Source organism: Rhynchophorus ferrugineus, unplaced genomic scaffold (genome assembly GCF_030347505.1).
Source record: "Rhynchophorus ferrugineus isolate W39M unplaced genomic scaffold, kcgeb_rfMv2 rfM6, whole genome shotgun sequence".
Taxonomy (NCBI): domain Eukaryota; kingdom Metazoa; phylum Arthropoda; class Insecta; order Coleoptera; family Curculionidae; genus Rhynchophorus; species Rhynchophorus ferrugineus.
The window spans coordinates 38,407,460-38,551,638 of NW_027472585.1; the positions used below are offsets into that span (position 1 = coordinate 38,407,460).

Consider the following 144,179-nt stretch of genomic DNA (forward strand, 5'->3'; position numbering starts at 1 on the left):
CCATTTATAGAAATAGCAGATTTCCAGTTTTGACTTCGAAATCACCATTAGTCAATGGATCAAATGCACAGAATAACAGCGGTTGTTGAAAAAGCATTCGAAGAAAGAAATACTACCCTGCAATATTCCTGGAGGTCTCACAAGCTTTTGAACTGCTATAGCATTTAGGATTAATATACAAAATGAGCAAATTCCTACCGCAGAATTACTACCTATTAGAATTACGAAAAAAAATTAGTCTCGGATAAAGGGGCATTCTCAACCCTTAAAACTATTTAGGCTGGAGTTTCACAGGGTAGTATCTTGGGGCCACTCCTATATCTTCACTACACTGCTGGTATCCCAACAACATAAGATGACACAGTTATTATGGCAACAGATATACCTCTGTCTAAGGCTGTAGAAAAAGTACAAGTAGCAGTCAACAAAATCTAAAAATGAAGGACTAGAAGCTGAAAAATACAGCTTTAATATAGTTATATATGCTTAAAATGCAGTTATCTGCCTATGTGCAGTAAGTATTTTTATGATTTTCATTATACATTATAACTATACTGACATGTACAAACCTATCATCTAATTCTAACTCTAGAGACTATTCTAACGTGCTCTAAAGTCTATCCTAACATATTCTAAAGACCATCCTAACTTATTTCTGAAGACTATTCTAACTAATTCTAGACCATTTATAGCAGATTATAGCAGATTTCCAGTTTGGATTTCGAAATCACCATTAGTCAATGGATCAAATGCACAGAGTAACAGCGGTTGTTGAAAAAGCATTCGAAGAAAGAAATACTACCCTGCAATATTCCTGGACTTCTGATAAGCTATTGACCGGCTATAGCATTTAGGATTAATATACAAAATGAGCAAATTCCTACCGCAGAATTACTGTCTACTGCTGGAAACATATCTTTTCGAAAAAAATTTAGTCTCGCATGAAGGGGCATTCTCAACCCTTAAAACTATTTAGGCTGGAGTTCCACAGGGTAGTATCTTGGGACCAATCCTATATCTTCACTACACTGTTGGTATCCCAACAACACAAGATGACACAGTTATTATGGCTGTAGAAAAAGTACAAGTAGCAGTCAACAGAATCTAAAAATGAAGGACTAGAAGGACAGTTCGAATGGTATTATGCGTTTGAGCCTACGCACCGCACTGTCATCGTGCACATTTAACCACTACCACTCTTGTATCTATTCTACATTGCTGATATCGTGCGACGACACACTTATCATGACAAAAAAAAATTCTGGCTGTATAAAAAGTACAAGTAGCTATCAACAAAATCTCCAAATGGACTAGAGACTGGAAAATCATAGCTCCAAATATGTTCATGTTAATTTTGCGTTGCGGCGAAATGACAAAAACCTATCATCTATAAGTTAATCATATATTTCTCCCAAATAAGGATCATTGATAGTTCTTCCACACGATCTTCATTATCTACTATCTCGAATTCTCTATTCCAGGTTCAGATGACAGTTGTATTTGAAATACCTCTAATTTCACAAATTAACAGGAAACCCAAATATGTTAGCAAAAAAAATATATGAATGTGTATAATTCACGACCAAGCTTAAGTGATAATGAATGCATTAAATAACAAATAAACAGAACTTAGTAATTAAAAGTTAGTGGCTACTTGGATGGCCGAGGAGTTGACTGAGATGTTTCGTTATTTTTTAAGTAAACAAAATTTTAAACAAAAGAGGGGGTGCTCAAAGAAATCGAATGTAAATATAATACAGAAATATCGGTACAAAATCAGGAAGGTGAAGACGCCCACAAAGACCTAAGGGTACCTACAACCATGTGGTAAACTAAACGACTTACAATGAAATACAAAATAGCATTGCATGAGCATAAGAAAAATGATTTAATCGGACAATGATCAAACAAAAGCCCTTTAGACTCAGTCAAATAGTGTAGTGTTAAGTGCAGTTAAGTCAAATTATGTAATAAAAAATATTAACTTAAATAATACTATTAAAACAAAATTAATAAATATGTATATATACGAGAGCGGTCCGATAAGTACTTCGTCTCAGTAGTTAAGAGAAGTTGATTATCGTGCAGTACATTCTCATGGACAGCTGCTGTCGAAATTTCAGCCGAATCGGACTCGTAGTTTTGTTTTGACCCCGGGTGAAAACCGGAGTGTCCGTGGATTTTAGAAAAATTGAAATAGCGCAGCGAAATAAAAGAACACTTGGATGCTTCTACCAAGACTCTTCTCCTTCGATGCAAGTTTCAGATGAGCCTAGGTGCCCAGAAAACGACTACCACGGAGGACAACATAACAAAAATTCACGACTCGTATTGGCAGATCTCATATAGACCTACGAACTGCTGCCCCATCCACCGTATTCTCCAGATTTAGAACCGTGTGGTTTATTGTTGTTTCCTAACTTGAAAAAATCATTCGCCTGGCAGAAATTTGAGTCGAACGAGGTGGCCATCGCCGCCACGGAGGCCCACCTTGCAGACCTCGAGGAAAAATATTTTTCAGGCAGGTTAGTTGGAGCACCGCGGGATCAAGTGTATCGAGATAAACGAAGGCTATGTTGAGAAATAACTCGCAACTTTTGCAAGGTTTTAGTTTTTCTTTTGTAGGGTAAATACTTATCGGACCCCCCACATATATTTTCTTAAGAAAATTTTAGTTTTTTTTTAACTAAACTAACCTATCTGAAAAAACTTCTCCCAAAACTAATATGAATAAACATCCGATATTATATAAGCCGGTCTGCGATATCGCCTATCACTATCTAATAACAGAAATCCCATAACTCACTTCCCATTCGGGACTCGAACACGGATGACAAGCCCAAAGCCGAAAACAACCCGCGTATTTTAAAATAAATAAATAATCGATTGATTCGTCCATCAATAAAACCGAACTGTCAAAGGCTGGCGTACAGGTGGTGAATCGGACGCGGCGCTGTCGAACCGTCAGTGCTGACCCCCAGGTCGTGGTGAACCTGCTGTTCGGCGAACAGCCGCGTCATGACAATATCATTAGTAACTGTGACAGAACATGACTACCTTTAGTCGTGACACAATATACCCAACCGAAGAAATTCAATGTTTCGTTTTACAATAGATATTTTTGGTGATTTGCTCATTCTATTCTTGGCTAATTCGATTTAAATTGAGTTTCATATTGTGATATATATGGATGAAGAAAAACGTCGACTAAATGATTTCAATTCTTCACTAGTACGAAGCATACTCAGCTGTAATGCATTGATTCAAAGTTTGGCTACGAAGCACCATCATTACGATTTAGGCATCCTGAATATATGGTTGTTAATAGTGTTGAGAACTATCGACTGAAATTGACTATCGACTGTTTAGTAATTGACTACTTTTTACTATCAACTATTTCAGTCGCAATTTTTGGTTCGAATGATTTTACTACTTTTTACCGGTGACTGTTTCAATCGACTGTTTCAGTCGTATACTTTTAGTTACTATTTTTGGTTCTACTTGTTTATTTCGACTAATTTTTAACGTTCTGGCTCTGTCGTCCTAGCCGCGACCTTGACAAAAATGTACCCAATTTATGCTTACATAGATTTAGATGTAATATATGTAGTTTTATGTTTTTTTTGGCAGTTTATTTGTTAATAACAATATATTGTATATTAATATAGCAGTATTTTGGAACGATATTTTACAAGGTTGTTAATGTAATAGGATAAAAAGATTATAATTGGGAATGGTAAATAATAAAATATTATGACTATTTTTATCGAAATAATAGGTAATATTTCGATTACTATCTCGATTTTTGTTAAAAATATTTCCGTTCAATAATAAATAAAGCATTTACATGCCGGCTTGGTGGCGCAGTGGTAAAGGCGATGGGACGGTCCTTCTACTGTTGCGATCGCCGCGGGTTCGAATCCTGCTGGGGGATGGTCCTAAATTTATGTTTGTAATTGTTAATAATTTATGTTTGTCAGTATTTACATCATTTCATACACATCATTTTTAATTATGTCACGGATTAGTTTTTTTTCTATTATTAGGTATATGTTTAATTTTTATATAGTATTTATGGTATTGTACATCTTTAATTTTTAGGTTTTTTTTAAGTTCTATTGTATTATCTATATTTATTACAGTATATTATTTAAAAATAGCAATTAACACATTAAAATTCGATAAAACATCTGTGGGGTTTCCAATCCATAGAAAAATTATATTCCTTTTTACAGAACCACAAACCATTCAAATATAAAAGTAATTCTACTTCATTTAAAATTAAGTTAGAAATTGCGTGTTAATAGTTTTCAGTAATTAGTTTTTCCTTTTATTTTTTAAAGATAGTAGGTGAAGGAATATGTACATCTCTGTCTCGCTTATACTACCGTTGGAAAATATAAGTACATATAAAGTTAACTGCCCCAAGCAATTATCTTCGTCCTTTCCTTTTCACTTTCCTTTCTTATATTTATTACATTATATTTTATATAAAAACCTAATAATATTTCAAATATATTAAAAATACTTCAATGAAAATGAAGGAAAAACTGATTAATGCTAAAGAGAAAAATCACGAGAATTTAATATCCAAATAGTTTTGTCAATGGTAATATTGAGGCTTTAAAATATCAAACTTAAAGACTTATTTATTTAACTACTTTCATATTTATTTTTTATTATTGTTTTCAAAAGTTTTATCGAATTTGAAATCCTTAGCATTATTTACATCATTACACATTATTCACCGCTATAAAATATCATACTACACTACTACGTCATAAGAAATAGTACCTCATCAAATAGTTTAACTTTACTGGATTAGAGTAAATTCGATAAAGAAATATTAGAAATCCGTTTACATTTCTTCTACGAATATCTATTTGAGAACCGAGGTCAGTAAATCGTCTTCGTCAATGTTCACATTTTTTTAAACCAAGTGTATTTGTTAGTTCTTCTTAACCCCTTGCAATGTTTGAATGATTGAACGAGAACACCTATATGATAAATATTCTATAAAATACATGGAGTAAATTGTATTTGTTAGTTCCTTTTTACCCCCAAATAATCCTCTATTAACTCTTAATGACAGTATCCTCATTAGAAATAGTCCAATCTGTTAAACTACAAGACATATGGTGACTATATTATAACCAGTGTATTTTTTTATTTAAACAGTGAAGAAAGTAATACAAAACTGCTGTAATGTCTCATAAGCTGCAGGCAACTTCCATTGGCACTTGTACAGATTTAATTAAACAACTTTCTTATGCCATTTACAATAAAAGTAGATGTCAATGCTTGAATAATTGAACGAAAACACCTATAATTAGAAATATTCCGTAAAATACTTGGAGTAAAGTATATATTAGTTCCATTTTATCTCCAAATAATCGTCTATTAACTCTTAATAACAGTATCTTCATTAGAAACACTCCTATCTTTTCAGCTACAGGCCTAATCTTATATTAAGAGTGTTTTTTAGTTAAATAGTGAAGAAAGTAACAGAAAACTGTGCAGTAATAGCTGTAGTGTCTCACAAAACTTCATGTAACTTCAATTTGCACTTGTACAACTATAATTAGACAACTTTATTGTTCTATTTACAATAAAATTAGATGCTAATGCTGAAAAATTTAATGAAAAGATCTTCATAATAAACATTCAATGCATCGACTAGACTCTATAAAATCTTACTGAACTCTTTCGTTCAATGAACCGCATTATTCCTGTTTATTTATGTTCACTTCTAGTGAAATAAAAATGAATATACTTTATCAAAGGTGACTATCTTCGACGAAAAGTTATATCGCAAAATATACTCACGTAAAATACCTAATTGTTACTCGATACAACTTATATAAGTTGTTAGGAAGAAACCGAGAAGAAGGAACAATACTAAAAGAGAAGGAATAAAAATCGACGAAAACAAAATCATAGACCGCCGAGAAAACGATACCCAGAGCAGAGATCACCGTTTCTCATCCCGCCTGGCTCCGCCCACCATTGTCTCAGCCTCCCACTGAGTGTCGCGCAAGCGTGGTCACGTGGTTAGCGGCGAACCAATCGGGCGCCGCCTCTCGGCCGAATCAATCGCGTCCGCCGCGGACTCCACAAACGGAAATTCGCGATAACGCCGCTCGTGTTCCGTCCGGCTCGATAGGAGTCAATTCGATAATAAACGTCGATGTTTTCCCGTTAGGAATCGCGGGAGTTGTCAAATTTCGAGTCGCGATTAGAATTGGCGACAGCCCGCGACAGATCCCGTTCCATTCCTGGAATCGCAAAAGTTTCTTTACAGCACGGTCAATCCAACCGATGGGCTTACACCCGGTTATATTGCTGTTATAGTTTTGCGAAAATAGTACAAATTGTTTATGATAGATGACGCGACCATATATAACTTACTATGTATTTCAATGAGATTTTGTATATGAATTAAATTTATTTTCAAGCTAAACCTCATTTGCAATCAATATGTTAGCTCTTTTTAATTGATTCTTCTTCAACAAAAATATTGATATACATGTGAAGTTTTAAACGGTTAATAGTAATTACACTGTATAGCAATATAAAGTTTTCAAATCAAAATTGTTGACCGGATTTTAGATTCTTATTAAATAAGTAGTGTTGGGAACTATCGACTAAAAACAGTCCATACAGTCGATAGTTAAAAAACTATCGAATATACATGCTTGGACTGTTTTTTTATTCGTGATAACAGTAGATAGATAAGTAGTAAGTATATATATATATATATATATATATATATATATATATATATATATATATATATATATATATATATATATATATATATATATATATATATATATATATATGTCCAGCAATTGTTGTACCTCAACGTTTGTGTGATCACTCATTCCTTCTTGATGCTTTTTAAAAACTCTTTGATTTTTTCACTAACCGTTGGTACCCTTAGATCTTTCTGGATATTCTCATTTTTAATATACCACTTTGTTGTGGATCATGTTAACATTAGATTTCTTCGTGCAACTCTATAATAACACACCGTGGTTCCATATTGGTTTCAATATATGCTTCTATAATAGAAGTTTATTATGGAAAATTAATTCAGATCGTCGTCCAAGTAACTATCACATTTTAAAATGCAAGGAAAACCATTATTTTATTATTATGTTATAAAAACAAGGAATCAGTATAAGTTATAGGTTGGAAAACTTTTACAGTAATAAGTGATGATGACTGAAGATATAACATAAGATATAAATGTAAAGATATAGCTGATAAATCATAAAACACGGCATCCTAATGAACAAAGGAGAAACTATTCAATAACAAAATGTTCCATCTGCTCTTTTACCAGGTCATATTCCTTTCGAAAATTATGAAGTCATCAAAACTGCATAAAAGAAGAACCTAGAGAATATACCAGACCGGCTGATAATGGTTTTGAAATAACATATTGCAGAGTATTTTATTCCTAACCTGGTTGAAGGAGAAATCATTGGAACATGATGATATAATGAACGAACTGACCTATAAATGATAACATTTTCGCGAAACTGATACACTATTTTCTAACTCATTCTTCCTTATATTGAAAATATTTAGTTAAAATATAGTTCTCTTTTAATAAAAACTACTCTAATAGTCTTATGTGTGATATGTACTAAATATTCTAGTGCTAATAATTCCTTCTTTGTATATCCATTTTTGTCACCCTAAAATTAATACTTTATTATTAGCTTTACCAAATAAAACAAACTTTCAAATATAGTTTTTTTACTGTAGCTTCTCACGCCAATTTAATTATTTTATTTTGTTCTGTTATTGACTTTAAATAATACCGGGTAAGATACGGAAAATAAATTTAAGAAAATACTATATACCGTTTACATGGCTTTAATTATTCCTTCGCAAAAGCTGCAGTTAATTAACGAATTTATGAACGGTAATGACCTAAATTTTAATGAATTTAAACGTTCTTTTGAAACAAAAAAACAACAGGCATTTTTTCGTAATATATAATCCCCTAAATTGCAATTAAAAAGCTCAATGAATTATCTACAAACTATATGGCAATTACTAATTGACTATAAATTTAAACATTTTTCATACAGTTATGATATGAGTTAATAAATTAATTACAGTTAATAATGATCAACAATTTTTTAACTCAAGCCGAATTTCTTTTTCTAAAAGGATCTTTTACGAGTTACTAGCGAGCATTAGTCACTGGGGATCAAATTTAAAGAGTATACTAGATATACAGCCATATAGAACATTTTAAAATATTTGTGTAATTAATTGTAATAACCTGCAACATACTATTTAAAAATGACTAATTTTATTTACAGTTTTCCAATATTTGTGCTTATTTATAGACAGGACTGTAAAGACTCAAAAGAAACAAACATCTTAATGACGTCAGTGATAGATACCTTCTGAGATCATCTCTAGGTTATTCACTGACCAGTCGGTAGGCTTAATTCCAAGAACTACGATTCTGAGCTTCCAATCAGCAAGTAGTGTCCAAATAAACTTTAGTTAATAAAAAAGAGATTAAAATATGCTTAAAAATTAATATTTTTTAACCTAATATTTTATTTAAAGTGTATTTCACAATAAATAAATGAAAATCATATTTCCTTGTCTGTATAATCTTGCCTGACACATAGAAGGCGCTACTGGAATTAAATCCATATGTTTTTTAGTTATCCCTAACCCTCAAAATATGCGTGTATAAATTTGACAGCTGTCGGATCATTAGTTTGTGAGTTATAGAATTTTGAGTGAAGCTACTTTTGTTATTGTGAAAAAACTGGTAATTGTTGTTACCGACGAAAACATAAAAAATCCACCAAATGATTTTGAATGACCGTAAATTGAAATTGATTGAAACAGCAGACACTCTAAAGTTATCAACTGAACGTGCATATCATATCATTCACGAATATTTGGGTATAAGAAAGCTATGTGCAAAATGGGTGCCGCGCGAGTTCACTTTTGACCAAAAACAACGAGTTGATAATTCGGAGCAGTCTTTGAAGATGATCAAGCGTAATAAACCCGAGTTTTTGCATCGATATGTAACAATGGATGAAACATAGCCTCATCATTTCACTCCGAAGTCCAATTAACAATCATCTGAGTGGACTGCACACGATAAACTCGCTCCAAAATGTGGAAAAACGCAACAGTCGGCTGACAAAGTTATGACGTCTGTACTTTGGGATGCGCATGGAATTATTTTCATTTACTACCTTGAAGAAGGAAGGACCATCAACAGCGACTATTACATAGCGCTATTGGACCGTTTGAAGGACAAAGTCGCCGGAACCGGCTGCATTTGAACGAAAAGGAATTTCTGTTTCATCAAGACAATGCACCGTGTCACAAGTCAGTGAAAACTCATCCACCGATCTCGCACCCAGCGTCCATTTCGTGTTCTCAGGTCTTCAAAAGAATGCTGTCTTGGAAGAAATTTTTGTCGAATGAAGCAAAGGACAAATCTTACTACAAAAATGGTATCGAGAAGTTGGAGTATCGAAAAGATATCTAACCAGTGTATCACCCTTGAAGGGAATTATGTTGAATAAAAAAAAATTGGCAAAAAAATGTATTTTTCTAAGGTAAGACGGGAACTTTTGAATTGATCTGTTATATGAAGAGTAACAGTGAGTAGTAAGTAAATTATTAACTTAATATTTCGATAATTATTCTCTAGATATTACTTTCGAAACATAACATTAATATTTTATCAAAGACGCTACCAGCAGTTTAATAAAAGAGAAGGTTTTGTTTTTCTATACAAACAACATTTATTGCAGTCTAAATTATTTTAATCCATTTATGTTACAATATTAATCAACGTTACATATCAGTAACATTTGAAATAACGCAGTAACTAACCAAGCAAATATTGTTAAATCCACCTATATCTCTTTTAGTCATTCACTGCGTCTGTTCTTTGGAATTCTAACAACACCCGTCGTTATGGTGGTGTTATAATACCTCTATATATCAGTAGTAGTTATTTATTCATAGGCTTTTTTACGTAATTTGAAATAAGCCACATGCTAAGTGTTAATATCCAGATAATCCCCTTGAAATAGGACGCCCCAGACTCCTTACATAGCAAACATAACCGAGAATATAACTACACGCGTAGATCAAAACAATTAAAAAAACTAATTATATGTTATATTGTGTAATATATCTAATTATATGTATCCTAACACCTTTTACAATTTTGTAACTAAAACAGGAATACCATCAACAACAAATATAATATGGCCTACTTAAATCAGTTTAGTTTAACCTTGTTAATACAAAGAAAAACGTCCTCTTTTATCAAGACAAAACATCATGTCACAATAAAGAGGCATACACTATTGAAAGCAGTATGTTGATTGTTGAAATTTCTAAATAAACTGTTGCTTTTAAATAGACCGGACACTTTTCTATTTTGTTCGATCGATAAATATATTGTTAATTTATATATTGCTGTTATTTATTTTTAAATTATATTTAAAAAGTGCATGTATTGAGCGCAATTTGAGTCAAAAGGTATTATGCCTGATGAATACAGCAGATGGACTAGAATATTTGAGAACTAATTGGCTGGTATAAATAACGTTAGTTGCTCTAATAACCATTCAATTTCATTTGTATGTATCAATTGTTTCATTCATAGATTAGATTGATGTCTTGATGACTGAGTACAAATTATACCTTACCAAAAACCTTTAAATGTAAACAAACTATATTCAAAATGTTTTTGTAGCCTTAGTATTAACAAACAATGCTAGAAAACCTTTATAAACACATCTTCTAGTTAAAGCTTATACAATGTTGGATAACTAGAATATTGGTCTTCATATTACTGTTGGTATTTTGAGATCTTTTTTCTTCTGATCCTTATCTCGACACATAACCTTGACTTATCCCCAGAGGATTAGGACTAGATTTTACGAGTGATACAAGCTACTTGCAGCTGTTCGAAATGACACAAAAGGCACCATTATAACATATTCCCCGTTCTGACATTGTTTTCAACGGTTAAACCAAATAGAGACACTGATTTCGCTTTCGTCCATCTATATGAATATCGACATTAACAAATTTAAAAGAAATCACCTAATTCGCCGCTAGTCAGGATCGATGATTTGCCTTGGATATTTCTGAGAAATATCACCATATCTGATGAAATCTATGCTATAAAATGTAAATTTCTTTTATTATTAAAAAGGCTTAAGTTATTGTTATATTTGATCAGGTAGAATTTATATTAAATTTATTGGAATTTAATGGTTTCTTCCCCAATAAATTTATTGTAAGTTATTTTTCGTTTTTCTAGGGAAATATTTATTACTATGAAATTTAACAGAAAGCTTTTATCATACAAATTATCTTAGTACCTGGTATACATTACTATTACACTATACACTATATGTACTTGCTCTATATGTTAAAATCATTGCTGAATTATGTTGTTTTGTTAATTATAATGTTTCACATAATAAGTTAGAGTAATAATTATTTTTAAATATAATCACAAGATAAATTCACCGAAAATTATAATTATCTCATTAAAATATTGGTTTAGAAGAATGCAATATAGACAGTATTAAGATCTAGTCTAGTAATTATAACTAAACTGAGAGTGAGATTAATATAGAAACACAATTAATATCACACAAAATAACATATTCTGGCAATTAATTTAAATTTATTCGAAAACAAGAAAGTTATTTTACACGAAATGTAACCGGTGATTTTACTGACCTGTTGAAGCAAAAATATATGCCTCTAACATAAAAGATAGGACATTGCTAAATATGATACACTTAAAATATTTCTATGGGATGTTTTACCTCACCCACCATATTAATTACATATTATTTCTTCTGACTAACATCTATTTCAGTTACACAAACACAACAAATAGAAATAAATTGAAAACTTTCGAAGGTCATTCGGTATATTCTAATTGTTTATTGACATCTATGTGTTTCACAAGAAAAGGATAAATTTATTTAAACGTAAATTAACGTTATATACGTCGAAGGGCGATGCTTCAAAATAGCACCATAATAACCAACTAAATATCTTCAACAACAATAAATACATACCGAATAAACCAAGTTTTATAAAGGTAAGGTTTTTTACTTTACTTTCATACGGACTTTTTAGAGACAGACGGATTTTGCTGTTGTTTAAATTTAGTTTATATTATATAAGTGATATAATCAGCAATTTTCGCATGTACAAAAGCAAGTGAACGGAGCATTAAAGCAAAAATCTTCAGAATATATCAAGACCCGCCCGTTGTTATTATAATTAATCGCAGCTTGAATGTATACAAAACGATTATATCAAGCCATATTAAGCCGAATCTCTTGAAGCTAAGTACATTTCTTGCTTCTTTTAGAACCAAAATCTAAAACATTTAATAATACTCAAAATAATCAGTGCATTTTACTCCCCTTACATTTACATGTCTCCATTTCACAAACCACATCAAACAATGCATTTCTAATAGTTGTATTGAATGTGTTGAGGCAAGTCACTTTCAAAAAATAAGACACTATGAACCTAAGAACATTAATCCAATGAAAAATTGTTGATGCCTTAACACAATAACAAACTATTTTTATAATCACCCCAATTTTAGTGTAATGATATTTTACCATTACAATTGCTAGTTTAAACTGGCAATATTGTCCTTTAAAATATCATTTCAAATGCGTGTTTTTCAATTAGTAATCCAGCAGTTAAGCAAAAAAAAACTAACAATATTAAAATATACTCATGAATAAATAAATCCAGGAAAGGATATTATACAGATAATATTAAAAGTGGTTTATTAATATATTTGTAAAAATCGCTCAACAAATGTGTAAGGGCAGGAAATATTTTTAACACCCCATTACCATTTTCGCAAAAGAGTCGAGAGTCAAATAACTAGCTAAACTAAAATAGTAATTACTATTTTCAGTCAAATGCATGGTTCTACCGTTTTTTTTCAATTCGTGATGTCAGAGGAAGATGTACGAATCCTTTCCTGTATAAATTGTGAGAGAGGAAAGGACGGAGATAATTGGAGCAGTTAATTTTATTTGCGCTTATATTTATATAGTATGAGAGAGATAGAGGTGTACATTCCTTCACGTACTAACTTCAAAAAAAGAAAAGGGAAATAATAATTATTGAATACTATTAGCATGTAATCAATAATCTCATTTTAAGGGAAGTAGAATTACTTTTATATTTCAATGTATTTGGATTTGTAAAAAGGAATGGAATTTTTCTATGGAATGGAATAATACCCCACAAATGTTTTATCGTATTTTAATATGTTAATTGCTATTTTTAAATAATATACTATAATAAATATAGACAATACAATAGAACTTAAGCAAAATCTAAAAACTAAAGATGTACAAAAACCATAAATACTAAATAAAAATGAAACATATACCTAATCATAGAAAAAAAACTAATCCATGACATAATTCAAAATGATCCCACAATAAATACTATAGCTTTTTTAACTAAAGTAAATGATTTTTCTTTATTTTTGAACGGAAATATGTTTTAGCAAAAATCGAGAGAGTAATCGAAATATTACCTATTATTGCCATAAAAACAGTCAAAATTATTTTACTATTTATCATTCATAATTTTAATCTTTTTATCCTATTATATTAACAATCTAAAAAAATATCGTTCCAAAATGCTGCTATATTAATATACAATATATTGTTATTTACAAGCAAACTGCCAAAAAAATCATAAAACTATATATATTACTTATAAATCTATGTAAGCATAAATTAGGTACATTTTTGTCAAGATCGCGGCTATGACGACAGAGCCAGAATGTTAAAAAACAGTCGAATGAAACTAGTAGAACCAAAAATAGTAACCAAAAGTACACGACTGAAACAGTCGATAGTAAAAAGTAGTCAATTACTAAACAGTCGATAGTAGTTTTGTAGTGTAAAAATGTTTTTTATTATTTTTAGAATTTCCTTCATTCATTATGGTCTTCACATATCGTCTCATAACCTATAAAGTTATGACTTTATTTTAAAATAAGCAGTAAGGTTCTTCACTGCGTTCTATACGAATTCAACAAGGAAATCCCCTCATAGTATTTATAGTGCCTGTACGGTATCCTAAGAATCGTATTTTTACTGATACAAATTTTTTAGAAACAATAATTTTTTAGGATAAACAATTTAATTTTGTTTGTGATGTAAAAATCCATCATACTAGACAGATATCTGTGTTAAATTTTTGAAATAATAAATCTGTTAAAAATATTATACAAACATAATGGATAGACTAAGATAAATGTTTATTTAGCATCTCTTCCAACTTTTTAGAGGAAGATGTAACAGTGTGTTAGTTGAATTAATTTAACATATCAAATCAAATTATATCCGCTGGTAGAGCAGCTAAAAGTATCTTATTATATTTCTTACTATAAATATATAAAATCTTTTTGTACACAAGAATCTCATGAATAAATAGAACGTTAATTGTATATCTTAGCTATCTTTACACAATAAAATTGACGTTAATCATAAGCTAAGTTTAGTAATAAAAATAATATTTCAATAATAATCTAATTCCATGTTTTCCTATACCATGGTGTTCGAATTTTATGAACGTAGAGCATGAAGTTATGCACAGTAGTCATGAATTAATATGAATGTAGTAAAAAGTGCTTATTATATATTACAATCTTCGGTAATTTTAGTATGGATAACTAACTTCACATATTGTCTCATACCCTATAAAAGTATGATTTTATTTCATTATAAGCAGTAAAATTGTGCACTACGTTCTATATGAATTTAACAATGATATCCATTTGTATTGTTCATTTTGTTGATATGGTATCTTATAAAACATATTATTACTAGTATAGACATTTTAGAAGTGATGATTTCAATCTTGTTTCAAAAAGTGTAAAAAAAATTTCAGGAAATATTTTTGGAGTTTCCTTCATTTATTATGACCTTCACATATCACCTCATAATCCATAAAGGTATGATTTTATTTTATAATAAACAGTGAAGTTATTCATTGCGTTCTATACAAATTCAACAAGGAAATCCACTTGTACTATTTATAGTCGCTGAATGGCATCCTGAGGATCGTATTAATACTGATACAAAGTATTTAAAAACAACGATATTTTAGGATAAACAATTTAATTTTAAAGTTACTACATTGCAAAAAACTAATATCATACGCCGGTTTTTATAAGGTGATTAGATGCATTTAGTTTGTGCATGTTTAAAAACACCAAAATATGGCGCCAAAACAAACGCGACTAAACAAATAGGAGCGACCCGGTGGCCGGGCCATTAGCTCACGCAGTCGTCACTTCAATTTCGACTCGGTTTCGGAGCTGGTCGGTGGCGTTCGATAGACGTCGGCGTCGCGACGTTGCCCGCCAGCCTTCGACGAAACGCGCCGTCCTGGCCTCGCCCCCCGTTCCCCGCCCCACCGCCTCGGTGGGCGGAGTCATCGCTTGTCCGGAGCCACGAAAAGTGAGGATCAATTCTACTTATTTAATACAGCTTTCGTATTAGGAGCGTGTATATAGTTAGGAATCCACGGTAAACCGATTTACGCTTAAACTCTCGGTTTTATCTCGCTCTAAGTACCCCGGCTTAACTCCGTATTGTGCTGTTTGACTAAGTGAACAAATAGATGAGAACAGTGATATATATTGACTTTGGTTGGTGTGCTACCGGAGATTATCTTCTTGTTGTTTATTAGCTCGGCATCTACTTTTATTTTCTCGTTTTCGGTTTTTGGCCAAGGTGAGTTCGTTAGCGGTTGTTTACCAGCCGCCATGTTTGTTTACCGTTGTGTGATGACCCTCAAGGTCCCATCTGCATAAACCACGTAGTGTTACCTCTCGAACAATATCTACTACTAACAACCTTAGACATAGTCAGTTTTTCTCGATAGGTGTTACAGTTTCATTGAAATCTCAGACTAACTTGCATGTTATAGGTATCAAAATCGTGTTATTGCAACTCCTAATTTTCTTTAAATTATCAAAAATCAAAAATCTACTGATGTTTTAGATTTAAAATAACTATTTACAAACACAAAGTAAATGTTTATGCACTACCTGATCTATTCAACAATGATTTGCTATTTGTTGATGTCAGTAATACAATTTACCAAATTAAATTGCATGTTCAACTAATAACATTAAAAAAAACTACTTCTGACTCTGTAGAAACACTTCAAGCATATTAAAAATATCTACATAACTGTCAGTCCCAAATTAATTATTTCTCTAATTGCTAAAAATTACTAAGATATAAATGACAGACCAAGATTATCAATATTTCTTCAATAACCAGTCTATTTTGATAAAAATTTAGCAGCAACGAGTCCTCAAAACCTTTGAAAAATCCCTCTTATCTTCCGAAAATGATATATATTAATATATTAAATATATTTTAAAAACGAATATATACAATTATTGTCTTGAATTAGATATTTTTATGAGATAAATCCTAGTTTAAATGTATCTCTTTGTTTTTATTAAATCAATTTATATAAATTCCAACTAAGTTGTATAACAACCACTAAAAGCTCGAAACTATACTGTTTTATCTATTAATTTGTTTGTAAACTTAATGTTACATTTTTAAAATAATAAATCTGTCAAAATATTATACAAAAATCGATGATAAACCAAGGTATAAGGTTTATTGAGCATCTATTCTAATCTGTTAAACTTTTTAGAGGAAGATATTTGAGTTTTCTAAATTAAAATACATATTACAGTTACTAAAATGAAAATATTAGATGTTTAAATCATCAATAAACATAATGGCTGTTCCAAATTACCCCTTTTTATTTATGTATACATAGGACAAACGATAAATCATTGTTTATTCAGTTATCATTATGTTAATTGCCAATTTTTGTATTAATTTGACATATGAAATCAAATTATATCCGCTGGTAGAAGTATATAAAGTATATAAAATAATTTTGTACACAAGAATCTTATGCTGTATGTACGGAGATATTAAGAATTTGTTTAATAAATAGAAATTTAATTGCATTTTTGAGGGATCTTTACACAATATAGTTGATATTAATCATAAACCTAGTTAAGTAATAAAAATAACATTTTCATAATAATCTAATTCCATGTTTTCTTATACCATAATCATCGAATTTTATGAATATATAGCATCAAATTGTGTAATACTAGTAGCAATCATGAAACAATATGAATGTAGTTAAAGTGTTTATTATATTTTACTATCTTCGGTAATTTTAGTATGGATTACTAACAAAAACTTGGTAAGTTTCTGTACATATTTCAGTAAAATTAAATTAATTATATCAAATTCCTTTTAAAATATTTTCAATATTCATTATTTCTATATTATACAACCATTTATATAACGACAATAGCCAAAATATATTTTACTAATTAACTAATTTTAGTTTTAGAGCGTCGATTTCTTATAGTTAAATTCAAACAGTATCAAATTGGGTGTTCTCTGAATCAGATATTAATTATAAACATTTACTAGCTCTAATACATAATTCAACTAGTTATTAAACACTTTAGGCTATGCTAGATATTTTATACTCATTTGTCACACTGATTTATATATTTATTTAGTGTATAGTAATTATATTCAATTTATGTATATATTGGAAATATTTAGTCCAATTTAAACCAACTACCTATTTTAGCTACTTACTGTACGAAATTATTATCTATTGGAACAAATTTTAATTTTAATATTAGCAATCGCAATAATTTTAACTTGGCATGATCTATATAAAATTTCCCACTATATATAGACCAATTCCCTTTAAATTTATAAGAGATAATATTAATTTACATAAGAAACCTATTTTAATCTATTATATCTATGTTGATTTAATAAATGGCTGTTAGTAATAAATGAAAGGATTAAAATACTATTTCTGCTTCAATAAATCTTTGTCAATAGACTGGCTACTTTTATGGAAGGCGTTCGTGATTGATTTCCAATAAATAACGAACCCGATACCGTGTTTATTGCTTTTAGTATGTAAATATTGGACAGGTATTTAAAAGAGAATTCTGATATAAGATATAAGTATGACGGTGAAATATTGATATACAAAGAAATATAAATAGAAATCAATGTTAATTATAATAGTAATAACAACATCAAGCTTTAAAATCAAAACGTAACGTGTTAGTAAATAAAATAATTACAGACATTTTAGGAGGGTCTTTGGGTAATTTATTGAATGAAGCTATGTTTCCCTTAACTCTTTATTAATAACACTAACTATTATACAACTAATTAACTAATGACAATATATGAATGTTTGATTATTGAAAGGATGATTGTTGATTGAATGTAAGATGCTTGGACGTCGAGAGATGAATGCATCTCCTATCTATTTTTCTGCGTGTCCTTGGTCGCTTTAGTCAATCTTATTCTGTGGCCAGTTGGCGATAAGAAGAGGAGGCCTGACGTCACCACAATATATTTAAAAATTTTCTATTTTATGTTTATTGGAATCGCAATTAATAAGCGAATGATTCTATAACTTAATTAAATGATTACTTTTAAAAGACTTTCATATACATGAACTAATTAAGGAAGTTAGGAAAACCATGGCAAAAAATGTAGAAATTAAAGAACAGAAAATATAAATAGAATAAAATTGGTAGTGATACAAAAAGCAATCAATTCTTAAAATTATTTATTAATGTATTGTTACTAGTCTTTGCTGTTAGTTACCTACAATTTGTTTTTATGATCTTTTAAAACTAGGTATTTATTCAGTAGAGACCATTGGTCCATATTTAAGATTTTGTTCTTCTTTTTCTATTAAATTCATATCACTGCTTCTGTACAAGTTCAGATTATTTGATTTTTCTCAAATTTGCATTCTACTTTAATGTTCAATAACTGGAAATAAAAATTTTTTTAGTAATTGCAGAGAAATTCATAATTGTATTGTTCTTTGTTTTTATTCAAACCATAATGTTGACATTCATTACACAATTGTTGAATTTGTTGAAACAAATTTTATTAGCCATAAGTACGTAGACTTATGTTATCATTGGTTATTTTATTCTACTAACATTAACCTTCAAAACTACACAAATTACTTTCCGCCAAAATAATAGTTTTATAGATATATAATACAATTTATATAATATTTTGAATATATCGAGTTTTGTTCTTAAAAACGTGCTTTAGCGACATGCATAAGTTGCGGTGGGGTGCTGATAGAGACTTGCGGTGGGTACGCTCCAATCACAAGATTATGTAAAACTTGGTGATTATAACGTTCAAGACAAAGAATGCCCTGAAGATCCTGCAATTTCAGGAGATATTGGACGAAGACCCTACATAAACTCAAAAACAATTGACAGAACAGTTAAATGTGAGCCGAGTAGCTGTATTGCCTCCACGTTGCTGTAATTTAATAACCTTATTTCATATTTTAAGGGGAAATCTTGGATCACTTCGTATATACATTTAATTTCGAGGTCATCGTGCAGCTCTTCATTGAATTTCAATGAATTCATTTCATTGAATCATGTTTTTATGCAACCCCAAGTATCCAAATTAGCTATGATTAACTGATAATCCAATCTCTTTGATTTTAGGTCATTAGTTGAGAGTATCTTCCTACTAACCGGTACAGTTGATTGACTTTGAGTCTAATCTGGTCGGCTTTTTGTTTAACATTTTTTAATATGGAAAGATATGGAGCTATTAAGCTGTAGCTATTGTCAAGTCTCTAAGTTGTAGTTGTAGATCTTATTGATCGCTACTTGTACTTTTTGTATAGCCACATCTTATGCCTCGATAATTGTGTCGTTGGCAAATGTTCCAAGTACCCTTTCTTTTGTTATTGTTATATGAGCAGTATAGAAGTTTTGAGAATGCCCCTTTATGTAAGACTAATAAAATCTTCTAAATTTTCTTTCGAAAAGATATTCCAGTAGTCGACAGTATATAATTTAATCCAAAATGCCATACCCGGTCAAAAACTTATTAGGCGCCCAGGAATATTGCAGAGCAGTATTTTTTTGAATGTCTTTTCAACATCCGCTGTTACTTTTTGCACCTCGTCGATTGTCGAGTGGTGATTTCGAATCTAAACTGGAAATATGTTATTTCTATAAATGGTTTAAAATGTTTTAACAGAAGTTTTTCAAATAATTGCAAGTAGCAGCGAAATAGGCCTGTAAGATTCAACTTGTTCTGCCGATTTGTCAGGTACAAACAAGAGTGAGGCCTATAAATACAGAATATAAAGTGATCTAACGAAACACGAGCAAAACAGGGACCTTCAATAAAAATTAAATTAATAGATACAGTAAAAAGGACGAAAAAAAAGTCTTTAAACAATTAATTTCGTTATTATTCGACGCTACAAAAGCTCGACTAGCTCACCGACGATCGTTTAACATCTCCATCAAATATTAAAAAGCAATAAACGCGATTGTTCGCTAACAATAATTCTTTTATAAATATTATTTTATTTGAAATAAAACCAACGACTAAAAAATTATTATTGGTTTAAAATTTTCTCAATTATTTATGAAACAAAACGGGGCTTAGGGGCCATTCAATCGCTCGCCGTTCCTGTTTATTTTGTATTTTATTATAAATGCCCGTAAGCTCCGTAACAATAATGGTAAATATTTCGTTTAGCGTTTTAAAATTTGTTTAAATTGGCCATTTAATTACTCTTGCATATTTTATTCCGTTTTGTTTGTTTATTCATGTAAAATGAACATCGGACAAATAAACGAATCCCGGTTTTATATAATTCAATTATCGGGAAAGCGATTTTATTTTGTAATGTTATCGTTTTTAATTAAGAAAAATATACTTTTGAAATTATCAAAATATTTTAGTTATGTTGTTTGTATAGGTATCGTCGAATGAAATATATTATTTAAAAATATTTTAAAATATTATCAATTATATGATATATATATATATATATATATATATATATATATATATAAAGATCAAAAAATGCGTTCCTTACATTTTTTCTGTCTCTGCTCAGTCTTCTTGTGCTATGTGTCCTCGCCAACTGAGTCTTCTTTCTATGTGCTCTTCTATTGATTCAATACTGATGTCTCATCCTGTCCATCTTTGCCACATCATTGACCCCTCCGAGGCATTTCATTTTTGCTGCTTGTATTTTACTTTCATCTCTCTTTAACAATACCCACATCTTGCAACCCAATATTAGGATTATTTTGTGAATTGCCTTGTACACTTCCTTTTTTTTACCATTTATAACGAAGTAAAAATTCATGCTTTTTCCAACTCTGATATTAATTTCAATCTCCTGGCTTCCATTATTTCTATTTCTACAACCAGATACTTAAGTGCATTTATTTGTTATATTCTAACATCTACAATTTGGATATGTATTGCCTCTGACTTTCCCATAACCATGACTTCCATTTGTGAGTGATGAACGATTTTCTCAAAGTATTTTGGTAATCATATCAAAGTAAATATTTTCTTTTGAAGCTATACCTGAATATGATATCTGAATCCATTATATGATCACTGAAATGTAATTTACTATATTTCATGTAGTTGTTCTAAGACTTTACAAAATGTGGTTAGACGTTGTTTTGTTTTAAAATGCATTTTTCTGATAAGAATTATAGTTTATTTCAGAGTTCAACAATAACGCATCAAATAGAACCTACAACGATCTCTCATTCGTCATAATGGCTGCGGTTTGGACTCCCAGTATTTGGATACGTCGTGGTTTATTTCCAATTTTGCTATTTCTTGCCCTCGATGTTATATTTAGTGTTCATGAACTTTTAATATGATTCATTATAACTTGTGTGATTTAAGTCACCCTTACCATTTGCTTCTACTAACAATCAACTACATATTTATTCAATTACCTCTCTGATACCTTTCTTGTTAAAATATCAGAATAGTTACAATTTTCATAAATTATTGACTTTATATGAGCTGCACTTACCTAAATATTACTAATATTAATAACACTTCACAAGATACAAGGCCCTCAGAAATATCATAGTTATTTATTATGATTTATATGTAAATTTATTATGTATTATTCACTCTGTTAATGCTAATATTTTGGCAACACATAATATTAATTATTTTTAAAATAACTCTGAGTGTAAACTGTGAATTTGACGCCATCCGACGGTTTTAAACACTACTTCTACTGCTGATTCACATTATTCCTAAAAATAGGAACAGGTCTTCCTTTATTGTACATTATTTTTTAGTTTTGGTTTGTGGAATAGCATCCTGATAAATTATCGACAACTAAACCTAATATCTTAAATTAACCTCAAGTATTTTTGAAATATTGTTGTTCTCTTAATATGAATGTAGTAATTTTGCGGTAGATTGAATTTTGCTCTCTGGAGGTCTAATTTTCATATCCACAATAATTATTGTTCAGTTTTTAATTGTTAATATATTGGCTCTTACTAATTTACACAATTTTTGTGGCGACAATAAAAATCCACCGCTTTTAAGAACTTCTTAACATCTAGAGCGCAACTGAAAGTTGAGTCATATATCATCAATTGATGAACTAGTGACAGTCTTATTTCTCAATGTTTTCATGCAGGACTTTTCCATTTTTCTTAGGGTAAAATCTATTAATTGTAATTGATCTGTCAGTGTGGACGAAAGAACGAGATTTGATGGTTTTAACTTCGCATGGAACTTTTTTCTTTCGATAACGTCTCTATCGATAAAGTTTAATATTTCAACAAAATTTAAATATAATCACAAAAACATTCAAAGCAATATTGGATAAAATAATTCTCATGATTTTAGAGTATATTTATGATTTATCTTGATTGTCGTTGAACAACTATTTTCATTAGTTAGTAATTTTCGACAAGGCTTGTTTGTTTGTTTTTCCATTTGCACATTACCTGAAGTCTGTGTTTTTATATTTTATGACTATCAAAATGAGGTAATTCTCTTATTTTTCAACTATTACAATGGATAAAATCGTTGGAAATTCGAGTTCACTACTAAGCAGCTTTAGTATACCTGATTATTATAAGCTTATTCAATAGTATTTTTGAATGAAGCTCGTATTACAATAATTCGTTATTTGCATTGCTCATCAATGAAAACTATCGCACAGAATCAAACTCTGTACGACGCCGGTTGATCGAAGCGCCATCTTCTCGCTAAACGCTTCAATTTTGATCGGAAAGCCGATTAGAAAAAGAGGCGAATTCACACGTTAAGAAGATTAGTTCGGAATGCTACTAAATCCCGGGATTCTCGCAAAGACTATTATCATTATATTATGATTATATTGGATTTACTAGTGCCGTTTTGGCCTCGTAATTCAGTCCATGCCGGTCTCTATAACCATTCGGATGTGTCTGCAAGTTTCGCTCGAGCGTAGTGTTAATTAATAATATTTTTTGTGTCAGTGTGTGTGTGAAAAATGGACGTTTCTTTCTGTGGTGATTTATCCTTTGTTCTGCGTGGTACTCTTAATTTATGGTAATTGGTTATATTGTGTTAGTTTGTAAACGACTTTTAACCATGGCTTTTCAACGTTTTGGTACGTGGACATAACAATAAGTGATATATTTGTTTATCTAAAGAGTATCAAATTCTTGAAACGAGCGATCAGACACTACCTGGATTTAGTATTTATTTTACATCAAATAATAGTGAAATGTTATTAAATTTCGCTGAAACTATCTCACAAACATATCATTTATGAGTCATCCTTTTTAGTTGATCTGGAGTTACTTTGAAATTTGATGGCAGGATTTTAGTTTCCTGCTCACATATTAAGCTGAATTCATGTTCAAATACTACCTTTTATTCTGTAATATAATTTTAAATGTTAAATGTCATAACGTGTAAGATGATCTTCCGTGATGATTTCGTTTGGTTTCATCTTTCAACTCTTCGTTCTAGTACTTCTAACTCTTCAGTTAAACAAGTCGATTGTCAATATTATCTAAATATCTACTTCATTAATACTATGTTACTCAATTCCGACGTGGTTTATCCCAAATTATGGGAACTATTATTTTAATTATAACCACTTTAACAACACCAACTTTTAAGGTAATTCATCAACAGACTCTTGTTCAATAGTAATATATTTAGGTCAATGCTCCTCTAATTTCATAAAACCTTTTTTGGAATGTTTCTTCCAAAGCTTCTTTATTTGAGCCAAACCTTTATTAGAGCCAGTAAGATTTAGTTCAACTTGATCATTCAAAATGCTGTTCATTCATTAAAAATTGTTCTATACCACTGTAATGTTTAAACTAAATGCCAAATTGTCGTTTGAAAGTTAAAACTACTATATATATTTACATTATAGGATTTGCATTCTGTTTTTTGGGCTTCACTATTGAAATTAATTTGCTAAGTTTCCATCTCATTTTTGATCAACTATTTCTATGATTATTTAAGTGTTATATTTAACGTTACTAATATTAACGAGCACTGTGTAAACCACCAGTTCCACCGTTTCAAAAAAAAACACCAACACAAACCGAAATGTTTAATCTATATTTGATAACTTTATATATTGATTCCAATAATTTTGACTATTATTTTATAAGTTTTAAATAACATGAAACAAAATTGAACCGTTATTATTACATTTTTTTACTTTTAATCATTAGCCATCTTCTATTTTACTTTGTCTCTAGATATTCTTAGATATCTTCCAGGAAGTCCTTGTTGTTTAGTCACAATAGATCTCAGGAATTGAGAGAACAGTATTTTCCCCTGTCAATTAAATCACCAAACATCTAGGTAATAAATACAAAATGAAATGATTGTCTCCTGTTTATTTTTTTAACAAAAAATTATATATATATATATATATATATATATATATATATATATATAATATGTACATGTTTCCCTATAGATATTAAAATAATTTATCCAGAGTCACTAGTAACAGCGAAGCATATATTGATTTATGACCACTACTAATCCTCTCATTTGATAGCAAGTACATGGCCATTACCATTTCTACAATTAGTAAACTAAATGCAATCGTCCACTAATCCTAATTACCCACATTTTTTTCCGAACAAAAAACTCATTTTGCTTCACCCTTGCGTTACGTTAGTTGAAGCTTATTTTAATAATATTTTTACGAAACTATAACGTTTAATTCAAAAACAATACTTAAAGTACTTTGGAATATTGTTATTCGGAATAATAATTGAAGTTTACTGACTTATATCACTTTTAAGAATAATTCTACCATTATATATACAAGAATAAATATTTTAATCTAGTTAGTATTTCTTTAAAAAGAAACTTTGAAACATAACAAGTAATCATTCACATCATAATTATTACCATTATCAAAATTAAATATGAATTTAATATATAACTTACATAATCTATATCTAGAAATTTACATTATGCTTTTTGAAAGCTTTGTTTTTGATTTAAAATGTTTATGAAAGGTTTTTCTAAGTTATCTTTACACTTCCGTAATATATATATAGTACTAATGCTTGAATATGTTCAATGCATTCTTCATCTTACATTCAATATGAAACATTTTTATTTTAAATTATGCCTATTTTTAAAAAGATTATGTAGTTTTGGTGTCTACAAAAAAGTTTTTACCTAGGTATATTGTGAGCAAAATTTCAAACAGAAACAGCTACACAACTGATATCTTTTTTCATATGGCGCAAAAAAAGGTTATATTGCTTTTTAAAAAATGGTATTTAGTAGTGAAAATTACTTAGAAAATATCAATAATAAAATCATGATAATATGATCCATATTACTTTTATTCTCATTCTGCTATTTTTCATTATACATGTAGGCTTCCATAGCAACATTTAAGGCCTTCGGCTCTCTTCCGAACTATGCTACGCTTTTTCTAGTTTTTTCTTTGTCAGAATATATATCCTTAATGTTAGAATACACACTGATTGATACACCGATTATATCGACCCTCCAACATTTTGATACCATTTTTGTAGTACGATTTGTTCAAAATAGGCCTCATCCGTCATCCCAGCGAGCATTCTTCTGAGGTCTGAGAGCAGGAAATAGTCGCGGGGGGCGAGATATAGAGAATAAGGTGGGTAAGGAAGCAATTCGAAGCCCAATTCATGGATTTTTGACATCGTTTTCACTGACTTTTGACACGGTGAATTGTCTTGGTGAAGTAGCACTATCTTTTTTTTCAAATGCGGCCGTTTTTCGGCGAGTTCGTCCTTCAAACGGTCCAATAGTGCTATGTAATAGTCACTGTTGATGGTCCTTCCTTTTTCAAGGTAGTCAATGAAAATTATTTCTTGCGCATCCCAAAATACAGACGACATAAACTTGCCAGCCGACGGTAGCATTTTCCCACACTTTGGAGCGGGTTCATCGTGTGCAGTCCACTCTGATGACTGTCGATTGGACTTCGGAGTGAAATGATGGAGCTATGTTTCATCCATTGTCACATATCGACGCAAAAACTCGGGTTTATTACGCTTCTTCATCATCAAACACTGCTCCGAATCATCAACTCATCGTTGTTTTGGTCAAAAGTAAGCTCGTGCGGCACCCACTTTGCACAGAGCTTTCTCATACCCAAATATTCATGAATGATATGATGTACACGTCCAGCTGATATTTTTAGAGTGTCTGCTATTTCATTCAATTTCTATTTACGGTCATTCAAAATTTTGTGGATTTTTTTAGTGTTTTCGTCGGTAACAACCTTTTTTGTGCGTCCACTGCGTTCACCGTCTTCGGTGCTCATTTCACCACGTCTAAACTTAACATACCATTCCTTGATGGTTGATTTTCCTGGGGCAGTGTCCGGAAACTCGGCATTAAGCCAAATTTTTGCTTCAACTGTATTTTTTCCTTCAAAAAGCCATATTTTATCAACACGCGAAATTCCTTTTTATCCATCTTTTTCACAATAACAAAAGTTGCTTCACTCAAAATGCTATAATTAACAAAGTAATGATCCGACAGCTTTCAAATTTACACATGCACCTTTTGAGGGTTAGGGCTAACTAAAAAATATGTGGATTTAATTCTAGTAGCGCCATCTATTTGTCAGGCCGCGGACTTTTCAATTGACCTGTTACAACTAACAATCAAGTGAATAAACCAAAAATGAAAGAGATTACAGTGACCTCAGTCGCTATATCACAGTGTTAGAAATTATGCCATGCATAGAAAGCTTAGCAGTGCTCATTTCAGAAAATTTATCTAATTCTCATTATTAACCAAAAAGTATTTTGACGTTATATAAGACAATAAAACATTAAAGGCATTCTAAATAGATATAACTTTTTAAGTTAATGTTCAAATAGCAAACAGATATTTTTAAATACATGTTTCTATTTCATTGTTGACTAAAAATTCTCTGGAAAATGTCTGAATCAGTCGACATCAATTATCAAAGTGACCAAAAACAATGCAAAAATACAAGACTCGTGTTTATAAAAACAAATATAAAACCGGCAATTAATTAAATGATCCTTTTAATTATATTAGAGACAACCCGTTTGTTTCTACTAAATAAACGTTAACCACCCCGAGCTTAAAAAATATTAAACAAACATTGTACGAACACTCCTACACGCATAAACACATACACATATATAATATTTAGTTAATTAACGAACTGTGAAACTTTATTAGTTTAAGCTGCTCGAGGTACTAATTTTTCCATGTATTTTTGCTTTTGCTTTTGTTCCCCTTTGTAGTTTTTGATGTAGCGAGAGCGTTTAATGACGGCTCTGGCTGTTTTTTTTTGTGCGTGGTTGGATTTAAATTCGAACGCCGTTTTGCGAGGAAAGTTTCAAAATTAATATTCGGCCCGGATGTATAAAACGTTTTTTGTGTTTGTTAATCGTTTGATATACTCAAACGTACGACTGTACGATAGTGTGGTAATATATTTCTGATGGATTTAATAGTTTTCAAAGTTAACAAACGATATATATAGTATATTCAAAGTTTTTTTAGTAATGCATCATGGATATTTGTGACGTTGAAATATTGCAATATTGCCGAATTAACTCTGAGTTTTATTTTAGTTCGGCTTTGACATACAACGAAATTCTAATCTAAATAACATAATTGAACAAAAATGTTATCAAATATAATTTACTTTAACTTTATAGTACAACTAATACATATAATATCGAAGGACTTAAGGCTGCAATTAAGATCACAGGTATAATAGTTTGAAGGTTAGACTTGTTTTGTTTACATTTTACTCTTTTCCACACCATCCATGAAGTAGAGTTTCTAGGCGTATTTTTTTGATGTAGTGTAATTCCCATGGAGGCCTTAATCCACCTAATTAGCAATTGTATATCTGAGAAAACTATTTTATTTTCATTCGAGAGCATATTTACTTTTTACGTTTAGTTCTTGATTTCTTCGATGGTGTGTTTACTTGGCAAGTCATCTTGGAATTACTGTATTTTTATTTCTTCTGCTACTACCTGTGTACATCATTCTTGATAAAATTAATCACTGAATTCTGTCTAATGCCTTTACCATATATACAAAATAGTTAGTATTCATTCTCTCCTATGTACTAACCTAATGCTTATGTTTAATTTTGAACAATTACAATTATATCTGTGCACACAAATCATTCACGCCCTACAATACCATTTATCTATAGTTATATTCAATTAATTATGTGCATACCTTTAGTTGTTACCACTCTCATCACTCTATTTCAGGAATTTCCAGCATTGCCCAGCATTATCACATATCCTGAAAGTTTTCTTTTTTCTGAAATATTCAAGTTTCTTATATTATTTTATGCCTTTAATTGAATTCTTTTTAAAGTAATGTCTGGAAATTCAATTAAATCTCTCTGAAGGTTATCTTTACACCACTTAAACCCTATGCCATGTAAGAGTGTATGAAGGATGTCTTATAACCCTCAAAAAGGTGCATGTCCCTAATTCTTTTATGTATACTTTCCAGAGAGACCGTTTTGTCTAAAATAATTTTATTAAATTATGTTTATGTCGATAAAATATTTTGTGTACTTACAGTTCTTATACATTTCTTATATTTGGTCTCGAATAGAACCAATATCAAGATAGTCAAGATGCGCCACCCACTTTGTATGTAGACGGGTTTTTTTGCGTGAATCTAAGGTATTATTCTTCTTTTCGTAAGAGATGTTATTCACAGTAACCAAGGTAATATTTTGCACGGCAGCAACCCGCTAAAAACATTTTTAATATATAATAAAACTGTACGGACTTATATTATTTAATATCATCAATAATTACCTCTCTAATGGATTTACCGACAAAAGGAGCCTCCGTTATCTCGTTCCTTTTCGAAATAACCTATTAAAGTCGCAATCAATTTGTGACCCTGAATGTCGATTGTTTTCGGCATTTTCAAACAAAATACTTGCCTATAAATTATTGCAACTGTATAATTAACTGTAGTTTTTAGATATAGTATAATCTTAAAATAAATTATATTTGGTAACATTTTTGTTCAATTATTTTATTTAGATTAGAATTTTTTTGTATGTCAAAGCCATACTGAATTAAAACTCATAGTTTATGCGGCAACATTGTAATATTTTAACATCATAAATATCTACGGCACATTAATAAAAAAACTTTGAATATACTATATAGACCGCTCAATAAAACAGCGAATTCATTGGTGATGACAATCGCCGCAACGTTGCCGCATCAACTCTAATCTGTTCATATTGGCTTTACATATAACAAAATTGTAATCTAAATAAAACAATTAAACAAAATTAATGTTATAAAACATAATTTAGGTCAGTCAATTGAAAGACTGCTATTAATAAAGAAAGGAAACTACAGTTAATTATACAGTCATAGTTGTTTAAGATTGTGTTTTATTATATTTACATTAAACTCTTTTCCACACAAACTATAAGGTACAGTTCCAAGCTCGTTTTTTTAGGTTGTGGTATTCTCTGGAGTCCTAATCTACCTAACTAACAATTATATATCCAAGTAATATATTTTATTTTGATTAGAGGGCACATTCACTTAAAACGTTCACTTCTTGTCTCCTTCGGTGCAGTGCTTCCTTGTAAAGTAATTTTGATATTATTATATTTATCCTTAATTTGTTTTATTACCACCTCTATACATCTTTCTTAAAAAAAACTAGATTCAATCACTGCATTCCCCTTAATGAATTTGCCATATCTGCTAAACAGTTACAGTTAGTATTCTGTTTCTCCTCATACATTTTATCCAAATAATCATATATATTCTGAACAATTACGCACATATAACTGCACATAAATCTTTGACGCTCTATAATAAGATTTTCTACAATTATTCTATATTAATTATATACTCACCTTTAGTTGTTTCCTCTCTCATCATCCAGTCATCCAATCATTTTCAGAATCGCTATTCAAGTGAATAAATTAAGCTGTGAATTTCCAATTAATCTAACACTTGTTTAGGATTCTACCATTTGTAAATTTCTTCTTCAGTGTGTCTGATCAGGTTCGTCCAAACCGTAGCGTTATTGTAGACAATATAGTTTTTTTTTCATATCCAGATAGCTCTTGCATACCTTGTATACCTTCTCGACCTGCATGTCTGTTGTAATAATTCTTTATACACCCAAATCAATTCAATTGGATTGAATATGCAGTGATAGGGCGGAGGACGTATTATTCCATAGCCATATTGTTCAGCCATCTGATTTACTACGTATATTTTTTTCGTACGTTTCCTCTGAAATAATTATATTAAATTATGTTTATATTGAAAAAAACCATTTCATAACGTGTAGTTATTATAAGTAATATTTAATGGAAGAATTTAACTGAAGAATTTTGTAGACGTTTGATAAACGGACTGTTGATTCCGTTACACGTTCGAACTTATCATCACAAAACATTATATCTATCGAAAATATTTTCACAGAGGCAACACGTTAAACATTATGATGATGTGATTTCACTCTTATTTGAATATATAGTATATTAGTTTATATCGAACTAATAACAATATGTTATCAACCCACTAATTGACACCGCAGTATCTTTGAAAAAGTATCAAATTATTGATTATTGTTCATATTAATGCAGTGTTTTTATTGGCGTTTTATCGGATTGTTGTTATATTGTCTTAAGGCTGAACTGTTTATCATTTTATAAGATGTTTTTGTAAGCATTTTGCAATCTAACTAGGATATTTTTGTGTGTCGTCAAATTATTATTATAAATTGTTTTGAACATTACACTATACCCCTAAATTTTAGAATTATTTACATTGTACTATGACAAAAAAAGCTGAGAAACACTGGTCTAAATAGATATCCATAAATAATAGTCCTCAATATTTAATTTTGAAATGTTTGATTAAATTTAATATTACTTTTACAAGATTATTATCAGTTATTATAAATAGAAAGATAACTAAATATGTTGAAATGTATTTTTTTTTTATAATTTGCTCAGTTAACAAATAAAATACTTTGTCAATAAGCAATAACGACTATAAAATCATATGTATCTCTCCAGTTGATCTCTAAAAGATAAGCTGCAGAAGTATGTTCGTTCTAAAACCCTTTTCAGATCAACCAGGCTTCCATTGTTCATTTTTTCTTTCAAGATAATTCCTCAGATAATATCTACATCTTTTAAAGGTACTTTAAAAGTATTTTAACTTACTGAGAAATTTTTGGTCTTAAAATATGTTATGTTGAAGTATCTCCTATAAAATAATTTTTGATACGGAACATTTAAAATATAGTCCTTTCAATAAAACAGCCAATGCACGTCATAGATGACGGTAAATATACTCTCAAATGAAAGTTATAAATATGCAAAATTGATTTTAAACCCGGAGTGGATTTTTTCTTCTTACTCTTTCACCCTAGCTAAAAAGAGACCAAATTCTGTCTGATGCGTCGGAAAATGTAACCCAATCAATCTGTAAAATGCAATTTATGTTGCCACTGGTCGACAATGTTTACAAAATTTCTTAAAACATAAGTGTTAATAGCAGCGTGTAACATTTTTTTGTTCTAGTACATTAAGTAAAACGAACACAAAAATTTTAACGAATTTTTTATAACATGTACCAGTTTAACGTTATGATAAATCAAAATTCTGTAAATAAATAGAGACAGTATGAAAATTTTAAATCAAATTTATTTATTTATATTGTTAATTTTATTAAAAATTGTAGTAACATATTCTGAAAGAAAATGACGAAATATTAACATCTCCTCTTGTGAACAGTAGAATCCTCTTTCATTAGAATCCAGCAGTAATCTGCTAATATTTTAGCATTCCATCTTCCTTGATAACACTGTTCTATCTGCTTTATATCCTAGTGAAAGCTTTCATCTTGCTCGTCACTCATCATTACAAGATTAGGGGGTAAAAATGGTTTTAATGTTTTTACATTTTTGTAATAAGTCATTCACTAGAAACTCGCCTAGAATTGCATGAATTACTTTCTTGAGAGATAACCAAACCAAACTCTTTTGCGGTAATATTTTCTTATTTGTCGGCCAACAAAAATGCCTTGTTTGAAGTTAACATCACTTAATTTAGAAAGATCAGTTTTCAAATACAAAAATCCTTCACCATTTTTATCCATAGCCTTGGCAACATTTTTTGATTAATCCAAGTTTTATATGAAAGTATTGGTGGATTGAGAGATTCATATTTAACGTTTGATATACAACAAAGTCAGTTCTCTTTAGTCAATCTTTAACTTTGTAGTGTATTTTGGTGTCCCGCAAACAGAGAAAACAATTATATTTCGTGAAACCTCAATGTAATCCAAGCAAAGTAACAACAACTTTTAAATTAGCACAAACTTTCCATATGTATTCTTTGTATTTAATTAAGTTTAAAATTGGATTCTTGTTTTCATGCGTTTCTATTAAAATCACTGTATATGTAATAGATATGAAAGAATACGGGCTGCCATTATAGTGTAATACAGCTTGTAAGATTAAATAGTATTCACAATATTAATAAGGAATGTAACGTCTTAAAGAAACATTAAAGAAACAACATTTTCAACAATTAAATAAGAAATTCGAAAAACATAATCTTATTTATATCAGAAAAAATTACAAACCACAAACGTTGTAATCCAATATTCTAAATTAATGCGGCAACATTTCGACGTGGTGGCGTTTTCATGACGTGCATTGGCTGTTTTACTGGATAGACTATATACAATTCTAAAAAATAATAAATGTTTATAACAAAATTTCTGACAATACGTTCAAATAAAATCGGAAGCAACGAGTTGGATACAAAGTTATACATTTCTTTTCGCAAATGATTTTGAAAGACTCTCGCCTAAATTCAAAGACAAACCGCACGGCTGTTCCTCTACCTGAAACGTAGTCAATCAACCGTCATCGTGGTAAAAAATCTAGTTGGCGCAGCTGGAGTCCCTCTAAAGAACCATTTTGGCGTGCACGTAGCGAAAAAGCAACGAATGACAGTTTAAATATAACCATTTGCGAAGCCGCCTAGCTAAATTACCCGCCATTGTGACCGATTCCCCGTAGAGAATGATCGCTGAACCGCGATAGGATGCTCAAACCGCCAGAAAATTGGTGTAAACTTGCAACCTTCTTCTGGGTCTTTACACAACACCAGCGTCACCGATAAAATCTCGGCGAGATGACAGGAAAACGGGCGACGGAGCGAGATGCGACGCGTCGGACTCGCGCGAACCGAACAAAGACAGCGAATACGAACGAAATTACCTGTAACCAGATTCCTTAAAAGCCACAAAGATTGGATATCATAGCCGTAGAGTCCGGTGCACGGACTTCTAGTGTTACGTACGTTAAAATATTAGCTTAATCCGATCGATTCGAATTCCCGGTTGAGAATTTATGCGCTGTTATGAAGTATGCGCCTCGTGTTTCATTCCTACTAATTTATTGTCTAAAATACCTTCGTAATTTATCTACGCGTCTGTCTCTCTTTCTTATCTGTGACGCATTAAGCGTGGATTACTTTAATTTCCATTATCGAATTAGTTTGAGGTTGTATGGGTAATTTATAAGTACCATGAAATCAGCAGAGTGCTCTCCATATTCATATATAATATATTACATACGTTTTCCATTACATAATTATTTCGCGTAATTTTTTAAAATTCATTAATATATTGTTACCAGTCGTTGTCGGCTATTTTAGAATTTGTCGCTATAGTGACAACTAGATTCTTACCCTAAACCCTTACTTAGTCTCTAATAAAATTAAATAAAAGTTTATAGCGATTTTCAGTACTTTTTCCATTTAGTTCAGTCCACACTGTGGTTCTCTTGAATCTACTTAGTAATCAGTTATTCAGTTATCCGAAAGTTACAGAACGTTGATGTTAACTTGGGTCTCGTGTCTTTTCTCAAGTTTTTCCTCTGGATGCCCGAATGCGATTCTTTTAATGGGATTTTGAAATTAAAATTTAAAAGAAAGTTAAAATTAGGTCGCTATATTTATTTATATTACTAGCCGATAATATTTTCCATTTTTCTGACAGTATTTGAGATCAATATCATTAGGTTTTCTTCCAGTTCTCTCCTCTCAATGCTGCGATGACTATGGCATGAATTTGCTTTGTGTTTACAATTATTTCTAACTATTAACTTTCCCGAAAGCGGTGATGATTGGGCTGATGTTTTCTGAATTTAAGCTTCTTGGGTCTGGAGCTATTTTAATTGAGTAAAGAGCCTTTTGTTAATTGTGCAATAGCTTAATAACCACTTCTAAGACATTGAAACAATACTCGTCCATTTCCATGTTTATTTACCTTGTTTTCAATGGCATATATTCAATATATTCTCCTTTTACCAACTAGAAGTTTATCTGGACTAGACCTACAGTTTAACGTGGGTCCCTGGCATTAAGTCTACCGACTGGCGAGTGACCAACTTGGAAATCATCTCAGAAGACATCCGGTCTTACCCAGCCGTGTACTGACGTACTGACATGACTGGAATCATTTCCCTTGTCGAATTTTGCAGTCTTGCCTAGGACAATCACAAATATTAACCAATCATAAACATAAATTTACGACCTTGCCTCAGCAGGATTCGAACCCGCGACTACCGGAAAAGTAGATGGACCGTCCTGTCGCCTTTACCACTGCGCTACTAAGCCGGCCAACCGGTTATTTGATGACTCAATTCCACTGAAGCAAGGTATTGCAAAATGACGGATGATATAAAGTAAAGTAAACCTTTTCCTTTGTAGAACTATAGTCAGATTGACGATGTCCCAACGTTTTTGTACATTTTTACAGACAAATAAGTATCTTTTTGATATCATTAATGTCAGCCCATAGAGGCAGGCTCAGGGTTGACCCTAATGAAACAGATTGTTCATATCAACTTCTATAACTAATAATTTGCCTCAAAAATGTTTTTTATAATTATTTTTTTATTAATATTTAAATTTTTTATTTTATTAATATTTAAGCTATGATGGATTTTTTCTCATTACTTATATATGTCTGGAAGAAATATATTAATTAATTATTAAGCTGCATAAAAGTTTTTTGGGTATTACATGTGGATTTTCGTCCTCCAACTGGTTTGATCTTCTAAACCGATCTTTGCCATTGATATTAAAATCACCACTTTTAAATGATTAAAACCAAAATCTACATTTGGTATATGTCAAAGCTGCATCATCATAGATTTATAAAAATGTTTGAAAGGTTTGGGCAACAGATTTCTTCAAATACTATAATACTAAATGGAAAACTGTTAATTTATATAGATAATTATCAAAACCATCGAATTTAACAGTTATCAGGCTGGAAAATGATTCAGATGATGATGTTGATGTTTCAGTTTCAAGTACTAAGAGTAATACTTATATAATATATTATATAGTCCGTCCAATAAAACAGCCAATATCATAAAAGACGTCGCATACATTGCTAAATGCAGTTCGTAAAAATGTCAAAAAAATTTTAAACTCGGAACGTATTTTTACTTCTCATTTTACCCTGGTTGATGAGTCGGAACATCGACCAAATCGGTCTATAAAATTCGATTTGTGTTGATATTGATTGAGCCTATTGTTTTCTTCAAAATATTAGTAATAATAATTATAGGTTACCGGCAATCGTGATAGACCAAAATTCAAGTTAAAGTGGCAACATTGCGACATGGTGACGTGGTGTGAATGTATTGAATTACTGATATTCTTATCAAATTTATTTTAATTTTTAGCTATTTTGTTTCTGGAAAATATTTAGGATATAAATCGAAAATTATACAACCGATTAAGATTAAAAAATCTTAGTTACTAGGTATTGTATATTCAAATCAATTCGTCTTAATGTTTTCATAACTGCGAATAATTTAAATATAAATGCGTGTAAAGTACAGACCGCTTTCGAACCCCGAAAAGCCACCCCTAAACCCTTGAAATGCATACTCCAACACATGTGAATTCTCATACAGTGTATTAGGCGATGTAAATCGATGGGGATACCCTCCTTGAGAAACCAAGCAAGTGTAAAAAAAACCTTTATTGGATTTTAAATTAAAAATAGCCACGGCGCCCTTGTCAAAGTCGCAAGATTCGGCGGAGGATGAGAGCCCTCGATGTTGAACAGTCACTGATTGTGAAAAGAGAGATCTCTTCGAGGTAGATTTCTTTCCGGAATTGATACAGCCTTTTAAATTACATCGCTTGTCGTCGTGTTACGAGAAGTATCAATTTAATACTAGAGATTAGCTTTTATTAAGCACCAGCATATATTCTGATTATTTTTTCATTATAAAAAGTATTTATTGGGAAAAATTGGTAAAGTATTTAATAACTAAAATATTTTTACAATAATATTTTCAACCATTTTCTATAACTTTCTCCTATTTTTCCTATTTTTTCCGGTGATACCGTATTGAAAGAACAATGTTGGTAGGGCAGATCCAATTTTACGCTTCTTCGGCAATTAGGAACCATATTCCAGTCAAGTCATGCTGCATTGGTCTGAAGAAATGGTAATCAGAATTATTATGTGGGCTGCAACAGTGTTTCCTTCACAAGTATTACAATATGTATTCGAGCGCTGTTATGCAAAAGCATTCATATATTTATCGCTATTTCTGGTATTCTCATTCCGTTTTATTATGAGAAAATCTATAAATATGATTTTTAAAAAACGCTACGAAAATTTTCCCAGGGCCAGTATTATTGAAAATCGATCGAAATAGAGGCAAAAATCTCTAATAGTATTCCGGATAATTACCTGTCGATCTTTACGTCAACAAAAAACCGGTTATATAATTCGTACGAGCCCGAACCGCTGACAGATCGATAAAGAAATTAAAACATCATATATCAGCGACCCAATCAAAGTCAACGTACTGTGTAAATGCTGATGGTCAATGGATTATATCGAGCGGAAAGGTAACTCTGCCGCCAATCGTTTTTCTCACAAACGAAGACGAAACACAAAGCGGGCCCCATCTCCTCTCCAAAAAGAATCGAGATTTTATTTTAAATACACTCGACTGGATTTTTCAATATAATGGTGATTAAGGCTAAACTTTCAGAACCAATATGGGCTTCAATATTGCGTAAAAAGCAAACATAGTACGTTCGACGGGCTGTGCTTTTCCTTTTTCCCTTTTTTATATTCCGTTCTTAAAGAGATGCTCCGAATCTGCCTGTTTCTTTTATGAAGAGTTGATAGTCGTGCGGCTTAGGCTCTTCCGCTTTTCATTTCGCTAAAATGAAGATAAGAAAAAATAACATCGACGAATAGGTAGGAGTCTATTGAGAAATGGGATTAAAGAAATAACATTTTTTTGTTGTACAATCAATGGAAAACTGGTTGAAAAATATATCGATACAAAATAATGTCGAATATAAAAGTTTTCATAATATTCCATTATAACAGATCAATTGAAATGTTCTCGGCCTGCCATAGTAAAACACATTTTTTTGGCAAAATTAGTTTTTTTATTCAACATAATTTCTTCAAGGATGATGATGTATGATTCGATACAATTTCTGTTGTACAACTTGTCCTTTGCTTCAAAATAGGCCTCAGTTTCGTCGATCACCTCTTCATTCGAAGAAAATTTCTTCCCAGCGAGCATTCTCTTGGGACCTGAGAACAAGAAATAGTGGCTGGGGGAAGATCTGGAGAATAGGGTGGATGAGGAATCAATTCGAAGCCCAATTCATGGATTTTTGACACGGTGCATTGCCTTGGTGAAGCAGCATTTTATTTTTCTTCAAATGCGGCCGTTTATCGGCGATATCTTCCTTCAAACGGCTCAATAACGCCATGTGATAGTAGCTGTTCATAGTCTTTCCTTTTTCAAGGTAGTCAATGAAAATTATTCAATGCGCATCCCAAAATACAGACGCCATAACCTTGCCAGCCGATTGTTGCGTTTTCCCACGTTTTGGAGCGGGTTCATCGTATGCACTCCACTCGGATTATTGTCGATTGGACTTCGGAGTGAAATTATAGAGCCATGTTTCATCCATTGTCACATATCGATGCAAAAGCTCGGGTTTATTAGGCTCGATCTTCTTCAAACACTGCTCCGAATCATCCACTCGTCGTTGTTTTTGGTCAAAAGTGAGCTCGCACGGCACCCACTTTGCACAGAGCTCTCTCAGACCCAAATATTCGTGAATGATATGATGTACACGTTCAGATGATATCTTTAAAGTGTCTGCTATTTCGTATAATTTCAATGTACGATTATTCAAAATCATTTTGTGTATTTTTTTAATGTTTTCGTCGGTAACAAACCCTTTTGGACGTCCACTGGGTTCACCATCTTCAGTACTCATTTCACCAGGTCTAAACTTAGCATACCAATCCTTGATGGTTGATTCTACTGGGGCAGTGTCCGGAAACTCGGCATCAAGCCATGTTTTTGCTTGAACTGTATTTTTTCCTTTAAAAAGCAATATTTTATCAACACGCGAAATTCCTTTCTATCCATTTTTTTTCACAATAACAAAAATGCTATAATGATCAAAAAATTATCCGACAGCTTTCAAATTTATACACGCATCTTTTGAGGATTAGGGCTAACTAAAAAACATATGGAATTAATTCTAGTAGCGCCATCTATGTGTCAGGCTGGGGAATTTCTAATTAACCTGTTACTTCATAATAATAAAAAACCATTTATCTTGATTCATATCAAGCTGATCATTCATGTATATCGTATAATGTATGTAACAAAAATTAAAAATTTCAAGAAATTACCAACAAAGAAATATATATTATTAAGAATATTATTGTAGAAGTTTTTTTTAATACCACATATGTTAATTAATTTTTGTTATAAATATTTTGTTACATCATACATTTGATGTGCTTAGTAAAATCTCAACGTATTTTTTATTATGCTACCATCAATACACCAGCCAAAGAGTGCAGAATATATAAGTATATATTTTCCAAAAAAAAAAATTAATTAGAGTAAATAAGCTAAAGTTAAGAGTGATACTTACGTCTAGTACTGCTTCCACATTGCTTTGATTTAGGAACCTTATTTCCTGTGTTGAGATCAAATCTTGGAGAATTGTATAGATCCATTTGATTTCGAGGTCATCCTGCAGTGTTTCGATGATTACGTAGCGTTGGCAATTAATCGAAGAACCTTGTCCGGGTGGCTTTGTATTATTACAACTCTATATTTCTACCTCATAAGTCCAAACAGACTTTATAATTAAGCGATAACCAATTTTGTTGATTTTAAGTCAAGTATCCGCCAACGAAAAAGTACAATTCTTTGATTTTGAGTCTGATCTGTGGCGTTTTATGCCTAACGTATATTCTTTTTACAATATATAATCACAAAGCACACGCAAATTTTACAAATTGTACAAAATTATCATTATTATTAAATATAATTTTTTATTAATTACATCTTGCGTTAGATACGCTGAGTACAATCTTAATTTACAAATTAATTTATTACTTTTGTTAAACATACACTTATTCACTAAACAAGTTCGTATGATTTGATTCGCTTCAATCTTCTGATTTCCTGCGTGTTGTCCAGTAGCTGTATTGCTTTCAGGTTGCTGTGATTTAGCAACCTTATTTAATGTTTTAAGCGGAAATATTGAATCACTTCGTGTATCAATTTGATTTCGACGTCATTGCCCAGCTCTTCGTTGGTTACGCAGCGATAAGCATTGGTAAGTAATCGTTTGCGTGCGTTTGATGTTTTAATACAACCCCATATATGTACACCATAGGTCCAAATAGGCTTTATGATTGACTGATAAACCTAGCTCTTTAATTTTAGGTCAAGTTGAGAATATTTCCCTACTAACTAAAACAATTGCTTGACTTTGGGTCATACCATCCAGATGTATTCTGAGGTATTCAGCTGAGTCTGCTTGAGGAATCGGCCATTCATTAAGTGATATAATTATCTTTTTGTCATTTCGCCGCAACTGAAAATTATCATGGACATATTGGGAGATTGTAAATATAACATGGCTAAAATAATAATTACTCTAATACGCAGGAATGACCTGATAATTTGTTTCAAATTATAGATCTAGATAAGAATTACCAAAAAAGTTTCTTAAAATAAAGCAATGACAGATAAAGTACATAGCTGTTAATATATATCATATTGAAACCGAACAAAACCCATTATCACATTTAACTTATTTTCCAGACACTATAAACATTTTTTTTGTATTTTTACTCATATGCATTATACATTTTGCTAGATATAGTACAAATTAAATAAAACACTTTTCTCAACTGTATATTCGGGCATTTATATATGTTATCGAAAGACTCTATTCATTGAAATATTTAAATTATTAGCACATTAATTTTAATTATTTTGAACAAACTACAAATTACTAAAATCTTTAATCAGAATTGATATTATTTCGATTTTATTAATATTTTAAACGTATAAAATTATTTTTATATGGTCCCTTCTCAAACATATTTTGGTACCTTTGTATTTCACTTTTTGATACACCTAATAAAAAAAATTAGAAGAGTTATACACTGTTTAAAATAATGACCATAAAATTTTTAAAATACTTTACTTTACAAAAATATTTATTATCTTTTCCGTAATTTTTCTAGTATTTTTGTGAATACTAGATTACAATTACATAATTTTTTAGATTTTGCAATTAGTTTATTTCGAACAACACATTTCAATTATTGTAAGGTTCCGTTTTTGCCTGTCGCATACTATAACACCTAATTTAATGCATAACAACTGTACTATTACTGAGATGTTTTTTCTGTTTCAGTGACGCAAGTAAATGTGGCCAAACACCTTAGCTACTGGGTAAGTCAAATTCCCCTAATTAATTTAACAATTACGATATATAAATTAAATTGTTGTATTAAATACTCCTCAAAAGCATCCGCTTAAGCTCGACAAGAGAGTAACATCAAAAGATTCGACATAACAATGCGAAAGAATACCGTACAAAGGCAATTCATTAACCGCAGAGTTTAGTATCGATGTTCTCCCCAGCCCCATTGATCTAAGCCGATTTCGCAACGTTTTTCCTTCCTTAGACCCATTCGGAGATTGGAAATACGTAACAAGAAAGGGCGTTACCTAGATACGGCGTTGTTATCAGTCTTTTTCCACTAGCCGAAGGGTTATTATCACCGGGCATGGATGCACGTGCGGACTGCATTTACGTTAATGATTTTCGATGAGCCGATTAATTTGTTTGCTTAGGCATTAGTTATGGCCAATTGGGCAAGTGAATGGTGGGTGTACGATGGTGAAGAGTTGCTGGGGGCTTATTTGGAGCTAGTTGTATTAACTGGTATACAAAGATGATACTTGCTAATGGTTTAATAATATGTGGATGTTTTTATAACAACCCTAGTTACCTTTACCCTGTCAACTTATTTTATAAAAACATCAAAATTCATTAAAAATATGATTTCAATTAACTTTCCTTATCTATGATTCTTTATTATTACATTTGTGATAACAAAATAATTTTCTTATATTTGTGTTATAATAATGTATTTTAACACATTCCGAGAATTCTCATAATAATTATGTTAATATGATTTTATTTTGAACTAATAATTATCGAGAAATATAGTTGAATATAATATCTATAACAAATAAATTAATATTATCGAAAACTATTTAACAGTTTTAGTACTTAGTATTAACTATTGAGGGTACAGACTATTTCGGTCCGATATTTTATTAAAAAATTACACAGTTATTGTGAAAGTACATATCATAAGTCATCGATTGTTACTAGTTTCATCTTCATCATCATCTTATTTGAAATATTTACTCCGGATAGAAAGCCGAATAGAAAACAAATAACATTTTTAGCTCGTACTAATTGCAATACTTCATACAAAATAAAACCGATAATAATAGAAAAAGTAAAAAATCTGCTCTCATTTATAATCTTTAATATCCCTGTTGATTACGATTATTCTAGAATTCTAAATTAAAAATTACATACGATTCAAAATTAACATGGAGAGATTTCAAGCTATTAGCTGTAGTTTTTAGTCCCTAGTCCATTTCTAGATCTTGTCGACCTCTACTTGTACTTTTTCTGCAGCCTTAGACAGAGATATATCTTTTGCATTTTGCTATAATAACTGTATCGTCAGCAAATGTTCCAAATACATTCAATATGCACGTGCAGACTGCATTTATTCTAATGATTTTCGATGACCCCATTAATTTGTTTGCTTAGGCTTTAGTTATGGCCAATTGGCCAAGTGAATGGTGGGTGTAGGATGGTGAAGAGTTGCTGGGGGCTTATTTGGAGCTAGTAGTATTAACTGGTATACAAAGATGATACTTGCTAATGGTTTAATAATATATGGATGTTTTTACAACAACCCTAGTTGCCTTTACGCTGTCAATTTATTTTATAAAAACATCAAAATTCATTGAAAATATGATTTTAATTAACTTTCCTTATCTATGATTCTTTATTATTACATTTGTGATAACAAAATAATTTTCTTATATTTGTGTTATAATAATGTATTTTAACACATTCCGAGAATTCTCATAATAATTATGTTAATATGATTTTATTTTGAACTAATAATTGTCGAAAAATGTAGTTGAATATAATATCTATAACAAATAAATTAATATTATCGAAAACTATTTAACAGTTTTAGTATTTAGTATTAACTATTAAGGGTATAGACTATTTCGGTCCGATATTTTATTAAAAAATTACACAGTTATTGTGAAAGTACATATCATAAGTCATCGATTGTTACTAGTTTCATCTTCATCATCATCTGATTTGAAATATTTACTCCGGATAGAAAGCCGAATAGAAAATAAATAATATTTTTAGCTCGTACTAATTGCAATACTTCATACAAAATAAAACCGATAATAATAGAAAAAGTAAAAAATCTGCTCTCATTTATAATCTTTAATATCCCTGTTGATTACGATTATTCTAGAATTCTAAATTAAAAATTACATACGATTCAAAATTAACATGGCGAGATTTCAAGCTATTAGCTGTAGTTTTTAGTCCCTAGTCCATTTCCAGATCTTGTCGACCTCTACTTGTACTTTTTCTACAGCCTTAGACAGAGATATATCTTTTGCATTTTGCTATAATAACAGTATCGTCAGCAAATGTTCCAAATACATTCAATATGCACGTGCAGACTGCATTTATTCTAATGGTTTTCGATGAGCCGATTAATTTGTTTGCTTAGGCATTAGTTATGGCCAATTGGGCAAGTGAATGGTGGGTGTACGATGGTGAAGAGTTGCTGGGGGCTTATTTGAAGCTAGTAGTATTAACTGGTATACAAGGATGATACTTGCTAATGGTTTAATGATATGTGGATGTTTTTATAGCAACCCTAGTTAACTTTAAGCTGCCAATTTATTTCATGAAAGCATGAAAATTCATTAATAATATGATTTCAATTAACTTTTCTTATGTTTGTGGTATAATAATGTATATTAACATATTCCGAGAATTCTCATAATAATTATCTTAGTATGATTTTATTTTGAAAATTTATCTAGTTTGGATTTTTGTTAAATTATATCTTCTTAGAATAATTTTAATTCAACTTCTACTAACAGTTGTTGAAAAATATAGTTAAAGTTAATATATATGAGAAATAAATTAATATTATGGAAAATTATTTAACAGTTTTAGTACTTATTACTAACTATTGAGGGTATAGAGCACTTCGGACTGATTTTTTATTGAAAAATTACACGTTTATTGTGAAAGTACATAAGTAAAGTAACTCTATCATCGATTGTTACTAGTTTCATCGTCATAGTTTCTTTACAGCCTCAAATAGCATTTTAAAACAAGATATTAGAATATAGAATTCGACTACTGTGTATAACTGGTGAGAAATTATCAGCACAACCAAAATTAACACAAGCGTACAAAGAAAAATCGGTGAAAACAATTAACGATGTAAACTCAGGAATAGGATAAATTTAAAACACCGATGAAAATGGAGTTGGTATGGGAAAACATTTGCCGTCTCATTTGAAAAATTTGCGCCGGATAGAAAGCCGAAAAAAAATTTCTAGCTTGTGCTAATGGCAATACCTCTGCTCTCATTTATAAACTTTAATATCCCTGTTTATTACGATTATTCTAGGATTCTAAATTAAAATTTACGTAGGATTCAAAATTAACATGGACAGATTTGAAACTATTGGCTGTAATTTCTAGTCACTAGTTCATTTGTAGATTTGGTCGTCCGCTACTTATACCTTTTCTACAGCCTTAGACAGAGATACATCTTTTGCTATAATAACTGTGTCGTCAGAAAATGTTCGAAATACCTTTTGTTCCATAACAGCATGAGATATCCAGAAATATTGCGGGATAATATTTCTAATCTTCTAATGCCCTTTCAAAAACCGCTGCTACTCTGGGCCTTTGGTTGATTCTCTAGTGGTGATGACCACCACCACCCATGAATGGTGATGTGTGAAATATCATCAATTTCAGGAGCCTTTTCAGGGTTGAGGTTGTTGTCAATTTCTGTCGCAAGTTCCATTGGAGAAATAAAATTTACAGCTGTATCGGGCTGATAAACAGAATTTATATCTATTATAGATTATAGATATATCATTAATTGGAATACGTTAGATAAATGTTCTGCGAATCATTCAACTTTTTCGGCGCTGCGTCGAACCCATTCATTTCGATCATTTTTAAGAAACTGTACTCTAATAGTTGGTTTTTCAAATCTTCGAGTTGCTTTCTATAGCGAGTAGTTTTTGTCTGCTTCAGGGCCGCTTAATTCACTTACATATATATCGAAGCAAATCTGTTTACATTCTTTAATCATTTGATTTGTCTGATTACTATTTCTATTAAATATTGTTTTGTCCACAGCGTGTTTGGTTCTGTGGGGGTAATGGGGTAATTTACTTCATATTCTGATTTCTCTCTTGATGTCGGGGTAACTTCTTTTCCAGCAGACCGAATTTGTTCAATTATATTTCGAGTTTGCTGCTCAAGGTCGTCTATATTATTAAGTTTTACGTTTAAACTGATTTGTTCTTGCATAATAATGTGTGTTCCAGATTGAAAACTTGTTAATAAGATTAGCGTGAGTGTGATCAGATGACCGTTCATACAAACTCTCTTTATGACTGTCGGTGGACCAGTAAGTGAATTCAATAAAAATGTCATTTTACACATCGGTGTTATTTAAGTATCTCGATTAAAATATATATAATGTTAAGTATATTTTGGTGACTGTCAAAAATGAAACGAGAAAATCAATGGCTTTGAATGGTTGAGAGCCCAATAAACAACCGAACAATTGGCGGCGATCAAATACTTTGTTGCTTCTGCTCCTAAAATACGACACCGTCACCCAATAAGATCAGAAAAGGTAAAGACGAGACACACACACACACACAGAGAGTCGAAAAACAAAATCTGACCGGTAGATAATAGGTATCGCGACGCCAGATAACGAAAACAACGGTCACCAGAAAAACGAAGAAAAAAAACGGAGCGACACAGATGAAAAAATCGTTGTCGTCAAAGTTCGGGTGTTCGGTTACTGGCTGGGCCTTACGCTCACCAACAATAAGGATCATATTTCTTCGAGGTGTTACCGTCGCTTATAATCCGGGACAAAAGGAATGTCGCGTATTAAGCCGATTTGAAAATATATTTTTCGAACTACTAATACATGTTGGGTGTTCGCTCGGGGTCCAGACTTGACCGGATCAGTCTGTTGGACGGGCTGCTTGATCGGCAGGGCGAAGCATCGACTGTTTTTTTTTCGTTTGTTTCGTTGGCTTGATAATTTTAAGAGAATAAGATCTTTTTTATGATATATATTAGGCAGTGAGTTAGGTTTCTTTTATCATTGTAATTGATTTTATTTATTTTCTCATTTTATCGATAAATTATTTTCTGAGGATATAGCTCTTTTAGTATGGTTTGATATGATATCTCTAGTTAGAGTCAATTTTTTTTTATCAAATTACAGCTACTTTACAATTTCTTTGTGTCTTTTTTTAACATTTTCTAATATTTTAAAAATAGTATAAATCGATTCTTTTATAGTTTTACTTTAATACTTTGATATGAGTATATATAGAGAGAACTCACACCATCATCATATCTCTATCATTGTAATAATTTAAATTTTAAAATCTCCTCTGAAGTTCCACAATTTTTTTAGACAAAATTTACCAATAAGTCCGTATTAACAACCAACAGATTATTAACCAACAGACTGTAGTATTCCTGCTTTTATTTATTTTACTTCCTAATAAGCATCTTCATGCTCAACTCTGAAAGTTCCCCAATTTTTTTAGACAAAATTTACCGATAAGCCCTTATTAACAACTACTTAACCACAAAACTAACACATATCACATGTGAATTAAATTGTTTCTAATTTATAAACTTATTATCAGTGTATGCGACTTTATACTATATGTGATAAAGATATTGAAATATCATTTCATATATAATGCATTACTATATCTAGCATACACCTTATACTATACATCTAATAATTTAGTTCTTTGTACTAATTTATGTGGACCAAAAATTAATATAATTTGTTCTACTAACTGAAGAAAATATTGAAAATGTATTTTTTAATGTATTATTGTATAAATAAAATACTTTTTGAATTTAATGAATTAACAATTTTGAAAGATATTACTCCTGTTCAAATATTGCTTTCGGTAAATATACGATATGACATATAGTTATGATACTACACACTTAAGAGTTCCTTATCTGACATCAGCCCACCTAACATATATTTTTCGAGAATTACAGGTGGTTACCGATATTTGGTTTCACTTTTTTACAATATTTTTATTGCTTATTATTTATCTGATCAATTTGATCAACTGCTTTATTATTGTATTTCCAATTATATATTTTCGCTAAATTGACATTACATAAGATCAAAATTGTCTCATATAATTTCAAACTAAAAACAACCTTTTAGTGGAATGTTGTAAAAGTTGATCACACAACAGCTTTTTCAAACCCTTATTTTGTAGATCATTGCATTTTTCTATAAATATCTATGTTTTCCAATATCGATTGCAAGAGCCTTGTATAAGATGGGCATGTACTTTAATCAGTGATGTTTGTAAGTAAGTGAAAATACGAAGTATTAAGGTAGACAACCACTAAACATTAACCTACCTGTTAAATTCGCTAGATTTACCATATTCTGCCAATTTTTAAATTAGTATTATTGAGTTATTCAGCGTAAATCGAATGCTTTAAAATGGCATTTTTGACATTAATAACTTTTTGAAATATTTTAAAGTCTCCTTTTTATCAACGAGGGTTTACCTAGACTTGACCTACTGTGTAACGTACTTGCATTAAGCCTACCGATTGGCGACTAACCAACGTAGAAGTCATCACAGAAGACATCCGGTTTTACCCACTCTGGTTACTGACGTAACTGAGATAATTTTTCTTGTCGGATTTTGCACCCTTGCCTAGGACAAACACAAATATAAAACTATCGCAACAGTAGGAACCGTACTGTCGCCTTTAGCACTACGCCAACCGGCATGAATAACTTTTATTGTTCAATTTGAATAAATCTGCTTCCAAAATCCATCAAATATTTTCAGAAACCTAACTTAAATTGGTGATTGTGATTGAGGACCAAAATAGTTCCAAGATAATGAATTACGAGACACATTGGACGTAAAATCCAGATTTCAACTCCCAAATTGTCACTTTTTAGATTAACAGAGCATGGCTTGACTGTCAAGTGATCATTTTAAAGTGCAAAACTGATCAGAATACAATACAAATACCTAAATGCAACAAAATTAAATCTAAAAAATTGTCCTAACACAAGGAATGTACTCATCGTATCTATGGTTTACTTAGTTGGCATCAGTTCTTCACCGTTTGCATTCAAAGCAAACATGTATTCAAAGGAGTTTATCGCCAATACTTATCTAAAACTACACCCGTCAATTAGTAGTAATACGATCCACTTTTCACCGTTAGCGATACGAGCCCCTCGTGCCTTGTTAAGGGCAAACAGAGGGTGGCAATCGAATAAAAAGACAACGGGGGAGGGAATCGTCCCGATCGTTTGAAGATGATAAGGTTAATAATGGACCATTAGGCCGATTGCCAGATAAAATTAGTTGCGCGTCCCATTGTTTGATGTTGTCAATTAGGCTGATTCGTTTGGCAGCCACTTTATGGTATTTGCCGGTAGAGATGCTGAGGTGGACCGAATCAAAGATAGAGATGGGTGGGCTTAGAGCGGACGTAAAAAAAGGGGAGTTAATTATTTCGTTGTAAAGGTTTATCCAGATTCGCAGTTATCATCATGAATCATCTTTGAAAGCTTAGAATATAGGATCTACTAAAAAAACATTCAACAGAAATATAGAAAAGTATTCAAGAAGAACCTTAAAACAACAATTATATATTTTTTATTATTAAAAACCTCAATTTGGACAATACACGTTGTTTGTTTAGTGTGCAATAGTAGTGCAAGTCTGGCTGCCTATTCATTAACATAGTGAAGTACGGCAATTTCCAAATCTCTACGGAGATCACTATTTCTGAAGCAGCACGAGACATTAACTTTCCCTCAATATTTTGTTCGGAAACCGCTTCTCCTTGTAACTATATGCTTCTACTTATATCTGGTTGGCTATCTGAACGTCGATATGATTAAATACTTTGATGTGTTAGCATATGGCATTTCAATATTATTTAATCTAATAAGGATAAGGGATAAAATTGAGGGATTCTGCATTGTTTATTCAAATGATTAATTTAGTTTACTGCAGTTTGCAATTTCATTGCTGATTTTTTGTAGTTCTTACCTACATTCAATAAGACGCTATCGCCAAGACAAGTAGCTATTAAGCTATGATACAACTCAACTCTCATCACCGATGTACGTCAAGTCAAAGACTGGTTCCAACAGACTACCCTGTTGTATTCCCGTTTTTATTTATTTTACTTCCTAATAAGCATCTTCATGCTCAACTCTGAATACTCTATCCGAAATATCAAAGTTTAATAATTTATCAAACTGTCCGGGTATTTCATATAATTATTATTTTACTCTTTTTCTACATTTTATGTTGATAAAAGCTTAAGGGAACCCTATATATTAAAATATTAACATTAATTTAATAATTTTGCAATTTTTGTGGTTAATGAATTGAAGAAATGGGACATGAGGTGTTAGAGCGTCGAATGTATCTACTGTTTAACAGAATATACGAATTGTAGACTAGTATATTGTAGATTCAAGTAAATTGAACGAACTATTTGAACAAAAGAATATACACTTTCTGTAAGCAAAAATGCTATTTTTATACCTACAAATTTTGTAATAAATAACATTTTAGGGACATTAACATTACAGGAAAGTCTTAAGTTGGTAAGATCGGCAACTTTGTCAATATCAACAGTATTACTGCGCTTGACCCATTATTCTTCTGCATTTACGTGGCTCAAATATTAATTCATATAAGTAAGTTAATTTGAGTATTACATAGTATTTTTACTTTTTGTGTATCATATTCTATGTTAATTTTTCAATATATATGTAATGAAAATTTCGTGTATTCTGTGAAAATCTATAAAACCTGTGACATTGTAACACATTTAATTGTACATTTAAAAAATAATTATCACCATGTGTTTTTGCACTTCATAAAATAAAGCTAAAAGTAAGGGATGAGAGAATTCCGATAAAATTACACCAATGGCTTCAGAAGAATCTGCTATGGTTTCGGTTTAATCAGAGAGTGGGTAAATCTCACAATACCCAATAAAAACTTTCTTTCTGCTTCTGTTAGATAAATATTAGTTCCATCAATAAATAAAAACTATTATTTATCGTTGTTTTTTATTTTAGATAATTATTATTTAATTTATTTTATAGAATGCTAGTTGGATCTTGAATATATTATTTCCCAGAATGCTAATAACCTGTATTCCTTTTAAACCCCAACGAATATATCGATATTTTTTTTCATAAGAATTATTATTCATATCCATCTGTATATTGTATTTTTACCTACATTCAATATTCCGCTATCGTCAAGAAAAGTAGCTATTATGCTATGATACAACTCAACTCTCATCACTGATGTACATCAAATCAAAGACTGGTTAAAACAGACTACATTGTATCTTGCACGTTGTATTTTGAAAAATGTGTAATTATTGATACAAATGTTTCAGAGTTCGATTTTATTACAGTCATGCCTAAGATAGCCTATAAAGTTTGAAAATGAGAAACTGCTGTGATGATTGCTGAATGAAAAAAGAGTTAGATGAAGATTCATTCAACACAAGAAGGAATAATCCAAACAAAAATGTGTTTCTGAATTCAAATAGTATAACAAAAGCTCCTTTGAACCCAACACATATTTAAAGAAGCCCATCATCAAAATTTTAATAATAATAATTCGTTGAAACACAACAAATTTTATACGAGAATCAAGATAATTTATATCTAATTAGATTATCTAGAAGAAGAAGAACCAAAGCAAACCAAATCAAAGTATTATTTCCTATTAATAATCGACCATTTTAAACGACGATGAAGTCTACGGGTGGTACTAGTGCCGAAAGCCGTTTGTTTTGTCGCCAATGGAGCAAACATTTCACCACTAGTAGATTACCGTTTTTCGAAGGAAAACTTAATGAAGAACCCTTTTCTGAACGCTGTCATCACAATACGACTCGCATCAATGAAGAACCGTGAAAGTACCGACAGGGCGCTTATCCGGGAGGCAAAACTTGGTAGACAGCGTGGCGTTCGCTTAAGTCTATTCTTGGGCGAGGATCAGCTCTAGTCCCAAAACGAAACCAATTACAAAGGGAGGGTAGATACTGGGGCGTTTTTTAAATAGCAACAACAAAAGCGGCCGAGCGTTGAATGATGAATGTGAATTGCATCCAATGGGAATCGAGTAGGGTCGATATACCTGAACAATGAGTAACCTCTGGCGTATTCCGAATCAGAACAGCGACAATAAGTATATAGTTTGAATTTTATAGCGAGGCAATCAATGCACCAAAAATATTTTAAAGAATATAATAGTCAATAGATCAAGAGATTAGGTATATTATATTTTATCCTATAGCTTAATTGTTTTTCTTTCTTATAAAATTATCTATTTTTTAAAATTTTTTAATTAATAAAGTTTTTAATTGTAAATCCTAACAGGTCAGTTGAAAAGTCCCCGGCCTAGTTTTTTAATTCAACATAATTCCCTTCAAGGGTGATACACTGATTATAGCGATACTCCAACTTCTCGATACCATTTTTGTAGTACGATTTCTCCTTTGTTTCAAAATAGGCCTCAGTTTCGGGGACCACCTCTTCATTCAACGAACATATCTTCCTAACAAGCATTATCTTGAGATCTGAGAACAGGAAATAGCCGCCGGTGACCAGATCTGGAGAATACGGTGGATGAGGAAGCAATTTGAAGCCCAATTTACAGATTTTTAACACATTGCATTGTTTTAACGAAGCAGCACTTTTTTCTTCTTCAAATGCAGCCATTTTTCGGCCATCTCGCCCTTCAAACGACCAAATAACGCTCTATAACAGTCGCTGTTGATGGTCCTTCCTTTTTCAAGGTAGTCAATGAAAATTATTCCATGCATATCTCAAAACATAGACGCCATAACCTTGCCAGCCGACTGATGCGTTTTCTCACGCTTTGGAGCGGGTTCATCGTGTGCAGTCCACTCGTGTGACTGTCGATTGGACTTCGGAGTGAAATGGTGGAGCCATGTTTCATCCATTGTCACATATCGATGCAAAAACTCGGGTTTATTGCGTTTGATCATTTTCAAACACTGCTCCGAATTATCAACTCGTCGTTATTTTTGATCAAAAGTGAACTCGCGCGGCACCCACCTTGCATAGAGCTTTCTTATACCCAAATATTCGTGAATAATATGATAAACACGTTCAGTTGATATCTTTAGAGAACTAATGATCCGACAGCTGTAAAATTTATACACGCATCTTTTGAGAGTTAGGCTTAACTAGAAAACATATGGATTTAATTCTAGTAGAGCCATCTATTAATAGCTTATTTCAAAACTAGCTGACTTATTCGGTGAGCTTTGTAGTGTCAATTAACGTCTTGTAACCTTTTTTATAAGTATGTGTTAAGGTGAAGCTATTTATTTTATTACATGAGTTGGTTTCACTTGATTCCTGTCAGTGAACTTTGAGACATTTTGTTATCAGACGCAGGAATAAATAAAGCGGATAGTTTGCCGAAATGAAAACATGCCACGTGCAATTGGTCATGAGAAAAATATGTCTTTCCAACTCAAGGAATGTCCTTGTAAATTGTTAATCATCATGGCGAACAGAAGATGAATCGAAAATTGAATTCGTAATAAAATTCACTCTAAATTACTCGTTAAAATTATTACTTATTGATTGGATTAGTGACAGAAATGTAGAGACCAAATTGCCTAGAATTGGCTGAAATAACCATCAAAAACATTCTGAATGTTCATTCAATTCATTCAATTTATGTGTTTTGAATTTTGAATAAAAAACATCAAGGCTTTTTTTCTAATTTAATAGTAAAATTTAAACTAATAACCATTAAAATAACGATTCATTCATGAAGCAAACAAAATAATGTGCGGCAGATTGAACGCATATTTGTGTTTAATACGTTTTCTCTTAACCAATCCATTCGTAATATTTTATTTTGTAATGTAAATTTTCTTCTATTGATTTCATTAATTGATTAATATTTAATTATTCATATTTATTTTCCTTATTAGTTGGTTAAAATTTTTATATTATTTAAGTTTTATTTGAGTTTTTTTTTATATCTATTTAAGTATCTTTCTAGATTCAAATATAATTTCCCACTACTTTCTGTTGAATTTCTATTCTACAACGTCACTGATTTGCGATGGACCTCAATTTCTACAAATTTGCAGAACACGGAGTCCCAAAACTAATTTGTTTAAAAATTAATTTTGTGTAATAAACCTAGTGGTATCATAGCTTGACTTGTCTAATGATACAATTTTTATATTGGCCTGCAATTATACCAAGTCAATAGCAAAAAATATAGAAAATGTGTATGCCAAATTATAGTTTTATTTGGTAATTCTTGAGTCATAATATAGTAGCTATACCATCCCAGCAAAGCATTTAAAAAACATTAAACTCATTATTTTTGAGGTTTTGTTTTAACAAGAATAATATGCTTTATTTAAGTAACAGTAAAAGTAGAATTTTAAACGAACAATTTTTGGCTTAGAACCCAAAACGTTTAATAACATTAAAAAGTCACTTTCATTTCAGGTAAATAATACTGATTTTCAAGCTTACTTGTACTATTTTTTGATACATGTGTTATCGTTATAAACAAGCACGAAGACTTAATGAACGCTGTCTACTGGAAAAATGAGAAAAATTGTGGGAAGCCCCATTATTTTTCATGTCTTTTAAGCTAACAACAATGTCAATTTATGTGTTTTGAATTTTGAATAAAAAACATCAAGGCTTTTTTTTCTAATTTAATAGTAAAATTTAAACTAATAACCACTAAAATAACGATTCATTCATGAAGCAAACAAAATAATGTGCGGCAGATTGAACGCATATTTGTGTTTAATACGTTTTCTCTTAACCAATCCATTCGTAATATTTTATTTTGTAATGTAAATTTTCTTCTATTGATTTCATTAATTGATTAATATTTAATTATTCATATTTATTTTCCTTATTAGTTGGTTAAAATTTTTATATTATTTAAGTTTTATTTGAGTTTTTTTTTATATCTATTTAAGTATCTTTCTAGATTCAAATATAATTTCCCACTACTTTCTGTTGAATTTCTATTCTACAACGTCACTGATTTGCGATGGACCTCAATTTCTACAAATTTGCAGAACACGGAGTCCCAAAACTAATTTGTTTAAAAATTAATTTTGTGTAATAAACCTAGTGGTATCATAGCTTGACTTGTCTAATGATACAATTTTTATATTGGCCTGCAATTATACCAAGTCAATAGCAAAAAATATAGAAAATGTGTATGCCAAATTATAGTTTTATTTGGTAATTCTTGAGTCATAATATAGTAGCTATACCATCCCAGCAAAGCATTTAAAAAACATTAAACTCATTATTTTTGAAGTTTTGTTTTAACAAGAATAATATGCTTTATTTAAGTAACAGTAAAAGTAGAATTTTAAACGAACAATTTTTTGGCTTAGAACCCAACATGTTTAATAACATTAAAAAGTCACTTTCATTTCACGTAAATAATACTGATTTTCAAGCTTACTTGTACTATTTTTTGATACATGTGTTATCGTTATAAACAAGCACGAAGACTTAATGAACGCTGTCTACTGGAAAAATGAGAAAAATTGTGGGAAGCCCCATTATTTTTCATGTCTTTTAAGCTAACAACAATGTCAATTTATGTGTTTTGAATTTTGAATAAAAAACATCAAGGCTTTTTTTCTAATTTAATAGTAAAAAAAAAACAGAGAAAGCTCTGTGCAAAGTGGGTGCCGCGCGAGCTCACTTTTGACCAAAATCAACGACGAGTTGTTGATTCGGAGCAGTGTTTGAAGATGATCAAGCGTAATCAACATGTGACATGTGACAATGGATGAAACAATGTCAATTTATGTGTTTTGAATTTTGAATAAAAAACATCAAGGCTTTTTTTCTAATTTAATAGTAAAATTTAAATTATTAACCCTTAAAATAACGATTCATTCACGAAGCAAACAAAATAATATGCGACAGATTGAACGCATCTTTGTGTTTAAATCGTTTTCTTTTAACAAATCCATTCGTAATATTTTATTTTGTAATGTAAATTTTCTTCTATTGATTTCATTAATAGATTAATATTTAATTATTCATATTTGTTTTCCTTATTAGTTGGTTAAAATTTTTATATTCTATGATTTGTTATAGATGAAACTATAATTTCTGTATAAATATTTAATTTTTATAAGCATTTGCTGTTCAAAAAACAAGATATCATCAATAGCCTTTCTAGCTGTCGGATCAGTAATTTGTGAATTATAGCATTTTGAGTGAAGCAACTTTTGTTATAGTGAAAAAATGGATAAAAAGGAACTTCGCGTTTGATAAAATATTGCTTTTTGAACGGAAATAATACAGTTGAAGCAAAAACTTGACTTAATGCCGAGTTTCCGGACACTGCATCAGAAAAATCAACCATCAAGTATTGGTAAGCTAAGTTTAGACGTGGTAAAATGAGCACCGAAGACTTTGAACGCAGTGGACGCCCAAAAGAGATTGTTACCGACGAAAACATTTAAAAAATCCACAAAATAATTTGGAATGGCCATAAATTGAAATTAAATGAAACAGCAGACACTCTAAATATATCAACTGAACTTGTACTTCATATCATTCATGAATATCATCATGAGAAAGCTCTGTGCAAAGTGGGTGCCGCGCGAGCTCACTTTTGACCAAAATCAACGACGAGTTGTTGATTCGGAGCAGTGTTTGAAGATGATTAAGCATTATAAATCTGAGTTTTTGCGTCGATGTGACAATGGATGAAACATAGCTCCGTCATATCACTCCGAAATCCAATCGACAGTCATCCGAGTAGGCTGCACACGATGAACCCGCTCCAAAGCGTGGGAAAACGCAACAGTCAGCCAGAAAAACGAGCGCATTTGAAGAAAAAGAAAGTGCTGATTCACCAAGATCAAACACCGAGTCAAAAATCCATGAATTGGGCATCGAATTGCTTCCTCCGTATTCTCCAGGTTTGGCCCCCAGTGACTATTTACTGATCTCAGATTTCAAAAGTATGCTTGCTGGGAAGTAATTTCCGTCGAATAAAGAGGTGATCGCTGAAACTGAGTGCTCTTTTGAAGCAACGGACAAATCGTACTACAAAAATGGTATCGAAAAGTTGGAGGGTCGCTATAATCAGTGTATCACCCTTGAAGGGAATTATGTTGAATAAAAATAAACTAATTTTGCCAAAAAATATGTTTTACTATGGTAGGCCGGGGACTTTTCAATTAACATGTTACTATTGCTATAGTCATAAAAAACAGAAATTTAGTTGATTTAATTTTCAAATTCGTTTGCTCGACAATTGGTTTGTTTGTCTAGGGGCAATAAAAAATAATGCCCGTGAAATCCCCCCTCGCCCTCCGGGGCACCCCTCCCCACACAAGTCAAGTCATCATCGTCCCTGTGCTAACATCCTCGGCGAGAAATCCAAACAGTGGTCCTGGCTGCCTTCACGCCCCCCTTCCCCAAAACCGTAACGATAACAAATTGAGGAGCAGGAAAACTGCAGAGCGTACGGCCTCGCACACGCCCTTGTTATCTCGGGTCCGCAGCGACGACGAGGCCCAGCGCTCCAACTGCAAACATAGATAAGGGCCAAAGTGGCCCTTTGGGTTCAATCATTGTGCTGTCGACAAGACAACTCTATTAAGCGGGCGACGGCTCTCTCTCTGCCTGCAACCGCCGCTCCTGCCGCCGGATGCTGCTGGCCGATAAGTCCCCGATCCTGCGCCGTAGCGTTGTTGATCGAGGAACGTGCAGGTCCGACACGATAACGTTTTTTTATTGCAAGTATCAGACCGAAAATATAATTCTGACATAAATTTATGGTGTATTTTTTTCCGTTTATATAGAAAATAATGAACCAAAAACGAAAATACTAAAATAACTGTATATAATACATGATGAAGTATAACTAAACACAATTTGTTAATTTGTTAAGTTAAGAAATGGAAAATAAAAGGCAATGAGAGTAAATCAGTGCATATTGAATTCACCTACAACTAAACTGTTCATATACCAACAAATATGAATAACACGATTATCCCATACAATAACAACGCTAGGTACTTTAGGATGAACCTTGCAAAGATGTAAAACTTGATTGGTTGGAAATACAAAAAAACTTTATTGATTATTTGGAAAAGAATCTAAAATATCGGTACATTATAGTTGCTGCTGTACAAGGCAAATACTAAAACGTATATGGATCTGTGGAATTCGGTTATGTCAAGTTGTTCTGCGAAAATTAATATTAACATAATACAAGTATTTAACGGATTTCAACAATTACTTACACGAAAACCTTCGCTTTCCAACTGATATAGCGCAAACTAAACGATTCGCAACAAAATATGAGGAAAGACTCCATGTTAACACCAAAGTGCTGCAATTCTGGAGTAACACTGAACTATGATTCAGGCTCAAGGGAACCAAACCCTATAATCATGTAGTGAGCTGTAGTAAATAGTAAAAGCACTGAAAAGCACTATTAACTTTTATTTTACTAAAGACTAAGGGCCATCGGGTCTCCCTGAGATAAATATCTAGTTGTAGGTTACTGTAGAGACAAATGGTAGGTTAGTCGGCAACCACCAGTAATGATATATTAATAACTAAAAAATTCTTTGCTAATAATATTTAAATTATAAATTGTTGAAAAAAACATTTACTAGATACAATGAATAATTTGATGACTTGTCATTGCTGTGTTTTGGGATCTCCTAAAAAATCATTCAGACATCATGCTGTAGACGACTCCATTACTATAACCTTAACCTTGGAAATTCCTCCATCCCCATATGACAAACCAAGATCTCTAATTGGCTTAATCTTATGTGGTTGATTATATTTTTCTTTTAAATTGGCGTCATTGGAATTCTTTCTGAGTCTTTCTTCTACCAAACTGTTTCCATTTTCCTTTTCCATCTCAAGAACTTGAGGTAATATATAAAATGCTGTATGTATTTCGAAAAATAGACACAACAGGAATTTTATGTGGTATTTTTGAATGGAGTACTTGAAAATACACTTGGATAAAATACGTTTTTGTCAACACTTTTTCTGACATTGATGGCTGATTTTAATTTCTTGTATGGCAAGTTTTCTTCGATTAAATTTTAAACTCATCAATCAATCTTGAAAAGATAAGATTAAAAAGTTTTTTTTGTGAGAGAAAAGAATGTTTTAACGAATATGCAAAAGTTATTGGTACATAATTCTAACAATCTTGGTCACAATTTATTATAGCGAAAGAAATGTATAAAGAACAACACTACATTATGTCATACTATTTATTGATCACAGTAACATGATCCAATATTGTTCTATTACTATGTATTTTGTGTTAGATTTAATAAATTCAATTCGCATTCTATATATACCAATTAGCAATATTACAATTTCAATTTACAATACTCCCACAACATCTCTAACTTATTATGCTGTAAATATAGTCCTATAATACTCTAAATATTACTGGTGTTAAGTCGAATCAGTTTTAGTTGTTTTGAAAAGAAGCATATTGCTGTTAGATGCGTTAGAAATAGATAATCGTTTTACTTTTGATCATCTACCAAATCTACTGATTCAAACTTCAGCTGCATTCATTCATTAAAAAATGCTTCAAAATACTTTATGTTATAAAACCCAAAATCGTTGTATCTATATGTTGTAACATTAATGCAATAAAGTTGTAACATTGCTATCGAGTTTGGAGTCAGATAACTTTAATTATTCTTTACATGTATCTATATTAACACCATTACTTAGTGATTCGTTACGAATGGTACATAGACATAATTCGTTTTTTCTGTGAAGCGCAAGGTTTTATTTTATTGCCCTGTGACTTTATTGCCAAAAATTTTGTTAAAACTTATTAGGTGTCTTGATTAATAACAAAGGCTATGATATCACATGCAAATATAAATAAATATCATGCAAAATTTAAAAAAAAAACGATACAAGATTCAAGATTCCATGATATATTCTAAGCAATCTGATGTAAATTAATTCTAATTAAAATAGTCCATTGTTCTTCGTTCTCTATACCTATCTTCCCATATAAAATTAACTTGTTGGATTTACTAAAAAAGATTAATCATTCTTCTCAGATGCAACCCGGACAACGAGATATCCTTCGCAGGCTTTGGAAGTACTTGCGGTGGAAACTCTGGGGGTACCATGGCGTACAAGTCAGCTCTTTATCCCATGCCTAGTCTGGGGTTACATGGTCTGCCAGTGGACTCACTGCATCCATCGATGGCCGCCTACCCAGGCAGTATGGGTATGTATTTAGGTACCAAAAATTATTTATTATTTTAGTTTAATTTACTCCAACAACTAATTATGATTACGCACAAATTTGATTCAGTACTACAGGAATATGTTTAAAAAAAATTATATTAGGTACTTGCGTGTATCTTAACCATTTTTCACTTTGGAACTGCTTTTATTGAAAAAATTGGTACAATATTCTAGATGTACCGGAAATCGACAATTTGTGTGCTGCTCCGCAAGCGCGTGTCCTATTAATACAAAAAGTTGATATGCAGACGGGGAAAGACCTGGAGAGTACGGTGGATGCGATAATATGTCCCATCCAAGTGCTTTCAACGCTGCCTTGGTTCTGCATTATGAGACGACGCTTTATCGTGCCGTAAAGTTACTTTACCGTGTCTCCGGACCCATTCTGGAAATTTTTTGATCAATGCGCAGTTCAAATTGGTCATTTGTTATCAGTAGCCACCACTATTAGCTATTTCACTAGATTTCAACGGCACGCCACTCTGGTCCCACCGATTTCACAGATGACAATGTGTGTGACAGACACAATGTGTCACAAGGAACTCTTTTTTTACATGTAGTAGTCATTTTCCCTCCTACTGGATCTTTCCCATCGCATAAAGACGTCAGGAAAGAGTCGACTCATTAACTATTAAGCTGCCTGAAATTTCGTTAAGAGTTTGAGCTGAATTTTCATCCAATAAACCATGTTCCATTTGGAACTGTTTTTGTTCCCGAAGTTATTCTTTGCCATTAACAACACAATCTCCACATTTTAATCGACGAAATCAAAATCGATATTTAGGATATGACGGAGTAGCATCATCAAAAGTTGTTTGATGACTTTCGGCAACATGTTCTTGTCAAATAAAGCAACAATAGTAATCAATTTATTAGGTTAAGTTCTTTAACAGTTGTTTCCATTTGTAGTCTGCATGTTTACCAATAAATATCGCAAATCAAAATACAAGCAACACCTAGTAGGTTTTAATTAATTTGTAGTAATATTAATAGCAATAGTATATATTTTTAATGGCCTTCATTGGTGCTCCAATACATACGCGACCTGTATTACTTAATTAATCTAAAAATAAATAATTAGTTGTTGAAGGAACTGTAGTTTAAGAATCATTCCTATTAGTAACGAAACTAGATCACTATCTGTACGAACATGATTACGACTAGTCAGTCTTGTCCCAATAACCTTAAAACAATATCTACATACAAAAAAAAATGACATGAACACGTAATAGATCGCGTGGGCCGCCAATCCATCATCTAACGAACTGAAAACAAAAGGACACGATACGTCTGTAGAAAAAGAGGGCTGGGTATCGGACGAATCCCGGGAGAAGGTTAAACTAATTCGTGCTTACTAATTGCTTCGCGATGAATCACATTGCGAACAAACGTGCTACCGTACCGTGAGCTATATTTTCTTTTTTAGGCAATCAGAGGAAACAGAGGAGGGAGAGGACCACGTTTACAAGGGCCCAGCTGGACGTGTTGGAGGCCCTATTCACCAAAACAAGATACCCCGATATATTTATGCGGGAAGAAGTAGCCTTGAAGATTAGTTTACCTGAATCTCGCGTCCAGGTAAGTAATGTCATAGAAAAAGTAGGTCTAAGAAAAGTTAGTTAGTTAAAAGAAGTTAATTACATATTACATTACATATTAAAGTTATTTAAATTGCTGAATTTTGGCACGTCATCTTGAGGTTATAACTACTACTAGGTTAGGTTTGGAAAGGTTAGCGTCACCTATCTGTCAGTCCTGATACTTATTTTATTAATTATTTACTGAGCAATATAGTTTATATCATCAACGATCACTTAGGGAACAAGCACAGTTAAGGAGTTATTTATTTCTTTTATTACCAACAAAACAAGTAATCAGTTGGTAATAGTTAAAACAAAATTGTAAATAGATTTAGGTAGTTATTAAGCTAAATTATGTGTATATAGTAGAATATAAAATACGTGTAGCAGATAGGCTAAATAAGGATTTTGATTATTTTTATTCAGTTATTAGAACGACTGTTATAACATTATATATTATTTTAAAATGTTTTTTTTTGTGTTAAAAATCTAAGTTTGATTATTTTTTAACTTTTAGTGAGTTCCTTATTTATTTTTTGGAGTCGGTTCCATTTTTTTTTGTTAAAAATATTAAGTTAAATACTGAAAGTTATTTTAATATGGAAGAATGAGAGCGCTACTGTCGAACCATATGATAAAAATCAAAATTAGTGCAAGTCGAGAAGTCATAGAAATGATCCAGAAAAGATGAAACTGTATATCACATTCTTTTCTGGGTAGAATTATTCAAAGAATCATTCAAATATTATTGAATATATTAGATATAGTAGCTTTTTGGTAACAGTATGTTTGAATTTTGCAAAACATTGTAAGCGCATGAAAAAACGACATATATTACATACTGTTACTTTCCATATACTTTTAACAAATTCAGAATTGTAATGAAGAACTCTAAGAATTGTCGGGAGATTGGATAGTTCAAATTCAAATTTCAAGGTTCACCTTTTTCCCATGGATAATAATCATTTATTAATAGTTTAATGTTATTTCTTAACATCAAAGTAAAATGACCATTGCAAAACAGCTCTACTGTTCCACACCGAAATACGGCTCAAATTACAAAGACACGTACGTTTCACATATTTTTATCTAAATTAATAAGATATTTGGGTATAATGTTATTCCTGAGATGATATGACGGAAAATCGGAGGTCGTTTAATGCAAAAGCCATTCAGTTTGCTTTTAAGATATGTTAAAACCAATAATAAATGCATACGAAATAAACAAACATTTACAATGGGAAATATAAAATACAGCTTGGTCTAAATTGTGATTTGTGTTGAAGGTTGCCTACAATACTGTTGTCATGAAAACCCGAGACGCATACACGCGCGTATTTATAGCACAAATAGTGTTTATTAGCCAGACAGGCAATGACAACTGGACAATACCAGACGGTAGTGACAAAAATATCAAATTCAACGTAACTGAAAATCAATGGAAGTCGTGCGACAACTCGACAAAGGGAATCCGTATAAACAGTGAAAACGAGAACGCTATTGTCGACTCGTAGGTATAGGTTTTCTTTCGCGCTTTGTATACAAACGAATATTCAGCTTAACCGAGGGCGTTCGAATGGTGTTGCCGACGAACAAATTTCTTTTTCCTTCACGAAAAACTCCGAATAAATACCATCCCTTTCAACGGCATTAAAGTAAACAAACATATATTATGTGAATCAATGAGAGGTACACCGTTCGTATGCATACTACATGTTTATATAGGACACGATGTTGTGATGTGAATGATGACAGTTTCTGGTCATTATATAAAATTGAAATGTTCACATTTTGTAGCAAAAATTTGCCATATTTGTTACATATTTTGATTATCGATATATATTTCAATTATCTCTATATCTATAGTCTATCCAAAGTTATTTTGCAAATATTTATATGTACATATTTTGTACGTATCAACTCTGAGTTTTAGTTCAGTTTGGCTTTGACATACACCAAAATTTATAATCCAAATAAGACGATTAAACAAAAATACTATTCTCAAGTATAATTTATTTTAACATTATAGTAAATCTAATGCATATAATATGCAAGGCCTTAAAACTTCAATTAAGTACAGAATTATAATAGTTTGTAGGTTAGGATTATGTTTGATTATATATACATTGAACTCTTTTCAATATCACATATGAGTTAGAGTTCTAGGGGCATTTGCGGTTATAGTCCCTGAAGGTCTAATCAACCAATTAACAAATGTATATCCAAGTAATATATTGTACTTTCATTAGAGAGCATATTTATCTCTTAGGCTTAGTTCTGTCGTAGTGTCCTTTGATACAGTGTTTACTTGTAAAGACATTTTGATGTCACTGTATTTCTCCTTCGTTTGTTTTTGCACGTCATCTTGAGGTTATAACTACTACTAGATTAGGTTTGGAAAGGTTAGCGTCACCTATCTGTCAGTCCTGATACTTATTTTATTCATTATTTACTGAACAACATAGTTTATATTTACAAAGATCACTTAGAGAACAAGCACAGTACCCAAAAATCAATGTTCCTTTAAGGAGTTATTTATTTCTTTTATTATATATTATTTGAAAACTGCTAGACATAGCGACCATGGTGACTCTATCAAGTGATGATCAAGAAGAGTCTAGTTAATATTGTTTTTTATAACTGTTCCCCTGTCCAAACATCCCAAAATGCGAATAAATTAATTTTTTAAGTTGTCTACTACATTCTTTTCAAACCCGAAATGATAGAAATATAGGTTAACAAAAGACAGCCTCTGCTATAAAAAACATAATAAAGTTTTTGGACAAATTATATACGAAGCCAACAATTGAGATAAAACAGAATTCTACAAGTATTTAAATTTTTTATTTTAAATATAAAGAAAGTCTTGCATTGAGTCAATTACAATTGACCAAGTACAAATACATTGAGAAATATGGTGAGTAAGAGAGATGTTCTGTAATGAGGTTCTCATATTTTGTACGTATCAACTCTGAGGTTTAGTTCAGTTTGGCTTTGACATACACCAAAATTGTAATCCAAATAAGATGATTAAACAAAATTACTGTTCTCAAATATCATTTATTTTAATATTATAGTAAATCTAATGCATATAATATGCAAGGCCTTAAAACTTCAATTAAGTACAGAGTTATAATAGTTTGTAGGTTAGGATTATGTTTTGATTATATTTACATTGTACTCTTTTCAATATCACCTATGAGTTAGAGTTCTAGGGGCATTTGCAGTTATAGCTCCTGGAGGTCTAATCCACCAATTAACAATTGTATATCCAAGTAATATATTTTACTTTCATTAGAGAGCATCTTTACCTCTTACGCTTAGTTCTGTCGTAGTGTCCTTTGATACAGTGTTTACTTGTAAAGACATTTTGATATCACTGTATTTCTCCTTCGTTTGTTTTTGCACGTCATCTTGAGGTTATTTCCAGACGGTTCGTACAATGTTATAATATCGACAGGTATTTGTAGACTATCCTACGATGGTGTTTTGTTCGCGTTCCTCCCTGCCTCCCTCACCTCTCCGGAACCGGGCATTAGTAACGTTGAGACACAAAGGGAACGAAGCGGTCCGCTTTACTCCGCGAAGAAAAAAATTCCGGACATATCGAACGTGTGGCGACAATAAAAACCTTAAAAACCGAACAACAATGTGCACAATAATAAATCAGCGCGGAAGAAAAGGCGCCGTTTACGAAACTATTAATTTTACAGTCGTCGGTCGTTAGCTTATTAGCCTCCCAGTGTTATGCCGAGACACGTTTCGCCCACAGCCCATTGTGGGCCGCCGAGAGAGAGAGAGTCCCCCGGCACCCTTACTTTTTTCCATCGCCGACATCGGGCCCGTCTGCCCGCGCAACGAGACTGCATACTAATGGCCCTCGCTTTGCTCGCCGTATCTTTTATCGAATCTACTAAATTTCGCGGGTATTTTTGCTTTTATTACGTTCGGTTGTCATCTCTCTCGTCGTTTCCCGTAAAATATCAGACGAACAGTTATTAAATTTCAAAAATATACATATAGTCTATTCAAAGGTTTTTTGTACATAACATACGTTATCAAGATGTTTAATGTATTGCCTGTTGCAATTTGTAAACTCGCGAGCGAGCATTCATTTGAGATCTGAGGAAAGGAAATAGTCGCTGGGAGCCAGATCTGGATAATACGGTGGATGAGGAAGCAATTCGAAGCCCAATTCATGGATTTTTGTCATCGTTTTCACTGACTTGTGACACGGTGCATTGTCTTGGTGAAGCAGCACTTTCTTTTTCTTCAAATGCGGCCGTTTTTCGGTGATTTCGTCCTTCAAACGGTCCAATAACGTTATGTAATTAATAGTCGCTGTTGATGGTCCTTCCTTTTTCAAGGTATTCAATGAAAATTATTATATATGCATCCCAAAATACAAACGCCATAATCTTGCAGCCAACTGTTGCGATTTCCCACGCTTTGGAGCGGGTCCATCGTGTGCAGTCCACTCGGATGACTGTCGATTGGACTTCGGAGTGAAATGATGGAGCCATGTTGCATCCATTGTCACATATCGACGTAAAAACTCGGGTTTATTACGTTTGATCATCTTCAAACACTGCTCCGAATCATCAACTCGTCGTTGTTTTCGGTCAAAAGAGAACACGCGCGACACCCACTTTGCACCGAGTTTTTTCATACCTCAAATATTCGTGAATGATATGATGTACACGTTCAGTTGTTGATTCAAAATCATTTTGGATGTCCACTGCGTTCAGCGTCTTCGGTGCTCATTTCACCACGTCTAAACTTAGCAATCTTGATGATTGATTTTCCGGAGGCAGTGTCCGAAAACTCGGCATCAAGCCAGGTTTTTGCTTCAACTTTTTCCCTTCAAAAAGCAATATTTTATCAGCACGGGAAATTCATTTTTATCCATTTTTTTCACTATAACAAAAGTTGCTTCACTCAAGATGCTATAATTCACAAACTAATGATCCAACAGCTGTCAAAATTTGTACACACATCTTTTGAGGGTTAGGGCTAACTAAATATGATATGGATTTAATTATAGTAGCGCCATTTATGTGTCAGATCGAGGACTTTTCAATTGACCTATTAGTCCAAGGAAAAAAGATAATAAGCAACTATTTATGTACAGGGGCACATAAAATAATTTGAACACCATGCATTATATAGTCCTTCCAATAAAACAGCCGATACACGTCTTCACCACAAGAGTCTAGTTCTGGAGAATCCCCGTATGCGCATAAGTATCAATAGTTGATATGATAGGTATCCTTGAAGAATATAATATAAATAGAATAAATTATCTTGAATTCACAAATAAACCTAATATTAGATTTTTGAACTCCAATAATACAAAATATGTAATATGAAGAACCTTTTATAAACATCTTTCATGTTATAATAACTTTGAAAAGAAAACAATATGTGAAAGGTATTATTTTGTAAATTATTCGTATATTTAAATAATATGTATATACAACAAATTAACCTAGTTCCCTTTGGATCCCAGTTATTATCATCAAATATTTAAGTAAGTTTATTGGTATAATATTAATCTTCTGTAATATAAATGTATCTTACAAACATATTTAATTTTAAAAAGAAAAAGAGAAAACCAACATGTAAGATAACAAATACAATTTATTTGTAAGTATATAAAAAACATATTTAGCTTAACAACTATTCAAAAATAAAAATATTCAGTGACAAATTCTAAATGGTCCCAGTCAGCCTGTGACTTTATTTAAATACTTTGATTTCTCATCATTTTGGATTGAACCGTTCAAAGATACTCATTTCTACTTTATTTCTAGTAGCAAAAATTGTTCCCTGAGATACAACATTTTTCTTCACATTAACTTTATTTTCAATTGGCCGAATGCTTTCTTTTATATTACATTCTACAGCCTTTAGTGTTGGTTTAAATTACCAAAAACTGTTGAGACTCTCCAGAACTAGACACTACTGTCATCAACACCATCGAGCGTATTGCCAAATTCAGTTTATACAAACGGTTTTTTTTTTAACCTTTTAAACTCGGAGCATTTTTTTTTCTCATTTTATTAATTAACATTACACTAGTTAAAAAGAAACAGAACGTGTAACCAAATCGGTCTATAAAATCGATTTGTGTTGGTACTGGTGGACACGTTTTCATATGTCAATGTTATATATACATTAAACAACTCTAACCTACAAACTATAGTGGCCGATTAATTAAATGCAGTCTAAATCCACCAATAAATGTCCATTAAATATACTATTATGTTAAAATAAATTATATATTAGAACGTTTTTTTTTTATTATATTATTTACATTAGTATTGTCTTATCAAAATAAAATTAAATTTGGTGTGGCAACATATTATAAACTTTGATGACATAGATGACTGTTTTATTGGAAATACTCCATTTATAAACGGGGGACAGACAAAATAATGTGAACACCAATAAATGGTTTAATTTTTAAAATATCACTAATACCTATGTATCATTTTAACACAATCAAGATATCGATCATAATCTAATAAAATCATCAAAAAAATCAAGTCTTAAAATGATTAGTGCAGATCTAATATAACATCATATTAAACCATATATAAACAGCAAAGTAAATATAATTTCAAAATACGCGAACGATCTGGCAAAACAAAATTTCGTTTCCAATTGTTTGCAACACTATTTGTTAAATTTGTTGAATATCAATCAAATATTCCTCTCAAATAAGGCAACATTTTCTTCGTTAGATCTCAACTTCGCCTTATCTCTGATATAGGATGGTAAATGAATAAGTTCAAGTACAATTTACTATAATATTAACATCGTACCTTTGTGAGAAAACAATTTCAAAATTAACAAATTAACTAAACTTTAACATTCGAATATATTATAAATCAAAATTACAATTGTAACAAAAACACGAAGTTGAATAATACAGATTTTCTTTTGTTTGCTAGGTCTGGTTTAAAAACCGCAGAGCAAAGTGTCGTCAGCAACAGAAACAACATAATCAAGTGCAAAGTACTGAGAAATCTGCAGCTGGCATCAAGAAGAAGATCACCCCATCGGCCATGGTCACTAAGCCATCACCTACAACACCTCCCTCTACCAGCAGCAGCAACAATAATACGAGTACTAGGTAATTTAAAATCTCCTTATCGAATAAGTACAAAAAATAAACACGCGCCTTTATTTGCAGCTCGTCTGCTGGCTCTCCATCGGTTCATCCATCGTCACATCTTAGAGACAGTCCTAATTATGTTAAACCGCAAATGCTACCGACTTGCACCACTACTAGTCCTCCAACGGTAAATCCTGAGCACAGGGGAGCGAGGGGACTCAGAGATTAATAATCAAATAATTTCAGATCGCATCGGCTACATCATCTACCTACACCAACCCGGCGAACTCCAGCATATGGTCACCCGCGTCAATAGATAGTTTCTCGATAGACCAGCACCGTTGGTGTCCCACAACGCAAGGTAGCATCATGACTACCACTAATTCATCCTCAAATTGCTATAACAATTACTATTATTCAAACATGGATTATCTCAGTTCATCCGGAATGGGCCATTCACAGTTTTCAGTAAGTATTCTAAATTTATTACATTCAAGAGGTTTGTACTACTACTCATCTTCATTCTTTTGCCTTTTTTCCTTTATCACCTATGAATTTTTCTTGTTCAACGTTACATCTAGATTAATAAATAATATTCTCACTATAGAATAAAAAGCCTACTATGTTTTGAAAACATCACATAACATTTAGTAATTTATAACAAAAATTGGAAAATAAATTAATGATTTTATTTTTCAGGAAAATGGCATTGAAAGCAATTGGGGAAAGAGTCGTGACGAATCTGGCTGGCTATACAACAGCTCATGGGACAGGAAATGAAAGGAAGATAATAATGTAGATATTAAAATGCCCCAAATGCTATAAGTTACCCTGGACCCTAATCAAATTCAAAACCGTAAATTAAACCTAAATGAAAAACAACCTTTATTGTAAATAACTCTCTTATGCAACAAAAAAACATACCATTCCTGATCGCAGAATATTTCTCTCAAATTAATTACATAAAGAATCAAGAATAAAATAGTGAAACGATTAACAGTTCAAGATGTGTCATATCAAATATTGTAGAATTTGTATATAGAGTAATGATATTTGGTGTAAATATATATACTTCATATAAACTGAATCAACACTGAGAACTACAAAAAATAAATGATCTCACTTGGATATATTACTGAAATTATTCTTACTCCAGATATTCAAATGAGATACTGCCAATTATGAGCAAGCAAGAAGCCAATCAACTATATTAAAGTGGTATCAGTTTCTCAGTGTTGACTATACTATGAATATATGAATGACCAATAACAATAATTTGGACGAATTTAAATGTAAAGTTCATAAAAAAAAACGTGAATTTTTTTCTAAAAATTGTGCCAATAAAAGTTCTAAATGTTCATCGAAAATATCTTTGATAATTTTTATAAATATGTGTACATATCTCTTAGTGATTTTGTGTAAAATATCGTTAAGTGATCGTTAGTTTTAAATTTAGGTTTAAGCTGCTCGCATTGCAAAATTATTACCGTTTTGCTTGTACAGGACTGGAAAATTGTAAATTACAGATAGAGGAAAAACGAGAACCTTTTCGTATAGTCATTTAGGCAGATCTTTCCAAAATCTGTAAGGCCTAATCAGTATTTTGTAGTATTCACGAGAAAATTCGACTGGCCTAGTAGACAGCTTTAAAGAATTTTCAGTTTTAGGGAAAAAACACTGGCTTAGTTCTTATTGGATATATTTTAGAAAACTTAGCAGATTGATTAAATGTAAACACCTACTTATATCCACAAACCAATATTATTTAATAGTTATTAGATATTACTTAAATAAGAACATGTTGTTTTCATGAGTAATAAAAAAAGAGTACAAAATAAACAAAATTGTGAGTTCTTTATTAAATGTCCTTATTTGAATTAAGAAAACACATAATGGCCAGACTTTTTTCTTATAATAATATGAATATTTATATTTTTCTTCCTATACAGAAAATTCATTATTGCAAGGTAAAATTAACAATTAGAATCATTTTCGTTTTTGATGAAATAATGGTTATCATTGTGCAATCAAAAATTAATATAGAGTAATTTTAAGCCTAATTTGTTTTGTTCTTTCAAATGCAATCACACTTACCCACAATCCAGTAAAACCACAAAACCCAACATTATTAATAACGACCACACTTTATGATAAAATATTTTATTTAATATTAAAACCTATGATTTCTATAAAATTGTTGGCAATATAAACGCAATAGCGTTTTATCAATATCCACTATCATCACTTAAAATTCACTAGTAAACACATTAAAACTTTGAACATATTCCATAAAATAACAACCCTAAATAAATAGTTTGTTGTTTTATGATTTATCTTCATACATCCATTTCTCGAACCACTTTTTTTACATAAAATGACATCCAAAATGTATTGACCTATTATATTCTCTATGTTAACTATTATAAAGCAAATATTCTATTAAATCTTTCCTAGATTTTTTGTCCAAATTCTGCACATACTCTAATGCTTGTTCCTTATTCCTATTACTATTTACAAACAATTCACTTAATCTGTGGTAGTCCGGCTCGAACCTTTTACATATCAGATCCTTCAGAGGTATATCATAATAAATAATAACCTAAAAATAATGATATGGAGTTCAAAATAGAAAAGGGTGTAATACATTGCCTAACTTCTAGGTATTTGACAGGTATGTCAACCTGTACTATAATTTCATGGAGTTTACACCAACAGAAATGAAATAAGGTGGTTCTATTATATATAGGTTCATAGTGCGCATGGAAGTACCCATAATGTAAATTTGACAACAAAAATATACAATAATTGTTATTTTCAATACATTTTTAAAAATATTTTATGATTACTGGCTTATATTAAGCATCAAAAAATATTGATTACCCTACACATAATAAACTTAACCTATTTCTTTTGGTATAGTATTTCAATAGTCATATGAAGTTCATACTTACAGTGTTCTTAAAAGTGACATAAACTAAGGCAGTAACAGGCATTTCAGAATCCTCAACATTATACCATCCACTATGAAAAGCTTTGACAGGTTCTTCCAAATGAAAACGAACTGAATTTTTTTCATGATCTAATATGTAAGTTTGTCCATCCCATGAGCAAGCCACAATATCATCCGATCCATTATTTGTTATGTCAAGTTTGGTCAGTGCAAATATTTGGTGGTCAACTGCAATTGCCCTAGAGAAGATACCCAATATATTTAAGGAAAACGCATAAATCAAATATAAATTTCACCATAAAATAATCTCGTTTTGAACTAACATAATTGTCCCATCCAGTGTCGCGATAGCATATGGAGTATTTTTTGACATATCAGTATTTGAACCTTGATTGATATTTGAAACTTTTAAGTCACCAATAATTTCTGTTGATATGTTTTGGTTTCTCATTCTTGATATCCCTAAACTTTGATAATCTATAGATCCTGAAAAATTATCTCTACTTGAGCTAAAATATAAATAGTTTAGTTTATTATAACATAGCACTTTGCTGTACATAGGTTACCAGTCAGCTTTATTTGTTATGTTTTCGAATTTCTGTTCTTCATCTGTTTGACACTTAATTCTCATAAAAGTACCACCAGGCTGGGCAACCAAAATGGATGGATTACCATCAATACCTGAATGTAATGTAATTGATCCTATTTGATTTGCACATTCCCATTTGTATAAAGCTACAAATTTTCCTAAAATAATAATCAAAAGATTAGTGGCATAATGATTACACATCTAGTAGGCAATAACTTGAGTATTCTACATCTTGAATGACACAATGTCAAAAAAAAAAAGATTGTTAGCTATCTGTCACAGTTACTGAATATAGCATTACAAAGTCAAGGCAAACCAAAAAACTAGTGAATTACACAATGTCTTTCAATAGGAGATTATAAAGAAACAAGTGAATGTTATAAATGTTTATAAAATCAAGTACCTAATAGTTTTCCCTCCAATGTTTCTGCTTTGTCTGGCTCACTAACCCATCTGTAAGATCTAACAACACGATCTGTTAAACCAACAACCATTTCCACTAGCCCATCATTGTCAATATCACCCAAAATTATATTCTACAAGAGAGAGAGAGGGGCATAAATAAAACACAATATTTAAATATAAATAAAATACATTACTTTTACATTGGAAGGTATTCTTTGTTTATGAACACATATTAAAAAATTCTTGATCTCTTTTTTATTCTTTTTTTCACTGCCTACTGATTCATTAGTACTATTTACTTCAGTATTACTTGAAGATTGATTTTGACCTTCAACCTACAATATTTTCATAATGCAAACATTATTGATTGCACATGTATATATATTTATATTAATTTATTACCTCATCAATACCTACTTTCAAATTACTTAAGCTATCACGAATATTACCAATAATGTCTTTTGTATCTTCTGGAACTTCATAAATATAACACCAACCATCTGCTGTTACTATAACCAAGCTATTTCTATTGATATTTCTTATATCTCCTACAGCTATACAAGCAACAAAACTTAGATTTGATATAGTTTGTAGTCTCTCTTGCTCCTAAAAGTATAAATAATCAGCTATATTTTACATAAATAATGAAACACACACCTTAAATATGGCTACTTCACCCTGATCATTCCCAATTACAAATTCAAATTTACCATCATTATCCACATCACCCAAAGTCAAAGCATTTCGTGCAACATTGCCTGAAAATTCAAATTCTATTTTCTTAACCAAAGATATTGCCCTCATATTTGTTGTTATATCAGAAAGTATGTTTGTGTATCAAATTATTGGAAGATTACACTCTAAAAAAATCAATATATTATCCATTTATTACATATATAAAACTAGCATACAATTAATCTTAAGAATTGTGCTACCAACTACTGATAATAGACGATAAATTTAAAGGTTTTCTTGAATCTGGTAAAAAGTTTTGGATAAATTGCCACCTAGAAGGTGGCCACACTATACAAGATGCTTTGGCAGTAACTAGTCCAAGTGAAACAGGCCCAAAATTATTTGAGTCCATAGAATGCCCTGTATGATCTCCCTCAATCCAGCAATGTCCTTCAGGTACTCTTATTACATGCTCTTTATAACCTAGGGTTAATATTATATCTCCTACAATATATTTATATAACACTTCAGTATTATCTATTAAGTACAAATAATTTAAACTAACCTTGTACACCAACAACCCTTTTTATTATCTTTTGAGTAGGATCCTTTGGAGAAACTAAAGAAACTATATCACCTCGTTTAATTTCATAGGACTTTACTGCCAAACGATTAAGGAAAACATAATCTGTAATGTTTTTATCGGGATTTAAAGCTGGTTGCATCGAAATTCCATCTACCCTAGCCACATAACCTACAGAGTCTATCACAGTTATTCCAATAGGAATACCAAAAAAAATACTTTTAAAGAAAGTGGGAATTTTCATTGATAAACTGAAAATTTAGAAAAATATAACCTAAACTTGGAGATTTGACAGAATGTTATGCAACCTTTAAATGTCAAAACGTATTTCTGAGATTGCGACAAGCAGATATTTACTGACTTAATTTACCACGTTGAAGTATAACCCGAACATCAATAACAATTCAAAAATAAGTTCTGGAAAGCATGATTTTATTTTTTATATACAATTAATAGCAATTTATGCAGTAAATTTTATTTTAAAAATATTTCATTTCGAAACTATTTTTATATTAAAAGTTAATTTTCAAGTGGATTAGGTATTATTATGTAAACACGGCCGTTACCATTGTTATGATCCAAGAAATCTCATACGGAACATAGGTTTTCTTGAAAAACTTTTCAAGCTATCTTCTTATTGTTAAGGTAAATAAGAGCGAAACTCGTTTAAAATGTCTTATAATAGAGGCTACTTGTTGGTCGATATTTAATTCCCAATCGGAAAGTAGGAAAAATGGCCGATGAAAAGGCGAAAAGAGATTTTAGTGATATACTGAAACATTTGAATTCTAAATTTGATATAACGGATTGCAAATGGAAGGAACACAAATTGTTTGAAATAAAGTTCAGGATCCAGATTCGTGTGGATAGTGATGATTATAATTTATACTGTGATGAATGGGTTAATAAGTTTTCACATGTCACAAATACTGTTTGGGTTAATAAAATATCCAATACAGGCCCGAAGGTAAAATTTAGAAAACAGTATCAATGTTGGCCCTATCGAGAAAAAGAGGTTAAAAATGAACTTCTGTTTGATGCCAGAAAATGTAGGGGAACCCTAGATGTTAAAATATTAGGAGAAAGTTCCTATACAAAGAAGAAAAATAAACACATGAGACTTGGTTTAAATGGGCTTGTAAAGGTACTTTTTTACATCAAAATTTGTTTCTTATTAAGTAAGCTGTTTTTTTTTAGATCAATTTTCAACATTTACATCTAGTTGACACCAACAAAGACTGTTCATTTTTTGTGCATTATTGTGAGCCATTACCTGATGTTCCAAGGCCAATACATCAGTCCAATGAAAAACTTCCAGAACTAGTTGCCAAAATGGTTGAAAAAGCTGCTATAACTTCACAAAAGGCAGCAGAAAAAGTTGAAGAAGTATTAAAGAAACAAAGGATCCGTACTGGTCAGAATTTAGGGGAATCTAATGCTGGTAATATATTTCTAAGATCACTGATTACCAAATATATATAAATAAACACATTTTTAGCTGTGCAGATGCATCAAGCTATTAGCTATGATCAGATTCCTCAGGAGATAAATGTAACTCAATCAAAATATGATGGCATCGCACAAGTTATTGTAAATGTTCCACCAGATCCAATTTCCGATAAGGTCTTTTACCTACAGCATGTGACTTTTGACTCAGCTACTCAGTCTATCATTGAGGAAATGATTCCAGTATCAGAGGCAAGTTTTCCTAACATGTCTGGCCAGCATTTGATCCAAATGCAATTGCCACAGTTGCCGAATCCTCAGGCCTGCATCTCTAATCAAATTGTGAATCAGTTTTAGATAACATCATTATTTATTATTTATGGAAGTATTTATTGACAGAAAATCAAAAGCTTTAAATTTATATGCAAATTTTAAGATTATTATAACAGGAACTAAGTTCGTGATATTTTTAAGGTCTTTATTTAATATATGATCTATATTTTTTTAAAATATATTAATGTAAATACCTCAAATAGTTTTATTTTAATGGGAAAGAATTACAATTTTATATTAGTGCAGTGTATATTCTGATATATTTCCAATAATATTTTGTGTTGCATAATCTATGGAAGTATGTGGAGTTGATATATTTGACTTAAGGTTCGGTCTTTAAGGTAAGTTCTCCTTAAAACAGGATTTTGTTCTAAATGTACCGAGATATTTGGTTTCATTAAATTATACTGTGAATCCTAAAAAAAAGCATAATGTCTAGGATTATTTTATATTCTCCAATTAAATCTACTAATGTGTATGTTTAGTTGTATACACACTGATAATATAAATAATTCATATTTCCTTTAATTTTAATCTCAATTACATGAAAAAAAAAACGCACGGTTGGTAGGTATTTAGCAATGCCGCTAATTACATGTTATAATTAAAAAGTTATACATTATCTCTGCTTTTTTTCTCAAATGAATATGCTATAAAAAATCACCAAAAAAAAAATGTTACTGCAATTGACTGACTTCAATGGACTGTGGGAATAATTAACAAGCCATCAAGTCCCACGGTAAGATTTTGAGATTATGCAACCGAGTTGTCCATTATTGGAAGGTCTTGGTAAATATTTGTTACCTATATTTTATGTGATAGATTACTTTATAAGGAATTTATACTAATAATTAAGCGTCTGATATGTTGGTAATAAACTTCATATTGGAAATGATAATTGAAGTTGTCTATTAAAAATTACTTAAATTAATCGTGTACGATTTCGGTCCGGACTGATTACGAATTTAGTAAATGGATGCCGATTAATTGACTTGATTAGTGTTTTATCTCGAACTATTCCGCGTGACTGTACATTATCATTGAAATTACTAAACCTGTCAGTGCTGTTTGTTCAAAAAATCAATTCTTAATTCAAAATTCCGAATAAATATGTCGAATTTTTAATGTTATCTATCAGAACAGAAACTGATTGAGACAACGGACTGAATAGAGGAACTTATTAAGTTACAAAACGTGACTGAAGGAAATTAGAGGACACCGATTCTGAACGAGTTTTCAGGTCACTAGATTGTAGACGATACGACTGTGACCATTTCGAGAAATATGTATTTGTAAGAGTCATTTTCCTGGTTATTGTTCGATACAAATTTAATTATATTATGTCATTTTTCCTTGAAAAAAAATTGTTGTAATAAAAATCAGTTTAGTCTTTGATAGAACGTAGGTCACGAATTCATTCTGCTTGAATTTTGTTCTTACGCCATATTATAATAAAAGTAAGGGACATAATTATAGCGCAGTTTATTTTGTCAAAGACTTTTTGAAGTGCCGCCGCAGTAACTTTAAAACGTCACTGTCAACAACTGCCATGTATTAATAGGGTTAATTTAATATTTTTTAATTAGGTTTAATTAAAGGAAGGAAATAAGACGTATTATATAATCTGTTCAAAGTTATTTTGTATAAACGTCATTTACATTTGTGACATCAAAACGTCGCAATGTTGCCGCATCAACTTATCAACTGAACCAAAACTCGTTCAGTTTGGTTTTCACATACAACAACATTCTAATCTAAATAAAATAATTAAACAAAAATGTTTAAAAAAATATTTTTTTAACATTATAATACATCTAGCGAGATTTTTAACAAAATTGAAAAAACCCAAGCCAAACCACTAAAACCAAAGAACGGCTTGATGCATATTATGGGGATTCTGCATTAGCAATTTCAATGGTTAAAAAGTGATTTCAAAAGTGTGAATATGGTATTGATATGAAAAAGGCGTTACTCCATCAAGACAATGCACAACTTCACATGTCTGTAGTCACCATGGCAAACATCTATAAATTGGGCTATAAACTGCTACCCCATCCAGCATGTTCTCTAGATTTACCCCCTTGTGACTGTTTAATATTTCCAAACCTGTAGATATGGCTGGATGGTAAGAAATTTTGGTCGAATGAGGAGATCATCTATGAAATAAAGGCCTATTATGAGGGTTTTGAGAAAACCTATAATTTGGAAGGAATCAAAAAATTGGAAAAACCAAATGGGCTTAGAATTTTGCCAGAAAAAATCATTCAGAAACTGCACTCATACATATAAAAACAGGATAAGAATTAATATATATATTTTGTAAAATCTGTACTTGGTCTCACATCTGTTGAAATTTGGTGAAACTATTTTTTTGTATATTTTAAAGTCTCCTTTTACCAACGAGGGTTTATCTGGACTGGACCTACGTGGGCTCCGAACCACGATCCTCGGCATTAAGCCTAGCGACTGGCCAGTGACCAGTGACCAACTCAGAAATCATGACAGAAGACATCCGGTCCTACCCAGCCTGATTACTGGCGTAATCAATTTCCTTGTCAGATTTTGTACTCTTGCCTAAAGACAACCACAAATGTTAAACAATCACAAACATGAATTTATGACGATGCCACAGCAGGATTTGAACCCATGACTATCGCAACAGCCGGCGTGAAACTATTAAAACGGTTAATAAATAAAAAATATTTGGAGCTAATCAGAATACAGTTCTACTCGATTAAGTTGCTAAGTCAGCTAGACATATAGAAACCGAATAACAGAAAGCAAAGACTGAAATGAAACCTAGGTACGAATTCACAGTATTTAAAATTTGTCTCGTAGAGAGCAAAATTAATTACTAAAACTAATTAACCCGCTATATATACTTTTAAAAGTCTTACTATTTCTTGATCTCAGTAACTAACTAGACACTTTCAATCTTGCGAAAAGGTCGAAAATGTGTCGAAGATTCGATTTTTATCGCGGAATTCATCTGTTACAAGAATGACAGCAGAAGGTTATAGACAACAATAGACAATACTTCTAAGGAGAAACAATAGTTATTTCTAAAAAAACGTTTTTATGTTAAAGAACATATCAAATATTAGAATCTGCATAAAAAAGTTTCAGTTTCTTAAATTATTTGATCTAAATTTTATTACATAGCAATAAATAATTGACTATAATTTGCGGTTATTGCAAAAAGTACTATAATAACTGATACTGTAAACAAATTTTTTCATGTTTCCTTAAAAAATAAGAATACTAAATACAATTTACTTTGCGGTGTAATATAGATGACGACTTGGGGCAAAACTAATTTAGGTTTATTTAAATAGATTATTTTAAAGGCTCATATTTCTACTAATGAAGACTATGCTATAGCCCATTTGAAATGTTATAGTCCATGGAACATTGGTAATTAATCGTAGAATTTTGTTTTGACTGTGTTGGTTTACTAGTTAGTTGGATGTTTCAGTGCAATCTCATATTTGAACCTCATAGGTCCGAACTGGCTTTATGATTGACTGATAAACCAATCTCTTTGATTTCAGGTTAAATTGAGAGTTATCTTCTAACCAGTGCAGTTGCATGACTTTGCGTCTAATCTGCTCTGCTTTCTGTCTAACATGATGTTTCTATGTAGCCTACCATCGAGATGTATGATGAAGTATTTAGCTGATTTTGCCTGAGGAATTGGGCATTCTTCAAATGATATAATTAGATTTTTGTCATTTCGACGCAACCTAAAATTCACATGGATAGATTTTGACCTATTAAGCTGTATTTTCCAGTCTCTAGTCCATTTGTAGAACTTGTTGACTAGAACTTATACATTTTCTACAGCCTTAGGCAGATGTATATCTTTGCCATGATAACTGTGTCGTCGGCAAATGTTTCAAGTACCGTTTCTTTTGTTGTTGGGATATCAGCACTGTAGAGCAGATACAGGAGTGGTAAATAAGTTGAAGTGTTGAGAATGCCTCTTTATGAGGGACTCAAAATTTTCTTTCGAAAATATATGATTCCAGCCGTCGATAGTAATTCCGCGGTAGCGATTTGCTCATTTTGTAGATTAGTCCTAAATACCATACCCGTTCAAAAGCTTCTGAGACGTCCAGGAATACTGCAGGGTAGTATTTCTTTTCTTAGAATGCCTTTTCAACGGCCGCTCTTACTCTGTGAACTTGGTCGATTGTCGAGTGATTTATAAACCCAAACTAGATATTTGTTATTTCTATAAATTGTTTAATACGCTTAATTTTATTTGTCTCATTTCTAAGGATATATCACATGAAAATAAATCCTTCTTAATGGTCCAAATGATGTTTTCCTCCTCCAGAAGGCCCAACTCAAGCTGCAGCAGGCTATCTGCATCACGATCTATCAATGGGGGAAGGTCTTTATAATATAATATACTAGCGACCCGCCCCGGCTTCGCACGGGTGCAATGCTGATACTAAATTAAATACACTACAGAAAAAATATGAACGTTGTATGTAAAAACATAGCGGCCCGCTCCGACTTTGCACGGGCATAAAATATATATGCCTATGTCACTCAATGAAAACATGATTAAAATCGATCCAGTATTTTTGGTTCATTCATTACTGCCCTTGGTCTGCACGCGTTAAATTTGGAGTAAAACAATTCCTCTTCCCCTATACTTACTATGAAGATTTCCTGCTATCTTTGGAATATCTAAATTCATACAATTTTTATTACATTACACATTTTTAAAGGCAAATTTTAAATTTGTAATATCTCCGAAAATATTTGTTTAATTTACATGCTGTAAGGAACCATATTGATCTATATTAATTGCACACTGTATTTAAGGTACTTAATTCGATAAGGATTAATGCCATATTGCTTAAAATAGCTTCGTAAATAAGCCATTTTCTCACGTAAAAAGTAAACAATAAAAATGGTTAATGTGGGTTATCCCTAAAAGATAAACATATACCATCGCGGACTTTTTTGTAGACCTTTTTATGGTGTACAATACTGTAGTACATTAATTTGATCTAACTCGTAGGGTTAGGCAGCGTTTTTGCTAATTGCTAAATAAGCCTAAAAAAATAGGTTAATTTACGACATCACGTTAGAAACCTCTAAAATTAGCAATGTTGCCTTAGTATATTATGCATGTATTATACATATAAACCTTCCTCTTGAATCACTCTATCTATTGAAAAAAACCGCATCAAAATCCGTTGCGTAGTTTTAAAGATTTAAGCGCACATAGGGATATAGGGACAGAAAAGGCGACTTTGTTTTATACTATGTAGTGATTTATGATTTGTTGGCAATTTATAATAACATTTTTGGTAAGGATATCACACTCAATTCAATCAGAGAGTTCATTTTGAGTTATACATTGAGATTTATGTATCATTCTTTGAAATTTAAGGGGTTCTGTAAACGTTAGGCTGTAAGCTGTAATCTAGTTTGGAATTGATAACAGATATAGTTTCTCAAAGATTGATCAATTCCTATTTTTCTGCAGGATAAGGACTTAAAAGCATTAAGATTTTTAGCTGTTTTTTTGCTTTTTTGAATTTCAATTCAATGTGCTCTCTCCAGGAATATTTTATCAGATTGTTTTGCTGGTATAAAATTATTACTCAGAATGAGGAACGGACGACAGAAATAGATGAGCCGGCTTGGTTGGCGCAGTGGTACAGGCGACAGGACGGTCCTCCTGCTGTTGCGATAGTGGCTAGTTCGAATTCTGCTAGGGCATGGTCGTAAATTTATTTTTGTGATTGTCCTAAGGGACAGTGTAAAATCCTATAAGGAAAATGATCCCAGTCACGCCAGTAACTGGGATCACGTTAAACTGTAGGTCCAGTCTAGATAAACTCTCGTTGGTAAAAAGAAGACTTTAAAAAAACTTTAAAAAAAGAGGATGGCATATGATTTTAAAACCTGAAGATCATTTATTATTGTTTGAAAATTAAACGACTAAATTCGCTATAAAACAATCGAAATGACTTTTTCATCAACCGGTCATTTTAATTGAATATTAGTAAAAATTTGCTAGATTTCTTTCTGGAACAATGTGTTGAGTAATTAACTGCAATTTCTAATTTCTATATAACTTAATAATCAAGATTATACAGAAAATTAGATCTAATCATCCTTATAATCTTGATTATAGACGTTTTTAGGTTATTACACCTTGGGGTGAGAGATTGTAGATATTTAAATAAACATTTGTAAAAATAATTTTGCTGATTGTGGCTCGATAAAATATTTGTTATTTGACCGTGGATATTTTAATGTATACGGGTATACGATTTTTCTTAAAAAGACTTGTAATAATAAAAAAGTATTTCAGTTCCTTGTAGAAGGTAGGTCACGATTTTGACGTTTTTATTTCGTTATGCCTGAACAATATTAAAATAAATTATTAGCTATTATTAATGTATTTTTCAGTGGGTTTTCTATAGAATTTTACATAATACGTGTATTGAACTATTCAGACGTCAATTTATAATTATAATGAATACATATATTTATTTAATCCGTTATAAGATTTTTCGTAATTGTTTTATTTGTATGATAATTTCTAGTAATTTCTAGTTTTTTATAACATTCTCTTATATCACTAATATTAAATACAATACATTGTAATTTATAGGAAATTATAAAAGAAAAATCGTTTTGTACGCACCATTTAAGTTTTTTTAATATTAGTTTTATTATGTTTACAGTAGACTTTCACCTATCACATTGTTAGTATGGCTATAAGAAATATTCAAATATTAGGCGATTAATATGCAATTTGGTTAAGACAATTTTTTATAATTGTTTGTAAATAATATAACCTATATAGTCTATCCAAAGTTGGTGTGAACATATGTCATCTCAATTTATGACGTTAAAACGGTGCAGTGTTGCCACATCAACTCTGACTTTTAGTTTGTTTTGTCTTTGACCTATAACAAAATTCTACTCTAAATAAAATAATGAAATAAAAATGTTGTTAAATATAATTTATTTTAACATTATAATACATCTAAGAACTACAGTTAATTATACAGTCACAATAATTTATAGGTTAGAGTTATAACCTCTAAATTGTTTTCAAAAATTTATTCATGCGTTTGATAACCGGACGACTTTGACAGGCTTATTCGTGTACGTGCTCGAACTTATCAGACAACATTGTGACTCTTACTAACCAGAATAAAATGAGAAGGAAAATATTGTCTGATCCCAAACGAATTTAAAGTTGTGACAGGCAATACTATACATTTTGATGCAGTAATATTCACAGCAATTTTGGATAGACTATATGTCTATTTTACATATATTTACCCTTAAATGCTCAATAAAATTACAGAGAAATCGATCAAAATCGAACGATGTAGACTTCGATAACTATTGGCCATTAATAATTTGTAATATTTAAGCGAATAATAGAAAATGGAACATAACTCCTTAAATAATATCGTTAAATATATTGATATGGTGATTATATTGTATTGAGTTATATTGTTTTAGATAGATATTTATTATAATACTAACTAAAATATTATTATTTTATTATTAAATATGCTTAGTATAATGTTAATTTACAAATAAATTTATTAATATTGTTCTGTTGTACTTTATATTGTCTGAATGACTTTTTTTGTAACGTATTATCCCTGGCGATGAAAAGTGGTCATACATCAATATCAACCGAATAGCCGAATATCCATGGCTCCAAGCTAATGTTGTGTATTAGGTAGGATCAGCTTGGTGCGATATATTATATATCAGCTTGTGCGGTGGCTTGTGGTTGTTAAAACCATCAATTTATCGAATATAATTGATGCGTTTGAACCGACTACGACTATTCTTCAGCAAGACAATGTTCGACCACATGTTGTAATACCGCTGAATATATACTTGGAGTTATTAAAATGGAAAGTATTTCTCCACGTGCCGTATTCTCCAGACTTGGCCTTCTGTGTTTAATACTTGTTCCGACGAGTCATGACCAGTATGATGAAGAACGTTTCACTTCTTATGAAGAGACCACTTAAATTAAAGACCTAATGATTTTTGTTTAATTTTACGCAACAAAACTAAATATTTGTTTTTCTCGGCGTAATTAGAAAGATCGTTTTAATTAAATTAACATTTCCATTTGTAATTCTGCAAAATAAGAATTTAATAATTGGTGAAACATGTAACGTTCGTTAATGATCAATCAATAAATTCTCATTCATACATTGTTTGAATAAAATTTTAATTAACGTGAAAGTATAAAACATATAACACTTAAAAATTACAAGCCGGCATTCTTGATGATGCGATTAAGCGGTCGGATCGCTGGCTTCGTTGCTAAAACGTTGCAAGTTCGAATTCCGTTTTGTGTATAGATAATAGGTTAATTGAAAAGTCCCCGGCCTACCATAATAAAACAATTTTTTTTGGCAAAATTAGTTTTTTTTATTCAACATAATTCCCTACAAGAGTGATACACTGATTATAGCTACCCTCCAAATTTTCGATACCATTTTTGTAGTTCGATTTGTCCTTTGCTTCGACATAGGCCTCAGTTTCGTCGATCACATCTTCATTCGACGAAAAATTCTTCCCAGTTAGCATTCATTTGAGATCTGAGAACAGCAGATAGTCGCTGGGTGGCAGATATAAAGAATACGATGGATGAGGAAGCAATTCGAAGCCCAATTCATAGAATTTTGACACGGTGCATTGTCTTGGTGAAACAGCATTTTCTTTTTCTTCAAATGCGACAGTTTTTCGGCGATTTCGTACTTCAAACGGTCCAATAACGCTATGTAAAGTCGCTGTTGATGGTCCTTCCTTTTTCAAGGTAATCAATGAAAATTAATTCATGCGAATCCCGAAATACAGACGCCATAACCTTGCCAGCCGACTGTTGCGTTTTCCCACGCTTTGGAGCGGGTTCATCGTGTGCAGTCCACTCGATTGACTGTCGATTAGACTTCGGAGTAAAATGATGGAGCCATGTTTCATCTATTCTCGTATATAGATGCAAAAACTTGGGTTTATTACGCTTGATCATCATCAAACACTGTTCCGAATCATTAGGCTCGTCTTTGTTTTTGGTCAAAAGTGAGCTCGCGCGGCACCACTTTGCACAGAGCTTTCTCATACCAGAAAAATATTCGTGAATGATATGATGTCCAGTTGATATCTTTAGAGTTATCTGCTATTTCATTCAGTTTCAATTCAAAGTCATTCAAAATCATCATCAGATTTTTTTAATATTTTCGTCGGTAACAACCTCTTTTGGGCGCCCGCTGCGTCATTTCACCACATTTAAACTTAGTATACCAATACTTGATGGTTGATTTTCCTGGGGCAGTGTCCGGAAACTCGGCATCAAGTCAAGTTTTTGCTTCAACTGTATTTCTCCCTTCAAAAAACAATATTTTATCAACACGAGAAATTCCTTTTTATCCATTTTTCTCACAATAATAAAAGTTGCTTCACCCAAAATGCTATAATTTACAAACTAATGATCCGACAGGTGTCAAATTTATACACGCATCTTTTGAGGGCTAGAGATAACTAAAAAATATATGGATTTAATTCTAGTAGCGCTATCTATGTGTCAGGCCGGGTACTTTCAATTGACCCGTTATTAATAATGGTTTATATGATAGAGTACTATATCACAGCTTTCATCATGCCAATACTTAGGCAGATTAAAACCAGATGCTGTCATAGAATATGTCTAAGTTGATAGGTCTCTTCAGTGATTTACAGCCTACGACAAGAAGTAGATCCACTCATAAAAAATTCAACTAGTTGAGAATAAAGTTTATTATATATGCTTAAAAACCATAAGAATTTGGTTCGGAAGGGATTGATTTGATTTATTTTACAAATTAAAGTTTCTGTTGTGAAAAATTGTGTATATTATTGGGATTTAAATGTTGTTAATTATTTCGAAGTCATGTTTCAGTTCGCGTCAGAGGAAACGTGGTGTTTACATCTCATTTCAAGTTTTTTTGGGATTTCTGGTTGATTTATATTATTAGATGCTTGTATCTATTTTGGTAACCCATATTTAGTGATGAAAATGCGAAATATTACAGTAAACTGTTAAAAACCTAATCTAATTGTTAAATTCGTTTGTTTCGTATTATTCTATATGAAATAAGTAGTATCTCCCTTTAGTATTATTGAGTTATTAAATGTATATCGATACTAGTCATGGAACACTGAAAAATAGATTTTCGAATGCATTATTACTGTTGTTTGATTTGTAGAAATCTGTTGCCGAAAACTGATTGGACGAAAACCCATCTTACAATATTAGAGAACTCTCAGACAGCTTGTCAGTTGATGAATTTGCTGGTCCCAGGCGGACTAAATCCAAAAGAAGGAAAAATGTCAATTCAAATTGTTTGTGTCTGTAGTTCGTTATGATAAGCCGATCTACTACGATAGTGACGAAATCTTGCTTTTTTTGTTCTTGCTTAAAACCAGGCGGTGGAATGCATGATGCATACCTGGTGGAGTGAAACTAACTACAGATTCGCGAAGTTATGACTGCAGCGACGAATGAGGTCGTTTCAATCTTGAAAAGAGGAAGTTAGCGGTGACGCGGTGCCTAGCTCCCACCATATCCACCAGCTCGCGAACAAGCACGCTTTCAGAAGAACTTTGGTTTGCTATCCCCGAACCTGTCTGGATTGCTTTCTAGATTTGGTAATGCCAACCGAACTGTCGAAGTGGATACTTTATCCGGGACATGTTGCGTTATACGAGGTGGAGACGTTATCCAGCCATAGAAATGTTGCGCTGTCGATCTTAAGTAGCGAGACGCGCAGTGTATAACGCTTCTTATGGAAAATGATGGTCTGGGCATTCAGGGGTCAAAGTTTTGCTCTGTATATGCTGTAATTAGTAAAGTGTAGAGTATTATGTGCTGTTAAAGTCCAATTAAATTGTTGCAGCAGACGTCTACCAACGCCAATTGAATAAATTGAGCGTAAGATAGAAGGCAGTTGTAGAAAAGTATTTATAAAGGCTTTTTAAAGAATAAAATGATACAGAATACATGCAAGCACGTAATACATAGCACCTAATTATTAGGTTATAGGTATAGGCCAGATAAGTAGGAATTTTAATATGCCATATAGTAACTTAAGTATATCGAGATGAATTTTGATGCAAAACTTCGTTGGAAGAAAAGTAAATACCTCGAATTCAATTGCTAAAAATTGAATTAGTTATTGGTAAGAAAATCTAATTTATTATGTTCGGCAAGAAGTAATATAAAGGATAAAGCCCTGAGAATTATTATGGATGCACCAGGCATTATAAGAACAATTACTTACACTGATACCTTCGTTTTATAATTGCCATAGAGGAAATTAATAGATTCGCTACAAGATATGAGGAGAGATGACCTAGTAATAATATCAGTACTAATAATATATGAGTAATAATAAAAACATGTGACATAAGAATGATTTGCTTTGCAAAAAGTAACAGTTGAAAAAATAATCCAAAATTTGTTTACCAAATATTGCAAAATATTCTCGCTCGACAGTAACGTTTTAATTATTAATTTTTTTTTGATACATAGTCAGTTTCGCATTTTTTCTATTTCACACAGTCGACCGAACCCAGGTACTCGAGAATAAATAATATCATTGAAAATTTGACTTATCTAATAAACATTACAAAATCTATTATCGTGATTTTAGTCGTCACACCAGCTTGACATTCGAATTTTTTCATACAATCGCAAAGGCAGCCAATGTGAAAATTAGTTTTTCTAACAATTATTTAGGAGTAATTGCTAGCCTGTTACAATAAGTTCTGTTGTTCTACGAGTATACGAATAATGTTTTTGATATCTGAAAACTTTGAAGGAGAGGGAGATAAACCTGATATATAGGCTCAATTGTACAACATATTTTGTTTTAATTTACTCTACGTAATATTACTACATAAATATTTAGTAATAAAATTTTCATAATTTTTTAGAAATTATTTTTTTGAAAATTAATTTATTATATACCACTGTAATAAGATACGCAATTACTCTAATTTGTACGTACAAAATGACTATTTTGCAATTAATTAATTAAAATGAAAATAAAAGATCTGTTTTTATGTATTTATTCTTATTAAATTTAATATAAAACGTGTTCTAAGAAATGTAGTTTATTAATTTAGTTTAGTTTTATGTAAATGATTTCCCGAAAGTATTTCTTGTACAAATATAAAGTAATTATTAACTAATATCATAGGCATAGTGGCGAAGGCAATAGAACGGTCCTCCTACTGCTGTGATATGGTTCGAATCCCGCCGGTGTAAGTTGTTAATTTATAAGTTGTATAAGTATATAAGTAAGTTGATGAGTTTGTGGTCAATTGCCAGTCGGCAGTCTTAATCAGATCTAGATAAAGCTCCGGTTGGTGAAAATAAAATTTTAAACATGTATGATAATATAATTTAAAATGACAAAATAATTTAAATTATCTAGTCATGCTCAACAACATGTTGCATACGATTGGTTTGCAATTCGCATGCTCCATCTAATTATATTTATTATTTGCTAATTTTATGATTATGTTTCTATTTGCTTGTTTATTTGTTATAAACGGTTGTGAAAATTTGATAAAATTGAGAAAAAAAAAACTTTTTTTTTTATTGATAATAGAAGAGTCAAAAATTATAGCTAAGCCGAATTAGATTAAGAAGTACGTATCAGTAACTTTAAGTATATTGTTCGTAGAAAATTAAATAGAAAATGTAACCAAGATTAAAATACGAATAAAAATTGTGATTTAGATGTGACAACATGAAGAGAACTACCAAGATAGGGAAATTCATGGAATAAACGAAATAATTGTCCTAAAATGTTAGTTTAATTTGTTGCTTTGGATAATTTTATCGTTATTTTGAGACCATACAATTGTGTTCTTGGGCTTAAATCAGAAAATTCGATACAGATGGCGCGGGCGAACACAAATGTTTATGTGTACAGAAAATTTTCATATAATATATTAAAGTATAATAGCAGGGGGAGCAAAAGTTCCGTTACCATTTTGATCGAGTGCCATCGAGGTTATATGACATTCAGCTCAGTTTTGCTTTAACCATTGTGTTGTGTAGGCGAATTTTGAAAACTGATTTGAAAATGTTCCCGTACAAAATTCAATTAGTCCAAAAAATTGCCACCGAAAAATCTTGATCAACGATTTTAGTACAGTAATGCAATCCTAAGGCTGTCTGGTGAAATTTAAGATTTTTCGTCTAAGTTGATAATGAACGATGAATCCCATTTTCTTCTCAGTGGCCACGGCAGTAAACAGAATAGTCAGTTTTGGGGAACACAGAATTCTCAATAAATTTTATTAATTTTTTTTTTGAAAATGACCAAGCTGTTGCAGTTACTGTGACTGCCGAACGGTACCAAGAGCAAGGGCTAGACAACATGTGGTTTCAGAAAGATGGTGCCACAACAAACACAGCTTGTTCAACAATTTAATTACTGAATGATGTTTTCCACGAAGATTAATTTCGCGAAGTGGCGATTTAGCATGGCCAGCCAGATCTCCGGATTTAACAACAACAAATTTTTTCTTAGGGGATTTTTTTAAATCAAAAGTTTATGTGAATAAGCCTCAAACGATTCAACATCTTAAAGAAAATAATCGTCACGAAATTGAAGAAATTCATCCTCAAATGCGGTAAAAAGAGCGATGGAAAGGAAAGGCGATGGCAGTGGCTCAAAAGATGGAAGAATTGTAAAGGACATCTAGTGGCTCCAGCGCAAAGAAATAATCCAGCGAAATGTCTGAAAGTTTGATATTGTTTTTATTTTATTGTCTGTTTTTCCGATTTGTGGGGTACAGAGAACAAAGAAACAGATTAAGTAATATAGTAAGCAATAACGTTAAGTTAACCATATACTACATTTTTCATATATATTTTCATGTATTATATAATACAGTACAAGATAAGACTATAACAAGTAATAATATTTTAAAAAATTAATTTATTCTTACATTCACTCAATAAAACATTTTTTCTATTTCACATAATTACCTAATCTCAAATCAACTAAATCTAAATAATATCATTGAAAATTTGCCTTATCGAATAAACATTACAAAACCATTTATCTTGATTGCAAGCGTCACACTAGTTCGACATTATAGAGAAAAAAATCCTTTCACATACAAAACGTTGTTTGTCGAAAACTCATACTGGATTTAAAAAAAAGAACAACCAACTTATTGTATACCCTAATCGGTAAAAAAATCAACAATGCCTTGGGTTACAATAGGAACAAGCTCGCGAAATTCCCCAGTAGTGGGAGCTTTCGTTTAAAATATATCTATAAGTTGCGTCTGCGTTTTTGATTAGTTTGATGAATGTATGTGCGTTAAATGACAGAAATTAAATCATATTAGATATTTCTTTCTCTGTGGAGGATTTCGTGGTATCATTCTATTAAAATTTGGGTGTTTTTGATTTAAATTTGTAACGGATATCATGAATATACTTAAGGTAAATATAATTTTAATTTTAAGATAATTAATTATAATTATAATGTTTTGGCATAAATGTGTAAATAAATAAATGTAGTATATTTCAATTTATAATTTTATAATTTACATGCACTTAAAAATATCCTATATTTTCATAAATTTAACTATGTTTTATTAATAATTAAGCTAATTTAATTTTTTCCAGTATTTTAAAAAACTGTTTCTACTTTTACTTTTAAAGGTTTATTCATTTTCTTAGTCACCTTCTTCCAATAATTAGATGTTATTCATATTGTGGGTACCTTCATTATATTGTCTTGCATTAGTGTCGTTGGGTCCATAACAATACTAATACGTTTGTATTCATACTTTGGTTGATTTTACTGAAACAATTTTATGAATTATTAAATTACCAAGTATTTGTATTTACGATTCTTTGAATTTGAAATATAGAAATAGTATTCTCAAATGGTCTCAAATGTGAATAACCTGTATACGAATTGATTGTAAAATAAGTATATAATTGTCCTTCTACAAAATAATATAAATTTTTGAAGCAATATATAAAGTGTTTAACAAATATTATTAACAAGAAATAAATTTAAAGTCAATTACTTTAATATATTAATTTTTTCTTATTAATACTTTAATGTATATATGTATATATATATAAATATATATATATATATATATATATATATATATATATATATATACACATATATATATATATATATATATATATATATACATACATATATATATATATATATATATATACATACATATATATATATATATATATATATATATATATATGTATATATATATAAATATAATAATTAGTGTAAAAAATATATATTTCAATGTAATTTATTTTTATAAAACCATAGTTGGTAAAAGGGGAATGAAATGAAAACGATAGTTGAAAATAATAGCTAATAAAATTATTGTTGTTATAAGAGTTTCTGTTGATATATCAGTAATTAGGAGATCATCTAATGGAATAAATATTTGTACAATGAATATTTTTTAGAAGTGAAATCAAGTTTTATTTATATATTTATAGTGTTTATATTATAATACAAATAATAAATTATGATAATTTGAACTAAAAAGTTTCAATTGGTTAAGTCTTTTATATATTCTATAGATGTGGTATTTAATTTTAAAGGAGACTTAAATCATAGCATAATAGGCTGTAGCTATTGGTATAATTTATTTCTATTATATGCAATCATAATTTATAATGACTTAAACTAAAAAGTTTCATTTGGTGAAATATTTTATACTATACGCCGTATTTAATTTTAAAGGACATTAGATAGGATAAACCATAGGATATTTTAATCTATGTTATTCATTGTTTTATTTTCTGAAGATTGTTAGTAATTATTTTACCAAAACATATATAATTTTAACCGCGTCAAATACAATAGCAAAAGTTCTTCAGTATACAGTATAAATATTTATTTCATTTCAGCGTCGATATTGATGTTTAGGGTAATGATTGATTGGGTGTTTTCTAATACAGAGTGTAACGCGTAATACAGTATGGATTGTAAAGTTTTAAAAACTAAGCCAAACTAATTGTAGGAAAGTTTTTATTTATAAAACTGTTCATAATTTTAGCTTAATTTTGTTGTTTCAATTTTAGAGTTAACTCATAAACTAATTCTCCACAATGAAATCTACTTTTTGTAGATTTTTACAAATACTGGTTAAAAATGAATTTGTTTCTTAGACGTACATTTTAACTATTAGTAGCTGATTTTTTAGTAGTGTAAACTTAAAAGTAACTAGAAAAATAGTAATGTGTAATAGGGATGCAGAAAAAATATCGGTACATCAATATTTTTTTTAAAGAAATATCGATATTTTTGGTCGATACATCGCTATTTTTCTAGTCGATATTTTTTTATATTTTTCCAAAACAAATTAAATATAATTTTTAATAAACTTTTATGATTGGTATTTAATTTTAAATTCAAAAGTCTTTAAAATATTTAGAAAAGAATATATTATTTTAGGCTAATATTTAACTATTTTTATTTTTTCTTAAAAATATCGATAAATTTTTTGTAAAATATCGATATGTTTTATACTTAATATAATACGTCGATATTTTTTTCGATAATATGCCGATAAATATGTCGATATTTTTTTCTTCGATATATCGGTATTGTTTTAAAAATATCGAAAACGATATATCGATATTTTTTAATGTATCGATATTTTTTTCGATGGCCAACATGCCTAATTATCTTTAATATGATTTTTGTAACCCAATATTTAGGCTACAATAAGTATTCTATTATATATACGTGTATTTTGTAAAATAATAATATAATCTGAACTTTTGAAGAAATAACTAAACGAATTTCAAAATTTCTTGAAACGCTATATATTTAAGATGAAAATATTTTAAATATCTCTGAAGACTTTCATCACTTCTTATAATACATAATAGTTTTTTTATGCAATCCATATTTAATTAATATAATTATATGTAAATTGTGTTTTATTGCAAAAGTACATCATAGTGAACGTATTGTTTTGTTTCATCAATAATATTATTGCTAGGAAATATTACTAGAGAACGCTACATATTCTCTCCTTATTTTATTTTCTTATTAAACTTGTTCATTGTTTACTGAAATAATGACAGTCCGGTAATAATAGCCTGCCCGTTTTAGAAATCGTGTTATTACTGAAGAACCATACCTAATAGCCGAGCTGTAGCAGTGTGTATTTTTTTACTGGTGTTCCTGCTTCGATATCATTTCGTAAAATTCAACCCTGACTTTTGTTATTTACTCTAAATTAAGGAAAGATAAAAATAATTAGCGGTGAAAGGCTTGCGAAGCCAGCGGATGTAGTTATTAAACTGCTTATTATGGAGTAGTGCAGTGCGAATGTTTGTTATAGTTACTTTTAAATTTACTCGATTAATTTCACATTTTAATTTAATTAAAATTGATTATTATATAATACTTTTACTATAAATAGTAGAATTACTGTGTTTTAAAAACATTACTGATTGGATATGGTTTTCAGATGTATTTTTGGAGTATTAGAATTGCTATTTATATTTCTGTCCTTGGCAGTGCTATGTTTGGTCGGAGGCCATTTGACGTTATCACTGCAAACTTGATATTATTGGTAAAATAACCTTCTTTGGAACATTTTGTAATTGACAAAAAATTAAACTAACAAAAATTGACTGTTGTATCAGAATGAACAGGTGCAAGAAAATCATGATGCATCAAAAACTGCATATAATGTCTACACAGATAACGAATCATGGAAATGAGTATCAAAATGTAATAGAAATTGACTGAGTAATTATTCCAAGAGAGTCAACAAGAAGTTGGCGGTGGAAGAAACTAATTAAAGCAAGTTGTTTCGAAAGAAATCATATTGATTCAATTAATAGAATTTTTGAACCACCGTGATATAAAATGGTTTGATCCGTTGTACAATCTTGATTTGGCACCAAGCCATTTTTCATCAACCCGAACCCGAATTCCGAATAGTTGGGAGTTCTTGTTGGACTAGGAAAATTGGTTTTAATGTATGGAAAAGTGCATTGATTTTAACGGAAAATATTTTCAAAAACTAAATAAATTCAATTTCGATGCATCAATTTATGTTTTTTATTATTAAGCTTGAAATATAAAATACAAGTCGCATAAAACGATTAGAATAACTCCAGATAACGACTTATTCTAATCAAATGACCCATTTATAATGATAGAAGGTTGAAAAGAAGAACTTCAAGAAGAAGTTTGTGTAAGAAAAATTTAAAATTAAAACAAAATTTTCTAGTATTGCAAGTCTCTTTTAATCCTTGTTTTCTTTTTGTTAAAATCATTTTCAAAATTACAAATTGCTTTTTGAATAGAATTTATTTTAACCTCTAGATTTTATTTACTTTAGTTAGTGCCATCAGGATATATATGCTGATATACATTTACTTTTCGTACTTACAGGATTGTATTTTTATTCACACTATTTGCTGCTAAATTGGCTGTTAAAATAAGTTGCACTTTCAAATTATTTTTCAAATTATAGAATATTTCTCTATTCTTACTTAGTATTACATATTATAATTTGACTGAATCTTTTTTCAGCGATATGTAACGAAAAAATATCTTGTGAATAATGTATTATTATAAAAAAAGAGAAATTATACTTATTAATAATTTGCTCTCTAATATACTTATACAGTAATTAGTAGAATTAACTAATAATAGTTAAGTTCTAATAGAATAACTTGAAATAAGCAATGCAGATAGAAAAAACAGAGCAAATGATAGTCATTGCAGGCGCCATCAACTATTCTTAATAAAATAAAACTACGACTATTCAATTTTTTTTTTACATACGTCATCAAGATTTTTAATGTATTGCCTGCTGCAATTTATAAATTTGTTTCAGAATAAGACAATATTTCCTTCTCACTTTAGTCTAGTGAAAAAGAGACACAATACTATACTGTTTGATTAGTTCGAACGCTTAAATGAATGAGCTTGTCAAAGTCGTCCGGTTGTCAAACGTATGCAAAATTTTTGAAGGCTATAGTGATAAGAGGTTATAACTCTAACCTATAAACTATTATGGCTGTATAATTAGGTGTAGTTTTTAGATGTACTATAATGTTAAAATAAATTATATTTGATGTCAAAGCCAAACTGAACTAAAACTCCGTTAATCAGAGTTAATGCGGCAACATTTAACGTTTTTAGGTCACAAATTTAAATGACATATTTACAAAATAACTTTGAACAGACTATATATTCTATATTGTAGCTATGGTACTAAATATGGATTCAAAAGAACAGTGTATCATCCATAGAACTTAAAATAATTCGAAACGCTCAAAAAACATTTTACACAATTTTTGTAAGTTACGAATAAACAGACATCATTTAATTTTTATTTTAAGTTAAATTAGATAAGTAAAACATGCATCTATTATAGAGAAATTTGTTGTATATACGGAACTTCCTTTATTAAATTAGTATATACGAGTACATTATGAAATGCTTTATTAATGTTTTGAATATTTCAACAATCCAGCACCCTCTGCATATATATAATCAATTATACACTAGAGATCATAAATGAAACACTAATTACATATAATTTCATAGAAAATTTCAAGATTATGCAAAGAAATGTTTCGTAGTAATTGTAGATTAATTACTATCTATTAAAGAAATGAAAATTCGAACCATGTGGCTTTACATACATGTATGTATTTATTTACATATTGCTTTTAAAATTGTTGAGAAATTTATAATAATGTTATAGGATTTTTTATTAATAATGAATATATTTATTCAAGAAAATAAAAATAATTTAATTGCACATATGCTAATGTAAAATTAACGATTATATTGCGTTGGGGAAAATGTAATTTCGTTTTTTTATTCATGTTTTTTAAAGCGAATTTATTAATATTATTTTCATACACTAATCTAACATATGTGTACCTTTTGCCATTTTTGTGGAAAAATCATAATTCCGTTACTGTAGAACTTAGGTTTCGAATAACTGAATCAAGTTTACCCATTGGCTCCTACTTAGTCTCTAATAAAATAACACTTGGACTGAAAAGTCTCCCGCATAACAAAGAAATCGCGTTCTTTTTGTTCAAAATGGGGTTTATTCATTAACGTAATCTCCATCAATAGCTCTAACATATAATTGACATTTAACCACTTTTGTAGAACGATTTATCACTCAGATAAAGATCATTTTGATTCTGGAGTACAGTGATGGATCATCCTCGTTTCATCCATTTTCACATATTGTCGCAAAAATTCTGGTTCGTTACGTTTAAACACTGCTCAGAATCATCAATATGTTCCTGTTTTTTCGTCAACAGTGAGCAAAAGCGACATCTACTTTGAATAGAGCTTTCTCATAATCAAATGTTCATGCAATATAAAACCAACACGTTCTTTTGATATCTTTTCGATGTTAACTAAATCACGCAACTTAATTTTTCGAACATTTAAAACGATTTTTGATGATTTCTGGTGTTGCTATCTCATATGGACTTCTACTGCGTTCTGCATCATCGTGACTCTACGACCACTTTTGAAGTCTGCAAACCAACGTTTTATTGTTGTTTCTAATGGAGCAGAGTCCCTATAACACTCTCCAAGCCATTGCTTCGCTCGAATGGTATTTTCCCATCAAGATGTTATAAAGTTAAAACGCGAAATGGTTTTTGATCCATTGTTTTGAAGATAACAAAAGTAGTGTTACTCTTAGCACAAAATTGAAGTATTGCAGCTTTTGGGTACCACCAAAACAGCAGACTCAAAAGAATCAAACCATCTGATCTTGTGGGTAATATTGTGTAGTGAGGTGCATATAATAAAAAATACAGCAGTGACAAATATGAACATTATTTCATCAGAGACTGAGATAGGGCCGAAGGAAACAAATTGTAGGTTAGTCGGAAACGACTAGTGACAATCTATTAATTAAATAATAAAAAAAACTCTTAGCACAATAAGTTACAACCTTAGAAAAAAAGTTTCAAAATTAAAAGTTTATTCTTATGTTATTTTTTATAATTGTTTCCTGAAATATATAATAGTTTTAATAAACTTTCTTAGTTGGTTGACCATATAACGTTACTAATGTAACTAAGATCGATAACACACTTTTTTATTATTTCAGTGGCGCCTATTATTTATTACATCATAACTGATTTGTTACACATTAAAAAACCCTTTTGTTTAGTTTATAACATATCAATTAAACTAATAGCTTTTAATCGAAACCTTATAACAATGACATTATTATATTACGCTGACAATAAAAGATGGTAAAAGTTGTTCTTTGTTGTTTTTCTGTCGCTTTCACTCGTTAGAACATTTCTTTGAAGGACACAGATATATATTTTGTGGTGGTTGTTACAGAAAAATAATAAATTTCCTTTTTTTTCGTCATTACCTAATATCCTGGTGGTTTGTTAGATTTAATGTGTCTTTTTACTGCTACGTATTAATGTATATTGCGTTATATTTATGGTCATATAAATTTAATCTAAAATCTAAGCGTATACTGTACTTGTCATTGTTACATTTGGTATCGTAAATAGGTTACATTTGATCGTGCAATGTTCTATATTGTAATATAAATTAAATTTATTCTATTTATGAAAAAATTATTCAATGTTTTGTTATAAATTTGAATAATGAGTTATCCGTATGGATAACTGGTAGATAAATGGTATCGTATGCATTATGAATTTAATGAATACGAAAATGTTTTACATGATACATAAAACAAAGTACTTGTTTAATAAAATATATCCAATATTGATATATGTATTACATTAAGAGGATTGTTCATTATATATCAGAGCATCAATCGACGTAAAGCTGATGCAAAATGTCAAAACAAGTACTTTAGAATATATTTGAAACAATTTTAAGTAATAGTACAAGGGGAGGCAAAAATCCCACTACCATTTTGCTTATAACTTTCCTCAAAGGAAAGATAAGTAAGTTTGGTCTCCATAAAAAGTGTATTTAGTTTTTGATTTTTTTTTCGTTATGATTGAAAAATTATATCAACTAAATGGTGACCGCGATTAGCTATGCAACTTCCGGTCTTTTAAGGCATTTTTCATGACATCCTACATCTGAGGCTGAAGTTCTTTAATTTTGTGACGAATATCCTCTTTACCATGTTGAATCGATTGAAGTTTATTCACATGCACTTTTGATTTCTTTTGAAAAAATCCCATAAAAAAAACTCTGATGCTGTTAAATCCGGAGATCTGGCTGGCCATGCTAAATCGCCACTTCGCGAAATTAGTTTTCGTGGGGAAACATCATTCAATATTTGAATTGTTGAACGAGCTGTGTGTGCTGTGGCCCCATCTTGCTGAAACCACATGTCCTATAGTCTTTGCTCTTTCATTTCAGCCAAAAGAAAATTTCGAATCATGTCTTGGTACCGTTCAGCATTAACAGTAACTGCAACACCTTGGTCATTTTTAAACATATAGGACCAATGTTTCTAGCATGAATACCACACCAAACAGTTGTTTTTAGTGGATGCAATGATGTTTCATGAATTAATTGAGGATTCTGTGTTCCCCAAAATCGACTATTCTGTTTATTGACGTAGGTACTGAGAAGAAGATGGACTTCATCGCTCATTATTAATTTAGACGAAAGATTTTCAATTTCACCAGACAGCCTTAGGATTGCATTACTGAACTGAACTGAACTCGTTGATTAGAATCTCTTGGTAGCAATTTTTGGCATAATTGAATTTTGTTAATTTTCATTTCAATATTTTCAAATCAGTTTTCAAAATTCGTCTTAAACAGCGTGCAGAAATGTGTAACTGGCAACCACGTCTCCGAATTGATGTTTCTGGACACTTTGCAACACTATCGCGCACCAGAGCCACATTACATTTTCAGCGTTACGAGACGTCTCTTTTCTTCCAGAACGAGGACACATAACCAAGATGGCGTGCAATCAAAATGGTAGCGGGTATTTTGCCCACATATTGTGAGTCTCAAAGTAATTAGAAATAATTTTCGTTTAATAAATTTGAACATATGATAATGAAGAATAAGTAGTTCAGTATATGATAATGAGATTTTTGGTTAATGGTTTTATTTATTTAAAAACGACTTATTTTTTGATGACACTCACATTTTTGTGTGATATTTTAGATATATTGGTCAACTCATTCATATAATTACGGCTATTTGAAGCTGATATGTGCTAGACTTTTTTAGTAGATAAAATTGTATATGGTAATAAAACTTGATATAATTAAGTAAAAATTAAATATTAAATAAAATTTCATGTAAATTTCATTCTCATCCTTCAAATTTCAATTTCATCACGTGCCATAGTTTTCTAATTATAATGAGCACTTGTTAAAGGTGTGAATGCCAAATTAAAATCGACTTTTTACCTTCAGCTAAAATAGATATGGAAGTACAAAGATGAATTTCTGATTCTAATATGATATGTTTTTTTTAATTTTTTTATTGTTTTTTTTTGTTTAAATATTAAATAACAATAGTGATATACCATGGATTTTTTAATAATTTCTTGCATATTTAAATTAACATATAATATAAAAGGATTATCTTATAAATCTGAAGTCTTAATCAATTTTAATTATTTCTTATTTAAAAAAGCTTTTAATTAATAAAGTTAAATTACATTCATTTTACAAGGAACGCGTATTAAACAAAATTTAACAACATTAGTAAACTCACAACAACTGTTTGAAAGATAAATAATGAAACATATAAATATTTTGAAATGAAGTTAATAATTAATATGTTGGTTGGAATTTCTTGGTAATGAATTACCTTGAGAAATTAAAGAATTAAACTAATATGATCAGACTATCTTGAAAAATATTTTTTTAAGTATCTACAGAACTATATGTGAACTGTTGAGATATTTTTTGTAAATGTAATATTGTGTTTACATTATTATAGTTTATTAATTATCAACTACTTATTATATCTTCAGCATTTGAATATATAGGAATAGTGATATATTTCTTGGAGCTATATAATGTCCGGAATTTTTAATTAACGTTATTTTCGGGTATATCCATATCATTCAAGTGACAATATGTAGTGAATCCAACTAGTAAAATATGACTTTCCTCAATGTAGGTGTACCTAGCAGCAGCAGATTGTAGTAATGTATATATGTAATGTAATATTTTCTATTTTGGTGTTCATGCATTCGAATCAACCATTAAAAAATCGTTATTGTAGAAGTAAGTATATCCATCAGCTGATTTTGCAACATTTTTTATATTACAAATTACATTAGATAGGCTTTGTACAAATTAATTTATTGCTATTGTTCTCTTGTTTTTGCATCATTTGGTCTTCTTGGTTCGCTTAGATTTTCTAATTTCGTGCGCGTTGTCTAGTAGTTATATTGCTTCCATGTTGCTGTGATTTAGTAACGTTTTATCATATAAATTCGTAGATTCATTTGATTTCAAGTTATCGTGCAGTTCTTCATTAGTTACGTAGCGATAATCATTGGTAATTAATCGAGGCAATATTTGGCAGCGTTTTTTTTGGCTTCTTTCCATCTTATATGGATCTTAATGGAATGGCTTATAATCAGTCTTTTTGATCCTAGTTCAATTTGGGAGTATTTTTTGACTAATCAGTCTAGTTGTCTAATTCTGAGTCTTTCTGTTTAAGACATGAGAACGATTAGTAAAATTTGGCAAAATCGCGGAGGGATCAAAATACTCAACGAGAGATCTATTCCAGAGTATTTAGCAGGATAAGTACTATAGCTCCGAACATTACTTGTATCAAAATAAATAATTTATTCCAAACAAGGAACAAAATGTTGAATACAGTAGTAAGTTTCGATCTTTTCGTCAAAGTAAACATATTGGCGAACCCCGAAAAAAAAGCATCCATACTTCTTTCTAACAGTATCGATATTTATCTGCAACAGTCCTAGTTTCGAGAAAAAAGTTTGATAGTTCTATAGATAAGAACTAGCGTTTTTGGTACTTAATTTTAACGATCAAACGGTCTACTGATGTAAATATCGATTTTCCTTAAGAAAACTATCGATATTTCTTCGCTCCAAGCCTAGTTTATCATGCAAAATACTTTTAATGATCAGAGAGAGAATTTTTAAGAAAATTTTGATACTTCTTAAGTTCGATACCGACAACCCTAGGTATTATTATCGATATTATCTTTAAAAAATTTGACAATCGGGGAAAAATCTGAAATATTCAATACTCTATTTTAAAACTATCGATCTCTATCCCTCGACAACAATATCGATATATCGACATACCGTTAAAATTTTTCGATATTTTACTACCTGTTTTGAAAAGAATATTGATGTATCTACATATCGATATTTTTCTTCATCCCTACTTAATAAATAATTAAAAGTATTTTTCCTATTCATTTCCCAGAACTTTATGTCTCCTACTTGTATGGTTCAGATAGACATTTTCAATTAAAATCATTTACATAATTGAAATTTTATAACCTGACAAATTAATTAGCGATATAGGAAATATCGATAGCCGCGTCGACCAAATAGAGTCGCCGACCGTTCGTGAAAAAAAAAACGGTTTTCTACTGCAAAATCTCGGTTGTCGACCATTTCACGCTAATTAAGGACGAACATCAGATATGATCTGCTATTTTTCCGTTTCTATTGTTTTGATACGAACGAATAAGCACCGGGCATAACTCGGCTCGCTTATTGCAAAACTTGTTTCATCAACGTAGTCGGGAAAACAACAGTTATGTGGCAAATACAGCGTTATTTTATAAACATATATGTATGTGTGCCTATTTTTCTTCGTTGGTAATGAGTTCTAATTAAAGGAATTTCCATATATAACATGTACGGGTTTTATGATCTATTAATTGCTTCAATTTGACTAGTATGAAGTAAATTAAATACTTATTTATTATACTGATTAATATTATATAAATTGTCTAGGGTTTAAAGATAAAACACTCTGATTTATTTTAAAACTATTTTATTTTACGGAAAGAAATAACGGCTTGTTTAACCAAAAGCACTGACAACACACTTCATTCCTATTTTAAGGCAATCGAAATCATTTTAATGGGAATATATGCTAATACATATAATTTGTCTCTACAGTGGCTTAAAACAAGGAACTGGCCAAGGAAGATTTTTCACAGACTCAAATGGATCGAACATAACTTACATCATATCTCTATATTTTCGAATTTCAAAGGAAACAAATATAAACACTGTCCAAAACTTCCAACGAGCCTTTCTATCGCCTATCATTACTGGTAAGAAGCCAACATTAACTATTTTGTCGAAATATTTCGTAGATAACCTTCTTGACAACATAGTTGTGTTATTGGTGAAAAGTACCTTTATTTTCTCAACTTGTATTGTGTCAACAAATGGTTGAAAAATATTTTGAAACTGATTATATTCTATTATTATATTATTTTATTATACTGATTAATATTATATAAATTGTCTAGGGTTTAACATTCTGATTTATTTTAAAACTATTTTATTTTACGGAAAGAAATAACGGCTTGTTTAACCAAAAGCACTGACAACACACTTCATTCCTATTTTAAGGCAATCGAAATCCTTTTTATGGGAATATATGCTAATACATATAATTTGTCTCTACTGTGGCTTAAAATAAGGAACTGACCAAGGAATATTTTTCACAGACTGAAATAGATCGAACATAACTTACATCATATCTCTATATTTTCGAATTTTAAAGGAAACAAATATAAACACTGTCCAAAACTTTCAAAGAGCCTTTCTATCGCCTATCATTACTGCTAAGAAGCCAACATTAACTACTTTGTCGAAATATTTCGTAGATAACCTTTTTGACAATATAGTTGTGTTATTGGTGAAAAGTTGCTTTATTTTCTCAACTTGTCTTGGGTCAACAAATGGTTGAAAAATATTTTGAAACTGATGATATTCTATTATTATATTATTTTGTTATACTGATTAATATTATATAAATTGTCTAGGGTTTAACATTCTGATTTATTTTAAAACTATTTTATTTTACGGAAAGAAATAACGGCTTGTTTAACCAAAAGCACTGACAACACACTTCATTCCTATTTTAAAGCAATCGAAATCCTTCTAATGGGAATATATGCTAATACATATAATTTGTCTCTACAGTGGCTTAAAACAAGGAACTGACCAAGGGAGTAATATTGATAACAGACTGAAATAGATAACATAACTTACATCATATCTCTATATTTTCGAATTTCAAAGGAAACAAATATAAACTCTGTCCAAAACTTTCAACGAGCCTTTCTATCGCCTATCATTACTGTTAAGAAGCTAACATTAACTATTTTGTCGAAATATATCGTAGATAACCTTCTTGACAACATAGTTGTGTTATTGGTGAAAAGTACCTTTATTTTCTCAACTTGTTTTGTGTCAACAAATGGTTGAAAAATATTTTGAAACCGATTATATTCAATAAGAAGTCGAGCTTGACGTATAGCAAAGATTATGATCTTATACATATTTTTTTCGTAACCGAAAACAATAGTAATGTTGCTAAATTATTTTTGAATAATGATCTATAACAAAATTGAAATGTTACAATATCATTATATACAAGATATTGATATTTAACAAGTTATGAAATTGTCTTTTAGATGTTAATACGAGCGTATTAAAGTTAATTATAAATTTAGATTAAATCGCAATGAAGTGTTTTCTCACAATATTGGTCAAGTAGCCGTTGATGATGTAAACCCCACTAATAATTTATGTTCCGATGTTGATTTATGTTTTGTTTCTGTCATATTTTGCAAACACCTTAATGATATATCGACAAATACAATTACGGTTTCTATTATAGGAATGGAATATAACTCACATAAAATTATTTATAGTTTATGTGACCTTTGGTCTGTTTGCTGCTAGTACTCAGGTCGCTATTTTTTTGCCGCTGTTATTATATCGAACGAAGCAATTGACCTAGATTTCAACAAAGAAAAAAATTGGAAGTGTAGGAGAATATAAATGCAAATTATCCGAAGTTGTGATACTATTTCTGCATCTAATTTCTTGCTAATAAGTCGGTAATTGCTTAAATTAATGTTAATATTGATTGATATGAATTAATATTAAGTATTTATCTAGTGTGTCGTGAATAAACTGGGTTGCAACGTTGTTGGATTATTTTACAGATGCATATAAAACTGAGTTTTTCATGATGTTGTTTATATAAGTGACTTTCTCTATAAATAAATTATTTTATGTAGATCATCACTATATTATGTATCGTTCACTAGTTACGAGGGTTATTATTTATAGTTTTATATTTATCTTTTATCCATCAGAAAATTTGACCTTTAACTATAACTTTCTTTGGAACATTTTGTCTTGTGATGACTAGTTGTAGATGTTAATCATAGTTTGCTCAGGGTCGTGAAAATTGTCCGAAGTCAGTTGTGGTGCTAAAAAGCATTGATGCTATGATCGTCATGTGACTTACCATAATATTGAGTCATCCTTGGGCATTATTATGACGATTACTAATAAGGTATTGCATGAACATTTAGTCATAAAAAGATTTGTTTACGTTGATAATTCCGCATAATTTGATAAAAACCCTAAAAGATGGTTCATTGCCGCAATAAAATGATCAGGAAATACAATCGCGGTGCATTTAAAGTTGTGTACGCTGTGATAAAACTTGGATCTATATGATTAGCTGAACAAAACTATTCAATGAACCAAAGTGATTCGTGTGTGAAGCACTTCGAAGGAAATGATTCCCTATTTCTTCGGAATCACGAGATATGTGGCAACCGTGCTATTAGAGCAAAGTAGAACGCTGAATTCTGAATTCACAACTATTTGTTGACAAACCAAAAAGTGCTTCGTGAAATATAATAAAAGAAACAGCAACAAAGGGTCATTCTTCATCACAATAATTCATGCTCTTACATATCGGCTGAAACAACTACCTTTTTGGTTGGTTAAAAGGTCGAATTGATGGGTTATCCTCCGTACAGCCCTCATTTGGCATCAAATTACCTTTTTTTATTCCTGCATGTTAAAAGCAAATTCTTATGCATTCACAAACCATATTTTGAAGGCACCTAAATCAGAATGGTTACGAACATTAGTTCTAGCCCATGCAAAAGTGTAATAAGTGTATCACCATGTAAAATATTTCGAAAATAAATACAATTATTTATTGTTGGCGCAGTGGTAAAGGCGATAGGCCGGTCCTCCTACTGTTGCGATAGCCGTGGGTTTGAATCCTGCTGGGTCATGGTCGAAAATTTATGTTTATGATTGTTTAAAATTTGTGATTGTCCTAGGCTAAGAGTGTAAAACCCGACAAAGAAAATGATCCCAGTCACGCCAGTAACCAGGCTGGGTAAGACTGGATGTTTTCTGGAATGATTTCTAAAGTTGAAAACTCGCCGATCGGTAGGCTTAATGCTGAGGACCGTGGTTCGGAGCCCATGTTAAACTGTAGGTCCAGTCCAGATAAACCCCAGTTGGTGAAAGGAGACAGTTGATTGGAGATTGTTTTATTTATTCATAGATAAAACAATTATATAGATGGGAGAATATAAATAAAAAATATACTCGTCTGTTACCTCCTTGTTAATTTTATATTTTTCATATTTTTATCAGTTAAGAATATATAGGAATATATAAGAATATATCAGAATATTATAGGAAGTAGAATAGTATAGAATGCATTAAAAGGATTTATTTGATTTAATTATAATTCTCATTTCCGTCTTTATTTCTGTAACTTAAAGTAATAGTTTCAATAGCATCAAAAGTATGATAAGATTGATTTACTAAATTGCTCTAAAAAACTCTACATCTATATTTTGAGTAATGTTATTGTTTTAAATATCTGTTTCAATATTTTATTTATTACTCTCTGGTCATATTCATCTTTAAATAAACTTACTAAATATTTAAGGAAACAAAAATTATCTTATATAATAAGTTTTCTGAAGTTATATTAATATAAATTTTTACTATTAAATGATTACTCATTATATTATTCTATTAGGAAGCTTTTATCAAGTCATTTCATTCATATATTTCCAGACAAAATTTTTGGAAAGAATATGTTCGATGTTAGGTAGAGGTAATGATTCTACTCACTAAAGATTAAATTCATCTGATCTCTTAAAAAAACTATTGGCATATAAAATATATTAAATCACCATTCTTTCTGAACTTTTGTTTACCATCTCAGATACTTATTGTAAACCTTATTTGTCTCACATTTTGTTAGACTTTTCCTCTAACATGTTCTTGGCTATTCCTGCAACTGCCGCCCAATTTTTTTTGTATCTTGTCATATTTCGTTAATTATTCAGTATAATTATATTCAACGAGTATATAAATACATATAATTCTCTGGTTTATTTATCCTGATGTGATATTTTTTGTATAATTGTTGATATAGTAATATAAAGTTTATTTATGAGATGTTTTGATCAGTTGTTAATGAAGACGGTATCATAGCGAATTACATATCATATAAAATACACTGGGTATAAATGGTACTAATAGAATTAAATTAATGAGTTTTTATGTTAGCCCTAACCCTCGAAAGATGCGTGTATAAGTTTGACAGCTGTCGGATCATTAGTTTGTGAATTATAGCATTTTGAGTGAAGTAAGTTTTGTCATAGTGAAAAAAAATGGATAAAAAGGAATTTCGCCTAATGATAAAATATTGCTTTTTGAAGGTATGCACTTGAAGCCAAAAATTGGTTAGATGCCGAGTTTCCGGACACTGCCCCAGGAAAATCAACCATCAATAATTGGCATGCTAAGTTTAGACGTGGTGAAATGAGCACCAAAAACAGTTAAAGCAGCGGATGCCCAAAAGAAGTTGTTACCGACGAAAACATTAGAAAAATTCATAAAATGATTTTGATTGACCGTAAATTGAAAGAAATAGCAGACACATATCAACTGAACGTATACATCATATCATTCACGACTATTTGTGTATGAGAAAGCTCTGTGCAAAGTGGGTGACGCGCGAGCTCACTTTTGACCAAAAACAACAAGTTGATGATTCGGAGCGTAATTAACCCTAGTTTTTCTGTCGATATGTGACATTGGATCACCGTGATGTTCAATCGACAGTCATCCGGGTGGACTACACACTATGAACCCGCTCCAAAACGCAAGAGTCGGCTGGCAGGTTTATGGCGTCTGTATTTTGAGATGCGCATGGAATAATTTTTATTGACTACCTTCAAAAGGGAAGCAAAAACTACTACTAACCGAACAGTTTGTCCTCGCTTTGCTTCAGCGTATTGACTTATGAATATTGACATCTATCGCTTAAATTCTTAAAGCCTTATTTCTATTTTCTTTATTCTCAGTACCTCTCTAATGTATAATTTATATTTATTCCTTTTATAAGACTGTTTTTAACGCATCTACTCTATATTTATATCATTCATTAGTTCTATCCCCGTTACCACAGTTCTAATCTCAATTTTGAACTTGATTCCTAAAATTAGTCATTTCCATACATCTTAAGTACCTCTTTGAATGCACTACATATTCGAATTACTTATTTATAGTATCATTATTAAGCAAGATTTAAAACCCAAATGTAAGAAATAAAAACAGAAAAAACTGTGCTGATTATATTGTGTATGGTACTTATAATTTAATTGGTACTTTTACACTTGTATTCTTTTATTCACATATTTTTACTATATCTTCAGCCTTGATTGTTTATTGTTTCGTATAATTAAAATCCACGGTATTGACGATAATCAATAGTTATACCTTGATAGAACGATATACTTCAATGGTTTGTTATGAATGGGTTTTTTTGCAAGGTTCATTGTTAATTAAAAATAAAAATATTAAGCAATAAAAATAATGGCGTTGTTCGTCATCAACTTTCTGATATATATTTTTTTTATAAACTGACTTTCAATTAATGATACTAATTTGGGTTTTTGGGTAATTAAAATTATATAACACTTGATTAAAGATGGATGCAGATTTACTTAATTGATTTTGGTAATTATGAAGAAATTATTGTTTGCTAGGCAGAAATGGGCCTGTTCTTTTTAATCGCACATTTTTTAATTAATATATTGTCTGAGAGATGAGATTATATTAAAGTATTTAATTTCGTCCCTGAAACGTTGATGTTGCGTTAAAATATGCAAGACTTACAGTATGGGGTGTTACGTTAAATTTGTGGTTTTTATTTAATTATGAGAAAGAACTATCGTAGAACATGATTTATAGTAACACAGTTTTTTCAAATTGTCTTAGATTTAATAGTTAAAAAAATTATATATAATGGTTTTATAAAACTACCTTCACCATTTTGTCAAGATAATAATGTATCTATTTGTTGCAGATTAATCAGTTGATTACGATATATGTCATATGTTTAATTCATCTATGCTACTGTGTCGAAGAATATGAAAGAGAATATTTTTTACAACCTCGTCATTTCAATCCCCATCCCTATGAACACGAACTTGCCAGAATACAGGTAACTAGAATTTTTGTCTGAGTATTGTCTCGACTGATCTAGGCGAGGTGGCGCCACATACCCGAAAAACATATTTTACCTTGTAATAATCAGGAAACTATTGCTTTGTATTATATTTTAGGATCCTGGTCCAGTGGTATTTCCACGAAGCGATGAAGACGAGGAAGTGGGAATAAATAGATATAATATAATAACAATAAACACGATAAAGAGGAAACAACCTACGGGGGATACTCCTTATACCAAAGTATCGGAGAAAATTAAGAATTTTGTATTTGGTGGAAGATTCTCTACTAAAGGGGTAAGTTATATACCTAGATCTATCATAACGTTTTGATAACAACGAAAAAAATCATTTTTATTTTGAAAATGCAATTATTAAAAATGTAATACGAATGAAGACTTAGGAACTATGAAGCTTGTAAAATATTTATATGTTGCAATTAGCGTTGGGAATTATCGACTGAAAATGGCCCAAACAGTCGATAGTCCCAAAACAGTTGAAACAGTCGATAGTCAAAAGACTAGCGACTGAAAATAGTAATTACTATTTTCAGTCAGACGCACGGTTCGACTGTTTTTTAAATTCGTGATGTCAGACAAAAATGTACGAACCCTTTCCTTTATAAATTTTGAGAGAATAAAGGACGGATATAATTGCTTGGAGCAGTTTATTTTATATGTGTTTATATTTTCCAAGGGTAGTATAAGCGAGACGGAGATATACATATTCCTTCACGTACTTTAAATACTTTAAAAAAGAAAAGAAAAAAATAATTACTGAATACTATTAACATGCAATTTGACTATTTTATTTTAAACGAAGTAGAATTTGAAGTAGAACTTTTATATTTGAATGTTCTGTGGGTCTGTAAAAAGGAATTGAATAATATCCCACAAATGTTTTATCGTATTTTAATATGTTAATTGCTATTTCCAAATAATATACTATAATAAATATAGTCAATAAAATAGAACTTAAACAAAACCTAAAAACTAAAGATGTATAATAATGTTAAATACTAAATAAAAATTAAACATATACCTAATCGTAAAAAAAAACGAATTAACAACATAATTAAAAATGATATCACAAAAACTACTAGAGCTTTTTTAAATAAATTAAATGCTTTATTTATTATTGAACAGAAATATTTTTTAACAAAAATCGACAGAGTAATAGAAATATTACCTATTGTTGCCATAAAAACAGTCAAAAGTATTTTACTATTTATCATTCCCAATTTTAGTTTTTGTACCCTATTACATTAACAATCTTGAAAAATATCGTTCCAAAATGCTGCTATATTAATATACAATATATTGTTATTTACAAGCAAACTACCAAAAAAAAATCATAAAACTATATATATTATATACAAATCTATGTAAGCATAAATTGGGTACATTTTTGTTAAAGTCGTGGCTAGGACGACAGAACCAGAACGTTAAAAATCAGTCGAATGAAAGTAGAAGAACCAAAAATAGCAACTAAAAGTACACGACTGAAACAGTCACTAGTAAAAAGTAGTAAAAACAGTCGAACCAAAAATAGCGACTGAAACAGTCGATAGTAAAAAGTAGTCAATTACTAAACAGTTGATAGTTCCCAACACTAATTGCAAGTGTTTTTTTAGCTATTAGGTGCTTGTATACGTTTTGATAAGCGTTATCTGATGGAGAAGATACGAAGTATCAATGATAACAACTATTAAATTTAAACAAAAACAGTATTATTGACTTATTTAGTGTATAGAGACGCCAATCATAGAATGCCTAAAACTGTACTTTCGTTATTTTTACTTTTGTTATTTGATATGAAGAAATTTACTGCCAAAACCCTTCATACCTTATAACATATGGTGGGATCAGCAATGTGTAGTGCATGGCAAGCTACTAAAACCAGTTAAAAATGTTACTGCACATGTCTACCGATGTTAATTGAGTAAAATGATTGATAAATTGTTACAAAAACGATCAGCAATAGTGAGTAACGGATTCTAAAAGAAATCATCCTATTATCAGTCATCCAAAAACTGTGAAAACATTGTTACAGCTCGAATGGGAACTTTTGTGGCCAACAGCTTACTCAACAGGCCTATTGCCTTCTGATTACGACTTATTCAGATCGATGCAGTATAGTTATTATGGCAGATGGTATCGAAATGTAGAAAATTATGAAAAATTATATTGTACTATTTTTTTCAGTAAAGGTTTCTTAAAGCGACAAAAATGATCAAAATACATGCAAGTACTTAAGTTTTTATTAGTTTATTACAATTTTTTTTACTTTCCGTTCAGGAAAAATTCAAATACTTTCGCATTATTGTTAAAACTATCTAAAGTTGTTAATTTTACTAATATTATTGATACACAAATTTATACTATTATGTTAATGTATCTTTGTTAAAAGAAATGGTGTGGTATCGATTGATATTTGTCAACAACAGGAAACAAGAACAAAATCTGCATTAAAATCTGATTGATTGTCTGGTTTAAATGAAGTATAACCAAACAAGCTGAAGTTTTTATTAAGCTTCTTTGTATAGTTAAAATTTGGCGCATCCAATTGTATATATATAACATCTTTATTAGATACGCTTAGTATAATCTTAATTATAAATTAATTTATTACTACATTTCATTTATACTTGGATTAATTCATAAGCAAGACGAGTGTAATTCCTCAATTGCAAAATTATAATAACTTATAGCTATAGTTTACACTAAAGGTATACACTTTATTTAAGTTCATATGGTTTAATTCGCTTTAATTTCATGACATCCTGCGTGCTGTCCAGCAGTTGTATTGCTTCCACGTTAGCATAATTTAGTAATCTTCTTTCGTGTTTCAAGGCGAAATCTTGGATAACTTAGCAAATCCATTTGCTTTCCAGGTCATTGTGTAGTTGTTCGTTCATTACGTAGCGATAGGCATTGATAATCAATCGAAGAACTTTGTTTTGACAGCGTTGGATGCCTAGTTGATTTGAATTTTTAATGCAACCCCATATTTGCACCCCATAGATCTAAGTTGGCTTTATAATTGTCTTATAACCTCTTTGATTTTAGATCAGGTTGAGAGCAACTTCCGACTAACCAGTATAGTTGTTTAATTTTGGTTCTAATATGTTTTGCTTTTTGTATAACATGCTGTTATTAGTATATATGAATTAAAAAACTGTATTATTAACAAATACAGTTGGTAGAAATGTAAAATTTGTTTTAAACTCGAATAGGATTTGTGTTGGCATTGGTCGATATTGTTGACAAATGTCTATAAAATTCTTTAAAATATTTGTGATAATAATTAATGGTCATAAGCCGGCAAACGTTTTGAACAAGAAATCAAAATTGATGCGGCAAAACTGCGATATGCAGATGTCATCAATTTAAATGACCTCCATTAGAATTTGGTTTTCTATGATAGACTATATAACATGTGATTTGAGAATTAGGAAAAGAGAGTGGATATTGATTCTTTTTCGCGCATTGTTAAAAGCTTGTTCTTCGTTGGTGAATGTCTAGTGGCTTGTATTGCTATAATGTCCTTAAAGCATAAATATATTTTGTAGGCTTCATATGTAAAAGATCCTTTTTCAATTTTTTTCAATAAAAAAGGACATTTCATTAATTATAAAATAAAGGACACTTTTGATCAAATATTCGAACATAACAAAAAACAAGAAGGCGAGACTAAACCACTCTGTTAAAAGAAAAAACTTAAAACAATTTTAGGGCGTGGAATTTGAAAAGAGCTACTCTTTCTACTTTATCAAAACTCATCTACATTTCTCATTCTCTATACTGGCGAATCGGCGACCAATCAAGGACCCGGTACCTCGGATCGACTTTTAAAAATTCAAATACACAGAAGAGAAAAATCCACTCGCAGTTTAAAACGGATACGGGTTTCCGAATTGGAGGTAATTTAAAAACTATAGAATTTCCTCTGTGTTCGGTATCTTGGAATAACCGAAATTTAAAATATATGTAGTTTCTATGATGGGAGCGTCGCATATTCAAGGCTTGCTTTTGAAAATGAGACTGTATAAAATGGTCGTAAATATTGGTCCGATTTTTATTGTCGTTTTATGGGTTAGCATAATTATGAAGACCTATATATGTTGCTGGTGTATTTTATAGCAAAAGGAATAAATGTACATTGATTTCCTGTTAATCAAGTTGATAGTTTTTGTAATAAACAATATGCTACTATTATAATTATCAAATATATTCGAACTGGCTTGGTGGCGCAGTGGTAAAGTCGATAGGACGGTTCTCCTACTATTGCGATAGCCGCGGGTTCCAATCCTGCGGGCGGTATGGTCGTAAATTTATCTTTGTCACTGTTTAAAATTTGTGATTGTTCTAGACAAGAGTGTAAAATCCGACAATGAAAATGATTCCAGTCACTCCAGTAACCAGGTTGGGCAAGACCTGTCTAGTATGTCTTCTGGGATGATTTCTAAAGTTGTCGGTAGGCTTAATGCTGAGGACCGTGGTTCGGAGCCCAGGTTAAGCTTTAGTCCCAGTCCAGATAAACCCATAGTCCCCATTATCCGAATAAAACAAACAATTGAAATAATAGTTATTCAAATATAATTTAATTGGGTGTCCTTTTGTATTAAAGTTTTCGAGTAATTAGTGAACTAGTGAATTTATGAAAGATCATACAAATAAGACTTCAAAGAGCCTACCAAAAGGTAATCCGAAAAGACTGCAACTGACAGTATTTTAAATCTTCGCTCTGCTTTTGACTGTATACTCATACACTGGAGGATATGTTACTTCACAAATATCTCCGGATTTGGCGCATGTGCATATTGAGTTCCATTCAATATTTCAATATTCAATATTCAACATTTCATTCAACACGGAATAATCCGAGTTTTCCGCATGCGTACATACAGCTTTATTTACTTAAATTTTTTTATTGTGATTATTAGATTTAATGTCGAAACTATATTTGTATATATAAGCAGGTAAATAGATTCAGGAGGTAATTAAAAATGGTAAATTTTGGAAATAACAAATTGTATTTTTAAAAAAAGTATTTAATAAAACGAAATAATAAAAATAATTTCTATATGCCTTTCTATTTTTATAAAAACACCATATTTAAATTAATTTACATAGTTGACCAATTAGCAAGAACTCCAAGAACGATATAAATAAATATTACCATAAAAGACCAAAATTCTTTCGATCAAACCCAACAGATATGGTTAAAACCAAACGAAAAAGCCAGTGAAATTGTTTTACTCCAATAACATTAAATAAAATGGCTCCTTTTATAAAATTTTACCTGCTGAACACAAAATCTACTATATATAAATAAAGACAGTAAAACATTTTAAATCATATTTATTTATTTATATCATTAATTTTATAAAAAAATAGTAATATATAAATAGACAATGAATCAAAATAGCTCAGGTTTAAGTAGACAATAGAGAAAAGAGCCATATATTTTGAAAGAATTGTTGCTTTTTTGAACAGTAGAATTCTCTTTCATTACAAACCAGCAGTAATCTGCTAACGTTTTAGCATTCCGTCTTCCTTAATAACGCTTATCTATCTGTTTTGTATCGTGATGAAAGCGTTTACCTTGTTTGTCACTCATCATTCCAAGATTAGGGGGGAATATTGAACTGGTAATGCAAGAAATGTATTTTTAGAAATATTCTGCACAACATGATTTCAAATTTTTGTAACAAGTCATTCACTAAAAAAATCAATAAATTACTTTTTTTAGAGATAACCAAGCCGCTAACTCTTTCGCGGTAAGATTTTGATTTTGAAGAGAATAACCAACAATTCGTGAAACCTCCATATAGTCCGAGCATTACAGCAACTATACAATACCATTTTCTACAGTTATATTCAATTAATTATGTGCATATCGTTAGTTGTTTCCACTCTCATCACTCTGTCTCAGGAATTTCCAGCATTGCACAGTATTATCACATATCCTGAAAAGTTTCCTTCAGTCACTTTCACTTTCCGACTCACTGTTCAATTTAGTCAGTAAAGTGTTATAATTTGTCTAAAACATGTTCACGATTCCACCATTTACCAATTGCTTCCTCTGTATGTCTTATCGAATTCATCCAAACCGAAGGTGTTATGGTTGACAATGCTTCCTGCCACATATCCGAACAGTTTTTGATGGAATATCCTTCTCGGCCAGCAATATATCTGCAATTAATTATTAATACATATAATGACCAACAAAACCTAATCGGAAGCTATTGTAACTTTTACCTTTTTGTTATTAATTTTTGTTATATTTACCCCTTTTTGTTACTTGTTGGCCAAGAGTGCCACAATGAACCATTTTGAAATAATAGTTTCATCAAGATACACAAATTCAAATAGTTTATGTTCCTTGATCTTATTTTATGCCTTTAAAAATTGAATTCTTATTAAGGCAATGCCTGGAAGTTCCATTAAACCTCTCCGAGGATTATCTTTGCACCATTTAAATTCTATGCCCTCTAAGAGTGTATGAAAGAATGTCTTACATCCCTCAAGAAGCTGCATGTGTCCAAGTCTTTTATGTATACTTTCCAGACAGACAATTTTCTCTAAAATAGTTTTATTAAATTTAGTTTATACTGATAAAATAGTTTGTGTACTTCCTGTTCTTATACATTTCATATATTTGGTCTCGGATAGAGCCAATATCAAGATGGTCAAGATTCGTTACTCACTTTGTATGTAGGCGGATTTTCTTGGGTGAATCGTACGTATTATTCTTCATTTTGTAAGCGATGTTCTTCACAGTACCCACACTAATGTTTAGCGCGGCAACAACCGGCTAAAAACATTTTCAGTAAAATTGTAGGGACTTGTATCATTTACTATCATCAATAAGTACCTCTCTAACATAAATTATAGGCAAAAGGGGGCTTCCATTATCTCGTTCCTTTTCGAAATATTTTATTAAAGCTGCAATCAATTTGTGATCCTGACATTTATTGTTTTCGGCATTTTCAAACGAAATGATATTGTATATTACGGAGCGATTGAAAATTTATCAAAATAATCAAAGGACTAAAATAACGTTTGTTGATTTTTAATCTATAGCAAAAATAACTAATATTTTAAAAAATTTTGGGAGTTTAAGAAGTTTTAACTCTTACCTATAAATTATTGTGGCTGTATACTTAACTGTAGTTTTCAGATATACTATAATGTTAAAGTAAATTATATTTGATAACATTTTTGTTAAATTGTTTTATTTAGATTAGAAGTTTCTTGTATGTCAAAGCCTAATTGAACTAAAAGTCACAGTTGATGCGGCAACATTGCAATGTTTCGATGTCACAAATATCTATGACGCATTACTAAAAAAACTTTGAATAGACTATACGTTAGATTTTCTAGTAGTACCTTACTGTTCAATATCATAGGTCCAAATGGACCTAGGTGTTGACTTGTACAGCAAAACCTTGCTATCTAATAATACTTAAGATCAGCCGATATGTTTGGTTTAGTTTGAGCCCAAGCTGTTCGCGTTTTGCCACTATATGATTTTTCCATGGCAAACGTCGATGAAAATGCATTACCAGATAATCAACGTGGTCTGCTTGCGGAAGTCGATGATTATTCAATTTTACAGTGTAACTAAAGCAAAACAAATTATTAAAAACTTATTGAAAATAAATGTTCGTAGTCACTGATTTTTTGTAATTGATAAAATTTCTTCCAATACCAGCTGACTCTGTAATTTCGACAAGTGTCGCTGGAAGTTTGTAGGTAACCGAATCTGCGATATTCAAACGTTCCCTCCACTTAGTCCAGGCCTCGCTATTCCGAACCGGCGAATACGTAGAAACTTCTATAGTTTTTAAATTACCTTCACTTCGTAGCGTAGCATCCGGTCTAACGTACAAATAGATTTTTCTTCTGCAATTTGAATTTTTAAAGTCGATCCGACGTTGGATTCTCTCTTGTTTTTCGTCGATGCGCGTGTTAGGGAAATGCGGAATACGTCTGAACGTTTAACCAGGAATTCGATTGAGAGGATTGTTGAAACATTTCAATATGGTATTGTTCTGGTAAGGATATGGAAATTGGGAAATAATTTCGATGGTCTGGAGGACTCGGTGGAAATCTTATATACCGGATGAACAAATTCTTTGTTTCTGTTATTTTGGTCTTAGAGGGTTGTTCCATGTATTGGGTCCGCGGATTTATTTTTATTGAAATTATGTTAAATTGAAATTAAATATCACAAATAAGTTGGATATTCACATATTTTAGTGGTGGTTCTTTGAACAAGAGACTTATTCTGGAACATCCTGTCATGCGCAGAAAAATTTGAATTTGCGACGTTGCTAGTTCTTGGAAATTATACGTATATTTAAAGAATATAATATAATAGAATAAATTGTGTTTCCCAAATTAACATAAATTTTTTCTTGTCTGCCCAAATTAAACTTTTCTTGTACAGTTTTTATCTTCTATAATATATAAAATTTTATATGAAGAAACTTTTATAAATATTTTTAGTTTTAAAATCATTTTGAAGCGAAGAAAGAGAAATTAAAATAATATATAAGATATATACTATACGATACAGAGTATACCCACATAAACGATATCAGAACTTTTATTACTCATTATTTTAAATGGTGGATTTTCTTCATATGTCTCTTTACATTGGAACTGTATAAAAGATTTGTGATAATATGTTATTTACATGTGAATTGCTGTTTACAATTAAAATATAAAGAGCAAAAGATCTAATAAACTATAATCAACAAAATTCTTAACCTTACTTATAAAACAATGAAATATATTTAAACTAACTGTATATAAAATTAATTAATATATAATTATGGTAATAAATATAATATAATAATAAATACAATATAATTATATCAGACACCAGATCCAGTGACAGGATTAAAACAAAAATTACTGAGTCGGCGCATTGGTTAAGGTGGCAGGGCGGTTTTCTTACTGTTTGAAACTTGGGGGTTCGAATTCTGCTGGGGCATCGATATACTTTATGTTTGTGATTGCCATTATGAATGTCTTTATAGTCTACAAACAATCTCAGTCACGCCAGTAACTAGGCCGGGTAAGACCGGATGTTTTCTGGATTGGTCCGTAAGTTAGGCTTAAGCCGTCTAAGGTCGGTGGTATGCCTTCGTTAAACAGTAGGTCCAGTTCAGATAAACCCCGCGTTGGTAAAAAGGTTACTTTAAAATATATAAAAATATCATTATTGAAAGATTTAGAAAAGAAATGTTTCCAATGTCAATTTGGCCAAACATTAGTATTCTGCCATAGTACTAAGTCCTCAGGTATAGTAATCCAAATTTTGAAAAGTTTTGTGGGATATTGTTATGATGATAAATTATTATTAAAAAATTGAATACATTCGATTCAATAATTCTGTAATGCTACAGAAATTGGTTTTCTTACTTTAAGTTTATAATAAATGATAACTCCTTTTAATTATTTACATTAGGTTTGAAAATATTGAGTTTCGTATATTTTTCTCGATTGTTCGGATAATTTAGATTTTATTATTTCTCTTTGGAGAGTTCTAGATAGGAATCATTCAATTTGTATCAAATATAGTCGCATTACATTGTTTACAAGAAGTTCTATCTGTCGTTGAAGGTATTTATCTTAAGAGCCTCGAATAACTCCTTTTTTTTTTTCGACCACATTAATGTTCCTTAATGTTCTTCGAATGTCATATTCGCCTTATATAGCTCCATCGGCTAAATTCTTTGATTTTTAAGGCTCATTCTAGAAATTAACAAAAGTCTTGCTTTTTTTTATCTGGTTTAATCGTTGAGCACAGAACAATTAATTCAATATAAATATACAAAATCGATTTATTGTTGAGACTCTGTAATATAGGATGGGGCAAAAGTCCCTCTACTATTGACGCAATTTCCGCAAAGTGGCAATAATGTAACGATTATTTTCAATAAATATTGTCACTATTTCTGCTCGTTCTTGTGGCGTATATTTATCCATAATAAAATTTGGACGTCTACACAACACAATGATTAAAGCGAAACTGAACTAAACGTCACATAACCAAGATGGCACGGGGGTGGTAAATGGTAAGTCAAAGTGAAGCGGGAAATTGGCCCCACCCTATACAAAGTCGTTCCTACAGTGCAATAAAAGTATGATTAATTTTTGATTAATGCACGCCACGCATATTTTCAACAATCATTACCGCCATAGCGGGTTGTATTTTAAATTCATTCGGCTCGTTCCGCGGTAATTGTTCGTTTCCATTATGCGTATTCTGCAATTTTCCGAACAAAAAAAACAACATAATAAAATCGAAACAAAAATGGGAAAAAGTAAACGAAAACCCGAACATAAAACCTTTAGCCGCCCGCCAACGATATTTGCTGTCAATATGGCCGTTCGTTTAATTGAAATGACCGAATGTAAATGTTCGAAACTGGTAATTATTCTAAACTGCATCGAATGGAAATCCGGCGGTCAGTTTTTTTCTCATCCGATCGAAAGAAAACTTTATTTTAGGCTTCAATAGCGTTTAAAAGGATTATTTTTATCTTATATGACGTTCCAGTTTACATGGAAAAGAAAATCTATTTGGAATCTCGTATTGATAAAACATACTTTCGAATCTCACTATCAATAAAGTGTTTAAAAAAAATTGCGACTCTTTCGTTGAAAATTTTAATTTTATGTCTTAATTTTTACATGAATGTCTTTAAACAGTTCTTAAAATTATTAAATAACAATGATTATATAACATAATATATATTCTATATACTAATAAGCATTAATATCGAAGGAATGATTGGCTCATGAACTGGACGTTCACTGGATCACTTTCTGTCCAGCGGTTAATTCATATTTTTCTCTAATTTATTTCCATATTGATTTTTTTCCTTTATTTAACGCTTGTTGTCATCGTTAACAAATTATTTGTTGTGTGGTTTTCTGGTAAAATATTTGTTAGTAGTGCTATCTTGGTCCATTATTCTATTTACACTATTTTCCATTTATTTAGAGACCATGTCTAATTATTTGCTCTTTTTTTATTGCCAAATTCCTTTGTTTTTTTAGTCTTTTTCTATGATTTCGTATTCCTGTAAGCTTTATTCAATTTTCTTATTTGTTCTGTCTGATTTCCTTCCATTCCTTGTTTCTATAGGGTGTAGTTTCAGTTATTTTCTAAATTAATTTTTTCTATCGTCTTTTGTTATGCCTACTTCTATTTCTATGATTTCATTTCGTAGTGATATTATGTTTTCTACTTCTTATCTATGTACTTCTTTTCTATCTACTTCTTATCCATAGTGTCAAAAATTTGATTATTTGCCAGATTTAGCTCCATGTGACTTTTAGATATTTTTACGCTTCGAAAAGTTCTCAAATGTACTTTTTCGTAGGGACTGTTGGAGAATGATACAGGTACTTTACAGGTCCACTGGTAGCACTATTGTGATGGGATACATGAATAAGAAGATGGTTGGTAACAGTTATATTGCACTTGAACTTTTAGGACTATAATGAAAGTTAAAAAGGCTCTTTCATTTTGTTTTCGCGTCATTTGTCAAGGCCACGATATCATAGTATATTCTCCCGTAAATATTTCCATTTCTCGTTATTCTTGTGCCGAGTAGATTGCTGCGACCGAAACATGCGAACGTCGTATATGCAAAGGAAAAATAAGCCCGTAATTCCGGCTTATGCAACCGAAAAATAAGATGCATTCTGCTCATATTCGCTCCGCTCCTGGTCTTTCTCATTTTTCCCGACCGTACGGTTCAAAACAATCAATTTTCCTTTAGATTAGAATGATACAGCGGCTGAATACATCGACCCCATATTTCTTAACTAGCTACGCGACGCTTGATAAAGCTGATGCCGTTAGATTTTTCTATGGCGAAAATCAAAATACGCGTATATTTCGCCTTCGCCATTTTCTCGCAATGAGATATTTATTTTTACTAATGGTCTGATATTTTTCTATACTCTATCTCAGGAAGGCAAGTATTTGTATAATAGTACTGACTGAGTGATTAACATAGCTTTAAATGTATTGAATACTTTATATTAAATATTACAAGGAATCCCAAAAAGGTAAATATTTCTTTAGTTTACTATATGAATGGAACGAATCCTAGCGACACGGGGATACATCAATTAGTAGTATTGTTCGTGGGAATTCAGTGAGTTTGTAGCATAACTTGGGGGCTGAGTTGAGCGTTAAGTTAGCGAGAGTTTTAAGAAAAACTGCGATTGGGTGATCAATCATCATTTAAATGACGCGCTAAGTATTTCTCTTTCTTTAGAAAATGTGTCAAAAAGATCTGGAGAATACGGTGGTTGAGGAAGCAATTCGAAGCCCAATTCAAGGATTTTTGCCATCGTTTTCACCGACTTGTGACACGGTGCATTGTCTTGGTGAAGCAGCACATTCTTCTTCTTCAAATGCGGCCGTTTTTCGGTGATTTCGTCCTTCAAACGGTCCAATAACGCTATGTAATAGTCGCTGTTGATAGTCGTTTTTTTTAAGGTGGTCAATGAAAATTATTCCATGCGCATCTCAAAATACGGACGCCATAACCTTGCCAGCCAACTGTTGCATTTTTCGACTGGACTTCGCAGTGATATGGTGGAGTGATGTTTCATTCATTGTCACATATCGCGCGGTACCCACTTTGCACAGAGCTTTCTCATACCCAAACATTCGTGAATGATATGATGTACACGTACAGTTGATATCTTTAGAGTGTCTCCTATTTTATTTAATTTCAATTTACGGTCATTCAAAATCATTTTGTGGATTTTTTAATGATTTCGTCGGTAACAACCTCTTTTGGGCGTCCACTGCGTTCATTGTCTTCGGTGCTCATTTCACCACGTCTAAACTTATCATACCGATCCTTGATGGATGATTTTCCTGGGGCAGTGTCCGGAAACTCGGCATCAAGCCAAGTTTATGCTTCAAAATTCCTTTCTATTCAATTTTTCACAATGACAAATGTTGGTTCACTCAAAATGCTATAATTCACAAACTAATGATCCGAGAGCTGTAAAATTTATACACGCAACTTTTGACGGTTAGGGCTAACTAAAAACATATGGATTTATTTCTAGCAGCGCTATCTATATGTCAGGCAGCGGACTTTTCAATTGACCTGTTGCATCAAAGACCATATCACATAAATCGTTATATGAATAATTTTAGTTTTGAAAAATACATTTTCAAAATTTGTACTTTTTAAAAATTAATAAATGCCTTGCCTTTATAAAAAGGACTAAATGTAACTAAGTCTCAAGTCTCAAGTCTCAAGGGTCACCTGATTAGGTTATAGTGAGGAACACGGATGGGGCTTCCATTAGAATCTAAAAATATTTATTTATTTATTTATAACTTTTTTACTAGCAGTTGCCGACTAACCTACCATTTGCCCCTACAATAACTTAAATCTAGGTATGGGGGACGCATCGGCCCTGCTGTTTTCTATTAAATGCACCTCCCTACACTACACTGCACTACATAAGATAAAATGGTTTGATTCTTTTGAGTCCGTGTTCTATTCTGGTGTTATCCAAGAGATATTGACATGACAATGGAGCTTGTCCTCATGTCTTCTTGCAATTCTCGTGATTTCCTGAGTGAGGTATCAGTCATATAGTATCTCGGTACATCTACAATACATCTCATTGTTTGGAAAAACTTGTTTTATTATTGGTATTGGTACTTGTGAGGCATTGGTGCTCTGATTATACGTGAACTGCACATGCACATATTTACTTTCTTTATTTTCTTTTCGTTATTTCCCAAATTTGTTTCCAGTTATGTATATAGTCGCATAAGTTTCGTATGGCTTCTCAGCTATTTTCTGAGACAACATTAATCCCAATATCATCAGCAAATGTAGCCATCGCGATATTTTCTTTATGGTATATCACATGGGTATAGGTAAAGAATTGGCTCCTATATATTTCCCTGTGGTTCACTTGCATTAGCTCCTTGTACTGTCGAGTGGGTTTCTTCTTGTTCGACTCTAAACATTCTGGCTGTAATGTAAGATTTGAATATCTGAATGTATTTTTCTGTAACATTTTCTGTAGTTTATGAACAAGGCCATAACTTATCAAACGCTTATATCTTATCTAGGAATCGGAATAAACACGAGTTTTTCAAATACCTTGTATATTATTTGTAGCATAAGTGAGATAGGTCTATAGACTTATTTCTTTAAGCGATTGCCCATATTTTGGGATCATGCTAATTTCAGCCATCTTCCAAACACCTGGGGCATGTTTTAATCGAAATGCTGAACTGATTGGTTAGTGAGTTTTATAATTCCTTTCCTTGGTAGTTGTTGCAGCATTTGGCCTCTTATTGAGTCATAACCTAGCGATTTCTTTTGATTAATGTCAAATTTAATAACATTGGTTACTTCTTTTGGCGTGACTAATTGAATTTCGAATTTCATATTCTACGCTCGGCATATTATAGTCAATACCAGTTTCGTTTGTTTTATTTTTTTTTATAAATGGTCAGCAAATGCATCATTTTTTTCTTGTTTTGATTGAATTTTTGAATTACTATGTAGGTCTACCTAGTTTTAAGTTATTATAAAGACAAATTGTAGTTTACACGGAAACGACTAGTAACAATGTATTAATTAAATAACAAAAAAAAAAATGTAGGTGTCTTATAGGTGGATTGTGTAGACATGATGTTTCTTTGTCATCCGTTAGATTTTTCAGTTAGTTATTTATGAATTTGTTTTTAATTTTATGTATTACCCTTTCCAACCTTTGGGTTATATTCTATAAAGTATATTTTGGTGCTACTTTTTTCGTAGCTTTCATCTTTCAGCTACGATTTTCTTGATGTCCAAGTGATGGACGAAAGTTATCAGGGTATGTTAATGAGTGTTGCATATGATGGCAGATTTTCCGTTGGTATTAAAAAAATGTTCCCAAAATATTTACAAAAGATTTTTGACTAAAAATAGCATATATTTTATATAATTTTTCTTCTTTCATCTTCTATATGTATTAATTAAACACGAAACAAAACTATTAGTAATACTTTTGCCTGAAATTGTGATGTTTAAGAATATACATATTATTTCTATCTGATATTTATTGCTCGTTTGGTATAATATGAAAATGAAAATAAAAAAAAACAAACCCAGTGGTCAAAAAATATTTTTAGTTTTGTGAATTGTTAGCATAATTTTCGACTGTCACTCCTATATCAAGCGCAAGAATACCATTGACCAACAGTCAAGTCTTTCTTTCGAGAGATCTTTTACTTTTTAATTGATTTGTGCTGTGGTGAAGCTAAGCTGTGAAAGCTGTCACAATAATAAAACCTGCATACTTGATAATTGGAATATGCGGATCCCAAAACAAGCCTAAGCTATGTTGACTGCGCGCTTCTTAAGGTCAAGCATTGGGAGCGTTCCATTTTGATTTTAATTTGGAACAATTGAAGAATATTTTGGTACAAATAAAGGAACACCGTTCTGTTGAGAACTATTCGGATACTCTGCGAATCTATCCCGTGAATAATTGTAGCTGATAAATATTGTATAGATGACAGGCGTTCATTTAATTATGCCCAAGCACTGTATTTTATAGTATTTAATAGAAAATTATTTAATCAATAGGAAAAATATAAAAATGTAACCTTCTTTATAATAGTATTAAATCTTCATTATAAAATTAAGTATTTAAAATACGATCTGTTTAAATTCGTAGTAATATATTCCGGAGATTTTTATATTATTAAATTATATGATATGAGCCATGCAAAAGATACGGTTTCAGGATATATGTATAGAGTGCATAAAGCAGAAACCATTTACGGAGCTAAACTCTGAAAGGGTCCCGTTTGTTTCCTAAAAGCCGTGATCTTTTATCATATTTCATCGTAAATATTTCAATTTCTCTTGATTCCTTTTCTTAGGAGATTGCCTGCCGTGCGGAACGTCGACTATCCCATAGAAAAATAAGCTGGTGATCCGGGCTTATGCAGCCGAAAAATACACTGCATCCACGTATTTGTTTTGGGTGCCGCAGCTTTGGTGATATGGATTATCGTTTTATATTTTATATATTATTGAGTGGAATTTAAGGACTCAGAACCAAAAAAATGTTACCTTCTATCTTATATTTTAGTTTCTGTCTTCTTATTTTAAATAAGTTTGATAATAGCTTAGTTACCTCTTAAAAAACTATGGACAAGGTTTGAAAAATTATGTTAATTTCTACATATTATCCTTATATGAAACAGTTTTGTTATAACACTCTAAAAGTTGCCACACATCTAACATATTTTATAGTATTTTCTCACAAATCAAAAATAAACACAATACGGAGTAGGGAACCTATCCAAAGTAGTAGAAAACTCACGTCATTTCAATTTATGACGTCTAAACGCCGCAATGTTGTCGCGTTTAACTTTGACATTTTATGGCTTTTAGTTGGTTTTAGCTTTCATATATATGGACTGAAGGGTGTTATTGTAGATAACCTTTTCCACATAACCAAACAGTTTGTTTTTTCTCGACCTGCATGTTTCTTTTAGTTATTCTTTGCCAGATCCTTTGATTTCACAATTCGATTTGATTGAATATCCAGTGATAGGAAGGAAGACGTTAAACGTTACAATTAAACATTTTAATTATATTTAATTAAGCAATAATTTCAAATACCTCCTGAAGAACTATATATCTGCAATGATTTATTTTAAAAAATGTGATTTACCAAATCTAATCCAATGGTATTCTAACTTTTACCTTTTCCCATCAACTATTGTTGTTTTTGCACTCTTTTTATTAGTGTCTTGCCAAGGGTAGCCTAATATTCCCTTTTGAAATACCTATGTCTATACATAAATTAAAATAACAAGTCTCCTTAATGTTATTTTATGCTTTTATAAATAATATTCTTTTAAAAGACATGTATGGAAGTTGCATTGAACCTCTTCGTAGGTTATCTTTATACTATTTAAATCCTATGTCTCCTAGCAGTGTTTTAAGTGATGACTTATATTCATCAAAGAGCTGTATATCCTTAAATTGTTCTACAAAAAGGGCATTGAAATGTTAGAGCGGCGCTGGAATGATTGTGTGGTTCTTAATCGAGATTACGTTGATGAATAGAGGCAATTTTGAACAAAAAAAAAACATTATTTGTTAGGTTTGGGACTTTTCGGCTCACTTGTTAACTAATGTTTTGAATAATTTTGCAGATAGTTGATTATTAGATATATTTTATAGCCTGATTCGGTTATATAACCACTACATGAGTTCGGCCACATCAGAAAGCATGGCGTCCCTTTTTAACTAAAATAAAATGAGAAGGAAAAATAGGGTTTGATCTAAAAGCGAATTTACAAACTACAATCATATGAGTTTGCTGTTAGTTTAGAAGGGCCCATAGCAGTGTGCAGCTAACAGTAGAAAAAATGAATTTCTTATATATTATGTTCTTCACTTAAAACACCATATTTTTCGAATTTTTTCAACTCTGAGCAAGATATCCCGGTACTCCGTTCAATCTCATAATTCATCATTTCCTGGAAATTGAATGTACATATGAAACATCCATTATACTATTTCGCGCGCCATTTATTTCGACAGAAACATCGGTTTGCAGAAAATGAGGGCGGGCAAAAAAAAAACAGAAAACAACCTTCGGTAATCCGCATAAATCACCCACTCGAAGAAGAGCATCATCCCTTAAACTATTCATATTTCAAATTAAAACTCCCCCAACGGGAAAACTCGCAAGATTTGCAAAACTAACTTTTTAAAAATCATTTCGCTAAACAGGTTTACGGAATCTGCGGAACTTCGCCATTAATCTTTTAAAACCTTCTTAATTTTAACTTTACACGAAATATAAAAAGTGCAAAGTAAGATAATTTTATGCAGAGCAGAAAAATTTCGAGTCGAGATTAAATAAGTTTTCGCCGGATGGGTCGTAACGCGGAACAGTTATTTTTTCGTCAGGTGTGGGTCCGTTTTATTCGCCGGTTTGACGATTGAGGGTATCTTTATTGGAGTATTATCTACTGGATTAAATACTGGCTCTTTATTCTAAGAGAATGTTTTAGAAAATGTATTTTGACTGCATAATATCTTAACATAAAGACATAGAAGGCACACGATAGTAATCGCAGAGGGTTTATTTTCACGAAATATTTTGTTTGATGTTACTGCTTTACAGTCTCCCCAAAGCAGTAGCATTTTTTGAAAACAATCATCAGAAAAAATCAATCAGACCAAAAAATATTCACGAAAAGTGACAGGAGATGAGGGATTCTAGTTTCCATCTGTTCTGCACGTTCGTTGAGAATCTTAAAACAATAAAGCAACAGTCAATTAACAATTATGATGTTTAGAATTTAAAACCACGTAAAATCAACAATAAAGCTTATATAATAAATATCAGAACAAAACAAATATATAGTCAAACAAATAAACAATTAAAGTAAGAGTTTCCGGAAAGTTCTGCCCCAGGAAAATCAACCATCAAGGATTGGTATGCTAAGTTTAGACGTGGTGAAATGAGTACTGAGATGGTAAACGCAGTGGACGCCCAAAAGAGGTTGTTACCGACGAAAACGTTAAAAAAACCCACAAAATGATTTGAATGACCGTACATTGAAATTGAATAAAAAAGCAAACACTATGAAGATATCAACTGAACGTGTAAATCACATCATTCACGAATATTTGGGTATGAAAAAACTCGGTGTAAAGTGGATACCGCGCGAGCTCACTTTTGACCAAAAACAACGATGAGTTGGTGATTCGAAGCAGTGTTTGAAGATGATCGAACATAATAAACCCGAGTTTTAGCGTCGATATGTGACAATAGATGAAACATGGCTCCATCATTTTACTCCAAAGTCCAATCGACAGTTATCCGAGTGGGCTGCATACGATGAACCCGCTCCAAAGCGTGGAAGAACGCAACAGTTGGCTGTCATGTTTATGGCGTCTGTATTTTGGGATACGTATGGAATAATTTTCACTGACTACCTTGAAAAAAGAAGGACCATCAACAGCGACTATTACATAGCGTTATTGGACAGTTTGACGAAATCGCCGAAAAACGGCCGCATTTGGAGGAAAATAAAGTGCTGTTTCACCAAGACAATTCATCGTGTCACAAGTCAGTGAAAACGATGGAAAAAATCCATGAATTGGGCTACGAATTGCTTCGTCAACTACCGTGTTCTCCAGATCTGGCCCCCGGCGATTATTTCCAGTTCTCAGATCTCAAAAGAATGCGCGCTGGGGAGAAATTTTCATCGAATGAAGAGGTGATCACCGAAATTGACGCAAAGGACAAATCGTATTACAAAAAGGGTATCGAAAAGTTAGAGGGTCACTATAATCAGCCTTGAAGGTAAATAGGTTGAATAAAGAAAACTAATTTTGTCAAAAAAATGTGTTTACTATGGTAGGCCGGGAACTTTTCAATTGAATTAGTCTGGCTTGTGTATTAAGACAAATACAACAGAACAATAGCAATAAATTTATAAGTTAAGATTATTCTAAACTTAAATTAAAAAAATTGCTTATTTATTTATTTCTTGTCGTACTTATTTATACGACGAGATATTTGTGAGAATATTGAAGCAGCAAGATATAAGATATAATAGACAGAAACTTTTATGAAAAAAGAAATTAGTTCCGGCCTTGAAAGTTCGACGAGAACAACATCCAGGAAAATAAGTCGCGTTGTTATCGCAGATAAAGCCGTAACGGAAATGCGAACGGCTGCAATTCGTTGCTGGCGAAGCCAAACAAGCCAGCAGCGACGGCAGGAAGGCAATGGCGCGCGGACGTGTCCTGGTCAACTGGATTCTTCGAGTGCACCGCCATCTTTAATACGGGGCCACGTAATTCGCCCATTATTCTTTCTGTTGTGACAGGAGGAACGTGATCGCTGGTTTCCGTCTGGTTCCAGTCAAGATTAAAATTATTGTGATGTGATGTGGAATATATTGATTGTTATTATTTTCTGGATAAACGGCCGTTATTTCGTATCGGGGGAAAGATGAATGCCATAAACGCGAAATGTTATTTGATCATTTTATGGTTTCTGGTCGTCGGGGATTTATGGATATTGCGGAAAATTTCGAAATATTTTTATATAAAACGAGGAATCAATTTCTACAAAGTCATAAAAGCCTCCATTATTGATTTAATTTGACATATTTTTAAATAGTTTTTGGATTGAAGGCATCCATCCCGATGCGGTTCTATTGACAACCTTACTACTTTTACAAGAAAAACCGGTGAATTATTGTTGGCCTCTATATACAAAATTTCAGAAATTGTTGCATTTACCATGTGGATCAGAACTACTCTGGTTTTATATAGCGAAGGCAATGGAATATTAAAAAAGAAAAAAGTGTAGGGTTTTTTTTCTCGCAAAAATGCACGACAAACTGGTCAATTGTAAAGTCCCCGGCGTACCTTAGTAAAATGCATTTTTGGCAAAATTAGTTTTTTTTATTTAATATAATTCCCTTCAAGGATGATACATTGAATATAGCGACCCTTCAACTTTTCGATATCATTTTCATAGTGATCTCGCGTGGCACCCACTTTACACAGAGCTTTCTCAACGTTCAGTTGATATCTTTAGAGCGTCTGGTATTTCAAGCAATTTAAGTTTACAGTAATTCAAAATCATGTAAATTTTTTCCGTTCTTCCACTGCGTTTACCGTCCTCGGTGCTCATTTCACCACGTCTAAACTTAGCATACCAATCCTTGATGGTTGATTTTCCTGCGGCAATGTCCGGAAACTCGGCATTAAACCAAGTTTTTACGTTAACTGTACTTTTTCCCTTCAAAAACAATATTTTATTAACACGAAAAATTCCTTTTTGTCCATTTTTTTTTCTACAATAACAAAAGTTGTTTCATTCAATATGCTATAATTCACAAACTAATGATGCGACAGCTATCAAATGTATACACGCATCTTTCAGGGTCAGGGGTAACTAAAAAACATGTGTCAGGCCGGGGACTTTTCAATTGACCTGTTATCTTTAATGATAAACACGTCTAACATATTTCAAAACATCAGGTAGACGAAAATAATGATGGACATCGTGTGAGACCATTTTAAGGTACTGTACCTTATCTGCGCGTTTATATTTATAGGTCTAGCAATAATCCGCGCATAAGAAAGACATTTAAATAAATTGTCCGTCGTTTTTTCTTTGTTGTTCTTGCCTAAATGGTCGTGAGCATTGGGATGTGGATTCATTCATTACTATTGCGCCCACGTTCGGTCCGTCACGGACGAAGACGAATATTATATTTCCAAGAAATGTGACTTGTCTCGGTAAATATATGTTGTTCGAGCGATAAAAGAAAGTGTTTTATTTAGCGCCATTTCTGAAATGCAAAAACGTATACGCGTCGGATTTTTTCCGTCGTTTATGTGAGACTCGACGAGAATTTCCACGGCGTCGGTGACGCTATATGTACGCGCGACATCTTGTTAATGTCAGTTGTAATTTTGCACGGGATTGTTGAAATATCTTGAACGCGAGGTATTTGACCTACCCCCGTTCCCATCGCTATGTGGATATGAGAATAGTATCGTATGATTATTATATGATTAGTATATTAAATTCATTAATGTAGAAGAATGTTGAGTGGAGTCAAAGGAAACTTTCTTACAGATTAGTTTAGGCATAGCTTTGGATATTGTAATTCAACATCGTAGAGCAGTAGATTGGTTTTAATTAGTGTTGGGGACTATCGACTGAAAACAACCGAAACAGTCGATAAACGCAAAAAGTTGAAACTAGTCGAAAACAGTAATTGCTAAGGTACTACGAAGGTGTATGTTGCCATCCCTTTCCTGTATAAATTGTGAGAGAAGAAAGGACGGACATATATAAATAATATACTATAATAAATATAGACAATACAATAGAACTTAAACAAAACCTAAAAACTAACGTACAACAACCATAAATACTAAAAAAAATTAAACATATATGTAATCACAGAAAAAAAACTAATCCATGACATAATTAAAAATGATAGCACAACTAATAGAGCTTTCTAAATAAAGTAAATGCTTTATTTATTATTGACGGGAAATACTTTTTAATAAAAATCGAGAGAGTAATCTAAATATTACCTATTATTTCCATAAAAACAGTCAAAAGTATTTTACTATTTATCATTCACAATTTTAACCTTTTTACCCTATTACGTGAACAATCTTGAAAAATATCGTTCCAAAATTCTGCTATATTAATATATTCTGATTTACAAGCAAACTACCAAAAAAGTTATAAAACTATATATATTACATATAAATCTATGTAAGCATAAATTAGGTACTTTTTTTATCAAAGTCGCGGTTAGGCCAGAAGATTAAAAATCAGGCGAATCAAACTAGTAGAACCAAAAATTGTAACTAAAAGTACACGACTGAAACAGTCAATAGCAAATAGTAACAAAATCAGTCGGACTGAAAACAGTCGATAGTAAAAAGTAGTCATTTACTACAACAAATTTACATTAAATTACTTAATAGACATTTTTTTTGAAAATTCATAGATACTTCATAAACCTACTTATCAACACAATAATAAATAATATAATTCAACTGTAATAGACGAATATTAATTTTAGAAAAAACTTCTTATAACACGCAACAGAAAATAGTTAATATTATAAAAACTAAATTCCAATCAATCAGGTGAGAAACTGGTAAGAATTACATTTACTGGTAACAAATATAAAAACAATTTACATTGTGTTTATGACAATGTATCACTCAGTGATAGTAACATACAAGTGATTATCAATAAAATATCGGTGACTAAATGTACTCACACTCCCTGCTAACTAATCGGATCATTTCGAAAATGCGCATGTGCAAGAAAGATGTGCTTTAACGAAACTTGATTGCCGTTGATATGGAAAACGAGAAAATTGTTTTGAAACTTTCGTTGAAGCCTGTATGAAAGAAAATGATTAATATTCACAAAGCACTCCGCGTATGTTGAATAATATAGGGTAATATTATAATAAAGACGCTAAACCCTTTCGTGTATTTAACAGGCTAAAAGTTTAAACTAATTATGTAATAATTTATTCGGTTAAACGCAAGAAGAAAGTCTAGCCGGGAACATTTTTAACGGAACGGCGAGTAAACTCATCAAATATTGAATGGTGTCGGGGTAAAATCCTATTAATTTAGCGACTGGTCAAGTATTAAACTTTAATTTTATGTTGCTGTATTGCTATTAACAGATTTAATATACAATTCTATATTAAATAATAATATTAATGCTTTAAAATAACTTTTTTTAGCAGCAATGCTTGAAAGCACTAGCAGCTTATGGCGGCCATGTTAGTTTAGCGCCGCCTATAACACCTGGTGTTATATGCCAGTAAGCTATGATTAGACCATCACTCTGACATCCACAATTTGTTCTATTCCATTTCAACGTTGGACCCAGGTCTTACATGTTACAGATATTACGTCTTATAAAGCAGTATAAAAAATCGGAAGTATAAATTCAATTGATGAGGAATAACTTAAAAATTATTTTATTTAAAAATATTGCAGTCGGCTTGGTAGGCGCAGTGGTAAAGGCGATAGGACGGTCCACCTGCTGTTGCGATGGCGCGGTCGTTATGTTGGCGATTGTTTAATATTTGTGATTGTCTTAGGCAAGAGTAAAATGATCCCAGTCCCGCCAGTAACCAGGCTGGGTAAGACCGGACGTCTTCTGGGATAATTTCTAAGTTCAGTTAATTAAGCCAGTAAGTAGGCTTAATGCTCGTGGACCGTGGTTCGGAGCCCACCTTAAACATAGGTCCGGTCCAGATAAACCCTCGTTGGTAAAAAGAAGACTTTAAAATAGATATCACTTTTGTAATAAAGACAATACTTTTTTATAAATTATTTTATAAGTTATTGCTGGTTCTAATGAAAACATAGTTCTATATACAAGATCAATGAATTATTAAGCTGTAATTTTTTAATATCTTTCAGACATGTTATGAATGCCATTACAAAAGAAATTATTGAATATATTGAACCAATTTTAGATCACACCTAATCAAGCCTCTCTGTAAGACATTCAGTATGTATTGGTAAAAGTGGTGAAAACAAGATGGGTTAGGCTTGCGCTTTATAATAGTATATGTGGGTTAAATAATAATAAAACACACGCTCTTCTCTGAGGTTAAAATATTCATAACACAAATATTACCCTTTTTTTTTCGAAGTCTGAACTACATTTTGGACTTTTGACTTTTAATACCTAATATCTTGAATTCATACAGTAACCTTACAAAATCCTTGGTTTGGAATTATTCCATTAGTGTTTAAATACCTGTCTTTGATTTGTTGATTAATATTGATCATGATAAATGATTCCAGATATTTTTCTTGCGTTTGACATGTACAACATGGGTCAAAAGTCCCGCCATCTAGTATAGTATCAGGTTCTTTATTTACACATGCTTGAGAGTGGATCAAACCAAACCAAAGTTTCAGATACATAATGTTACTTAAAAATTAATTTTTACAAGATTATGATGACTCTAGCATCAAACTATATATAAATCAGCGTTTTCCTCTTTTATTTTTTAATCAAAATATGTATCCTCTCTTATTTATTATCTCTGTGTACTATTCACTAATGTTCTATAAATTTCTAAAAATGTATTTGATCCTTAAACCAATTTCATTTAATGTCAAGCTGTTGAATTATTTTGTTTCTATAAAAAGACAATAGTTTATTAAGAATTTTTTCGCTGGTCAAAACTGTTGATAAGGAATATTATTTAGATTGTTATTTTTTATTAATATTATACTAGTTGAGGCTTTTTGTGTTTCTCATGTATTTTATATGATATTGTTCCAAAATTTGCCTGATTTAGATCATATGGACTTCCGGATAATCTCTTAACTCATAAAAGAGCTGTATAGGTTATTACAGAAATCTTATTCAACCCCTTTTTTGAAAAACGAAATGTTTGATTAGGTGCTTGTTTGTATTACTAACATACATGTGTTGCAGGTTTTACTAATGAGCTGTTAAAACCAATAAAATTTTGGTGAATAATGGAATACTCATAATGAAGTTTCCACATACATTAATACATTCAGCTCAGTCATTTTATGAATGTAAAGAAGTTTATGAATGAAGTGTTTCCAGACGTTTATATGTGATGGGAAACCTAAACGCGGAAATAGCGCGAATTAACTAAAAACTCCACTACGGTCTATTTCAACAACATGGTTTCATTACTTGTCAGGTAAATTAAAGAGTTTTCTGTGGCGTATTGCTTTTTATGACACCGACTCGGAATATTCGTGGCTTGAAAGCCTCGATATGCATACGGTGCAAGTTTACTTGCTAAAACCCAATGAAAGTGTTATTGCAGGTGTCTACCGACGTCAGTTGAACAAACTGAACGACATGTAAATTCTTGAATGATTTTTCAGAACCCAGAATCTTCACCATATATAACGCCTTCGGAATACTACTTATTCCGATCCTATCAAGTCCTATCTTTCCAGGTCACGATCAAGAAAACACTTTCCAGTCGAAAACAAATCAACGTTGGCGTACCTCAAGGTTTCTCGCTGGTCCCAGTCTTATTTAACTTCTTTATTTCAGATCTGCCGAGAAAAGAGCACGTTAACGTCGTGTTTTACGCGGACGACACTGATTACTTTACAGCCTCCAGGCTCGGCGGTACCATTCATGGAAGTTTATTTCTGCCTGCTATCTTCTCTTATCGACCCTTCTAGCAGACTTCCCATCTCCATCAAATGCTTATTTTACAAGATGTTAATTCCGTCCGTACTTCTCTAGGAAGTTTTCCAAAATAAGCTCCCCAGGAGAATCTTGAATGCTCCATGGTTTGTCAGAAATAATGAAATTCACAGGGCCACTGACACTCCAGAAATCAAGCTCTTCATATCTCAATCCTTTTAATTACAACAACTCAGCTCAAGTTTATCTGAAAACGCAGTTGTTCGCGAGCTGGTCGACATGCTGGGAGCTTAGCACCTTGTCACCGCTAATATCCCTTTTCCCAGGCTGAAACAACCTGATCCGTCGCTGGAGTTCTAAATTTTGTCCCCATACGAAAGCATCCAGTCATATGTTAACTCAAGTTTGCGAATCTATTGTTAGTTTCACTATCTCTTCTTTCCTCGGACATTCGTATCCAATAACGGCTGCCCGGTTAGCGGATAGAAGAGTCAACTGTGAGGCGGTTTCGGGTTAATGTACTGGTAAGCTCAGATGGAGTCCCTCATAACTCGGTCCAACTTATCACTCCATGGCAAGCCTCCGCGATCAGGTATGCGTTATGCATTCCACCGCCTGGTTTTAGACTAGAACAAGTAAACTACTTATTTATGTCGATACAACATAGTTTGACTATCATGCAGTTTCAATATGCTGAAAGAGTGTGAAAATGGAGCGAAAATTGGATTGCTGTCAGCCCAATATTATAATACTTCTTTATTTTCTTTCTCCGTCTTATTTATTAATGTACTATATATTTCTATCAAATTGTTAAATTAATTTTTTGGTCTCAGGTAGTTGATTTATTTTTAATACTTGGTATCAATAGCAACTGCAGCAGCATCGAATGAGGCGTGTAACCTCAACAACCGTGCTATTTAATAGAATCGAGAGTTTCGCTGATAATTCACTTAAACGAACCGGTCGTATTTTGGGCAAGATTTTCATAAACATTCCATAAACTAGGTCCCGGATAATGGTTCCGAAATCCCACTAAGCCAACGGACCGAATTAGCTTACCAAATAACGAAATGAATGTATTCATAACTGATAACGTTGCATACGGCCTGCACCGTTTTTGAACGTGAACTATTGTGATTTATACAATAGCATATTCGTAACTAATCTAAAAACCGCAGCTTCAACATTAGCTGTGCCGCGGTCTAGTATTTCCTCTATAATTTATTCAAATAATACGGAAACTTCGAATAAACAATCACATCAGGAAGTTTCCCCCTTTCAACGTATAACAGCTTATTAATTTAATTGAATTCTCTTACAGAACTAGACCGTTGTTTTGTGTTATGATACAAGTTAAACATTCTGCTCTAGCATTTTCACTTTATTTGTAATTGACGGTTTGTTGATCACTCTTATTACATTTCAATAGTGTTGCGAAAAAATATAATATACCATTTTTCTAAAAAAATAAAACTGGTTTATGTGAAAATATGGTTCGTAAATGGGTTTATAATATAATATTATTAGGTGTTTTAGTTGTATTGCCTGTATTTTAGTTATTGGAAAGTCCCAATGTAATTATTGAGTTATATAATGTGTATACAGGTAATAACCGTGGCACCCTCAAAATTGAATTTTCAACATTTATTACTTTTGTTGTTTTATTTGAAGAAGATAGATAAGATCTATTTAAAGTAGGTCTGCTGCTGAACCTCATAAAACAATTTTAGAATATTATGGGGATGGTGTCGCAACTGTCGGTTTTTATTTGAGTGATGTACACTAGATGTATCAAAGAATCATTACTTTTTTTTCAAAAAAAAAAACTACAGATTTTTCAAGAAAATGAAATACCATTTATTAATTTATTCAAAGTATTGGACATTTGATTCTATATATCTTGCCCATCTTTCAGGCAATTTATGGATGCCATCCCAAAGAAACTGTTTGGTCTTTGAGCAAAACTAGTCATTGAGCCGTTTTCTAACTACTGAAGTTAAAAAATAATCAGCATACATGCAAGTACCTCAATGTTTTAAAATGTTGCAAAGACATTGATACAATCGGCATTGGCATTGATTAACATTTTAATGTTATTTGATATTCTCGACTGGGATATTCAATCCTTGTGTGAAGATTTGTTCTAATTCTCCAGTTCGTGTATAATGGCAGCAATGCGTTCTTATAACGGCGGTTAGCTCCCGATGTTACGTCAAACATCATTTGGAACTTGGTTTGTGCTGTGATTGTGCTTCCGAATGTGTGAAAATGCGTTACGAATGATTAAATGATTAAAAGTGTTTTTGTTTCTTTTCTTTTCTTTTTTTTCTGTTATGGTCTAAAACTAGGTGGAATGCATGACGCATACCTGGTAGCGGAGACTTACTCCGGAGTGACTGTTGGGAAGTTCTTCCCAACAATTATAGGTTTATCAATACACTAAACCGAAACCGCTTCACAGTTGACCCCTGTGGGTCGCTACTGCTACTGCATTAAATTTGAGGATATGGCACCCACCAACCGGACAGTGATAGATTCGCGAATTTGAGTTAACACACGACTGGATGCTGTCGCATGGTTTCAGCCTGAAAAAGGGGAGGTTAGCGGTGACGCGGTACTAAACTTCCAGCATATCCACCAGCTCGCGAACAAGCACATTTTCAGAAGAACTTGAGCTGAGTTGTTGTTTGTGGAAGGATTGAGATATGATGCGCTTGATTTCTGGAGTGTCAGTTTTACTCTGAATTTGATTATTTCTGACAAACCATGGAGCATTTAAGATTCTCCTGAGGAACTTATTTTGGAAAACTTGAAGCCGTTTCTTCTGGTAGGGTGTAATAAACTTGAATCTTTCTGGATTTGGGAATGCCAACCGAACCGTCGATCTGATTTTTTTTGTTACCTTTGTGATTAACGCTGACAAGCCAACATTGCAATGGTTACCGAAACTGATTTGTAACGCGTGCAGAATAAAACTGTACAAGTGGTCACAAGGTGATATGTTTTCAAAGTGTGGTTTTTTTTTGTGGTTACCACAAATTACTGGATTACAAGCACGTAATCGACAAAACTTGGGCGACACGAGCGACGAGCATAGAGAGCGTCTTCACCAAGATATAGCGAAGATCGAAAGGTGGTACTAAGGATTTTGGGAACAAGGTATGACGACGAATTAGTGTTGGAACCTAATACATGAAACAAATCCTAAACAGTATAAAATACTCAGTTGAAAATCCATTTATTTCTGATTTAGGCTTTTCTATGTAATACATCGCCGCTAATGGCTCAAAATAGTGAAATAAAGAATTTATTAAATATTTAAAAACTAGAAATAATTTTACAAAACGCTGCTGTTTTGGATTCAGCCTCCCTTAATTTACCTTCTGGCTGCTCATGTCCAGAAGTCACTTTGTGTGATCTAAAGTTAGTAAATATTTATGCGTTTTCAGAAACAATATATATATATATATAAAAGCTATTGCGATTTTTGAAAACAATGAGTAAAAGTTATGGCATTATTCATTATGGACTTCTTGCGGGGACTAAATTATAAATAAAGAATATTATCAGGGTGTTTTGGTTGAAGTTATTTGTCCCCCGAGGTATCAATTATGGGCAGATAACTCATGAATGTCCATCAAAATTATATACACTAATTTAATTCAAAATGCATTTAGCACACGAATTGTAATTATTCTCCATAATGACTTTTTATATTTTAAAACCATTAGTGAACATTACTGAAACATATCCTTAATGGGTGGTAATTAGTACAGCAGCATATACCTTGACTAATTAAATGTAATTATGCTAATTATACACAAGCTGTTAAAACAATACTGGGACCTAAAATATTCAAAATTTCCATGTCTTGATTTAAGTATATTATTTTATGTGTCTAGAAGATTTATATATATATATATATATATATATATATATATATATATATATATATATATATATATATATATATTGACATATGACACATTTCTAATGTAAATAAAATTATGTTATCAAGTATAATTAATAAATTAATCCGTGACAGATTTGCTAATGGCTTCAGCATTTTCAATCAGAATAATAATTAGAAGCAATTTGAAATTCGTCAAAACAAGCAAACCACCAAAATAATGTTTGCTGCTTTTTGACCTGCAATTATTATCAATAAAGTTTTGAAGAATTATGCAGACTTTTGGCAACTAGGCGAATTTTGTAGGTTAATTCGGTTACATGCTCGAACGTATCAGATAGCATTGTATCTCTTTTTAACTAGAATAAAATGAGAAGGAAAATATCGTCTTTTATGAAAACGAGTTTAAATATGTTATAGGTAATGCACTGGACATCTTAATGACGCAAGTTCACTGTTATTTTGAAAAGACTATATATTTACACCTATATATGATATACTTTTAACACTAGTTGATTCAAAATACCAAAAATTATATCATTATCATTACCTAATATTTTCTGTTTGTCTTGCGGTTTTGGATTATATTCCTAATTTTTTTTATTGATTTGAGTAACTTTGACTCCGATTTTACCATCCAGCAAAATCCAAATACACTTTAAGCAAAAAATATGGTGGAAGTGACTGTTGGTCAGTCATAGCTGTTTCATCTGCACCCGTAATAATATTCCAGTTCTAACATACCTTTTTTCTATGTGTTTCGACTGTTTTGGGCTGTTAGTTTGAATAATTTTCTTTCCTCTGCTAATATTATTTCGCAAGAGCAATATTCTTAGTTTCTGTTTATCGTTGTACGTCTACTAAATTAAATTAAGTGACGATAAATTCACGACACAGCCAGACGTTTAAATTACAAGAGGCGGTACAGATTAATATAAAAACTGCTCTATGAATATATAAGGATAGAAGCACATCCCTGACACATTTAAAGCGCGGAACATCAAGTGCTGCGATATTTTAAAGCGGGAACAACGCTTAATATTTCATATCTTTGTCATGCTAAATATTTGCGCCGCCTCCAGCATAAAGCCGTAAAAGATTTCATGGCTCTAATAATTTGCCTTATTATAAACATTTTCGCAATATTGTCCCCCCGTATTAGTAGAAGTCGGACCGGCTTTTCTAATATGGATATTTAGGAACACAAGACTTGCATTAAAATGGCCCTTTGTATCTGCGAGCTCATACAGAATGCGAAACGGCGTGAATGTTTTCTGAATACAATGAAAGCTGTTTTTGGCTTTTCGCTATGTAGTAGTTTGCTGTTTTTCGAATATATAGCTTTTTAAAATTTCATCGGAGCTCTTAGTTATTTTTGTATTATAAAAAAGTACATGAAAATAATAATTAATAGACTGTAAGTCATGTATCAGAGGTATACTAAAGTCTTCAATAAGTTCGCAGAATTGGACCACAATTTATTAAGATAATTATGTATATCTCATAATAAAGGAAGTTATTTAGAGAACAAAGTAGGTAATAATTTTAGAATAATATGTTACTAAAACTAACTTTCACAGTATTTTCAATATAAGATCAGAAACGTATTTAATATATCACATACATTAAAACAACAAATATTTGTGTATTAAAATATTTTAAAATATATGCAAATTATCTAAAGAACTAACACTCACTAACATTTTCTAAATAGCATTTAACAAATCTAATTTCCGATTAAGTTTAAATTTCTACACCACGAACATAAGAACAAAGTATCATAAGTAAGCTTATTTTCAGAACTATAACAATTTCAGAGCATCATATATATATATAATCTTTCTTTACTTTTTTGTTATAAGCCTAAATATGGAATAATAAATAAATTAATACATTTCTCTGTTCATCTAGGTTACCCATAGTGTACAGTTCATAGCTAATTGATTGTTAATGCAGAATCCACTGTAGCTACATATGAATAAAATATACAACTTCTATTATCTCTCTCTCAGTTATCAAAATTCAAAACCATATCTTGCGAGTTTAGTTAGACTTCTGATGTTCATATAGTTTTGTGAGCTTTACAGGCCTCATTCTGGAAGACAACGGACGTCTCGCAAAGCTGAAAATGTGGCTCTGGTGCGCGATAGTGTTACAGAGTCTCCAGAAACATCAATTCGGAGACGTGGTTCCCAATTACACATTTCCACACGCAGTTTAAGGCGAATTTTGTCTAAAGTGATAATGAGCGACGAAGGCCATTTTCTCACTGCCTCACACAATAACCACCTCAATAAACAGAACAATCGGTCTTAGGGAACACAGAATCCTCAATTAATTTATGAAACATCCACTAAAACAACTGTATGGTGTGGTATTCATACTGGAAACATCATTAACTGCTGAACGGTACTAAAGACCTGATTCGAAATTTTCCTGGACCTGAAATGGAAGAGCAAGGATCATGTGATTTCAGCCAGCAAGATGAGGCCACAGCACAAACTGCTCGTTCAAGAATTCAATTATTCAATGACGTTTTTCCACGAAGATTTCGCGAAGTGGCGATTTAACATGGCCAGTCAGATTTCCGGATTTAACAGCATCAGACTTTTTCTTATAGGGCTTTTCAAAACCAAGAGTTCATGTGAATAAGCCCCAAACGATTCAACATCTTAAAGACAATATTCGTCGCGAAATTGAAGAATTTCAGCCTCAGAGGTTGCAGAAGAGCTGAAAGTTATATAGCTAATCGCGGTCACTATTTAGCCGTTATAATTTTCCAATGATAACGAAAAATAATTTAAAGACTAAATAAACTTTTTATGAAATCCAAACTTACTTACATTTTCTTTGAACAAAGTTATAGGCAATCAAAAGGGACTTGAATGGAATGAAATTGGACATTTGGCCCACGTTGTACAAACAGTAGTTGCAAGAATTTGGGAAGTTACAAAGAAGTCTATAATTGCCAATCTTGTTATTTTATATATGCTACCACAGGACGGATCTTTATATCCAAGATTTATTTCTTTCATGATTTGGTTATATTTATACATAACAGTGAATACATTAATTGATTGATGAACACGTTCTTAGAACTATATTGAAATAGCGATTCACTGACTGATCTATCTATTATTTTACGTGAAAAAGTAAACATTTTTATATCAGTTATTTGTAACTGTTTTCTTATTTTTTAAGTTTCTTCGGAAGAAACTACTTTAATTGGCAGACCAAAATAAAAAAATATTTTTTCCAGTGCATTTAAAGGTCTCTCTATTTAAAATAAATACATATTTATTAATACAGGAAAATGATATATTTTTGTATAGGTCAGACCGATTTCTGGTGAAACGTATTTTCATAATGGTTTAAAATAAATAGATGGAGAATTTGAAAATTAATTTTTGAAACGTAATTTGTGGTTAAATAAACAGTGCCTGGAGCTCTAATACATTTTCATTTCAAATATTTTATCTATCTCGTTCCCCCTGTTTTTTCTCTTTTCCGCGCAGATTCGTTGTAATGGGAATTATTTATTTAATTGATAATAACCTGCGTGTGCACCGAACAGATTAATGCAGGGGTATGTTCGAAATAACCAGTTTTCGAAGCTACTTGACGCATTCTACCAATTAAATTTATAATGCAAATACAACGATACTAAACGGTTTCATAAACAAGCGAAATAGTTCTGGCTTCATTATTGTTATTCCAGATTTTGGGGGGATGGAATATTTACTACTATTATTTTGTGAAATATTTATCGTAATTTTAGTGACATTTGGTTTAATATAGTTATATTTTTTGTCAGCAGGATCATCAGCAAGATAATGAAATATACGATGCCTTGGCTAACCATGGTGCTAAAGTACTCAGCCATCCAGCGCAAGACCTAAAAAAGTATCAGGGATTACTGGTGAGTTAACAAAACACAACTTTCAATAAAATTTCGGTTTATTTTTTTAGAAATTTAATGTTTTGATGAACATACCATTCTTTTAGAGTAATTTCACTTCAATTTTGGAGATTTTTCACAGGAAATCCTTTTGGGGTGTCTGAAAATAAATAGTATTCGCTGAGGGTAAAATATAGAGAGTAGGATGGGTGGGGAATCATTTCGAAAAGTTATTAATTTTTAGCTTAAACAATATTTTCATTGGTTTCTAACACGTAACACAGAACTTTGGTTTTTGGATATGAGGTTATTTTCTTGATTTCTTAATCTTCTTAATTTTTTGATTTTGTTGATTTATTAGTGATAATATTACTTTCTCCAGATTATTTGCTAGCAGATATTAGGCTGCTTCTCACCAACTAATGCTAACACTCAATTCACTTATTTTTAACGATATTTCTGACCAATATGTTGATAATGAAGTTTCATTCATTATTACTTAATGATGTGAGCTTTTTTCACTTGAACAGCTCTAAAGAGTAGTTTATATCGTTGATGGACTATTTGGTTCGGTGTTCGCAACACCTTATATACGATTAAATTATCAGTAGTGTAAATTCCAGATTCATCATCAATAAAACTGTGAGGTTTCAGTATTCCTAAAGTTTTAATTTATTTATTTTATTTAATTTGAGTTTTGAAAATCATAAAATGAAAGAAAAATCTCGTAATATGAAGGTAAATCTCTCGTCGTAATACAAGCCAAAGTTTGATAAAGTTAATTTGTCCACTGACCAGGCTGCAGTATACTGTAGTATATTGAATAAATCAAAGCAATATTGAACTAATAATATTGTTGTTCTAATTAAGTTTTATTCTAGTCGTAATCATATATTCTGACTGAGCAGGGTGTTCATTTTTGAGAGATATCTACCAGTTCCCACTATATTGTGAATAAAATATGGCTTTCAAAAACTTGAAAACAATATGGATTCATGTCAATATATAGGGAATATGTCACTTCTTAACCTCATTGTACTCTGCGGCAATATTTAGCTGATCATTCTTTCATGTTGATCATAATGCCTCTGCAGATTATGACCATTTTCATTCGTTATTTATCAGTTACTAGCTTCAGGAAAAGTTTGCTTTCTTTTCTATTTCTTAGTTGTTTTATAAAATGTGAATGTATTATGATTCTTTAAACATAAATACTTTATTGATAATCTAATTAATGGAATACAGTTTATTTGTTATAAAGTCGAATAATATAAGCATAGCAAAAAGATGGCGATTAAACAAGAACTGGGTCGTATTTTAATCGAATTTTATTCGCGCTACGTGACTATCACGCCTCGTATAACTCGACATGGATGCCGTAATCTCGGAAAGCCTTAAAATTCTATTTTGGTCGTTTTTTCGTCTACCAAAATATATTAATAAGTTTGCGAACAAGTAAACGGATAAGCGCATGCAAAGTCAACAGTTTGCAACTAATTTGCATATCTGTGCCGACACAATTGTTTGGAAATTCTTGAAAGGGTTATATAAAAACAACAACCACAATAATGATAAACAATAAAAATAAAACAAAATATTGTTCTAAAAGGAGTAATATGAATTTTAAACGCTATTGAGTATAAGATATGAAATAGACACCAACTTTAATCACAAAATAACTTTCAAATTTGTTTACCTTTAGCTATAACCTGTCTTCATTCGTTTTTCTGTTAAAATTTCCACTGAAATTGGAAGATTGGAAGATGGTAAGATGGTGTATTTTTGAGACAATCCGAGAAATATTTAAATTTCGAACAATGTTATTCAATCAAACCAGACAGAAATGAGTAATTAACGAAAGGGGTAAAATGTGATATATACAGATTATTGAAGGCACCACTTTTTACATATTTTTATAGAATAGGTATATTATTGCCTTTAAGAATGTTCCTCCAAATGCGCTGTTTATATTTCAATAGAATGGCACAGAGTAAAATCAAGATCTGAATTGTGGAATCATTTTTATATTGAGATAACATATGATTGAAAGTTGGACTCAAAAAAAGGAAAATTATTTGAATGTCCTAAGCAACCTGGGAGAAAAATGTATAATTGGAGTTGATTTCAACGCAAAAAATACAAGATGGGGATCCAGAATGACAACAACTAAAGGCAATGAACTACATAAAGCAGCTGGTGAACTAAGATGTAGTTACATGTCAACTGGAAAACCAACTTATTGGTCAACTGATCAAGAGAAAACCCCAGACCTGTTAGATTTCTTCATAGTAAGAAACATAACATCCAACTGTATAAAAGTCGAAGAAAATTTTGAGCTAAGTTTAGATCATACGCCATTGATTCTGACGTTGAGCGAAAATATAATAAGAAAAGAAAGAAACCCAACGTTAACAATTAAAGGCACAGACTGGGAAGGATTTGCTGAAGAATTGAACAAACGAATTCAACTAAATGTACCCCTCAAGAAAACTGGACAATTACATTTTGAAGTAGAAAAATTCGTAGTAGATATTCAACAAGCTGCTCGGAATAATACTCCAGAAATTAAGAGTACAACTAAAGGAATTAATTAT

The 144,179-nt window shown here is 31.3% G+C and overlaps 4 protein-coding genes across 8 annotated transcripts in view; 3 read left to right on the top strand and 1 right to left on the bottom strand.

Annotated features, from left to right (window-relative positions):
• The first annotated feature begins 15,689 nt into the window (after window positions 1–15,689).
• Otd-2 (orthodenticle-2) lies at window positions 15,690–69,329 on the top strand. Of its 2 annotated transcripts, none has more exons than XM_076408029.1 (8): window positions 15,690–15,830; window positions 41,338–41,375; window positions 59,518–59,702; window positions 61,137–61,288; window positions 68,247–68,428; window positions 68,489–68,597; window positions 68,657–68,878; window positions 69,110–69,329. In XM_076408029.1, the coding sequence occupies exons 2-8, from the start codon at window positions 41,350–41,352 to the stop codon at window positions 69,188–69,190; spliced, it is 957 nt and encodes a 318-aa protein (XP_076264144.1). In that variant the 5' UTR covers window positions 15,690–15,830; window positions 41,338–41,349; the 3' UTR covers window positions 69,191–69,329. The 2 variants fall into 2 exon arrangements, with proteins under 2 accessions (XP_076264144.1, XP_076264145.1); XM_076408030.1 differs by having other exon boundaries at window positions 59,518–59,690.
• A 1,225-nt stretch (window positions 69,330–70,554) lies between these two features.
• LOC143198671 (KICSTOR complex protein ITFG2) lies at window positions 70,555–73,533 on the bottom strand. Its single transcript, XM_076408022.1, has 9 exons — window positions 73,266–73,533; window positions 73,012–73,214; window positions 72,757–72,960; window positions 72,549–72,689; window positions 72,353–72,485; window positions 71,927–72,107; window positions 71,657–71,869; window positions 71,362–71,599; window positions 70,555–71,009 (listed from the first exon to the last, which is right to left on the bottom strand). Exons 2-9 carry the CDS (start codon window positions 73,156–73,158, stop codon window positions 70,824–70,826), a joined length of 1,443 nt encoding a protein of 480 aa, XP_076264137.1. The 5' UTR covers window positions 73,159–73,214; window positions 73,266–73,533; the 3' UTR covers window positions 70,555–70,823.
• Window positions 73,534–74,291: 758 nt separating this feature from the next.
• On the top strand, window positions 74,292–75,584 carry LOC143198673 (uncharacterized). Its single transcript, XM_076408028.1, has 3 exons — window positions 74,292–74,756; window positions 74,810–75,053; window positions 75,111–75,584. Exons 1-3 carry the CDS (start codon window positions 74,346–74,348, stop codon window positions 75,413–75,415), a joined length of 960 nt encoding a protein of 319 aa, XP_076264143.1. The 5' UTR covers window positions 74,292–74,345; the 3' UTR covers window positions 75,416–75,584.
• Window positions 75,585–89,765: 14,181 nt separating this feature from the next.
• The window catches only part of LOC143198672 (uncharacterized), a 67,166-nt gene continuing 12,752 nt past the window's right edge, over window positions 89,766–144,179 (top strand). For 3 of the 4 annotated variants that reach the window (XM_076408023.1, XM_076408026.1, XM_076408025.1), the window contains exons 1-4: window positions 89,766–89,915; window positions 107,852–107,989; window positions 108,111–108,290; window positions 141,502–141,606. In XM_076408023.1, coding sequence (XP_076264138.1) covers window positions 89,901–89,915; window positions 107,852–107,989; window positions 108,111–108,290; window positions 141,502–141,606 — 438 coding nt within the window. In that variant the 5' untranslated portion in view covers window positions 89,766–89,900. The remainder of the gene's footprint in view (window positions 89,916–107,851; window positions 107,990–108,110; window positions 108,291–141,501; window positions 141,607–144,179) is intronic. The other variant, XM_076408024.1, reaches the window with a different exon arrangement.

Bases quoted from the DNA above. Each gene is read 5' to 3' on its own strand.
- Otd-2 (XM_076408029.1), top strand. From the start codon at position 41,350: ATGTGGCCAAACACCTTAGCTACTGG. The intron at 59,703-61,136 runs GTACCAAAAATT...TTTCTTTTTTAG, and splicing joins CAGTATGGGTATGTATTTAG to GCAATCAGAGGAAACAGAGG. The intron at 68,429-68,488 runs GTAATTTAAAAT...CTTTATTTGCAG, and splicing joins AACAATAATACGAGTACTAG to CTCGTCTGCTGGCTCTCCAT.
- LOC143198673 (XM_076408028.1), top strand. From the start codon at position 74,346: ATGGCCGATGAAAAGGCGAAAAGAGATTTTAGTGATATACTGAAACAT. The intron at 74,757-74,809 runs GTACTTTTTTAC...GTTTTTTTTTAG, and splicing joins GTTTAAATGGGCTTGTAAAG to ATCAATTTTCAACATTTACA. The intron at 75,054-75,110 runs GTAATATATTTC...ACACATTTTTAG, and splicing joins TTTAGGGGAATCTAATGCTG to CTGTGCAGATGCATCAAGCT.
- LOC143198671 (XM_076408022.1), bottom strand. From the start codon at position 73,158: ATGAGGGCAATATCTTTGGTTAAGAAAATAGAATTTGAATTTTCAGGC. The intron at 72,961-73,011 runs GTGTGTGTTTCA...TTATACTTTTAG, and splicing joins GTGAAGTAGCCATATTTAAG to GAGCAAGAGAGACTACAAAC. The intron at 71,600-71,656 runs GTGAAATTTATA...TATCTTCTCTAG, and splicing joins CAAAACGAGATTATTTTATG to GGCAATTGCAGTTGACCACC.